This window comes from Ursus maritimus, unplaced genomic scaffold (genome assembly GCF_017311325.1).
Source record: "Ursus maritimus isolate PB19 unplaced genomic scaffold, ASM1731132v1 scaffold_27, whole genome shotgun sequence".
In the NCBI taxonomy this organism is placed as follows: Eukaryota; Metazoa; Chordata; class Mammalia; order Carnivora; family Ursidae; genus Ursus; species Ursus maritimus.
The window spans coordinates 8,539,163-8,652,495 of NW_024425230.1; the positions used below are offsets into that span (position 1 = coordinate 8,539,163).

At 41.8% G+C, this 113,333-nt stretch overlaps 2 protein-coding genes and 1 pseudogene across 6 annotated transcripts; 2 read left to right on the forward strand and 1 right to left on the reverse strand.

The window, feature by feature from the left end:
• Positions 1-2,019: 2,019 nt before the first annotated feature.
• Positions 2,020-3,113, forward strand: LOC121105498 (annotated as a pseudogene).
• Positions 3,114-15,862: 12,749 nt separating this feature from the next.
• ASB7 (ankyrin repeat and SOCS box containing 7) lies at positions 15,863-65,605 on the reverse strand. The gene is made up of 6 exons (XM_008687584.2): positions 64,996-65,605; positions 64,739-64,833; positions 57,423-57,544; positions 55,312-55,573; positions 33,942-34,547; positions 15,863-19,279 (listed from the first exon to the last, which is right to left on the reverse strand). Exons 4-6 carry the CDS (start codon positions 55,520-55,522, stop codon positions 19,140-19,142), a joined length of 957 nt encoding a protein of 318 aa, XP_008685806.1. The 5' UTR covers positions 55,523-55,573; positions 57,423-57,544; positions 64,739-64,833; positions 64,996-65,605; the 3' UTR covers positions 15,863-19,139.
• A 138-nt stretch (positions 65,606-65,743) lies between these two features.
• LINS1 (lines homolog 1) lies at positions 65,744-85,348 on the forward strand. 5 transcript variants are annotated; one of them, XM_040642693.1, is made up of 8 exons: positions 65,744-65,917; positions 66,670-66,705; positions 78,517-79,017; positions 79,142-79,231; positions 79,590-79,731; positions 80,554-81,144; positions 82,361-82,532; positions 84,367-85,348. In XM_040642693.1, the coding sequence occupies exons 3-8, from the start codon at positions 78,619-78,621 to the stop codon at positions 85,247-85,249; spliced, it is 2,277 nt and encodes a 758-aa protein (XP_040498627.1). In that variant the 5' UTR covers positions 65,744-65,917; positions 66,670-66,705; positions 78,517-78,618; the 3' UTR covers positions 85,250-85,348. The 5 variants fall into 5 exon arrangements, with proteins under 5 accessions (XP_040498627.1, XP_040498629.1, XP_008685807.1 ...); XM_040642695.1 differs by lacking the exon at positions 66,670-66,705 and adding an exon at positions 74,861-74,956; XM_008687585.2 differs by lacking the exon at positions 66,670-66,705.
• Positions 85,349-113,333: the final 27,985 nt, after the last annotated feature.

Sequence of the window (113,333 nt, forward strand, 5' to 3'; positions counted from 1 at the left end):
TCCCCGGCGACTCCTCTAGATTCTTCAATGTCACGAGATTCAAAATAAGTCAATAATAAGGTAGGGGGTATTGTTCTAGACCAAAAGAGACCACAGGGACACGACCAAATGCAATGTGTCGACCTTGATTAGATCCTGATTAAAAATAATACTGAAAGAGTTATCACAGACATTCTGGTGGCAATTGGGGAAATTTGAATACAGACTGGATATGACATTAGATTAGGGAATTACCACCATTTTCTGAGGAACGATATTGGCAGCATGTTTCTATTGGAGAGTGTCTGTAATCTTGGATACAGGGTGAAGTATTTAGGGGTGAAGGGTCATGATGTCTACAACTTACTCTTAAACGGAGTGAAAAGATGTATGTATGTATCTGCACATAGAGACAAAGCAATGATGTCCAGAACTTCACAAGTGTTGGGTCTACATGGAGGTATTTCATTATATCATCTCGATGTTTTTGTTTGAAAATTTCGTATTTAAAGGCCAGGGAAAGAAACAAAGCAAGCAAAAGAAAAAAAAAGAGAGAAGGGAGAAAATAAGAATAAATGAAAGGAGAACGATTTTGAAAATGAGAAAAAACAATTTTTTTTTAAGTTGGGGAAAAATTCGTTGTACATAGAAGCCATGCACTCCACCCCTTCGTCTTCGGAAAAGCGCAGTGGAAGACTACTGCTGGCATGAACGGCTGCACAAAGACACGCCCACCAACGAAGCGAGAAACGGGAGCGTCATAAAATCCCAGTGCAGGCTCGTGGCGACTTCTCAGGAGGACGGGGGAGCAGACGCCAGCGAACGCTGACCGTATTCCAGTTCCTGGGTTGTGTGGAGGCTTGATGACTGTAACATACTATTAATGAATAAATGAAACAGGAGCGGGCCACGCACAGACTGACATGACAGCTCAAGCATCAAGTAAAACAAAATACTGCCCAGTGTATGAGAACAGTAGGAAAATGCTCTAATGGTAGAGTCTCTGGTCCTCCGGGACTGAAGCAAAATAATTATACTCCTTAAGTGATATTTCCATTCATCTGCTTGTTTATCCAGGTATACGGTGTGTATATATGGATAAATAAATATACATAGAGAGAAAAATCTATACATAGATAAATACATATATCTGTATATAGATATCTGTGTGTATATTGTATATATATTTAAACATGTGTACAATGTGATATATATACATATATATGTATATGATATATATATGATATACGAATATGATATATAACATATATATGTATATACATAGATATACATATACATATATGATATATACCATATATATGTATATATATCACATTGTATATTGTATATTGTGTATATATGTATATACACACACACTGAGGATCTGTTATAGTCCAGATATATAGTATGTGTGTGTATTTACTATATGTAAAAATGTATTTCATGTATTTATAAATACATGTAAGTGTCTATATATTAATTTAGATGTGTCCATATATTTATTTATATATAAGTGTCTATATATTTATCACATATCATTTATATATAGACATAGTAGTACATATTAAATATTGATATATAATTTATTGAGGGTCTGCTATATGCTAGGTATATAGTATAGTATGTACAGATATGATATATGCAAATATGATACATACTTACTGAGGCCCTAGGCATATATATGTAGGTCAAATGCTATGAAGAAAAACATAAGACATATAGAGGGGCTTGGGAGCAAGGAGCCTGACCTTTTGGCCAAGGGGCTGGGGGCGAGCTTTCTGAGAAGTTCTTTTGGCCAAGCCTGGAATGACTGAAGTAGCTGCCCTGTGTTCCCGGAGGAGGAGTATTCCTGGCAGAGGAACAGTTAAGTGCAAAGGAAGGTTCTAGGGCAAGAGTGTGCTCTGTGTGTCACGGAACACAAGAGCTCAGAGCAGCTCCAGTGAGGTGATACGAGTCAGAGGAGGTTCGGAAGTCATGATAAACACCTCAGAGTTGGTCCCATATTGAACTCGAGTTGGAAGAGTTTAGTCCGGTCTCAAAATGGAGGTAAAACCGCCGCCCGGTCACCCCCAGCCTGACTCTGGCCATTGCTGTCGCCACCACGGGGGGGAGGAGGGCCGTGATCTAAAGAAACCAGAATAGTTGAGAAAACTTCTTATTGGTGGTTTGAGCTTTGAAACTACAGATGATAGTTTAAGAGAACATTTTGAAAAATAGGGTACACTTACAGATCATGTGGTGATGAGAGACCCCCAAACAAAACGTTCTAGGGGTTTTGGTTTTGGGACTCACTCGTGTTGAAGAGGGGGATGCAGCAGTGTGTGTCTGACCACACAAGGTTGATGGGCGTGTAGTGGAACCAAAGAGAGCTGTTTCTAGCGAGGATTCTGTGAAGCCTGGTGCCCATCTCACAGCAAGAACGTTTTTGTTGGTGGTAACAAAGAAGATACAGAAGAATATAATTTGAGAGACTACTTTGAAAAGTATGGCAAGATTGGTACCATAGAAGTTATGGAAGACGGGCTGAGGGGAAAAAAGAGAGGATTTGCTTCGGTAACTTTTGATGATCGTGATACAGTTGACACAATTGTTCAGAAATACCAACTATTAATCGGCATAATTGTGAAGTGAAGAAGGCCCTTTCTAAACAAGAAAGGCAGTTGCCGGATAACAGAGAGGTCATGGAGGTGGATCTGGCAACTTCGTGGGTTGTGGTGGTGACTTTGGTGGAAGAGGAGGCTATGGAGGTGGAGGTGCTGGCAGCAGAGGTAATTATGGAGGAGGTGATGGTGGATATAATGGATTTGGAGGTGATGGTGGCCACTATGGTGGTGGTCCTGGTTATAGCAGTAGAGGAGGCCATGGTCATGGTGGACCAGGATATGGAAACCAAGAAGGCGGATATGGTGGGGGAGAGGGGATATGATGGTTACAATGAAGGAGGAAATTTTGGAGGTGGTAATTATGGTGGCGGTGGGAACTGTAATGATTTTGGAAATTATAGTGGACAACAGCAATCAAATTATGCACCCATGAAGGGGGGCAGTTTTGGTGGAAGAAGCTCGGGTAGTCCCTATGGTGGTGGTTATGGATCTGGTGGTGGACGTGGTGGATAGGGTAGCAGAAGGTTCTAAAAAAATTCAGAAGAAAAGGGCTACAGTTCTTAGCAGGAGAGCGAGGAGTTGTCAGGAAAGCTGCAGGTTAGTTTGAGACAGTCGTCCCAAATGCATCCAAGGAGCTGTAAAAATGTGCCACAGAAGGAATGATGATCTGTAGTCAGAAAAGGAACTGCAGCTTAAACAGGAACCCCTTCTTGTCCAGGACTGTCATAGCCACACTTTGCAAAAAGTACAGCTATTAATTAATGCAATGTAATGTCAATCAGAGGCACATTGCTGAGGTCTTTTATCTGTTGAAGCTTTTTCTTTCTCTTTTCATTACATCGGGTATATTGCCCTGTAAATTGTGGTAATGGTACCAGGAATAAAAAATTAAGGAATTTGTAATTTTTCAGTATTTGCGTAGTTCAGTTTTTCTACAGTTTAGTACAGAAACTTTAACAAAATGCAGTGTTGAAGGTGTTTCTTTGTGAGTTAACAAGTAAAGGTCATTGTTGATTACTATTTTGTATGAATTCTGCTAAAGTTAACTGTAAAGAAACACCTGCTGACTTGCAGTTTAAGGGGAATCTATTCTCCGAATTTCCAAACCATGAAATGAATGGGCTCTGACATGTGGAGAGAACAGATATTTGTATGTTTGCAATGTGTGTTTTATTTTTTTATTTTTTTTAATTTTTATTATGTTATGTTAGCAATGTGTGTTTTAGATAAATAGAATTGGGTATTTCAGGTTGAGGAGGAGGGAACTGGAGGGCCAAGAGAGTGCCTGTTTGTCCATCTGTATGAAAGTAGTCACCATTTTAACAGAAGAACAGGTAAATACACACTGTATAAAGGTACAATGAATAGCTAGGATTGAGCTGGGAGTTTAAGGAAACCCATTGAAGGTCATCAATGAGCAGATCTACTTCCCTTTATCCAAGGTAAATATAAGAATTATTCATCCATCCATCCATCCATCCATCCATCCGTCCATCTGTCCATCTGTCCGTCCAGCTGTGCACAGAATCCGTAGTGTATGTCAGATACTGTTTTCGTGCTGGGATCCGTCAGCGAATAAGACAGGCAATGTCAGCAATCGCAGGAAGTTTATATTTTAATGTAGACAGACAATAAACAAACACATGTCAAGCAAATTTCAGTCTGAGAAAATGAAAGCTCTTAATGATATAGTGGTTGAGAAACAGGTGGAATATTTTAGAGTCAAGATTAAGAAATGAGTAAGAAAGAGACGACATAAAAGAACTCGTTCTTACTATCTCTCCAACTCCTAGAGAAGTACTTGGAAGTTGCTTGATATACATTGATTGGAAGAAAAAAACGAATGTGGAATTTATTTAGCCATTAACAAGAATTAGGCATAACTACACATGGTAACCTGAAAGGGTCTCTACTTAGAGAGATGAGGAAGCGGCAGAGAGCTTACTTTGTGAAACTAAATGCACACATAGATGCACAAAGACTTGGAAGAATCCACACAACATGATCAACCTTGAAAGAGAAGGGACTTTCACTTTTTACTTAATATGTTGGTGTATTGTTTGCATTTTAAGAGTAGATACTCATTTTGAAATAATAAACACTCTTCAAAGCATGCACCAAATGATTCTGCATATCAGAGGGGTGACCTGGAAGGAGGCATGAATACTGGTGAATAATTGATCCAATCATGAAACATACATCGGACACAGTCACTTTACAGGTGACGATCCTTTTCATGTGTGGGCGAAGCAGGTTCACTCACACTCAGTGTCATCAGCCAGGCTCCCTGATGCTCCCCAGGAAATACAGGCATAGAATATGTTACAGTTTCTAATGCACCTGTGTGCTCCCGCAGAAACAAGAGGCACGATGAGTAAGCGCAGAAAATAAAGAAGAGAAAGTGTTGCACGTTTCAAAGGACAGCATTCTGGTGGCACCGCTGAAATGGATGTCAGGAGCTACTGGCATTTAAACAGTCTAGACCTTCACCTCGGAGGAAATTCAGCAATGCCGACCCCCACGAGAGCTCTCAATCCAGGTGAATTCTGTCTGGTTTACACCGAAAGGAAGAACAACGAAGAGAAGAGGCTGTCCTTGCTTCTCACCCTGGAGAGACCGGCTGCATGTTGGGGATATCAAAACCTTGGACACAAAGGCACCTCGTGCAGATTTTTGTGGAAGGATTAGAGAACAAACAAGCATGCCCTCCCTCAATTCTCCTGGGCAGTGCTGGCCCGAGAGCCCCACCGCGGACAGCTGCACACAAAACGTGGGGAGGCGGGATGCCGGCAGGAGAGTGTCCAGGGGTGAGGGCTCCCTGACCCCAGAGGCTGAGCAGACGAATCACGTGGCTCCTAAAAGACCCTGTAATTTTCAGTTGACTAATGGGGTGGGGGGAATCAACATGTGAATCACCTTTCAAGTACTTAATTTAATTAGACAAGGAAAATGAGGCTTCTTTAAAATTCTTCCTTGGCATTAACTTCTGTCACAAAGCAGCCTAGCGTAATTGGTAAAAGTGAAAAAGTGATTACTGAGGCTTAAGCTTATTTATCACAGCTGCTGCACTTTTACAAAGTGAGTTTTATGGTGCGAAAACCCTCCGCTAGAGCAGTGCAGACCCCGGAGCATGGATTCCAGTCTTTTCATAAAGCACCTCTAATAAGCCGCGGTAATAGGATGGGTGGGTGGGGAGGGGAGTATATTAAACAAACAACCCGGCTGGGGCTCCCAGCTTGGTCTGCAGCCCTAGGTGCCCATCCTTACCCCTCCTGTCTTCTCTGTCACTTTAGAATCCTACGGCAGGTCAGGGTGCCCTTAGCTCATCTCCTCTCATCCTGGGTAAATGACTTGCCCCGAGTCGCCCTGCCCTGCCCGTTACCAAATCCACAAAGCCAAATCCACCCAGGCCACAGGAGTCCCAAGTCGTGGATGTTTCTGCCTTTAGCAAGCTAATCAGAAAGCACCAGGGAGCTGGATCTCAGGAGCTAAAATTCAGGGTGTTCTGCGGCAGCCCCCTATCTGTTGTTCTGGTTAGTCATTTTCCATCGCATTAGTAAGTTTCATGCACCGTCTCTGCACTCTGAGGGCCTTAAACATTCAGAAGGCAGGCTCCTGATTCCATTCCTCTTGGATGACTACTGGAGGGCTGACTGCAGGGCTCGTTCTTTAGGAAGAACTGGATACAATTGTGTGAAAGAAAGAAATCTCTCCCTGTTAATACCCACGCTAACTGATGGACCATCGGAATGTTTCCTCAACTCAACGGACTAAAGCATGGGTACATGTTTGCCATGTGTCAAGATCTTGGGTCGGAACGCAAGATCTGAGGGAAAACCAGAGCCAGCCCACAAAGAACTTACAATCAAGCTGGCAAGATGACAATTTTTCTTTTTGCTTTGGGGGAAAATATTAATGAGAAGACTCAGAGAATAATAGCACAAACAACCCTGGACTCATGACTCTAAATTTTGCGCATCTAAATTTTGTCGTATTCACTTGGTCTTCCCACGCAAACCAGACAGATAAAACCGACAGAACGGCAGGCCAGGATTGTCTGTGTTCCTGGACCAGGAGGCCAGGGATTCAGCTGCACGTTCCTTTAGAAAAATACTTAGTTAGGCCAACAGGAGATACAGGGATGGGAGAATAGGATTGCTGCAATCCTCCCAAGGGTTCGAAGACCCTGCATATTTTATTAAGCACTTCCACCTGATGAAGGACTTCCAGCCCCTGTCTACCTTATATTTACATGGGCCGAACCATTGTCAGGAGGAGTACGGAGCTGATGGACAGGGCAAGTCACCTGCGACCAGGCTTTGGAGCAAGGGGTAGGCTGAGCCTCCCTTAAGAAGTTCCCTCAGAACACACCACTCTTGTCCTTGCCACCTGTGTCCCACCCTGCTCCCCCACACCAAAGGCCATCTGCCCCTTGAGACTGGCCCCTTGAGAGTGACACTCATTACTTGTCCCAAGTCCTGGGTTGTGTGTAGCAGCCTATTGTACCGTGAGGACCAACTTTGGACACCGCCTTTCCTTCAAGTTTTTTCCACCTTCTGATGGGAATCCTCAAACATTCCCTGTCTGCAGCTTTTTGTATGACCATTATAAACTGTTCCAAAAACACAGTGGGAAGGGGGAAGGAACACGGATTCTTCGTTTTAGCAGGTAGATGCCATACAGAGATGACTCCATTTTGGTGGCCCTCAGAGTGGCTCCTGGACCAGCAGCCTCCAGCACAAAGCTACACTCATCTGAAGATTTTTTTTTTTTTTATCTTAAAGCAAGTACCACTAGCTTAGTCCCCAAGAAACCCTCATTGCCTGCTGGGGCTAGGAAAGGATTTGTGGGTGCTGTGGTTTCCCCGGGCTATGCCAGGGAGCTCAGGCTGCACCCAGCCTCGACCTGGCATCTGCTGTCAGCTCTTGAGGCAACCCTGCCAATGCTTCTTTCCATCTTTGGGGCACGCCACCGGCAGGCTGCCTCGTGGGTAGTGCCAAAGCGCGTGGCGGGTGGTACCAAGGTGCATGCTGGCGGAACCAGCTGGAGTCCTGCCTCGCGCACCCCGGAGCAGGCCAGGACTGCCGTTGTCAATGCTTGGCAGACACATTATTTATGGGCTGCTGAACTAAGTTGAAGGACAGTAACAGCAGGACCAGAGAACTAGAGGCTACTGGTCTTGTCTGTGCCCAACTTAAATTAAGTACTTGCAAAAGATAACTGGAGACATAAAGGCCCCGACGCAGGGTCAGCTTGTAATGTGGCGGGGGTGGGGCGGGGTAGGAGGTGGGATTTATATTCTTTGTTAGCACAACCCACAGAACCATTCAGGCTGGCCCATAAAATAAGGCGACTTGGTCTACACGTGGTTTCTGAGAATCACTAGAACTACGTTACTCACAGCTCACGGACAAGTAGGCAGGTGGTTTCTGTAACATTTCATGGGGACTGCCGGAGTTTTCTTTCTCTCTTTTGCCAGGCAGAAAGCCTGAGTACCCATCAGCGGGGACCTCAGTGAGGTCTCTCGACCAGTGGTATTGGCATCACCGGGGCTCTTGCTGGAAATGCAGATTCTTGGGCTCTGCCCCAGACCTGCTGCATCAGAAACTGGGGTAATGGGGCTTAGCAGTCTCTTCACGAGCCCTCCAGGGGATTTTGATTCTCGCGCAAGTTTGAGACCCACCTGGACTAAGGTATACAGTGGAGTTCCATAATTCCACACTCTGGGGATGGTGTACAGCCTGAATTTAGAACATGGAAGTCCTTGGCCAGGCAGAGCCCTACCTGATTTCCACATAGTGTGGCCTCCCCACGCTGGCCCTGCTTCTCTCTCCCCATATCCCCACAACCCCACACCCTGTTATCTCTTATCCATCACCTGGGCTCTGACACCAGCTGGCCCCTCGGCCTAGGCACTCCAAAAAATATGTACTGAATGAGCAAGAGGTTCTCGACTGGATCATTTCTAAATTTTCCCAGGACTTCGTGAGCATGCTCAGTAAAGACCACGGGGGTGCAGTCTGAACGTTACATAAGGGATCTCCCATGCAGAACTCAACTGGGTTCCACTGTTAGGAACACCGAGGGACTCATCTCGGGAAGGAGTTTTTTCATATGGTTTCCAGGGGTACTGTCTGGCTGGAGGAATGACTCAATTTAGGTATTATGAGAAGATGAGCTGCTACTAAGCAAGCATTTTATTATTATCCACTGAAACACAAGGTGATTAAAGCACTTTTTAATTTTAAAAATTATTAAATGGGGAAGGAAGTAAGAGTATCAGTTAATCTCAGGTCAGTTTTTTTTTTCTCCTCTGAAACCCTCTAATAAGTTCCTAAACATCAAGCATTTCCATGAAGCTAGCCAGTTACTTAATTATAGACTTGGTGAGTAAGTGCTTCTGCAGAATTCTCAAAGGGATTGCCCGGATCCTCCTATAATATAGGGTTTAGATGTTCCACACCGGAGCCCATATACTAACCCTTTTATCTTAAGGCACAAAGGTGCCCAGGAGAGGATACAACGCGGGGTTACACACCTTGGGAGCCAGCCTGGCTCAAGGGTGAGGCAAGCAACCGAAGGCTGTGAAGCAAGGTGCCAGCATCCCCGTCCTGCTCACCACGGGCCACAGCAGGGCCCGCTCTGGTCCCAGTGGCCCTCTGGGGGCCTCACAGGGCAGGGGAGCCTCTTCAAGGCAGTAACATCATGGCTCATCATCCAGGACAGTCAGCAGTGCTGTTGATCCCCTCCCAGCTCCGAGCTCCTCTCTGGGGTCACAGGAGCCTGCAGATGTCGGGTGGGGGAGGGAAGCACTGGGGCGGCCAGCAGGAAGAGGCTGGCACCTGGCTGACACCATCACCTACTGGGAGGCCACGGGCAAGCCCGGCAGCCTCTTCTGGGGGGGGGTGGCGTCCTCTCCTCTCCCCAAATTGCAGTGTGGGGATTCCCCAGGTCCCTCCCTGCTCCCTAAGACCTTCTTATTGAAGACAGAGGGGTAGGACGCATGTGGCAATAGTTAAGTGAGAAAATGAGAAGAAAGGTGGGGGAGGAAGGGGGACCAAGGCAGCCGACTCGGACCCCAGCCTGGTCAGGGCCAGGTGGGGACTGGGCCAGGGGTCCAGGCTCAGGAGGCAGGGGGAGGTGTGTGCCATCACCTGGCTCAGTGGGGAGCACTCAGGAATTCGGCAGCCTGTAGGTGGGCAGGGCCCCGGAGGCAGTCAGGGAGCTGCCCTTGGTACTGGGCGGGCAGGGAGACATGCTCTGAACGACCACGGGGTCCGTCAACGTGCTGCTGCTTGACACTAGGGGAGTACAGAGCCCTTGGACAATTTGACAGCACTCCAGGACCCTCTTCCCTGGAAAAGTCACAAGTGCACCCGTATGATATTCTGCACACTTAGAGGCATGAAGAACCCTCAGGAACACCAGCACATGCAAAGAACAAGACAGCGGGTGATACGTGTGCTATGAAGGCATAAAGATGTCTGCGGGAGCCCAGGGAAGGGTGGGGAAGGCCCATGTGGGGGCTTGGGAAGCATCGTGGTGAGGAGGCACTGAGAGGATGGGTGGGCGAGCGGGCCAGGGCCGGGCAGAGCCTGACAGGCAAACTGGAAGAGGGGAGCAAGACCCAACCTCAGCTTCATCTGTGAAAATGGTCAGAGTACTACGGTGCAGGGTACTGGTGAGAGTGAATGACAATCAGCGGTAGCCCAGAACGGAGTGCACGCAGGCAAATGGAACGTCCGCTCCCTTCCGGTTTTCTTACCTGGCACCAGAGCTTTCGAGGGGCTATTACACGCACTCCCTCACTCACCAAACATCTACGAGGCCTGTGAGTTGTTGGGCCACAAAGCCTAAGGCCAGATCGCTGCCTTCCAGAGGCTTCCGACACGGCGGGTGGAGACAAACCTTCAAACCAGTTTCCCCCTTAGAAAGAGGGGGACAATTCCTCCAATTAGGACTTTCCAAAGGACACGGACACGGCCAAGGGGTGGGTGCGGAGGGAAAGGGCATCCTCACGACTGGAACGGGAATGCCGTGGAGAAGCTGTCCCAAGAGGCAGCCCCAACTGCTGCCCTGGGTTCGGGCCTAGCGCCCAGCAGAGCAGGTCACCCGGGCCCTGCTCCCTCCACCGCTGAACTCCCAGGGAACACTCGCGCCTGAGCCCAGCCCCTCTCCCACCTCCTTGCCTTAGTTTCTCATCCCCTTCCAGACCCGAGGAACCTGTTACTCTATATCCTCGGGCCCTTCACAGGGAAGCCCTGCTCACGACACACAATCACAGCTGATCTCCCTGGGGGACCACAGATCCACCCTTCCGCCCAGGAGAGGATGGCCAGTTTCCTGTCCAACACGGTTCTCTGAGCAAAACCTCACCCCTGTTCATCTAAGGCTTTACTTTAACACACACACACACACACACACACACACACACACACACACACCCCTTCGGGGGTGGGTGGTAACACACATTCATCACTTATATGTACAGGACAGATACACCGGAGGGCGGACCGAATAGGAATCAGGAGTAAAGGCAGCAAAGTTGCTGCCTCCCAGGCCCGCGGCTTCTGTGGCTCAGGCGAGGCCATCCCTCATTCTTAAGGGGCTCCAAGGTAAGGAAGTGCCTGCTACCAGCTCTGCCTGTCTCAATTCGAGGCTCCTGGTGCACCTTGAAGCTCGTCACCACACTGGCCGTGCGTCAGGCCCACTCCTCCCAGGGCCTGCTCTCCCCACAAGGAGAGGCGTGAGGTGAGGGATTCTCATCTCTCCCCCACTGCTGTTATCCCAGTAGGTGGAGGCCTTCGTAGCCCTGCACCTCATGCCCCAGAAATGTCTGCCGGGTTGGGGAGGTGCTGGGCATGACTTTCAAATCTACCCTGAGTTGGGATGGACAGGAAGTTGAAAGAGAAATGACCGCCTTACTGACATGTCCACTGTGGTTTTAACCAGGGGCCTGACCTCCACATGTTCTGATGGATAATACTGGAGTCATCAGTACTTTCTGGAATAAAGCATCAAGAGTCTCAAGGGCTGACAAATTAGGGTAAACTAACATGACCCCTTCCATGTGAGTGACACTCAGCCCAAACCGTCTAAATCTGCAAGTCTTACTTTTTGATTGCTAGAGTAATGACCTAAAGCTTGAAGAAAATTTATCAGCATCTTACATAAAAACTTCGGAAGCCTCCAGATATTATTTTTTAAAGAAACTTCTATCGTCAAGTGTACACAATTAGTTGCTATCTGAGACAAGGACATTTCTATCAATTCAACCTTATGTCTAAGACAAAATATCCACGTTCCTCCCTCTGCTCCCTGGCAGGGCTCTTACTTAACTCTCAATGGAAACGTACAGGATGAATGTGAGTGACCATAGAATGTGATGGAAGGATGGTGGTATATCATTCTCTCAGCTGCCTGAGAGTGGAAAGGGGGAGAAGGAGCTGAGCGTGAAGGCCATGGGTGTCCCCGCGTAGGGTCACATATCCAGGTGTGGAACCCATCTCGTCCACCCGCAGTGCAAAACAAACACGGCGGGCCCAGCATTCCTATTTGTCACCCCCACAAGGGGGGCAGGGCACTTTCTCAGGGCGTCCCCAGAACCTTCGCTGTTTCTCTTCGGTTCAAAGCATCCAAAAGTCGTGGTGGAGGTTAAGATGGAAAATGTTCTCAGAAAATGTTCTGTAGGCAATTACAGGCAGCGTAGGGATGTGTCAGCTTTCAATCTAGGAAGCAGTTGTAGAAAATCCTGAGCCCTGCCGGCTCTTGCCAAAATGCATCTCATCCCGTTAATGCTCCGGGTCAATTTCTGTTCATGGGAAACCACTGGTGCCAGCAAGAGCGGGGCCGGCGAGGCTGCAGACAGCGAGAGAAGGCCAGGGCTGAGACCGCCTGGCTTCTGCCCCCTACCCGCCGGTCACCAAGTACAGGGCTGCAGCCACCGAATCACTTCCATTCTCAACTGCCCGGCTTTCCCACCTGCAAAAGGAAGGGTTTGGATGAGATTAAGTCCTTGGAAAAATATTGATTATGTAAGACTAGATAAGGCCCTGGGCCAGGGAGACGCTCAGAAGAGGTTAAAGAATGGAAGGGCCAACTATGCCGGTGCTTTCCTGCTACAGAGAAAGTGATCCGATTTGTGCTGTATGTGGAAAAGTGGAGAAGAGCATGGGGGTGGTGGTGGTGGTGGTGATGGGCCAAGGGGTTCTGCCTTGATCCCCATCTAGCTGCCCCAGAACGGAGGAGAGCTCTGTCCAAGCACGCTGTCACCTACAGAGACACTCAGGGAGTTGGGGCTCCCTGTCTGCATGCTCTGAACCGGACGTGCATGCAGGGCCCGCTGCCCCAACGGGAACTGTAATATGCTGGGCCAGCTCAGGGGCACACAGTCTCCTGTAGGCAGAATTCCCCGCAGCCAGAGTCCGGCGGTCTCTCTCTGGAAGCTTGCCATCACAGCGCCACGCATGGGGGATCACGTGGGTCCGCTACTCAGTGCTGATGGTGGAGGGGAGGGCCGGAGGGATGAGGAGGTAAGAGGAAGGAACAGCAAAAGGCAATGCTGGCAGGACTTAGGACTGCACTCACCTGAGATTTGGTGCTGAGAAACGCTGATGCTGTCATCCACTTGGCCCGAGTTTCCTTAGAGGCTTCTAGGAACTATTTGAGACTCAGGCAAGACAGACCTGGGATCTGTCCTCCAGGAGCTCGCTGTACGGTGGACTATAGCAAATGATTATTTTTTTTTTTAAGATTTTATTTGTCAAAGAGAGAGCGAGCACAAACTGGGGGAGTGGCAGGCAGAGGGGGAAGCACGCTCCCTGCTGAGCAACCTGATCCCAGGACCCTGGGATCATGACCTGAGCTGAAGGCAGATGTTTAACCCACTGAGCCACCCAGGCGCCCTGTGGCGAGTGATTTCTTAAGAGCATCGGTAATAAACAAGGAAGAAATGAACCAGTCCCTCTCTGGCGCTACCCAAGATGGTTACCCTGACGAGTTTGGAAGACATTCTTCCGAAATGATATTCAGCTATCATTCTACTCAGGTGAGGCAGGAAAAACAAGCAATCTGGGAACTCTAAAATCAGCATACAAAAGCAACTCGGTGAGGCCAAGGCCATGCCCTATGCACCTGCAGGGGCTTCACTAAAGGGTTAAGTGGCCAGAACTAAGAGGGAAAACCTAGAAGGCCTCTAGAGAAATACAAAACGGTCATGTACAGTAAGCCAGTGCCCTACAAATCTTTTTTCTTTTGTAAGGAAAAAGAAGACTGAGCAGTGACCTGACCCAAAACTATCAGAGGAAGAAAAGCAACGTTAGCTCAAGCCTGAGCAGCAAGAAAAATATGACTCCGTTTGCCAGATAAAATAGGAGCGATCTGCAGCTGGAGTACCTCTGTGTCAGTCACAAAGGGTCAGTCTACTCATCACATGACCGAGTCTCTCCACTTCAGCTAAGTCCCATTGTCCAAATTAAGCCAGCTCTTCTCTGATTCATATACCATTTCACAGAAAAGTGAATCACTTCATCACTTAGAGTACCGTAAAAGAAGTTACACTTAACTAATGTAAAAACAATTTCCTAATTAAAACGAAACCTAAGACAATGTTCTAAGTGTGATTTTTAAGATGCTGGAACAACCCAAGATTCAGAATATGTTTATAATAACCAAAAACATGATTATAGGAATTTTTCTTTAAGGTCCTATCTGCAACCAGAGAGAACCATCCCCTTGAATCTGATCCTGTACCCCTAACTGGGTCTTCACAATTGCTAAACCGCTTAGTTTTTGTGGATGCACAACAGCGACCCAGCACAAGGCATGTGGGCATCAATGAATGAATGAACGAATGAGACGAAAAAGCACATCTCACTGCTGAGTGTGGCACTCCTCCAGGACAAGAGACAGAGCACCGTAGCCAACAGCACTAGCTCAGGGTTCCAGGCCCACATCACCGAGCTCTTATGGGGCCTTCTGCCAATCATCTCAGTCTTTTTGAATGGGATTCGGAATGTTAACTGTCGCTCGGGCATTACAGAGTTCTTCTGGAACATAAAGAGAAATCTATAAAATGCATGATGATCTTCGAGAAATAGATCACAAAAATTTGAACCCTGCTCACCAGCAGCATATAAGAAAAGTCAGGAGCCCCGGCAGCGCCGTATGCTAGCCTGATGCTCCGTTTTGGGTATCGAAGACTTAGGACACCTCAACGGTAATGACAAAACAACTCGTGATGGAATAAAGACAAATGACTTCTGTATCTTAGGGGTCTACAGCAACTCGGGCCTGCAGATCAGTACCTGGCAGTGGACATTTAAAATCTTTTTATTGGTATTGAAGCTCGTATAAATTCTAACATCAAAATTTGCAAGATGTTAAGAGAACACAGTTACGTGATGTTGACATAAATATAGGCAGACGATTTTCTTTCTTCCCTGAATCCCAGCCACAGAGGATGTGGGAAAAAAAATTTTTTTTAATCAAGGAGATAATCTGTTTTATCAATAGCTAGGAAGCCATTTTTGTAAATTGTCCGTCAGCTGAAAAAACAATACACTACTTACATCATATTGGAAAAGGAATGACCTCAAGATTTCCAAGCAACACAGCAATTTTTCACATCTGAACTCCCCTGCTGATCATTAAAAATCGTTTCAAATGTCCCATTCTTGGCCTTCGGTTGTGCCAAATCCTGGACAAGTCCGCAACAAAGTGAGCTGCAAAATATTGAATATTTCTGCATGGGGTGCTCGATCTCCATCGTGTGGCCTCCCTTTTCCTTAGCACACCATCATTCACAGTAGTGTGAGGTCTCTCCTGAATCGAGCTGTGTGTATATTACATAAAGGAAGTGTGAGATCAGAGTGGTCTTGCTTCTATCTCCTGCAGGCCAGTAAACTACCTCCAATTCATCGTTCTACTGTTCTGTGCTTAGAAACACTGTGCTCCAAATTCTGTGTTCGGTCAAGGTGTGGCGGGCATGAGGCAGGGCTGAAATCGGCCCAAAAAGGCTCAGTGCTCACTCAACACATCGGAGGACGCCACAATCTTCTGTTGTGGTTATGTGTGGGATGCAGCGAAAACTGTGATCCAGGCAGGGGGCGAGAACGGCCTTCTCTGCTCTAAAATGGTGCTGTTTTCTCTATCATACACTGAACGCAATTCCCAATGATCTAAAATGCCGACGAAGGAAAGATAGCTCTTCGCTTTTCCCCGAACAGCCTGAAATATTAAAAAGTGAAGGCAGACTAGAAAGAAAACACAATTCCGACAGGTTTTAAACCAGATTTAAGTTTTTTTTTTTTAATTCAAATTGACCCAAAGCAAAACTTACATTACAAAGGAAGAACAAAATACATTATGATATAACACACTAGGAGTTACATGAAAGCTAAATTTGTGGGCAAAGGGCCTCATCCCAATCACATTCTGGGCTAATGAGCAATTCTGCAGGAAAAGTTAGAATCTCCATTTGCGTCTGGTCCACTCTGGTAATGAAACTATACATTCTTGTCTCTGAGGGTGCACGTCTGACAAATCACTCTAGACTCCTCGCGCTCCAGATGTGTGCTCTTGCTACTGCCAGAACACTGAATTCTCTGGCGGAAATGCTGTTCCAAGCATGACGGATAATGAATTAAAAAAACAAAACAGTCAAGTCCTCCAAACTAACAAGCGTGGATTATTCTGTAGTAAATAGTTTAGAAATATGGGAATTAAATAATCTAAAAAACACTCTTAACTCTGCTGTACATTTATAAACACAAATATTTACACACAAAAAAAATCTTGTTTTCAAAAGATGAGGTTTGCAGTTCATGAATGATCATAATCTTTTATGAGCTGGTTTCTTTGGTGTACTTGCCAAATATATTTTTATAAAGGTCTAGTAATAGGCTTAAACAATAAATTTCAAAAGGAACATGGAAGGGTCAGTGACAAATCTGATAATATTCGGAACAGTTCAGTGAAGGTTCTGGAAAAACCAGTCGATTTTCTGAAAATAACTTGTTCTCTCTACTCATTTACGTGACCAACGAATACGTCTGTGCCAATTAAATTCAAACGAGGACCTGCACGTTCATTCCTATAGTCTACAGGTTACCACCTTCGAGACTAAAATTTTAGTTATGGTTAAACAGGATATGTGATTGGGATTTTACTAACAAAAATAAAACATTCTTTTTAAGTTTCCAGGTAAATCAAACCTCCAACAATAAATAATGGAATTATACACTTCTTCATTAAATAGAAATTTCAATTCCAAGGAAGAGCTCTCATAATTTTTTTTCCTCTGAAGTCACAGCAGCAATGCAGAACAAAGAATTTATCTTAATCTGATCTTTTTACTCGGAATTCCCTGACTCAAACTCAGTGGCTAACTTCGTTTGGAAACCTCTGAATGGCCGGGGAAAGGAAGTCGTTTTCATCTACCTGAATGAATGAATACACACATTTGAGGAAATAAGCCCCGTGTGCAGGTCACGCGACTCGCTGCTCGGAACGCAGGGTCCTGGGTGCCTGCCCTCCCAGCTCCTTGTCTCCCTGGGCCTGGGGTTTGAGGGGGAAGTAACACTCAATTCATTTCTGGCCATGCCATGTTCCTGACACTGCGAGTATGTCTCAGTGCTGACTTGGGTACCGGTGGAAAGGACGAGAACACAGCTCAGCAGCACGAGGGACTCTCTCTTGGAAGAGGACACTCTGGAGATGGGAGACCACCCATTTCTATCCATCAGGCTCCGGTTAGTCTCGGAATGGTTACCAAACTGGCCGCACTCTCACTGGCTCCCTGCAAGAGTCTATGTACCCCCATAGTGATCCCCTCCCCCCGCCCCGAATCATTCTTTTTCCGGAACTGCCGTTCTTCAGGAAGCTGTGCACGGCCTAGCACGAGCAGATCAGATACGCCAATGCCAAAGCCACCCTGCATTCAAGGGAACAGACTGTGCTGAGAGAGTATCCCTGCTGGCTCTCTAAAAAAAGGTAAAGCCAGAGTAGGCGCTTCATTCTGCTTAGTTATACTTTCCAGGTGAAGTAGTTTTATACTTTATGACTCAAAACTAGAAATTCAGACAAGAGAAGCCCTTCATCTTGTAAACGTCTGATAACAAATTTATTACTAGCGTGTAAATATTTTGAAATTGCCCAAAGCACTGAGAACAATACTGGGATATTTGCAAAGGTTCTTCTGAAACTTAGTATGATGACAGATCAAGCACAGAACACATTTCCAAGGGCATCAGCGTAGATCCCTAACGTCTCTGGAACCTTTCCCATTGTTACTGACACTTTATCATAACCGTGTTTACACTGCAAACATATGCCCAATCAACCCAGAAAATGAAATAACCGTCCCAAAGAGCTTCACTGTGCATAACCTTAAAATAGATAGGAAATGGTGAATTAGCCTAGTAGGAATTAACCAGACTTACGAATGTGCACCCATTAGAAATTGTACCTTTAGAATTTTTTTTTTTAAACTGGGAAGAAAAGAAAAAAAAAAAAAAAAAAAAAAAAAACACACGATGAAACCACCCCCAAATTATTTAACCGTTAAAGCCAAATGCCTTAACAATATTTTGGGCTATTTTTAGGGAAGACTCTACCACCAGGATATGAAATTTTCTGCTTTAAAGTGAAGTAAAAGACAAAGCTTACAATGGAAATGGCAACTGACATCCTATGGTCCTGCAATTAAAATTAAAGTGGCAGTTCCTGTTCTCACGGGCATGTCAAAGCCGGCTGTGGAATGAGAAACATCGAGTGAAATAATGGATAAAATACACCAGAAAGAGTATTGCACGGGAGGCACTGTTTTAAAAACAGAATACACTGGCTTTATAAAGTTATTCTCGTTTCCATTAATTGTTTTAAAAGCACGAGTCAACGAGAGACAGAGCTGAGACCCAATGTCTCTGGGTAGTGTACTACAGTTGTTAAAAAAATAAGTTAAAAACAAGAGCACACCAACAGGAAAGCAGAGGTACTGGATTTATGTCATCCGAGAGCTACATTAATTAGGAGAGGAACGGTTTGAAACAGCCAATTTGTACTCTTTAAAAATGAATGAGGTGACAGAGTTACTTTAAAAATTTCTTAGGGCATTTTCCAGTAGAACCCAGGACCCCCCTGGGTGAAACTGTGCCTCCAGACCTTAACAAGTGCTCTGCTGGTTTATAATGTCGTGCACGCCCATGAAACCATACATTTGGAAAGGGGAAATTCTCCACTCCAACACTGCTTGTGTCGTTTTGGGAAAACAATTTTCGTAAATGCAATATTGTATAGAAAGCTTGGACCTCTTAAACTTGGACCAAGAAACCAAATTAAGACCTTCAAGCATGTGGTGTGTGTGTGTTTATATATATATAAAAAAATCCCTCCCCTACCATGAAAACCAAACAAACAAACAAAAAAACCTAAAAGTGTATACCTGCTTTCTGACTTCACAGCAAATCAGAAATTGCATAGGATATACTTTGTGCAAGGCAAACAGCCTTTTAAGTATCTGGAATATAACTCCTAATCTTGCTCACAGTTCTGTGTACATCAGATGTCATCAAATTTGTGTTTTAAGTAGTCTTTCATGACCTTGGCAATTGGTAGTTCGTCAAGTAGCTTTAGGTTTTGAAGGCCTATACATTGTCGAATTTTAATTCGGCACAGGTCCTGCAAGTTTCTGGGCTGTCCTAAAAAGACAGAAAAAAGAAGCTGTTACAAAGCTACACAGTAGAATATTTAAGGCAGGCTTTTTGGTTCTGAAAAGAATTGTTCTGTTTTACCGGGACCCGTCTCTCTATGGACTTCACATGCAAAGGACCAGACAGACACTTACTGAGAGGACGCGCCCTGGGGACCTTCATGTGAGGTCTCATCTGATGCTTTTCACAACCCTGGGATGATGGATATTTCCACCTCCATGTTACAAATAAGGACTCAAGGGATCAGGGATTTGAGCAACTGCTCAATGTCAGATGACCAATTAAAGCTTTCTGGACAGAGACTAAAATCAGTTTTTCTGAGTCTAAGCCTGCTATTCTTTTCGTTACAAATCAGAATGCCGGTTTTCATCCTGGGATGCCTCTAATATGCTGCGTGAACCTGGGCGAGCAAATCATCCCTCTGGGCCAAAGTTTCTCCATCTGAAAAGTGGGAGAACTGAATGAGATGCTGCCTAATGGAGCCCTCCTTTCAGCTCACCATCGAGGACACTGGAGCCTAGACACATAGCATGATCTCCAAGCAACATGTGCCCACCTGTTCACCATGATTCTGGACATAGCAGACCCTTGGCTGTGGGCACAAGGGCATAGACTGGTGGGGGGCAGAGGCCCAGACGGAAAGAGCACCCCAAGCTATTCTGAATCTATGTGTCTTCAAACCTCACACCCTCACCATCTGCCAATAAAAACCATTGCTGTAACTCAACTCAAAAGAAAAGTTACAAAATTCAATTTCGTTCACTTTTGGATACTATATTTTACCAAAACTATTTAGAGGACCACAAACACAAGCAAGAATTCTAAGCAACAGTGCCTCAGCTATATCTGGATTCACATAAATTTTGCTTTCATATTAAACGGTAACAAACGGCAAAAGCTAGCATGTTGAATGCTTACTTCGTGCCATGTGTCCTTATAAGCTCTTGACATACACTAACACCCATTAGTTTCATCCTTATATGAGGGAAGTACTTTGATCATCACCCCCACCTCACAGGCTCCTTGCGTCTCAGAGAGATTAAGTAACATGCTCAAAGTCACGTAGAAGGCCATACCTCAGCGAATCTCAAACTTCTTGGTCTCAAAACCTCTTTGCGTTTTTTTAAATATATCAAGGACCTGAATGAATTTCCATTTATGTGGGTTATATCTATCAATAATCACCATACTAGAAGTTAAAGCAAATTTTAGAAATAGTCCTTTAAAAAAATAAAAATAAACCCATTACATGTGGCCATAGACAACACTGGTACAAAAACAATATTTTAAAAAATATTAAGAAGAATGACATTCTTTCACATTTTTGCAAAGTTCTTAAAGGGCTGGCTATTATAATAGAGGACAGCTGAGTTCTCATACATGCTTCTACAGTCCATCTGCTGTGATAAAATCATCTCTTCTTTGGACAAGTCCACTTAACGCTCACCAAAGAAGGAACGTGAAAATGGCAGATCATGCCTCAGTATTATGAAAACCATTCTGCCCTCAGATAGGGGAAAGGGTCTTGTGGAGCTCCGGGAGTCCCCAAGCCATACAAGGAAAACCACTGCTATAATTACTTCTTTACCCCTTACGTGAACTGTCCTCGTTCATAGTGATCGCCATTATTCAAAATTAAGTAATTCTTCATAAATGAAAAATGTTCCTTAACCTCTCTGTAAGGGCCTGCGTGAACATGTGCTTTCCAAGAGTTACTTAACACATGGTCTTCTCTGAACAGAACTGCAGACACTACCGCTCTCCTAGAAATGCCTATAAACCTGGGGCATCTGTGTCTACAGATAGCTGCACGTGGACTGGTGTGAGGCTGTGATACGCTCACGCATCTCTCGCCAAGATTTGTCTTCTCCATTTTCCAGATCTCTGCTCAAAAGCACTTTGTTAGGGGTGACAAAGGTTCCCTATCAGATACTCCAGAGCTCCTTTCTACTACAGCACTTAATAAGGCTGAGATCGTACATTTACTTGGTGATTCTCTGCTAATCTCCACCTTCTTCACTATCTGACATGTTCCATGAGGGCAAGACTTCTTCTGGCTGCCAATGTAGCCCAACGCTGACCTGATACTCAGTAAAAACTAGCTGAATGAATGAATACTTAACAGGCTTGTCCATAAGGGACAAAGCAGTCAACTCATTGCAAAACCCACCCATGTCAACGGCAAATCATTTTCTAACCTGTTTTGAATTATTTTTCACCACCCTTCATGGGCTACCATTAGGAAGGGAATAAATTATCATCATTTTTCGATAAACGCTTACAGTATTTGATCTGCAAATGCAAACCAGAATATGAATTAGATATGAACCTTCTTTTCTGCAGAGTAAAGAATCTGATTTTCCTAATGGATGGCAGGTTCTTTTCAAATGTAATATTAATAAAAAGAACAAGCACAATGTATTCAGGCAAAAAACAGGTGAGGATAAAGTTGACACGCAGAAGAATGCACACTTAACTGGAAACGTAACATCCAACAAAGCAGAAAACCTGTATTATTGGCATTTGCTTAGCTAAGGGGAAGAAAGAAGGGATCAAGACAAAGGGTTACATAAGGGGGATCTTCTGATAATCCTATTTTGCCAGACTGTGCTCTCCAAAAATAACCACGACATCACCTGTGCCTCATGCTCTTTTTTTACAGTGTGACCCATACACCCACCTTTAAGAGATGGAGCCTAGGTTCCCCTTCCTTGAAAATGGGTGCACTCATCACTGTGGCGGAAGTGATGCTATGTGACTGCAATGACTAAGTCACAGAAGGGGACAGGCTTTCACCTGGCTCTTGGGACATTCGCTCTGCGAACACAGCTACCAGCATGCCACGAAGAAGTCTGAGCAGTCTAGAAGAAGGAACTGAGCTCACTGCCCCACAGCCCTGGCTGAACTCCCAACTGCCAGCACCCAATTGCCAGCCATCGGAGTGGAGCCATCTTGAAAGTGGAGAGGCCCCAGTCAAGAGACTCCAGATGACACTGCATGGAGCACAGAAGCAAAATAATCCACTATTATTGTGTTAAGTCACTAAAATTTGCAGCATTAGGTAACTGAGATTCTGGGACCTGGAAGTAGGGTGTTGCCATTAAAAAAAAAAAAAAATCTAAAATATGTGGCTTCATCACTGGGACCAGATGGTGGGGAAGGGCTCTGAGGAGTCTGTTAGGGCTTAAAAGAAAGTTCTAAAATGTTATTAGAAGCTGGGGGAAAAAAATGTTCTACAAGCTGGAGGAAAAGTGGGGGGGGGGGGGGCTTTTATTAGTGGCAGAAAGTTTGGCAACACTGTCCCCTGCTGTAACATAGAAAAGTAGTAGAAATATCCTAATGATTTAGTTAAGAAGCTTCTGCAGGTAGACTATTAGAGGGGCTGCTGGCTGTCCTCACTGTCTATGATAAAGTGCAAGACGGCAAAGATAAGCTAGCACCTGTAATCCAAGAGACGTAGCTGCAGAAATCCTATCGTCCTCAGAAGGTACCTCCACAGGGCCTTTCCCAGGGAGAGATGCACTTTCTGTGTCTAAATGTCAGAGAGTTTTACTCAATCTGCTACTGATTTCTCTTCTCCTTAAGTGGTGTGTTGTGGCAATCTTTTACTATTTTGGGAGAGTCTGATCTTTTAAAGAGTGCTTGACCATGTATAATCCCTGTCTGCAGGGACCTTTGAAAGGAGAGGCACATCTCAGAGGCTGAAAGCATCAAGTCTGGAGCAAGATGGCCCGGGTTGGACTCCTGGCTCCAGCATTTAGAATCTGTGTGATCTTGGGCAAGCTCCTTAGCCTCCTGCCTCAGATTCCTCAGCTATGAACCAAAGATAACAACACCTCCATCACAGGCTTTACAAGCACCAAACAAGTTAATTTGCTAAAGTGCTTATGGTATTGTACCACATAGTTAGGGCTATATACGTATTTGGTGAATAAATGTTAAAATAGTGCTTTTTTGATACTTGTAAGGGTAACGTTTGCTTCTCCTTCCCAGGAAAGTAGAGGGTGCTTCTTGGAAGTGGAGGTCTCCCTCTTCCTGGTGTTAAGAGAGGAAGACAACTAGTTGGCAGCTTAATGGTAAAGGAGCCACTAGTCATCTGTTATGGGGAAGCGGTCCTGGGCAAACTGATGGGAATGACACTCTGGAAATCACTGCATGATTTGGGGCAAGCAGAGACGTAAGAACCTTAATGATATAAAAACCCGTGCAGTGATGAAGTGAGGGACGTCTTTATGCTACGGTGCCACTGACAGATACGAACTCGTCTAGCCATGTCGGAATATGGGCTGGACGCAGGCTTAAACTGCCATCACTGTTATTTCTAAGACTGACTAAGGACCTATTTTTTTTCAGGAATATCATTTTAGGAACAGAAAATTATGACTGAAAAAGAAGTACTTTCTAATAAACACAGCACTCAAAAGATTTACTGTGCGCCTCCTATGTACCCCAAAAATGCACCATGCCAAGGATTAAAGGGGTGAGGGGAAAGGAGGCGGCAGAGGCAAAGAAGGCAGAGAAAGAATAAAGAGAATGAGACCAAGAACACTCAACACACACGTGCACAACGTTTACTGGGTGTTGCAGAAAATTACTCCTACCTTGTTAAATAACAACCGCCTTGTCTAAGGGATTGTAACAGGAGAGACCTGGGGGGATATCTCACACAAGAGTATAATTTCAGGAATCATAAACACTTTGGGGGATGCAGGAACACTACAAGGTGTTCACACTAACAAACTACAATGGGATTGCGTAACAGTTCAAAGGGCTATTAGTCTCTCCATTTGGTAAAGCAGCCCATCATTAGTAATAATTGGGCTGGTATAAAATAGGAAATCAGCTTTTGAAGGGTCTGGTCTAGAATAAATTACAAAACCAGGGCAGCGGCATAATTTAGAAAATTAAATATTCTAAACCACCTCCTTTTGATACCACCATTACCACATTTATGATAGGCTACACTTATTCATTTGGGTGAAATACTGGTAAAGGTAGACAGAAAGGTAAAACATCTTTTTATAACCAGAGGAAAGAAAATGAAAGCAAAACAATGTTCTGGGTCTTCTTTGGGGGAGAGGGGAAAGAGACTGGAAGCAGAGGGGAGGGTGTAAAGAAACACAAAGAAAGATTTAGCCTCCTTTCACTGCTGTCTACAATCCGACTTAACTCCTTTTGGCTACCTCCCCATCGTAGGTCAGCATCTGGAATGGTCTCCCAATACTTCTTTGTTTTATTTCAGCTTCCCAATTTAAAATCCTACCATAAACACATTTTATTCCTTTGCTCTTGCCCCTGAATTCCGTCACAGAGACTCAGGATGAAATGTGTTCAACAAATCTTTATAGGACAATGGCAGTTTCTAGCTCACTTTAAAATAAAAATCATGGTATTGTAAAATAATTTAACTCTTAGATAGAATCCAAATATATACAGTATCAGCCTTGGTGACATTTGTCCATTGGTTACATTTGTTTCCACAGGCTAATAAGCTTTGACCTAGATTCTTCATTTGCGCTAAAACTAAACAAAACCACATATTGCTTCCTAACAAATAACAAATCTCTAGAAGCCTATATTGAAAACAAAAAAGCAATATAAATATCATGAAAGAAGTGCAGAATAAGGCAATGCTTTCCAGATCAAAGGACCTTAAAATGTAGCATAATGTGACTTAGAACTATGTACTCTTTATTTACTTCTAAAAGTGATTTTAGTAATTGGGACCCGAAGGTCTATCAAGACTATAATGGAGATGTCTGGCAAATCTCCGATTTATTAGAAAAAAATCAGTAATAAAAAATCAGCATAGGTAAAATGTGTTACACAAATTACTTCTCTAAAGAGTTACACTAGGTACCACTGTTTTGATACCATCCTACCAAAAAAAAAAATCAAAGAAAGTGATTAAAGAAGCATTTGAAAGAAATACAGAAATAAGGCCACCTGTGGTATGTTTTACGTGATCATCTGCTCGTATGGTGGTCGTTGTACTAGATTTAGCTGAGAAAGCCACAGCCTAAATCTTACCTTCTTAAAATTAAAAAAAGAAAAAAAAAAGAGTCATGACTTGTATTCTTACTTTTTAGTGTTTGAAACTGTTTTTGAAGTTTAACTCCTGCCACCAAAACATCATGTTTGACTATTTTTAAATAAAAACACATTGCAGGTTACTGTCGTGTTTATAAAACAGTATTTTTAAACACCTGGGATGCTGTTCTAGAAAGCAACAGGCTTAAGTACTGGACGGACTAAGTCTCTCCCAACCAGTTTACCCAATTCAATTCCCATCTACCTCATCTCTTTTCCTTAGAACTAGGAGCCATTTCATTTCTTAAACTACACAAATCAAAATACAACCCAGTCCGACCTTCCACACACCACTGACGCAAACTGAGTGGCTGCTTCACGTCCGTGAGCAGCATCTGCTAGAGACACAGATGGCAACTTGGCCTCCTTTTGGATGGTAAACACAAACCCAAATGGCATATTCTCTGCCTTAAGAATCATCTAGACCACAGTCTGCCACAGGAATGAAAGATGCCTGTGAAAGTCGGCTGTTTAGTGAACAAAAATTAGTAGTTAACTTACTCAAGGGTTTCTTGGCACCTTGGATATGCTTCTCCCTGAAACTGGGGTCTAGAATCCAGGGCTCTAGTCTTCCAAACTAATTTGAATAATGCATCGGTTTACCCTCATAGCATCTGACAGAACGACAATTTTACAGACACACTTCAGGAATCACTGATCTCTATAGATCCTAAGTTGCAAATTTGCTGACACAGGGCAAGCAGTAATTTAAAGCATTTCATTTTATCCAGACTGTAGTAACTGCAAACAGAAATATTAGAAATTCGTCAAACTGGAAAACACTAGGCTAACAAGGTGTCCTTAAAAATCTGAATGCAGAAGTTGTACCTCACTAGGGTCTCAATTTTTTAGTTTTATGACCTCTTTCCACTCTCAAAATTGGAGGACCTCAAAGAACTTTTATGTGGGTTATCTCGATCTGTATTTGCCATACTTAGAAATGACGGCTGGGAAATTTAAAACACGTTCACTGATTCACTTAAAAATAATAGTAATATAGGGTGCCTGGCTGGCTCAGTGGGTGGACCATGTGACTCTTGATTTCAGGGTTGTAAGTTCAAGCCCCACACTGGGTGTAGAGATCCCTAAAAAAATAAAATCTTAAAAAAAAATAACAGTAATATAAATTCATTATCAGTTGAAGTAAATTTTGGTAGCAAAAAGAGGCTGCTTTCTAAAACAAAAATGGTTTCACGAGAAGAGTGGCACTGCTGTACATATTTGCAAATTATCTCTTAAGGTCTGGCTTCATACGAGACAGCTGGCTTCAAAGATCTGCTCCTGCATTCTGTTCTAATATGCTGTCTTGACTGAAGTACTTCAGGAAAATCCAGCCTCATTCACATAGTCAGAAAGGGAAAGAGTATTTTCATAGCCTTTTTAGATGATCGTCATCTTCTTTAATACTTCAGCAAAACTCGACAAGTGGTAATTGTTTAAAGGTTAGTTGCAATATGAAATCTGAAACCAAATCAGTGAACCTCTTGTACTCTTTCACATTCAAATCCACTGGTCTACTTTGCCCTTTGAATGGGTCTTTTATGCATGCGTGTTTTGTCAAATTATGCATTAGTCCTTTGGAAAACTGGCTCACTAGGTTATGGAGATCTTCCCATTTCATTAGATATTATCAAAAAATCACTTTTGTTTGTATCGCTGCTAATCTCAAGAAAGTCTTTGCATATTGGGAAACTGTCAATGTCACAGTAGCAAATACAAGCTTTTCAAAATTCTAATTTTCACTTGAAAGCTCAAATTTTATGACCCGTCATAAATACTGTCAACTGTTTTCCTTAATGTGACAACAAAGTCTGCCAAATACCCAAGACTAAATAGCTATCATTTGGCTGTCAGTCAATCCTCGAGGTAAAAATGGGTGTTCCATTAAAAAAGCTGCTGGTTCAGCTCAAACAAATAGAAAAAGTGCTTTTTCTCAATTCAATCAGAGCACTTCGGTAATGCAGTAAAGAATACTTTCAATTTCCATTCCACAGAATATTAAAAAGGTACGTACTCAGAGGGATCAGATTTAACGGGATTAATTTTACTGCTTTGTCAAAGACATCCCTAAATGGAACTGGAATCTTCTTTAGTGAGATCGCCTGGTGGTGAAGAACACAAGGACTACGTGTACCCTTTGGGGCCACTGCCTCGATGAACACTGAGGAGCCAGCAGTTTGACCCACCATTGCTCCTACACCATCAGTCAAATGACAGCGCAGTAAAAGAGGTGAATTACATCTCGGTGCTACAGTGAAATCAGTTTTGACCTCATGGGCCCTTAAAATGGTCTTGAGGACCCCATGAGAGACCACACTGTGAAAACCACTGTTCTACATAAATCATAAAATAAAATCACAAGCAGCAGGAAATCATCCCCTTTAAGAGTGGTTGCTGGCAAGAATTTTAAAAAGGTGGGGAGACCCCAGGGACTGTGGTCTAATTCCCCCATGTTTCAGAGGGGGGAACTGAGAATCAGGGGGAGCTGGGAGGCTAAGCGGCTTGCCCAAGGTTTTTAGGCAAGTCAGACATGGGGCAAGAGCCCATCAGCTGCTCTCTTCACCACTCGATAAAGCTAATTTAACAGCACCTCTGACACAGGCAGAGCTGAGAAATCTTCAGGATGATATACGGGAGAGATGTACCTCTGAACTGGGGAGGGGACGGCAAAACACTATTCAGCCCAAGTGACCATGGATATAGGCTATCTTTCACTTTTTATGTAAAACCAATAAAACTAATGAACAGGCTTCCAGTTTTAGCTCCCAAATGTGTAAGGAGCTTGGAAGTCACCACTCCTGCTCTCGTAAGAAGAAAACACCAAACAAACGCAAAATCAATGACTTGTCTTGGACTCGCCCACCAGCGAACAGACATCACAGCGCAAACCACCACAAAATCAGGAGAGAGAAACAAATCCGGAGTCACCGCTGAGATCTGAGTACCTGGAGCAGAAGCTGCTGGAGCCACAAACTGGTAGGAACGCTTCAATGGTAATTTTGACGAGTTACCTGAGGCTGTGTATGGACTGGCCTGACAGTGAGGGTCACACTCTTAGGAAGCCCACCCCCAATTCTCTCAGTTTTACTTTCAGGAACCCCACCAGGTTGTCACAGTGAATAGCTAATAAACAGCCCCTCGTGGCTCTGGCAAGGGAGGACGGTTAAGAATAACCATGTGACCTACATCCAGAACCTTCTCTGTAACAAAGACCTGTTCTCTAAGAATAAAGACTTTACCAGAGTCATCTCCCACCTGGAGAAAGAACAGTTCTCTGACTCCAGCCCCCAGAGCCTTCCTGTCTCACCAAGGTGTGTGAGGGCGGAGGCCACATGGGGGGGGCAGTGGATGAGCGGGCAAATGAAGAAACATCTGTGAAGGCCGCAGCCCAGGGACACAGGTCCACTGAAAGACAGACTTCATCTGAAGACTACAGACTGCTGGTCTCCCCCACACGCTACCGCGACAGCAACAGGGCTCCAGCAGGATGACAGTGGTCTTCAGTTGAAAGAGCTGCGAGATGCAGACACTTCTGAGGAGGAGGACCGAGAGAAGCCCTAAGTCAAAAGGGGAGACAAAACCCAGGACGCAGGAAGGTCTGAAGCCTCTGGCACCGACGGCTACAGCAGACATGGCAGGCAGCCCAGCTCCCAGCCAGGTTCACACAGAACCTGACATTTAAAGGCCTATTTACCTCCGTTCCTATTACCTGATCCATCCTGTCTGGCTTCAATAAAAAGTTACAAGACGTGCTAAAAGGCAAGAAAAAACAGTTGGAAGAGACAAAGCAAGCATCGGGGCAGACTCAGCTATGACACAGATGTTGGAATTATCAGGCAATTTAACTAGGATTGTTCTGTTAAAACTGACGAAGCTAGCACGTGGTAACAGCAAAATCTTGCCTCTCTAACGCCTTGATGCAACAGCAGCCCTGCAAGGTCGATTCCACACAGTGAGTAGAGATGTGCAGGTCCCTGGCAAAGGGAGGAAAGGGTGATGAGCCGACCCCTCGAACAGCCCTTGACCTTGCTGTTTGCACAAGTCTTGATTCCACTTTGCCTTCTGAACGTTTCCTTCTTGTTCAGAAGGAGTAATAAGCCTTTACAATGGAAGGACTTCCTCGGCAGGCCGCCCAACATGGCAGCCATTCTGTAAATAGTCCGGCCACTCAGACATGGAAGTGGCCTCCTTTCCAGTGGTGCACTCCAGCAGGGAGTCCTCTCGTTTACCGCCCTTTCTACTCTGTTCTCTCAAACCTTCCTCCCGTGTCCAGACCCTTGGGCACAAGGAACTGGAAGTACCAGAGCTTTTCATGCCTAAGGCCTTCTCCTGCAGAGGTGGCTGGCTGAGGAAAGTCTGTCCTTACCACAGGCATAATTTGTGCCTGAAAATTCAGAACTGGGCTTTCCCCCCAAACTTGAGTTCTTTGCTACTTGTCTTGAAACAAAATTCCAGGCATGCGGGTCATTAAAACCCCTTTTGTACCCCCTGTAAGTTTAAAAGTTCTTGCTAGTCGATGCCCGAGGTTCAGCTTTCTTATGGAATTTCTCTCTTAAAAGATTTTACATTCTGAATACCTCCTTCGTCCGTACGGTAAGGGAGTTTACATTACGGCGCAGGGAGAGGAGAAGGGGAAAAAGAGCACTAGATTAGAATCCAATTGCTCAGGCAGAGTTCAGTTATTATTTTAGCATTTCCTCAGGGTAAGTTTTACTGATGAAATAGTCTTTATCGACATTTTAATACTGTACTTCTTTTAACATTTTCTTGTGCTTGCCCTTTCCTTGTGCCTAAATGTTTACTTGCTCTTTTGAATTGGACAGACATTCCTACAACATTCTGCTCTTTACCTTGGGGTAGAGAATTTTAGCCCATTCCCATACACCAGAGCTCCCCATGATCCTTTAGCATCATGATGGTGTTTAACGCTATATATAAATTATCCTACTTTAATTAACTGTGTGCATTTGCATGATCCCAAGAATGAGGTTTTCCTTAAATTCTGTGCCCTAGGCACCTCACCTGCCTCACCCGAGTCTCAGCCCTGGCGCAAGGCTGTTAGGCTCCTTATCCAGGGCCTCAGCCCTAAATGCGCGTCTCCTGGAACGTCTGCTGAACTGTCCTCCCTCCCATTTCTGCCCATGATCAGACACACCTTCACGGTTATCTCTGCTGTTGTTCCATTTATCTCAATTATTCTTTGAAGTAAAAGAACTAAAAGAACAAAAACCCGCTTCTCTAGGCTGGAAACATCTCTCCTTCCGGCAAGGTGATCCGCATTCTTCAGGTATGATCTTTGGCTCTTCTTTGCTGTGTTTGTCGTTCCAGGGCCCAAAGAAGCTGCTCCTTCCCTTGACCGGCTTTCTGGAGGAGACGATATGAGTTCCATCCCTTCTAGAAAACAGATGTTTCTGGAAGTCTGGCTGCAGCTCTCCGTGGCTTCTCCCTCTACCCGTGATCAACGAGGCACCAGCAGATACTACTTCATACCTACATCACTTGATCTGCTGTTTGCATGTAGTGTGTATCAGAGCTATTAGGGCGATTTTTCTAAAAAGTCACAGTAGCTTTTAGATTCTAGGATTCTAATTGTCTTGACCATTTCAACAAACTGCTTCCGGTCACAATGGTGCAATGAACAGGAGAATGGACCTGAATAAAGCCCACCAAGTGGCATTTCTGCCATCCTTACAGAAGTCTGACTTCTCAGACTAGAAGCCACAGCTCGGTGCCTGGAGCTCTGGTGCTCAATGGCGTCACGGAGGCCGGAAGGAGCTTGTGGATTTGACTTAATGCTCCCGGAACTACACAACCTTCTTTCACTCTGGTTTTCAAGAGAGCTCAGTAGAGAGCTCCAAAAACCATGGGCTACCGTTGGTCCTTCTAGCAGATAATTACTCACTAGGAAAAGAAAATCTAATAAATGAGGCACAGGTGAAGCAGAAACTTTGCTTTTGACAGGAAACACTGCTGGCGAGTCAAGAAGGAATGGGTTTTGGTGAGGCACCTGAGCATAAAGGATACTGCAGCCTTCAAAAGGTGGATGCCCTTTGCGTCTGAAAAGCACATGGCGGGTGCTTGGCCACCAACCACGCTGTTGGGGTAGTCAACCAGCTGACCCACATTTCCTCAGGACCTCCTAGGTACGCAGCTCTGCTCCGTGTGCAGGAGAGCTCAAACACAAAGAGGCAGCCCTGTCCATCTTTCCATCTGCCCCTAATTTTAAAGGTGCCTGGGAGTCTTTTTTTTTAACACAACAGTCTTGCTCCCCAGCAGCCCTGTGCTAGAAATCAGCTGCTCTGAGTCTGGCGGTAAAGGGGCGGCTCCTCCCATCCCTCTTTGTGTGTCCATATGCAGACCACACAACAGTCCACCAAGCTGAAAAACAGGAGGCTGGGCGAGAGTAAGAATCTAAGGGTTTCACTCTACTGGTAGCAAGCCAGGCCTTGCTGTTCATCCACTCTCGTTTATTTTATTTTAAAAAACATATAGCACTTAAAATGCGCCAGGCACTGTTTTAAGCGCATTATAAATATTAACTCATTTCATCCACACAATAAGCCTATAAGATAGATATACTATCTTAATGCTCCCATGAGGACACTGGGGCACAGAGCAGTTGCGTAACCTGCCCAAGGTCACAGGTGACAGGTGGCAGAGTTGGGGCTTGAGCTTGGGCAGCCTAGCTCTAGTCGATGCCCTTAACCACTGAGCAAAATACTTAAGGGGCTGAGGCAGTCACACTAATTTAACCAGGAGTCTCTAGTGAGAACAAAACAAAAACGACAGCCACAACAAAAAGATATTCAGAATGTATAAAGAATAAGAGATACTTCACAGGCTTTTTCCATGACAGATTCCTAACCTCAAGTTCAAGAGCAATATTCTCTCTCATAACACCAACACCCCTCCCAGTCTATGAATGAAGACTGCTAGAAAATTTGCTAAGAGAACCAGCACCCGAAATGTCACGGCAAACTTTTCGCAAGATGAGGCCTGGATCTGAAGAGTCAGAGCAGGCTGCCGAGGAACCACACCACACATGACATCTCCCGCCTCTTGGTATGTCATGTGCCTCAAAACTTTCTTCAAGGGACCACCTACCGGTCAGCCCAAAACACCGCTCCCCCACCGGTCCCAAAACACAGATCCGTGTAGAACACAGGAGCCACCAGGCACTTGTAGCCATCTAAATTTCAATTAATACAGTTAAATTAAAAATTCAGTTCTTCTAGGGATGTACTATATGGTGACTAACATAATGTAATAAAAAATTATTAAAAAATAAAATAAAAAAGTAAAAAAAATTCAGTTCTTCAGTGGCATTAAGCACGTAACACGTGTACAACAGCCACACGGGGCTAGGGCTAGCAGCTACCATACTGGACAGCGCTGACAGACCATTCCATGGCCACAGACAGGCCAACTGGACAGCACAAGTTAGATCCTGAGTGTGGTTTCTTTTTAGGCTTTGGTCTGCAGACACACAGTGGTAACAATGTCATCTTTTCCTCTTCATAAACACACAAAATCTAAATTACACGTCATCTGTTCATAAGATTTCTACTCCCAAGTTCAGTTCCAAGCAGGAGAGTACATTATTTACAAGGTCAAGTCAACTCCTCACCCCTCAGTACCCGGTACCCACAGTGTATTTATTCTTCCGTGATAATGACTGAAAGGGAAAAATCAGGTGAGGAAAAGGGAATTCATGAAAGAGTGCAGCAGAGGCCAAAATCAAATATTTTATCGACTTGAGCTGCAGGGTGGATGTTGAGCTCTGAGACGCACACTCTGCGGAGGAAACCTGAGAAGAGAGGGTAACTATCCACACAGACCAATATCCCTACCAGAAAAACAATTTGAACATGTGTACCACCACGCAAGGCAGGTCACACACTTCCAGGCTTTCAGAAGAAGTGGCCATATCAAAACAGGTCTGAAGTGGAAGCCATGTGGGCCAGGGACAGTGGTACCAAATCTCCCACTGATGACAATTCTTAAAACAACCTCTGGCATCCTTAACCTGCATTACTGGCATCCCTCGCTCAGTAACACTGCTGTTCGTCTTATGTGGGGTCACATCACGGGAAGCCAGAAAAGCTAGAGAACCAGCTTAGCAATAAAGCACCAGTTCTAAGACACTTCCACAGCTATGCAACCTAAAGTCCAATGTTCTCCTTCTAATTCTCCAATCAGAAGTCCATGAAAGCCCAAATGACTATGTGTATGACCAGTGAACCGCCTTGTTCTAATAGAGACCTTCGTGAATTTAACAATTTCTCCTTTCTCTGTCCCTTCCTACACTTCCGCTCTCAGCCTATCTATCCCTATTACCTTCAGCAACACAACTGAGTTTGTATGAAATCTTGTGATACAGAACTTTCTTTTTATTTCTGATGACTAAGGCTTGAGTCATATTATTAATAACTTATTAATAAGCAGGATTGATAGGAACCATTAGCATCTGCTCATTTTAAGTTGTGAACACACCTGAACCCCCCCCGGAAGATGAAAATTTCTTAAAAAATGCAATAAGAGTAATAATTAAATTACATACTTGTGACTTCTTGTAAGAAATCCAAACACGGTCGACTACTTCCAGAAATACTTATTGAAACAGCCAATGGGGTCTGTCCTTCATAGTTCCTTGTGTTTGTGTCCGCTCCATAGTTATATAACATCCGTGCACAAAGCACATCATCCCTAAGGGCAGACAAATGTAAAGGAGTCTGTCCATCTTCTAAGCGACCCAAGTTTGTGTCTGCTCCTCTCTGAAGGAACATTCGGCAATAAGAGTGATTGCTTTTGATTACAGCATATCGCAAGAGGAAACCGTTCTGGATGTCGATGTTGGCATTGTGGTCCAGGAGGATTTTCACGCAGCTTGACCTCTCTCGGATGATGGCGAGCTGAAGGGGGGTGGTGCCTTTATCACTGAGCGGGTCGACCTCAGCCTTGAACTCCAGTAGGAGTCGGACAAATGAGTCCCTACCATAGTGAGCAGCCACATGGAGGGGAGTCCAGCCATCATTGCTTTTGGCATTAATAATATCGCTCCTGTATTCAGATTCTAACATCAGGCGTGCAATCCGGGCCCGGCCGTGCATGGCTGCGTAATGAAGAGCAGTGAAGCCTCCGATCAAGTCCTTAACTGTCGGATCGGCTAGGGTTAAAACCAAAATGAAAACATTAGCAAACTTGAAGACAAAACAGTGAACTCTACCACGGCACAGAGCATTTAAACCCATTTCCAAAAAACAAAATGTGAAATGACTGAAGATTATAATGAACATCAAGTACTTCTTTCTCAGTTTAATTGAAGCGTAGTTCTCACGGAAAATAAATTTTGGTAAAAGTCATCAAACCTGGGTTAACAGGACGAAAATGACCTACAGAGTATTTAAAAGCTAAGCAAAAACAGAGAGCTCAGATCGCCACAGCCCCTCTCCATCCTAATTCAACCAACTGCTTTTGGCTACTCAGCTCTCTCATCTCTATACTGCTTCATGTTTCTTTTTGGTTTTGAACTTTTTGTTTTATTTTCTCTTGTGCTTCTTGGTCTTAAAGAGAAGCATGTGTAGCAACATCTGCTGCTCTAAAGGACGGATGTACTGTGGTCTGGCAGGCCGTGTTGTTTTAGGGTGTATTAGGTAAAAAAAAAAAAAAAAGAAAGAAAGAAAGAAAGAAGTCTTCTGTGGTCTGTGAAAATTCCAAAGCATGTAAGATATACGTTAAGTGATCTTGATAAATCATGTTTTCATAAGATAAAAGACTATTCTGTGGATTCCTAGTTTTATAAGAATTTTGGAGTTTCTAAGAATTAAGTAGCATGTTGTGTGAAAAATGGGAGAAACCTCAGCCCTGTATAAATATTTTCTGTAATAGTTCCAGAACGCTCTCCTAAATGGGCTGATTTCTGGAAAGAAAGAGAGAAAGGAAAGGAAGAAAAGCGACAATCTGCTGTGTGACTCATCTTGTGTCACCTGCCCCGATCTTTCCTGAAGCCAAGGGTCAGTTAGTTCTGTGTAGCTCTCATCCCACTGGCCTTCCCGGGCAGTAGACAGAAAAGGGGCAAGAAGTGCTCCCCCCTATTATGTAGGTCACTTCCTGCGGACCGGCAATCTCAGGTGAAAATAAATTGGTCAGACCTAACTACCTAGGATTAAAATGCTCTCTTCTTGTAAGTCACCCTTAATTTCTGGTTTGTTCATGAAAGAGAGAAATTCATGAGTGTTTTCCAAACAAACAAAAAGCCTCCAAAGTTACAGGATTGAAACACTCCTGTATTGTTTACTAAAACGTTATTTTCAGTTCCTAACTATAGGATGACAGCTGGGTCCCTTAGAAAAATCTATGAGGCAGAAAACTACATATAAAATATTAATAATACTGAGAAGAATAAAAAATACAATTAAGACGTAGTTGCTAACAAAACCTGTTAAAAGTTAACATTTTTAGGGAAGCTGTATCAGTTGAATTTCTAAAATCATTTAGTATAAACTGATACAACCCAGTGGTCCTATTACCATTTAAAGAAAATAAGAAGGCCTTGGCCTTCGCTTAAAAAAAAAAAAAAAAAAAAAAAAGATACATTACCTATTTATTATATGACTTAAAAAAAAAAAAAAGGCAAGCAAGAATGTTTAAACAAAGCATTTTGCTGCCATCTACTGGTAAGGCACAAACTTGAACAACAAATGTTTCACTTTCACAGCTTAACGTTGAGCCCTCAAGTCCCGGGCATCTCCTCCCTTACACAGAAACTAAGACAGGCATGACATCTAAAAGAAGTCCTTCTATTCGAATGAAACAATCAATCTTGCCAAGACTTCCATTTCTAATCTATACCTGACCAATCAGCTACTTCTTTCTTAATCTGTCGGATTTAAGAATCCCTTCTTTCATTTCTCCCACCTTTGAATCCACCAGGGGTGTCTTTAAAGGTGCCAGCAAACCGTCTTACGTGCATCCTATACTCGCTCCATTTGACAGTAAGATTGAAATTATGTTACAAGAAATTGCACCAGCATCTTTGGTTTTCCACTTTAGGTCTTTTTTAGGTGCTACGTGCACTTTGGTGCTATCCTGAGCTAGGAAAAACAAAGATTAACAGATACAACAAGGATCTGCTTAGTCTAGTAAAAACCATGAAAACGCATTAACCGAGCACATGCGGGAAACACAGCAGAGAAGGAAGAGCTGTAAGTTAGCAATGCATAAAGTCTGTATACTTACTGTCCTCAAGGCATTAACAAATGGGAGACAGAACACAAATGAAGATGCAAAGATTAATTTAAGGATTATCAGAGCTAACGCAACAGAGAAGGAAAAGATCTCATTTGTAATTAACAGAAACTGCAAAACGCCTAGATATAAATTGAATAAGAGATGCACAAGGCACATGGGAAGACACTTCTTTGATTGAACTGAATTCGCTTCATCTCTATCTGCTCAAACGTCCCTTGATCAGAAAAGCTTTCCCTGAACACTAACAGCAGCCCCAGCCACCTCGTTACTTTGTCCCCTTCGCACACTTGTGCCTGCTTGCAGGTGCAAGTTATTTTAAACAAGTTATAGTATAGTCTCAAGAAATTCATTAAAATCTACTGAAAATTTTTAAAGTAAATATAAATAAAAGAGATATTTTCTACCAATCTGATTTCTTTTTTTTCCAACTGCTTTATTGAGGTACAATAAAATTCACCCATCTTGAGTGTCAAGGTTGATTAACTTTGATGAACTGTAGACAGCCATGGAACCACCGCCACAAGCAACATATTCCCATCACCTCAGAAAGTTCCCTCCTGTCTCTTTACAGTCAATCCCTTGCCCGGACTGTGGGTCCCAGGCAACCATTACAGTTTTGCCCTTCCAGAAGTCCATGTAAGTGAAATCATACAGTACGTCGACTTTTGTGTTTGACTGATTTCACTTAGCATGACGTTTCTGAAATTCACCCACGTTGTTGGTATATATGTATCAAAAGTTCATTCCTTTGTATTGCTGAATAGTATTCCATAATATGGATATACATTTATTTATTGATTCACCAGCAGATGGAGAACTGCATTATTTCCAGTTTGAGGCGATTATAAATGAGGCTGCTGTGAATATTCACATAAAAGTCTGTAGTTTTCGTTTCATTTGGGTAAATTCCTAGGAAAGAACTGCTGGGTCATATATTGAGTGTACATTTGACTTCCCAAGAAATTGCCACACTTTTTCTAAGTGGCTGTACGATATTACATTCTCTCACCAGCAACACTGTACGAGAGAGTTACAGTTCTACAACTTCACCAATACCTGGCATCATCAGTCATTTTAATTTCACTTGGTCCAGAGAGTATAAAGTAGTAACTTAGTGAGGTTTTCATTTTATAATACTCTGATAACCAGTAATATTGGGCTTATTCATATATTTTCTTCTGTCAGTGTCTGTTGAAATTACTTACTCATTTTTACTAGATTGTTGTTCTCATTACTGAGTTTACAGTTCAATTGTGCATATATTCTGGGTACACGTCTTTGTCAGCTATGTTCTGTAAATATTTTCTCCCAGTCTCCTGATTGCCTTTTCATTTTCTTTTTTTTGAAGAGCAAAATTTTTAAATGCTGAGGAAGTCAACTTGTTTTTGTCTTTTATCGCTTGTGCTTTTTGTATCCCATTTATGAAATCTTTGCCCACATACTGTCACCTAGAATTTGTGTTTTCTTCTAGAAGTTTTATATTTTTAACTCTTACATTTAGGATAATGACTTATTGTTAGTTGATTTGTGTAAAGTGAGATCAGATCAAGGTTCATTATTCCATTCAGATATCTAGTTGCCCAGCACAATTTGTTGTAAAGACTAGCTTTTTCCCAAGGATTTATGTGCCACGGTCGAAAATCAATTTACTATACAAGTGTGGGTCTATTCCCAAACTCTCTTCTGTTCTATTGACCGAAAAGTGTATCCATACGCCAATAGTGGATTGTCCTGATTACTTTAGCTTTACAGTGGGTAGTATATATCCTCAAACCTTTTTAAAAACAGTTTTGGTTTGGGGCGCCTGGGTGGCACAGCGGTTAAGCGTCTGCCTTCGGCTCAGGGCGTGATCCCGGAGTTCTGGGATCGAGCCCCACATCAGGCTCCTCCGCTATGAGCCTGCTTCTTCCTCTCCCACTCCCCCTGCTTGTGTTCCCTCTCTCGCTGGCTGTCTCTATCTCTGTCGAATAAATAAATAAAATCTTTAAAAAAAAAAAACTGTTTTGGTCAATAAATTTTAGAATCAACTTGTCAATCTCTTCGAACAAACCTGTGGGATTTTGACTGGAGCTCCATCGACTCAAAAAATGGAAACCATCCCCAAATACTCTAAATAATATTGATTCTTCCAAACATGAACAAAGAATATCTATTTATTTAGGTCTTCTTTAATTTCCCTCAGCAATGTTTTGTACTTTTCAGTGTACAGGTCTTGCATATCTTTCATTACATTACTAAATATTTTAAGTTTTGTCGTTATAATAACGAATTGTTTTAAAATTTCGTTTTCTAATTATTAACTGCTGATACAGAGAAATAAAGTTGATTGTATAGTGAGCTGTGTAAATTCACTAGCTAAATTCACATTTTAGTTCAAGCACATTTTTGTAGACTTCTTATGCTAGTCTATGTACACAATTACATTGTCTGCAAATAAAAGACAGCTTCACTTCTTCCTTTCCAATCCACAGGGCTCTTACTTAAGTAAGTGTAAAATGATAAAAGCACATACTCTTGCCTTGTTCCTGATCTCAGAGGGAAAGGATTCAGCAGTTCACCATTTACTATGACGCATGTTGCAGTTTTTCCTAGGTGGCTTTCCTTAGATTTTGGAAGTTATCTTCTGCTTCTGGTTTGCTGACTCTTTATGATAAATGGGTATTTTATATGGTCACATGTCTCTTCTGCATCTACTGAAATGACCACTTGGTATTTATACTTTTATTCCATTAATAATGTAAATCACCATGTTGATTTTCAAATCTTAAACCTTGCATTCCTGGGATAAACAGTACTTGGCCATGATATCATATTCTCTTTTTGTACACTGATGGATTAGATTTGTTGGTTTTTGTCAAGGATTTTTGTATCGATCGTCACGAAGGGTACTAGTACGTAGTTTTCACTTCTTTCAATGTCTATTTGGTTTTGTATCAGGGCACCGCAAGCCTTACGCAGTTTGGAAGTGTTCCCTCAAAGATTTGGGTAGCGCTGTTATTGTTTATTCTTGCAATATTTGAAATAATACAACAGAGAAGGCAACTGGGCCTAAAGTTTTCTTAATGAAAAGTGTTAATTATGAACTAAATTTCTTTCATATAGGGCTGTTCAATTGTTTTATTTCTCCTTGGGTCAGTTTTGGCAATTTGTCTTTCCAGGAATTGGTCCATTTCTTCTAAATGGCAAAAAGGTGTTTGTTACATTCCTATTGCCCTTTTAATGTCTATAGTATCTGTAAAACAGTTTTCCCACGCTTAGTACTGGTTATGTGTTTTTTTTTCTCTTGCCTTCTTCATCAGTCTGGCTGGAGATTTATCAATTTTGTTGATCTTCTCAAAGAGCCAATTTTTGCTTTTTTTGTTTCATCAATTTTCTCCATCATTTGCCCGTTTTCAATCTCACTGATTTCTTTCCTCTTTATCATTCATTCCTATTCTTACTTTGGGTTTAATTCCAGCAGTATATAGAAACTGTTCTAATACAGCCCCCTTTCTGCTTCCCTTCTTTGTGCCACTACTGTCATATATATTACATCTTTATACAGATATATTTTTTAGAAGATTGTATTTATTTGAGAGACAAAGAGCAAGAGGGAGAGAGAGAACAAGCGAGGTGAGGGGCAGAGGGAGAAGCAGACTCCCTGCTGGGCAGGGAGCCCAAAGCGAGGCTCAATCCCAGGACTCGAGGTTCATGACCTGAGCTGAAGGCAGACACTTCACCAACTAGCCACCCAGGCGCCCCCAACAGCAGTTTTATACTTGTTTTATGTTGTTGTCTCTAAGAGATGAAAATGGGGAAAATATATTTATTCTGTCAATGGCAGAATGATTCTAAGGGGCCCCCCCCCATAATCCCTGCCTCTTCATGTCCATGCCTTTGTGTACCTCTCCCCTTGAGTGTTAAGCAGGACCAGTGACCTCCTTCGAACACAAGAGAATTCGGCAAAGGTGATGAACTACCACTACTGTGATGGTGTTCTGTTATATGAGGTTCCAGCTTGCTGGCGGATCTGCCATGCGACTCTCGTGGCTGACTTGATGAGGTAAGGAACACTGGTGGGAAAGCCCATGGGACAAGAATCTGCAGGTAATCTCTAGAAACCATAGGAACCTCTAGCCAAGGGCTCGCAAGAAGCTGAAGCCCTTAGTCCTATAAGCCCAAGGAAACTAACCTGGTAACAACCTGAGTGAGCTTGGAAGCAAATTTTTCTCCAGTCTAGCCTACAGATGAGAACACCCTGGCCAACACCTTAAAAGTATAGGGTAATAAATGTGTGTTGTATTAAGCCATATGCCAGTGTGATTTGTTACACTGCAATAGAAATAAATACACTGTTTTTTAGATGTACCTGAGTAATTACTTTTACCAGTGATCTTTATTTTTTGTATGAAAAACGAAGGACGGTTTTGCTAGATACAAACTTCTCGACTGACAGTTTGTTTTTGGCAATTAGAATATGTCATCCCACTGCCTTCTGGTCACTGTTGTTTCTTACGAGAAATGAGCTGTTAATCTTATCAAGGAATTCTTACATATAATGAGTTACTTCTCTAGGTGCTTCCAAGATTTTCTTTTTGTTTTTGGCTTCCCACAGTTTGACTATTCTGTGTATAGATGAGTTTATCCTACTCAGAGTTCACCAAAATTTTCAAATGTGCAGTTTAGTATTTTTCATCAAATATGGGAAGTTATGGCCATTATATCTTCAAATATTTTCTTCTGCCTCTTTCTCTCTCTCCTCTCTTTTCTGGCTCTCCCATTAGGCGTCATGCATGCGTCAGTATTACTGATAATGTCCCACAGGTCTATGGGCTCTATTTTTTTTTTTTTAGTTCTTTTTTTCTATATGTTCCTCAGACTGAATAATATCTATTAATCAATTTTCAAAGTCACCAATTTCCTCTGTCAGTTCAAATCTGCTGTTGGGGCGCCTGGGTGGCACAGCGGTTAAGCATCTGCCTTCAGCTCAGGGCGTGATCCCGGCGTTATGGGATCGAGCCCCACATCAGGCTCCTCCGCTATGAGCCTGCTTCTTCCTCTCCCACTCCCCCTGCTTGTGTTCCCTCTCTCGCTGGCTGTCTCTATCTCTGTCGAATAAATAAATAAAATCTTAAAAAAAAAATCTGCCGTTAATTACTATAATGAATTTCTCATTTTCATTACTGTACTTTCAACTGGAGAATTTCTATTAGGGACACACACATATATTCACATATATGTAAATTCTCTTTACTGCTAGCTTCTATGATGAATCACTGTCATCACGTTTTCCTTTAATTCTCTGGACTTAGTTCTTTTTTTTTTTTTTTTTTTTTTAAGATTTTATTTATTTATTTGACAGAGATAGAGACAGCCAGCGAGAGAGGGAACACAAGCAGGGGGAGTGGGAGAGGAAGAAGCAGGCTCACAGCAGAGGAGCCTGATGTGGGGCTCGATCCCGTAACGCCGGGATCACGCCCTGAGCCGAAGGCAGACGCTCAACCCCTGTGCCACCCAGACGCCCCTGGACTTAGTTCTTTGAACACATAATAGCTGCTCTGAAATTTTGCTAACTAAGTAAAGCTTCTGGGCCCCTTCAGAGACACTTTCTATTAGCTGGTTTTATTTCCTGTGTATGAGCTATACAGTCCTGTGTCTTAGGCATGTCTCACAATTTCTGTGAAAACTGAAGATTTTAGGTGATACTGTAGCAACCCTGGATTAATGAGGAACACCTTAAAAGTGAGGATGGGGTGGAATGCTGCTGCTATTTGTTTTAGTGAAATGTTCAGACTAATTATACAAAATCTGTCTCCTCAGCAGTATGCAGCCATTTATGTCTCTGCTTAGTTGTTAATATTAAATCCTGGCTTCTAGGGGCCACTCCTAAGAATAATTGATGCTTGGTCAAAATAACTATTTTTGACCAATAACTGGACAGAGGTTGTACCAGCAAGGCTCCCACACTTTGCCAAGGTGGTATGTGTACAGGTTGAGGTGTACCCCAGCTCTCATTCCCTGCTCTCAGGTTCAGTCAGAGATGAATAGATAACTGGGGTCCCCTCTGGTCTTTCTTAAGCATGCATGGAGCCTTCCAAATTCCCAGGAATACACAGAAGCTTAATGAGCCCCAACGGCTGTCTCCTTCTCCAGGTCTCCTATTAAATGTGAGGGTGCTGTGTTGCTTGCCCCAAACAGTATCACAGCCTCAGGCAGCTGTGTTGTTGGCCTTTCCAGATCGTTTGCCACCTAAACTGACACCACTGTTATTTTCAACTATGCTCCAGGCATAGGGCATTTTCACTGAGCTCCAAAAGCAGGTCAGCCCACTGGCAGCAAGGAGAGTGTCGGCTCTCGTGATAATTGCCGCAGAGGCTGCTGGGGGACAGGAAGGGCAGATGGGGGCAGCCACTTTGGGTTCAATTTCTTCTTATTCAAGTTTCTTACAGTAAAATTTAGATAACTGATTTAAAATCATTCTTTTCTACTATAGGCATCTTAAAGTTATAAATTTCTCTCTAAACACCGCTCTAATACATCCCATAAATCTTGATACACTGTATTTTCATTAGCATTCAGTTCAAAACACTATTTCCAGACATCTGAGGCTATCCTAGATATTTGAATAAAATTCCACTGTAGTCAGAGAACAAATCTTATAATTTCATAAAATTTACTAAGACTTTTTTGCCAGCATATAGTTTATCCTGCTGTTTTATCATGTACACATGAAAAAAAAATGTATATTCTGAAGGTGCTGGGTGCAATTTTCAAAAATACCAAATAAATGAGCTTGATATTTTTCAGATTTTCTCTAGTTATTGATTTCTTTATCTAGTTGTTCTATCAATTGCTGAGAGATGTTAAAATTTTCAGTTATGATTGTGAAGGTGTCCACTTTTCCCTTTATCAATTTTTTGCCTCAAATTGGGATCTCTTATTGTGTACACGTCCTATGACCTGCATTCCTCCTGATGAACTGTCCCATCTGTCACTGTCTTTCTTTAGTCCTGGTAATAGTTTATGTCTTAAAATAGATTTTATATGTTATTAATATAGCCACTCTGGCCTTCTCTTAATTACCATTTGCACGGTATATCGTTACCCATTTATCTACTTTCAACCTCTCTGTCTCTCTATACTTAAAGCATATCTCTTGTAGGCAGCATATAATTGAGTCTTGTCTACCCCTTTTAGGCAATTGCTAGCTTTTACCTGGAGTGTTTTGTCCGTTAATGTTTAATATAATTATTGCTATAATTGAGTTGAGATTTACCATTTTATTACTTGTTTTCCATTTGTTTCCTCTATTGTTCCCCTTCTTTCCTTTATTACTGCCTTTTTTGTACTATTAGACCATTTTTTAGCATTCCATTTTAATGTCTCTATTGACTTTTTAGCTATACATCTTTACATTATTGTTTTGTTTTGTTTTTTACTGGTTGGTCTAAGGATTGGAACATACACTAACCTGATCATAAACAGGATTTATACAAATGTACTATTATATTATATGCATCTCATTTGTATTTAAAAGCAAAATCCTAAAATCAGGAAAACACACGTATAAGCACCAGACCCTAGTTTACTATACATGTGATTACTCTTGAAAAAGTTTTGGGAAGCACCAAATGCAATTAGCCAAGTTACACAGGAACAGACATTGCTTGGAGTTCTAAAACATAGTTATGCGTCATGTTGTACTAACGCAGGAAAGAGGGGCAATGGTGGAGGAAAGCAAACTAGATGATCGCTTGAAATTTTGCTAATAATTCACCACAGAAGAGAAAGTCAGAAGGTCAGATGGTATAATGTCTCCAAGCAGGATTTCACCCAGAAACAAATTTTTTCATTAATGAAAAACTGCGAATTTAGTAAAGCAGCAGTGCAAAGAAAACAGCATTCCCTGATAACTACTCTCAACACTGATGGCAGATTTACAGCTTGTCTTCCATACCTTTTAAAAAATTACACGTAAGTGTAATCATAGTCTAATAATCTTTTCTCTGGGCATGAGAATTTCAAAATTTTTGTGAAATGAGGGGTGAAATTTTCAGACAGAAAAAACTCCTTCATTTAGGACGGATTTCTTGGAATAAATTAATTAGAAGACAATTTATTGGACAAAAAGATCTCCCAATTCTAAGGATCTAATATATACTTCTAAACTGCTTGCTACAAGTGCTTTCATAAATTCCCACAATTAACACTTCTGTTTTATCACACTTGGGATATCATTGCCAAAATCTTTCATTGCTGAAAAGCTAAAAATAATTTCTCACCACACTGCTACAGATTTCCTTGATTCATCCCTTGTCTCCCTAACTTACTTTCATGTGTTTCGCCACGAGGATTTTACCTGCTGTATCAAGAGGAGCCCTGAGATGCTTTCCTCAGGTTCCTATGGGGATTTGCTCTACGGATTTAGCTTCTAGAGCTTCAGCTGACTGCCCTTCAGGTCAGTTACATGAACACTGACTCTGAAGATATAAACACACCCAAGACCAGGTCTCTTGATGTTATTTTCTTAAAATGTCCAACATGATCTTAGAATTTTTAGAGTGAGCCCAAATGGGAAAATGAAGACGATAATAATGGGTTCCTTATAACTCCCACTATTAGAATCACTCCTCTGCATAACTTCAACAGCATACTAACCTGGTTAGAAAGATCATCAGGATTTGTACACACCTACTATTATATACATCACATTTGTGTTTAGAAACGCTAATATTTCTGGACAATACAGAACCCTAAGTGTTCATTTTGAAGCATGATGTCTGAAAGCACAGGTGTACCTTGTTTGTGCTGTGCTTTACTGCACTTTTTACACATGGAAGGTGTGTGGAAACCTGCATCATTGGCCAAGTTTATTGGTACGACTTTACCAACACTATTTGCTCACTTCATGCCTCTGTACCATACGTGGGCAACTCTCACAGTATTTCAAACCTTTTCCTTATTGTTCTATTTATTCTGGTGATCTGTTACCAGTGATCTCTGATGTTACTGTTGTAATGGTTTGGGGGCACAATGAACTGTACCCACATAAGAAGTGAAACTTAAGGAATAATGACTGGCCGTTATCCCATCTCTCCCCCTCTCAAGCCTCCTGATTCCTTTAGACACAACAATATTGAAATTAGGCCAATCAGTAACCTACAATGGCCTCCAAGTGTTCAAGGGAAAGCAAGTGCCATGTGTCTCTGCCTTTCAATCAAAAGCCAGAAATGATTAAGCTTAGCGAGGAAGGTGAGTCAAAAGCCAAGATGGGCTGAAAGCTAGGCCTCTGGTGACAAACAGCCAAGCTGCGAACGCAAAGCACAAGTTCTTGGAGGAAATTAAAAGTGCTGCTCCAGTGACCGCACAAACGATCAGAAAGTGACACAGCCTTCTTGCCGGTACGGAGTAAGTGTCAGTGGTCTGGCTAGAAAATCAAACCAGACACGACATTCCTGCAAGCCACACCTCGTCCAGAGCCAGGCCCTAACTCTCTTCAGTTCCGTGAAGGCTAAAGGAGGTGAGGAAGCTGCAGACGGAAAGTCTGAAGCTAGCAGAGGTGGGTTCGTGAGGTTTAAGGAAAGAAGCCGTCTCCGTATGTCAGAGTGCGAGGTGAAGCAGCAGGTGCTGATGGAGAAGCTGCAGCCTGTTATCCAGAAGGTCTAGCTAAGATAGTTAATGATGGGGAATACACGAACCAGATTGTCAATGTGAACAAAACTGCCTTCTATGGAAAGAAGATACCATCTAGGACCGAACAGAGCTAGAGAGGAGAAGTCGAAGCTTGGCTTCAAAAGACAGGCCAACTCTTGTTAGGGGCCAGTGCAGCTGGTGACTTTAACTTGAGGGGAATGGGGGGTGGGGCACGTACCATTTGGAAAATCCCAGGGCCCTCAAGAATGATGCTGAATTACTCTGCCTGTGCTGCATAAAGGGAACAACAATGCCCGGATGACAGCACATCTGCTTAAGCCCACTGTTGAAACCTACTGCTCAGAAAAAAAGATTCATTTCAAAATGCGACTGCTTGTTGACAGTGTAACTGGTCAGCCAAGAGCTCGGACGGAGACGGACAGTGAGATTAACGTTGTTTTCGTGCCTGCTGACACAAGCTCCGTTCTGCCGCTGATGGATCAAGGAGTGATTTCAACTTTCAAGTCTTATCACTTAACACACATCTCCTAAGGCTCGAGCTGCCACAGGTAGTGATTCCTCCGCTGGATCGAGGCAAACTGAAAACCTTCCAGAAAGCCTTCATCATTCTACGTGGCGCTAAGAACAGTAGTGACTCACAGGAAGACGTCAAGGTATCACCACGAACAGGAGTTTGGAACAAGTTGATTCCCCTCCCTACGGGTGGCTTCGAGGGGTTCGAGACCCCAGTGGAGTAAGGAGCTACAGATGTGGTGGAAACAGCAGGAGAACCTGAACTAGAAGCGGAGCCTGAAGATGGGACCGAGCTGCTGCATCTCACGATCAAACGTAAACGAATGAAGAGTTGCTTCTTAGAGATGAGCAAAGAAAGTGGTTTCCTAAGAGGGAATCGATTCCTGCTGAAGATGCTGCGAAGACTGTTGAAATGACAACAAAGGATTTAGAATATCACAGAAACTTAGTTGATAAAGCAGCCGCAGGGTGTGAGAGGACTGACTCCAACTTCGAAAGGACTTGTGGGCAAAGTGCTATCAAACAGCATCACGTGCTATGGAGAAATGGCTCATGAAAGGAAGAGGCAATCGATGTGGCAAACGTCACTGCTGTCTTATTTTAAGAAATCGCCACAGCCACCCCAGCCTTCACGACCACCACCCAGATCAGTCGGCAGCCGTCAACATCGAGGCAAGACCCTCCACCAGCAAAAAGATTAGGGATGGTTGAAGCTCCAAAGATGGTTAGCATTTAGCAATAAAGTCTTTTCTACTTAAGATATATATATATATATTTATATTTATTTAGGGGCACCTGAGTGGCTCAATCGATTAAGTGACTCTTGATTTTGGCTCCGGTCATGATCTCAGGTTCATGAGATCAAGGCCTGTATTGGGCTCTGTGCTCCGCAGGGAGTCTACTGGAGATCCTCTCCCTCTCCCTCTGCCCCTCCCCCTGCTGGCCCACATTCTCTCTCTAAAATAAATAAATAAATCTTTAAAAAGAAAGGTATGTATTACTTTTTAACCCTAATGCTACTGCATCCTTAACAGACTACGGTCCAGTGTAAACATAATTCTTATACGCACTGGGAAACCAAAAATCCACTGACTTGCTTTACTGTGATGTTCACTTTATTTGCTGTGGTCTGGAAGGGGACCTGCTACATCTCCAGGGTATGCCTGCAAAGCAGCAAAATGTAATTTATCTGCACAAGCTTATGTTTCGCATCTGTGAGGTCTACCATGGTAGCTACTGGTTGACATGTAGCTACTGAGCCCTTGAAACATGGCTGCTCTGCCTGCAGCACTGAATTCTTAAATTTCATGGAAACGTAAACAGCCGCCATGGAGGGCCCAGGCTTAAACAAGAAAGAGGGCCTCCCTTTTTTATTTGTTCCCGTTTTGGAGTATAGACGGTATCAGCTAACCAAGTCAAACTCGCTCATTTTCCCACTGAAACTGGGTTCCTCCCCCAGCAGCAACCAGTGTGGCTTCCCATAGCCGCCTCCTGACCAGGCTTCCCGTGGTCACACCGCGGGCGCCACAGCACCGTCACACACAGCCTGTTATCTCTGAGTTTTGTTAGCACCGTGTGATCACTCGGTGGTGGTTTTACTGTGCAGATTTAACAGTGGCGAGTGGTCTTACTAAACATCTCTGTCCTGGTTTGTTTTTTTTTTAATTGCATTTGGTTAACTTTCCCCTGCTCCTTCAACCAACAGCAACCCCTTTCTCCCTCAGGCCCCAAATGTCTGTTATCTGGACCTTCTCCCTGCCCCTGCGTGTCCAGTCCATCTACTAGTAAAGCCTGTTGGCTCCCCTTACAAAACCTACCCAGAATCTGCCCACTTCTCAACACAGGACGGCTACTGTCTACACTGCGCCACTAGCATCTCTCACTCGAACTATTCCAAAGCTTCCTGACACGTTTTCCCGTTTAGCCTTTGCTCCTCTACACTCCAGCTTCCTCAAGCCAGAGTGAGCCCCTCAGTAAGTTCTCCTCATTCTTTGAGAAGCCTGCGATAGTTTTCCATTCTCAGTGGGGACAAAGTTCAAAGTCTCTGGCACCTTCAAGGACCTATGGACCACGTCAGCTGGTCAGAGCATCTCTTCAGCACGGTCGGCCCTCTCTCCCATGGCTCTGCTCTTGCTGTCGTCCTCCTGGCTTTTTCTTCAAAGTGCCACGTATGTTCCCATCCCACAGGGTGTGCAGCGCTTGCCTGGTCCCTTTACCGTCAACACTTTTCTCCCAGATACTCCCATGGTTGGGTCTTCCTTTCTTCCAGGGCTCAACTCCAAGGGCACACTGGAAGCCTTCCCTAAATAACTCCTTTAAAACAAAATCCTGTACCTCTTGATCCCTTCTCTGCTTTGTCTTTCTTCACAGTGCTCAGCACCGCCTGACGCTGTACACTTCACTGTCAATTTCCTCCACTCAGAAGTGTGCCATGACAGCAGGGACTTTACGTGTCATTGTATTCCCAGCCCTCAGAACGATGACACACAGCAGGTGCTCAATAAATATGTGTTCAGGGTGGGGTGTAGGAAAGTGAGATCACAGTCCCGATCAGGCAGCAGGTACCCACTCGCTCTTGCCTGAGGTCCCAGGCTCTTTCCCTAAGACCACATACTATCGCCAGTGAGCTTGCTAAAACACAAATCTGTCTCTGCCGCTCCTGTCAAATGGCTCACCACAGTCCCTAGAATCAATTTTGGATATGATCTACTCATACTGAACTTTTCTCAGTTCCTAAAACGTGTTCCCTTTCTTCTTCTACCCTTCATACTCAGCGTCCTATGCGCTTCAAATAATCGCACATCGCTATCCTTCCAGTGCCCCATCCCTGCCTCGCCTTTCAAGCTCTCACGTCAAACTATGCTCTCGCTAGGAAACTTCCTTCACCGCTGCCCCCACCTCCAACCCTGCCACAGTGGGGACCTTTTACATGTGGCACTTAGCTCGCTCTGTTGGAACTACACTGTCGCCTTACAGGCCATAGAGAATCATGGTTAAGACCATGGGTCTGAATCCCAGCTCAGTAGTTATGGGGTGAATGGCCTTGGGAAAATTACTTCCCATCCTTTGGCTCCATTTTCTCAATGGAAAAACTACTACTGACCCTCATAGAACGGCTGTGAAGAATCAGGCTAGTACTAAGTGCTCAATAAATGCTAGCTATAAATCTATCCACCCACTAGTCTATGAAGTGCCAGACGGCTAGCACAATGTTTGCTCATTCTGTATCTCAGTGCCTGGCCCAGATCCCGGCATATGGTAGGTGCTCAATAAATATTTGCTGAATCAATATATGAATAAGTGATTTATACAGGACCAACTGGTCCTCATATATCTATATGGATATATATGAATCCTCCATCTATATGAATCACCTCATCTGTCTATATGAATCCTCCCTCCACTCTCATGGGAATGGGGGGGCAAAAGGGGGGAAGGAAGTGAACCTTTGTTTCCTATGGGTTATTTTGCTCACTTACCCTTTTGAATCTGACTTCATTTCACCTCAATATCCATCACAAAAGAAGCTTATTAGGGGCCAATCTGACTGGAAATTTTCAAGCTCTTGAGGAAACTGCGGTTTCAGGAAACGAGCAGGTGTGACGAAGTCAAGCACTTTTCTTACCCCACCACGAGGCTGGCCCATGTTCAATCACTATTTTTCAAGAAAGGATTCGTCTTGTCTCCGTAAGGCTGGGGAGCAATTCTTTTAGATAGCTGACATTTGTCTCCTCGCTCTCTCACTGAGAACAAACCAGGTATGGGTTCTACTCTCAGAAGCTCCAGAAGAACAGGAGTTAAACAGAATACTACAAGAATAAATCATTCGGCTTTTGACAGGAGCTGCAATAAAAAGGTACAGAGAATAACGTCCCATAACGCATCTGGATGGCAAGAGATTCCCGAGAAAGGGGTGTGACAGAGAAGTGGGGGGGAACGAGGTGAGGGTGGCAGCAGTGGGGGGAGCTGGGGGACTCAGCAGGTCCTGCGCACAGGCCTCTGAGCTCCACTAAAGGGAATGAACTCAGAGGGGCTGCGGCTCAAAGATGAAGCTAGAAAGATACTGCAGGGGGCCAGACGTTGCCAGGCCATGTAGATCACAGGAAGGGCTTCGACTATTACCCTAAGAGACGTGGAAAACTTTCAGGGATGGATTTTAAAAAGGAAATATCTGAATTTTCATTTTTTATCATACAGGTCACTCTGTTCTGAGACTGGCTGGAAGGGGGTCAAGACTGGAAGTAGGGATGGAGAAGAGCATTGTGGTCCTGGTGAGGAACAAGGTTCCCTTCCCCAGAGGTAGGGCAGTGCCTCCAATGAGAAGAAATGAGAAGATATGGCAACTATTCAGGAGGAAAAAAGTCAAGGGCCATTTCTAAATTGCTGGCCTAACAGGCTGTGGTGTGAGCCATGAATGTACAGAGGCTTGACAGCCAGCAGGACACACTGGTCTTGAGGTTAGAAGGCAGGCCTCAACTAAACACAGAGCACCCAAAGCATTACGTGTGGCCAAAGGGACAGGGGAGGAGGAAGTTCCTTGTCCTGTCAATGTTTCCAAGTTGATACATAATGTGCTAGGAAAAAAATTTGTCCCAAACCTCCTAATTCTGTTTAGGGTAACAGAAGTGAGTAAAAGGTGCTATCTAAGAACAAATTAGAGGCTTCTCCAAAATATTTAATTCTGTTGTTTTAAAATGTTATACGAAAATGTAAAGGGCTAAGACTGGCCAAGACATCCTTAAAGAACAAGGAGAGGAGATTTGACGCCCTCCCTCCACCCCACCCTCCAGGAAATCAAAACTTATCATAGAGCGATATTAATTACAACAGTATTATAGGGACTCAGGGTTCCACCAACAGACACTAGACGCAGTGGAACCACACATACATGAAGACTTTATATCTGAGCTGGCAGGACATAGCAATGGGGACAGAAGGGATGATTTAGGTTACCTTTATGGGGAAAAAATATGAAATTGTACCTAACCATCTCCTACTATACACCAAAACCAATTCTGGACAGATTAAAGACCTAAATGCCACAAAAATTTTTTAGAAGAAAATACAGGCAAATAATGACCTTTGGGTATGATGTACAAGATACAAAATAGCACAAACCATTTAAGGCAAAAGAAAAATAAAATTCACCTACGTTAAAATGCAGACTTCTGCCCAACAACCAACATGACCTCACGAATGTGAAAAAGCTAAAAACTTAGAGACAACTGGTGCAACGTAAATCTAACAGAGAATATATTGACAATTCCTACAAATCAGTAAGAAAAGGACCAGCAGGGGTGCCTGGGTGGCTCAGTCATTAAGCATCTAACTTCGGCTCAGGGTGTGATACCAGGGTCCTGGGATCGAGCCCCGCATCAGGCTCCCTGCTCTGCTGGGAGCCTGCTTCTTCCTCTCCCACTCCCCCTGCTTGTGTTCCCTCTCTCACTGGCTGTCTCTCTGTCAAATAAATAAATAAAATCTTTAAAAAAAAGAAAAGAAAAAGAAAAGGACCAGCAAAGCATCCCAGTCTTGCAATGTTTTGTTACTCAAATGTCATTCCTGGGGGAAAAAAAAGAGAGTGAGAAAGAGAGGCCAGCAAATCACAGAGAGGAAGTACAAACCATCTGGTGACAGATTCCTGACAATGGCGGGGGAACAGGCACCATCCCACCTGGTCAGTAAGGTCAGGGCCATCCTAACCTTCTTTGGAAGACTATTTGTCAAAAATCTATATATAAAAATATATATATATATATATATATACATATATATACATATTTAAAATCCCTTTGATTTGGCAGCTGCACTTCTGGGAATTGTCCAAGAGATAAACTCTCACATATGTTTAAAAAAAAAAAAAAGAGTCAAAGACATTTTCCGTAATATGGTTTCTAGTAGCAGAAAAATGAAAAATCAGAATGTCCAACAATGGGGTAAGTTCAAAGAAATTACATCCATTCAACAGAATCTGAAAGTGTCAATACAATGACAAGGAACTATCACTTAGCTCAACTGCTATGTGAAAAAATCAAGACGCAGAACAGACTATTAATGAAAAAGGAGCAAGCTAGAAGGTGGATAGAAAAATTATGTACACCTATACGCACAGATTATCTCTGCAGGGACACAAAAGAAGCCAGTAAGACAGACTGCCTCCGGGAAGGGGACTAAGGGACGGGCTCTAAAAAGAAGGCATTTTCCCCTCACTGAACAGTCCAGAATACCTTTCGTTTGGTTTTTAACCACGTGTATGTACGTATTACGTTCTCAACAAATAAAATCTCCTGCCATTCTCAAAAAAAAAGAATGGTTTAAACAAATGATAGTCTGTCCATCCTAATAAATATTATATTTAGCAGCTAAAAAGAACAGAGTAAATCTACATGTATTAATATAAAACAGGCGCAGGTTTTTTTTGAGGTAATGAAAATGTTCTAAAATAACTTGTGGTGATGGATGGCCAACTATAAATATACTAAAAGCCACTGAACTGTATGCACATTTTAAATGGGTGAATTGTAAGGCATAGGAATTCTACCTCAATAAAAGCTATTAAAAAATATCTACACACACACACACACACACACCCATAGCCACACAGAGGTGAGGGTGGGTGAGGAAATGGGGTTCAGTAAACTCAGTAAACTACGGCCCACAAGCCAAATTTGGCCCACCACTGGCTTTTATAAAGTTTTATCGGCACACAACCACACTCCTTCATTTCCAAATTGTCTATGGCTGCTTTCACGCTACAAAGGCAGAGCTGAGTAATTATGACAGAGACAGTAGAGTTTGCAAAGCCTAAAATATTTACTATCTGCCCTTTTACAGAAAAAATTTGCCAATCCCTGATATTAAAAAACAAAAACAAAAAACACTTAAGTTATATAGTTGAGTGAAAAACAACTATAGAATAATATGGTCAATATGATATCATTTATGCTCTAAAGCCACACACAACACAATAGGACATATTTTCTATGAGAACAATAATGTCGGGAAATGACCCCAAACTCATACCTATGGTTACTTCTGAGTGGGGACAGACATAAAGGATTGGGAGTTGGGCAAAGGGGTCTTTGGCTTTTACTTGTAATTTATCTGAAAACTGTTTTATTTAAGGAGACAATATATGACCTGAGTAACTGAACTTTTTTTTTTTTTTTTTTTAGTTAATTTTTTAAAAGCAAGGCTGGTGGCAGCAGAAAGTAACAGGACTAGGTTGGATTAAAACTGCAAACTCTGACCTTGGTAAGCAGAGCCAGAATTTTAAGTGTTCTGATCCTACACCCACCTTTCAGTTTTTTTCCAATCTGTCTCCTGTTCCTCTTCCATTTTTCCCTTCACTAACTTCGGAAGTGAGCTTTCCAAGGTTTAAGGTGAAATGAGGTAGGAGCAAGAGCAGCAGGAGGGCTGGAAGGCAGCTACGAAGGAGGCATGGGACAGCAAATGGCTGGGCCCTGTCCACAGTCCACTGTTCCAGGGATCTAGTTCCTATTACAGGGCCCCTGGGATGTGTGAAGACTCAGTCTCAGGCTTAGCAGTGCCCTGCAATTAGTTCCTGCTCACAGTGCACACGATTCACACAGCCCTCACCAGAGCCCTGGGGCTTCTAGAGTTCTCTGTACTTCAAGGAGGTTTACAAGTTTGACTAGTCTCGTAACACAGTACACCTTAAAAATGAAGCTAACCGATTGTCAAATTGCAATTCAGGCCCCCAAAGGGCACGTATGGAACCTGAGTCCCAACTACGCTGCTTTACGCCATCATCACAGAGATCAAATGGGTACAAATGATAAAATACATACAGTCCATCTCTGGAAAAGAAAGTAAGTAGAAATTCAACTGGGGAAAAAAGTAAACTAATTTAGAGCAATTATTAGTTATTATTAATTATGGAAATTATTAACTATGGGAATGGACAGTTTTTTGAAGCAAGAGCATAAAATGTCAAAGGTGGCTCCCAATTTGTGTGTATTTATACAAAACGGATCTCAGGTAACCTGTCTTCTAAGCTAGAAACTACGTACAATTCTGGAAAAGGCAAGAGCTCTAAAACAGCAATAAAAGAAACCATCCAAAAGTTTTTTTTTTTTTTTACAAGAGGTAAATTCAAAAGATACAATGCTATTAAGGCCATGATATTTAAAGGGGCCTGTACTAGGTCTCTGTTTGCACGAGCAATTACCAAAGGGGAAACTTATGTAACTCTCTAATTGTGGGTCCCACAGCCACTTCTGCTTCTGAAACAAAAGCAACTGGACAACATGAAGGGTTGCTGGGAAAACCTGGCTGCATAAAAAATAGAGCTATGGGGGGGAAAAAGCGCATTCACCAGACTGCTCTTTTAAACAATTTGGTTTAAAAAAAAACTCAGCATAATTGCAACAAATATTCACAAAGGCGAGAATAAGAAGTTGGGTGTTAACCAAAGAGAAGCGATAAATGTTTTATATACATGGGCACATACATTTTAAACTAAATAGAATTTAAGTTTCTCCTTGGTAAGAAAAGTTTGCTTCTGGTAAACTCACCTCCATGTTCTAGAAATACTCGAACACATCTTTCCTTCCCTCTTGCTGCAGAGAAATGAAGCAGGGTCCAGCCATTAGCATCCCGGCCATTGGGAGAATAGCCTTGTTCTAGCATCTTCCGTACTGTGTGAACATCCCCAGCGGCCACTGCAGCCTGAATCTGCAATTCTTCCTGGAGTTCAGGGTTCCTTCGACAGTGGTGGTGTAACATCCTAGCTGAGTCCGCTTTTTACAAAGGATTCATTAGGTCACCGGGAACAGCCTTTGAGGGGAAGCAGAATACAAGAAATTTAGAATACGTGGCTCCTCATGGTGTGTCTGTTAAATGGCATAGAATTTTCCATTGTTAAATTGTGTAAATCTGAGTAATGACAGCTCATCCGACTACAACTAAGTAACATGCACCTGTTATGACCAAATTTCCCTAAGATTATAAAAGATTTCAAACAAAAAGCCAGGCTTAAAGCTCTAAATTTCTGAAACAGGACATTTCTTCTGTAGTCTTCTGAAGACTCAAAGCAAAGATCTCATGAACGTAGCAGCATTATTTCAGGTATAATGGAAGATGACGCTGGACAGCTAGAAAATGGGAGACAAGAGAGGAGTTGGATGGGTTTGATTTCCCTCATGCACAGTTATAAACCATTCAAGGATTCTATCACAGATTAGTGAGTGAATAGGGACAGTTCACGTGGACAATTGATAGACTACGGACAATGGACAATTCATAGACTATGAAGACTACAGACCTTTAACTATGAGAAAGCAGTTAAAAAAAAAAAGTAAAAAACTTTAGGTGAGTCCTAAAGTATTTCAACAATATTTTATTTTTAGCCCTAAAGGGCGAAAGGTTTGGGGAGGGAGGGGGATGGGGAAGTAGATGGAGTGAATTAAAGTAAAATGCACAGACAACATGTATTTTCCTTTTGTTTATTTCTTTTTCTCTTTCTCTCCTCCCTACCTTATTATTTGATGCACGATTAACCACCCCTCTTTTTCTGCCACATATCTTTTCTACTAGTCTAATTTGTTTTCCAGAAGTTTGACTCTTGCAGAGTACCAAGATCACACAAAATATGTGAACATTGTAAGAACTGAAACATTCTGTTGACTCACCACATGAAAAAAATCATTTTAAAGAAAAAGGAGTGTACTGAATTTCTGCACTCTCTAATAGGTCACAAAAGAGGTGTGCATTCAGACTCAATATAAAATGAGATCTCCTTCCTGTGAAGAAGAAAAGTCCAAACTGAATTGGTGAAAAGTGGCATCGTACACATGTGTGTGCAAAAACTTTGGCAGTGCATTTTTAAGCTTTACGGAAGCTTACAGAAGCTTAAACTAACATGCTTCTAAAAAGCCATTCCATCTGGGCTAATTTTAAGGAATAGATTAGACTCATCTTCTAATTAGTAGGCTTCCATTTCTAAAAATAAAAAATTATGTGATAAAGTCCTTTAAAGACATTTTGGTCTCCTATGTAGGTTAGACATCTTGGGATAATCTTGTTACCAATAATAATCTATCTTGTAAAACTTCTCGTTATATATTGTACAAAGGTAAACTTAAGCCTGACCTAGGTCAAATCGTCACAGCTTAAGAGTAAAATCAAGTATCTTATGTTGTTTTGTACATTGAAAATGGTTATTTTAAACTCCTACATATTACTATTAAGTAATATAATTTAAAACGAGAAATTTCCTGACAATTTGTTTTCTTAATAAACATGATTTCCCCCTTATCTCTTCACTCAACTACTTTTTCAATCAACACTATAAAATCAAGTCTCCTGTCTTAGAAATTTTAAAACCGAAAATCCTTTTGGAATAGGTTTTTGCTTGTTTTTAGAGTTATAAGACAAGATGTTGAAGACCATTAGAAGAAATTAATGAAAACTACTACTACTATGTGCTCAAAACAATCAGCTTCAGATTTTTTTTAAAAAAATGAGACAATTATCTTGGCACTTAAATGAGGTCTACTGTGCAAGATCCAATCAATGTCAAGGCAAACCTGGATTTTCTTTTAGCAAGTGCTGTGTGTTGTACACATTAGTGGATCTGAAGGAAATCAAGAACTGCACAGATGACCAATGGCCCCCAGTCACCTACCTTATGGAAGAACGTCCCTTCTCCTGATACGTGGATTGCCTAACAACCATTGTGCACATACAGCATCGTGAGGAGGCGGCTCAGAGTGTGTCCAGACGGCGGCGTGAATGAGCTTCCTTAACCTAAAAACAAATACCAATTATGGGAAGATTCCTCCAAATAATAAAGAGTCAGAGTTGCTGCACCGTCTACTTTTTGACAAGCTTAAATTTTAGCACTTTATAACAAACTTACAGAGCACAGAAAGAACTCAGATCAACGCTTCAAGAAAATCATCTTGGTACCTATGTTAATCTCCAAACTGGTATAGACTATGGTTTATTTTCAGGAATGTTTTCCCCTAAAAGGGCAGTTTTTTGGAAATGAACAAAGATAATTTAAAAAAAAATCACACATTTGGTATTTGGATACAAACACAGGTTCCTTTTATTTTTTTGCTCTTTTCAGAATATATTTTCAGACTTGATTCATCTGAATTACTTTTCAACTGACACTGTAGGCGCTTGCTCTTTCTAAACAGGATAAAAATGAAAGTATGTGTTCATTCAATACAGTAGGTGGCCAGGGACAAAATGGAATCTATGACAACTAAAAGGAGATTATGTCTTTAAATGCTGGTACTTCATATGCCCAAAAAGCATTATGTTAACCATTTTGAAACTGTTGTTCCTTTATGCCTACATCAAAATAGGTAAAAGATTAACAATATTTCTTGCCAGGTTCCCCACACGAATTTTTAAAAACATTTTCTCTACAACTTTAAGAAAAAGAGCCTTTCTCCATGTAAATTAAATCCTAGGTCTGTGAATTCCACTAAGGTTAAGAGCACATACTAAGTTCCACACATTACACTAGAATCACTCTAGGAATTACTCACTGGGAAAACTGCCATCCCTTCCCCATGGGGTGGGTGTGCTAAGCCCTGTGTCACTTAAACAGGAAAGGTCAGGTGACCTGGCAACCTGACATGCTTTTGGGAAGACTGGCAGTCACAGGTGCTCCTGGGTGCGCACCAGAATTTTCAACCCACCCAAATTAGGGTAGTCCAGTTGGACCCTTTCCTTTTTCCACACCTTTTTCTCCCTTGTCAAACTTCTTCAAGAAAGGCCAAAGAGTTGACCAAGATGCACTTGGAAATAATATCTGACTTAAAACTGCCTATCATTTCTAAAAAAAAAAAATGAATTAGACATGATCAGAACAACTCTTACAAGGCAAGCTGCAAAAAATGCGGAACTATCCTTACAGAAATGCCCAATTCTGAGAGTGGGGCAAGAAAAGAAATATACAATATGAGCCTGGAGCATCTCACTGTGCCAAAAAGGAAGTGCTCAAAGAAAAATGCAGTGATGGGGCTATGTCACAGGAACACAGGAGCCAATGAATACAGCTCTCAGTAGCCAAGATGGAACAATTTCAACACAATAATTCAAGTACTACTGAAGTCTAACCCGAAGTATAGAATACTGATATGCCCATATTGCTATCACTCTTTGAATAAATAAATAAAGGAGGGGAGAAGAAACAAAATCTGTGCATAATTCCAAAGAATTGCGTAGATTCTCCCTACTCAAGGAGGTAGAGCATAAGTCCCTCTCCTTTAGTGTGGGCCATGCATAGTGACTTCCTTCCAATGAGGACAGCACGGAAACCTGAAAGACATTGTCTCAGCTCAGTGATCATGGTTAACAGCAGCAGTGCCAAGTCATGTTATTAGTATGATATAATGAGAATGGCAATTTACCTTGGTGCTCTTTTTCTCCAAAGCACATAACCTCAGTCTAATCATGAGAAAAATACCAGACAAATTCCAATTGAGGGACACTCTACGAAATACCTGACCAGTAGTCCTCAAAATGTCAAGGCCATCAAAAACAAGGAAGTCTGAGAAACTGTCACGGCCAAAAAGAGCTTAAGGAGGCAAGATGACTAAATGTAATGTGGTGTCCTAGATGAGATCCTGGAACAGAAGAAAGGTATTAGGTAAAAGGTAAGGAAATCTGATTATGATATAGATTTTAACTAATAATAATGCTCACTGTTGGTTCGTTAACCGTGACAAATGCATCTATGATATAAGATGTTAGTGGAAACTGGGTGTGAAGTATATGGGAATTCTGTACTATCTGTGCATGTTTTTCTATAAAATCTTTTCTATAAAATCTTTCTATAAAATAGTTTTCTATATAAATCCAAAACTATACTAAAATAAAAACTCTATTTAAAAAATGCAAACTGAGGTCTCCAATGATGAGCCTCCAGCATTTTCCACAAATGAACAGGTGATTACTTTCTACATGAGCTACATTTCAAAAATCAACACCACTGGATACCTTATTTCCAAGGGTGTCTTTGGTATCCCTGCCTCCCAAGAGAAGTGGAGATGACCGTCCACGGTTTCAAGCCTTTAAGAATCCTTGTTCTAACTGTCTTCCATCTACCCATGGCCCCTTCCCTGGAGGCAGACGGGGTATGCGTGGAGGAGGACATGCAAGGCGGGAGTGGAGGAGAATACGAAATGGTATTAATTTATTAATAATATCAAGAAAAGGCTGCATTAAAAGATGAAATGACTCTTTCTCTCAACAAGAAAGGTGCACAAACCACAGTAACTTGTGATAATGCTCTATGGGCTCCTTCATTCAGACAAATGAAAGTCCACTGAGTGCCTGACGTGTGTTTGGCACACTGCTGAGCCTTGGCCACTGCTGTTACCTCTTGGTAGAACTTTAACAGAAAGTTCTTGGGAAACCTGGGTGGCTCAGATGGTTAAGCGGTTGCCTTCAGCTAAGGTCATCATCCCAGGGTCCTGGGATCGAGCCCCACATCGGGCTTCCTGCTCCTCAGGAAGTCTGCATCTCCCTCTCCCTCTGCCCCTCTTCCCACTTGTGCTCTCTTTCGCTCTTGCTCTCTCAAATAAAATCTTAAAAAAAAAAAAAAAGGAAAGTTCCGCATACTTAAAATAAATCAAATATACCTAGAAATGTTAAGATCATTTTTCTCTTTTCTGACAATACTAAGTGCTATAAATAATAACCATAGGTTTGAACCAAAAAAGCACACTTCACATGCATCAGTCTTTCCTGGAAAAAATAGACACTTAATTCCTGTCAGCTGTATCCCTTAAGTTATGAAGGGCAATGACTTATTACCAAAATATCCATTATAATAGCCAAGGCACGAGACAAGTAGTAAATTTTATCTTGGTGTTATGTGAGTTTGCACTTAACAGAATTTAGCTATCCACATGTGAATAAATTTTTTTTAAAAGACTACTGAACTGAAAAAGGAAATACACTATCCAGTGCTAAAGGTGTCTCTTAAGAATCACAGAGGAAGTCCAGAGATGAGATTGGAAAAAAGTCTATTTCCCCTCAAGTGAAGTTCGAAAATCTGAGAGCTTCTGGAAGTCACCTATAAAATGAAAGAATATGGCCATGGAGGCAATTTTCTAAAGAAATATATGTAAATGTGAGTTGTTTTAAATTAATGACTCAGAATGACTAAAATTCTGAGGGTGCAATCTTAGAAATTCCATTTCAGGTTTCAGTCAGAAAAGAGGAAAAAAAAAAAAACATTCAAACGAGGAAGACTTCAGAATTACATATCAAAATGAGCCACTTCCCCAATGTGGGAACACATTTTGAGGAATGTGTGTTGGGATTGTTTGGTGAATGTGTGTTGATAATGGGATAGTGTGTTGAATAGCGTATTTAAATTTTATGAATCCATCTTTTTCTACCCTACACGGTGTCAAAGGAAAACCATTCAGGCCTCTGAGCTTTTACACTGTTGACCATACTAGACTATAAATTTAGGAATTAAAATGTTACCACTAAATTCCATAAAGATGCCAAGTGAACTTGCATTAAGTTGAAACCAAATTTCTTGCTTCACATAATTAAAAGAAGTTTATATTCACAGAACAGAGCGAAGCGTAAAATAACTATAAAACAAAATACAGTTAAGACCTGTCTAAAATTGTATAAAACTTTCACCAGATCTGCCACATGTCCCCAGTTTCCTTTGGCATAAATGATTAGTCTCTAATGGCTTTTTGCATATTATTTTCACTAAAAGTCCACACATTTTTGGATTAAGTGATACAAATTAGAACTGTGCTTTCAGATTTCACACAAACTAGAAACAAGATAACAGCTTGCTACTCAAAAAAGGAAATAAGCATTTCTTTGTAGAGCAAACAGAGACACAGGCTGGTATGAAAATAAAATCAGCAACTCCAAGGATAGTGGCTCTGAGAAAAAAAACCATCACAGGCTCACAGGTCCTAGATGGCTGCAGGAACACAAGGCCCAAAGCATGCCACACCACTGAGGTCTCTACTGAACAGCACTATTTGTATGATCAAGAGCTTGCAACCCAAAATCAAGTAGAAGTGTGTTTTAGTATCACTCCACATAGTTAGCATGGCGTTTATGTTCTAGAACAAGTAAGGGCATTCATATTTCCTCCAAATTGCTGGGCCTCCATGTAACACAAGGATGTATTATCATGCACGACTTATCTACAATTCTCATACGTTCCAGCAGGAAAAACCAACCATTTTCATGGAATGTGGAAGAGGCAAGAGAGGAGATTGTATAACTCACTTAATCCAGGCTCAACTCAAGGTTTAAATCACAAGTATTGTAAAGGAGGAGGTCTTGTCAATATTATCCTAGTAACTCACGTCTGGCACGATCATCTTAGCAGCCTCACGTCAGTACTGAGGAAGTTAGCAAGAAAGCAGACAATCATTCTCTACTTAGGGAGTGTCTTCACTTGGGAATGACATGAAAGGCTGTCAGTCAGATATCAGGTACGCTTATATAAACTTTATCTGACTTTAGACTTCTTGGGAATCGTATGAATTTCTATGTTATCAAAGTTAAACGCAAAGAAAATAGATATTATATATAGCATAATATTAAGCAATTGTGAACGGTATCACTTCAGGTATAAAGACAAAACTACGGAGCCAAAGCATCCTCAAAATACATCACTGAAGATCTTCAGTTAAAATCAGTTATTCTCCCTATGTGACTATAAATCTGTATTTGGTTATCAAATAAATTGGGTTCTTTACCTTTTTTTTTTTTTTCTTTAAAAACCCATGTACCTGGCAAGAGAATTCAGACAAAGTTAACTAGCGGGTTGAAAAATGTAAACTAACTGTCCATGTTGGTAAATAATTACCCGGATTAAATGTTTTAAATGTTCAGCATGACCTAGACCAAACACTCTCAGTCATGCTAGTATTTGCAACCAATACCAACAATTTATATATATATATATATATATTCCCTAATACTAGAAAAACTGTTAAAAGCTGAAAGGGGATCAATGAAATATTTAAGCAATGAGAATAATCTGGATGGCAACCAGGAGAAAGCAATGTCATTTCTGTGCCGTCCATGCTTGACTTGCCACAGACCCGCTCTCTTATCATCTCAGGTGGTAACACCCCTTGCAAATGAAAACACGCTAGAGTTCTATCTAAAGTAGAAAAAATATTTAAGTGAGAAGGCCTGAACAGAAAATACAGAATTCATTTTTACCTTAAACACATACTTAAAATATGTTAGCATTAAAAAAAAAATTCCTGGGGCGCCTGGGTGGCACAGCAGTTGGGCGTCTGCCTTCGGCTCAGGGCATGATCCCGACGTTATGGGATCGAGCCCCACATCAGGCTCCTCCACTAGGAGCCTGCTTCTTCCTCTCCCACTCTCCCTGCTTGTGTTCCCTCTCTCACTGGCTGTCTCTATCTCTGTCGAATAAATAAATAAAATCTTAAAAAAAAAAAAATCCTAAAGTCATCATTAGGCATCTCTCTGGTGATTTGCATATTTAAATAAAGAAAATTGCCTTTAACTTGATAGACCTAAGCATAGTTTTTACTGAAATGAAGTGGGCCCTATATAAAGGCTGCCCTAAATGTTCACCATGGGAGCAGTCACTGCTAGATACTGATTTTCAGTCTCACTCAGTAGCATACACTCTTGGGTGTCAAGTTCCAGGTCTCAAGAAAAACACAAACCCTCAGAGCACTTAGAAATATCTTTAGGAATGTCTTCACAATTAAAAGAATCAGGAAAGACATTAATTTATTTTTGGAGAAGACAAAGTCCAGTGGAACAGAGTAAATCAAAAATTTCCTAACAACTTCTGCTATTTTAAGTACTTCTTTGTACCTGAAATTCCCAAAACAATCTGAGATATTAAAATAACTCTGAGATTAACCAGTCACTTTATACCCCTGTTATTGGATGGCAGAGAAGTCATTCACTTGACTAATTTCTGAATTAACTCTTATATAATTTCCCTGATCATATTCCCTCTTTAGGAAGTATATGGATGTCCTAAACTTACCTTCAGTGCATTTTCAGAGGCAGCAACAAAATACAGCGGCAGAAATGTGATCGTATGAATGAGATGCTTAAATTTCAATCTAATAAATTATCTATAAGGGTTTTGAGATGAAAAATCTCATCTATGAAGAGTGCAAAAATAAAGCCCTAAATTCTAAACACACCAAAACAGTCCTGTGCTTGCAAACTCTTGAGTGTCAATGATTAACATAATATTGTATAAAGTTTTTTAAGTTCTTCTAGAAAATCAAAGGTGTAACAAATATTACTTATCTTTATAACAGTTTCAAAATCCATCCACATCTGTCACACAGAAACACATAAAAGCCACAGGAGCTAATTATATTTAAGTGCTTCAGGGGCAAATTCTGCTTTCAAACTATCCACACTATCCAGGTACACAGATTCACTTTCCACTGGAAAAAAAGTCACATTATTTTCCGAAACTCATAAATTTCAAGCCATTACTGTACCTTCCTCTACCAAACCCTTGTCAGTTAGTTAACTCAAAAGATTTTCTGATAGAGGTAGAGGAAAGGTGATAGGAAGACATAAGGGGAAAACAGAAAATTGTGGTTTAATTAAAAAGCAGAGTCATTCAGAATTAACAAGCAATTAACAAGGAATTGAGGAATTCCTATGAGAGTAAGGTGGGGGGGAGCTACAAAAAGGTCTCAAAGTCTCAGAGCAGGGTAAATGGTACAACGTACAAGAGATAATGCAGAAAACGGAAACACAACGTACAGAGAGAAAGGGGAAAATATATTTCTGAGATAAAGCAGTTATTAATTAAAATCTTAAGGATCAGGCACAGTGTTTTGTTTTTGCTGGGAAACTGGGTGCCAGGAAAGAGTCACATTTCCAGGTAACTACACTGAAAATAAAGCAACGCTTAATGAGGTAGGGGCCAGGAATAAACAATGGGGGAGGGGAGATCTGGCTCATTACCTTTATAGAGGATGCTGGTCAGAGGCTCTCTGCTGCTTCTCTGGTGGGTGGCTTGACCCCTTCCTGCTCTCTCGTCTTCTCTAGCCAGCTCAAACCTGGAAAGCAGAAACCAGTGAGTGGTGCAGTGACCCAGGGGCGAGGAGGAGGGGGCTCTGAGGAAGGGGTAGCAAAGAAGAGTGGTAAGGGCAGACAGGAAGAAGCAGAGATTCTCTCTCCCAGCCAGCCCCTTTCCCCTCGGGGGAGGTAACTGACTTTACCTGTCTCCTCAGCTGCTGCTTCTCTTCCTCCTTTCAGCCTTCTCCACACTCACCAACTTCTCCATTGAACAAACACTCCAAGCAGGGCCGGACACGGGTGTTCCTGATCCTTCTCGGTGCTCACGGCCCCAGCCCGGCGAGCATCCGGACAGTCGAGCAGAACTGGGGCGACGGTCCTGACCGCCGGGCAGCCTCGGGGCAGGGGTGCAGGGAGGAAGTCCCGGCTCGAGTGGGGGGGGGGGGCAGCCCCGGTCTGAGGGCTCGGAGCAGGGGCTGCCGCGCTCCGGGCCGGAGGCTCGCAGCTACGGGGGCACACGGGAGGTCTCGGGGCAGCTAGGTCCCGGGTCATACAGGGTCCGAAGTGCCAGCTGCGGGGGCTCCAGGCAGGGGGCTTTCGAGATGCACTTTGCACTGGGCCACCCCCGCCCCCTCCCTCCAGCACTTTGGGGTCACTGGGATGGGACCAAGCCTTCAGCAGCCAATCAGCGGCCGCATCGGAGCCTGAGCCCGGAGCCGTAAACCAGGTCCGGGGTGGGTGGGGGTGGGGGGTGGGGGCGACTTGGTTGGTTGGTTGCTTCCTTCTCTCCTCCTTACCCCCAGCGGCCCCCACCCCTTGCCTGCCGTAAAGCCGTCTGCGCATTCGCGACAGTTAGAGGAGGCGTGCCGATCGAGGTTGGGAGTCGTCTCCGATTGGTCTCACTCACTTCCCCCTCGGCTTCCCCCCTGTGGCTTCCGATGCTCCGCCCCTGGCGGAGGGACTCGATGCGGTTGCTAAGAGACACTGTACGCCGAACGGGATCTCTGCGCATGCGGAAGGAGGGATCAGCGGGTGCTTTCCGCGAACTACGGTGGCCCGAAGGGTGATGCTGTTCGTTCGAATGGCAGTGTGAAGGCTGAGTCTCCCAAGCCAGATCCCCGGCAGGTAACTGGGAGTGGCAGCGGAGCTAGGCGGCGGGAAAGGCGTGTGTGCGGCCAACTGAGAGGCTGGTCCTTGGGTCTAAGGTTGGGGAGGCGGTAGTCTCCAGGAAGCGAGGAGAGGGACGCCATGTGCCGCAGCCCCTCCTCAGCGCTCTTCGGCCGAGGGTGCCGGGTCGTGGCTTATCTTTTGGTCCCTGAGGCCCCATTAGCTACCAGGCTGGGCTTTCCTCGCCTGGCGAGGAAAAGAGGACTCTTTGGGATGGCGGTGACACTCCAAGAGCTTTCACGCAAGGACAGCGACCCTCACGGATTTCTGACAATAAAGGGGAAAGGAGAATGGAAATACGCGAGATGGACATGTTTACTGAGTGCTTGTATTCATTTAGCAAGTGTTTATTGGCCAGGCGCTGTTCTAGCCGTTAGGGAGATAACAGTGAACAAGGTGGATGCAATCACTTGTCCTCGTGGAGCTTTCGCTTTAACAGGGGAGACAGATAAGCAAAATTATCACACAGGGTTAGGTTATATAAAGAAAGTCAAGGAGAATTAGAGGATCGAGTTTGACTAGGACGTGTTGACTATTTTAGGTAGTCAGGAAAGGTCTCTGAGGAAATGACATTTGAACAGAGATCTGAATGAGGAGGAACCAACCGTGGCAAGATCTGCGGCATGGGGGGAGGAGGGAAGAATTTTGCAGGCAGGTAGAATCAACAGTCCAAAGCCTCTGATGCTGGAATAACCTTTGCTGTTTAACAGAAACTGCAAGAAAGAAGACCAGCGTAGTCAAGCCGAGTGAGTAAGAGGGAGAATGATTGATAATAAGATGGGGATGTGGGACAGGTGGCAGACCTTTGCAGGACCTTGTAAGCCATGGTAGAGAAGTTACAATATCCTATTTATGTTTTGAAAGGATCACTGGCTGGCTGCTCAATGGAAAAGGCTAGCTGGAGAGGGTTACTGCAAATGTGGAAGGCTATTATAGTAATCCAAACAAGCACTGACATTTTAAACTAAGCCATCCAATACACCAGACATTTGGCTACAGCCAATGTCCACACAGAATGGCCTACTTAATTATATAAAGGAAGTAATGTAATGCATCGGTTGCTTTTGTGTAATGAGATATATTAAGATGTTGTGTGGCAGATGGGAGTCAGTGCAAACACTTTCAATTTGCCCCCCCCCCGCATGTTTTCTTTTATACTATCATTCATTCAAGAATACATGTTTGGTGCTTTCCTCATGAGATACCTATTGGCCTATATAAGTAAACAGCTCAGTCCTGCCCAGGAAAGCTCATAGTCAAAGTGTGGGGAAACCAAACTAGAAAATAATTATAGACAAATGCAATGAGATAAATACTGTAGTATAGGCTGAAAGAGCACTTGGCAGGGCCCCCTAATCCTGAGTTGGAAATGTAAAAGGCTTCTCTGGGACTGCAGGTTTTCAAATTAAAGGTTGAGAGTGGGAGGGAGAAGGTTGAATGTGGCTTAGTCAGAAAGAATGTGCCAGGCAGAGCTTGGGAACCCTTAAAGTGCACAGTTTCTGAGGATTTTAGAGAAAGCCTGTAGCTTAGTTTGTGGAGCAGATTGGTGAGATGATTCCATGAGGCAGATCTTGAAGGACTAGCTAAGCTGTATCCAGGGTTTGGACTTCATCCTAAGGAGAGTGGAGAGGTTTTTCAGAACAAAGTGCGTGTAGGGTGGGCTAAGAATAACCATTTAGCGAGAAATCTGTTAGTTGTCTAGGTGGAAGTGGTATACTGCAGTAGTGCAAGTCTGGTGGAGAGAAGTGAGCTGAGGAAGGGTCCGGAAAGATGTCCAGATTTCTATCTTGGGTGCCTAGGAGATAGAGTCACCATAAACTGAGAGGTAGAAGAAAAAAAGTTTGAGGGGCCATAGAAGTTGAGTTGAATTTGTGCTAAAGGTGCCTGTGGGACCTCCAAGTGGAACTCTCTGATGGCATTTAGCTACTTGAGTATGGAGCCCAGAAGACAGCTGGATCCTAACTGTGGATTCTGGAATTGTCAGCATGGAGATAGTAATTGAAGACATTGAGAGTCCATGAAATTGCTCCAAGAGAAAGGTTATGGAGGATTGAACACAAAGATGCCAACATCCCCCCCCCCGATTTTATTGAGAAATAATTGATATACATCACTGTATCTGTCAGTTGAAGGCATACAGCATGATGGTTTGATTTACATATATTGTGAAATGATTGCCACAGTAGGTTCAGCTAACATCCATCTTCCCCTCTAGATACAATGAAAAGAAATGAAAGAAAAAAAGGGAAATTTTTTTTTCTTATGGTGAAAACTCTTAGAATTTACTCCGTTAGCAGCTTTCCTGTATATCCTACAGCTGTGTCAGCAACAGTCATGTTGTACCTTACATCTCTAGTACTCATTTAACTTCTAATTGGAAGTTTGTACCTCTTGGCCACCTTCCTCCAGTTCCCCCTCCACCCCACCCCCTGCCTTTGATAACCACAAGTTTGATCTCTTTTGCTAGGAGTTTGGGTTTGCTTTTTGTTTGTTTAGATTCCACATATAAGTGAGATCATACAGTATTTGTCTTTCTCTGACTAACATAATGCCTTCAAGGAGCATCCATGTTGTTACAAATGGAACGATTTCCTCATTTTTTGTGGCTGAATGATATTCCATCATATATACATACCACAACTTTTTCATCTGCTTAGGTCACTTCCGTGTCTTGGTTATTATAAATAATGCTATTAGGAACCCGGAGGTGCAGATGTGTTTTCAAGGTAGTGTTTTTGATTCTTTTGGATATATCCTCAGAAGTGGAATTGCTGTATCATAATGTAGTTCTATTAATTTCTTAAGGATCCTCCATACTGCTTTCTATAGTGGCTGCATGAATTTACGTTGCTAGCAACAGTGCACAAGGGTTCCCTTTTCTCCACATCTTGCCAGCATTTGTTGTCTCTTTTTGATGAGGGTGACTCTTAACAGGTGTGAGGTGATATCTCATTGTAGTTTTAATTTGCATTTCCCTAATGAGTGGTGATGTTGAGCATCTTTTCATGTATTTTGTTGGCCTTTTATATGTCTTTGGAAAAAGGTCTATTTAGCTCCTTTGCCTGTTTTTAAATTGGATTATTTGTGGTTTTTGTTACTGAGTTGTATGAGTTCTTTATATATTTTGGGTATTAATCCCTTATCAGATGAATGGTTTGCGAACATTTTTTTTCTATTCCATAGGTTTTCGTTTTATTTTGTTGATGATTTATTCAGCTATGCAGAAGCTTTTTAGTTGGATATAGTTGTACTTGCTTATTTATTTTGTTGCTTATGCTTTAGGTGTCATCCAAAAAAACCATTACTAACACCCATGTCAAGGGGCTTTATTTCTGTTTTCTTCTAGAAGTTTCATGGTTTCAGGTCTTACATTAAAAAGTCTTTAATACACTTAGAGTGAATTTTTGTGTGTGTAAGATATGGGTCCAATTTCATTCTTTTACATGAATATCCAATTATCTCAGCACCATTTATTGAAAAGACTGTCTTTTCTCCATTGAGTATTCTTAACTCCCCTGTCAGATGTTAGTTGGCTGTATATATGAGGATTTATTTCTGGGCTCTCAATTCTGTTCCATTGGTCTGTTTGTTTTTATGCCAGTACCATACTATTTTGGTAACTATAGCTTTATAGTATAGCTTGAAATCAGGAACTATGATGCCTTCTACTTTGTTCTTTCTTACGATTATTATCATTATTATTATTATTATTTAGGCTATTTGGAGTCTTTTGTGGTTCCATATAAATATTAGGAATGTTTTTTCTACTTCTGTAAGAAGTACCATTGGAATCTTAATAGGGATGACATTGAGTCTATAGATGGCTTTTGGTAGTATTGACATTTTAACAATATTAACTCTTCCAATCCAAGAACACAGGTTACCTTTCATTTATTTGTGCCTTAGAATTCTTTCATCAGTGTCTTGTGATTTTCAGAGATCTTTCACCTCCTTAGTTACATTTATTCCTAAGTGTTTTATTACTTTTGATGCTGTTATAAATGGAATCAATTTCTTTATTTCTTTTTCAGAAAATTTGTTGTTAATGTATAAAAATGCTGCCGACTTTCATATTTAATTTTGTATCCTGAAACTTCAACTGAATTTATGATTAGATGTAACATTTTTTTGGTTGAGTCTTCAGGACTTTCTTTATATAAAATCATGTCACCTGCAAATAGAGACAGTTTTACTTCTTCCTTTCCAATTCTGAAACCCTTTATTTCTTTTTCTTGCCTGATTGCTCTCCTAGGACTTCCAATATTGGAGCATGTTGGGGCATGGAGAAGGGTGAAGAGTAGAACTAGGAGGGCAGGGGGCGCCTGGGTGGCACAGCGGTTAAGCGCCTGCCTTTGGCTCAGGGCGTGATCCCGGTGTTCTGGGATCGAGCCCCACATCGGGCTTCTCTGCTGGGAGCCTGCTCTTCCTCTCCCACTCCCCCTGCTTGTATTCCCTCTCTCGCTGGCTGTCGCTATCTCTGTCAAATAAATAAATAAAATCTTAAAAAAAAAAAAAAAAAAAAAAGAACTAGGAGGGCAAAGGGAATATGCCCCGCATGTGACATGCTCTTGGAAAATATCCGTTTCCCCTCCATCTTGTAGGAGAGAGAGGTCCTCTTGCAGTCATAATGAACCAGCTTTAATGACTCTGGTGCTAGACAGAGACCATGGGAACCTCTGTCCTTTTGTCTTCCAAGTCTTCTTAGTGCCTTAACCACCCTCATCAGCCTCCCTAACTTTGGCACCACCCTTGAACTTTCTGTAGACTCTACCCACTCATTTATTTATTTAGACAAAATGATTCTTAGTTGGGACAGGAACCTGAATCCTGAAAGATAGCCTTTGTTTAGAGGGCCTCAACTTCTGCCTCTAGAATCACAGCATCTTCATTAATGGGGCAATATACATTAAGTGTCCATTTGGGCTGTGATCAGATCTGAACCTATTATTGCATTAAGCCAAAGCTCAATTTTGGGTTTTCCAATTGATTGGCAAACTGTAGTAGCTTTTCATATAAAGAAAAGCATTTTTCATTGTAACATTGGCCGTGAAAGTAATTATTTTTCTGAATTTAAATATATGGGTTGTTTAAAGAAAATCTCCTGAAGAAGATAGTGGCGTCTTTTTTATTGTTGTTATCTGTATACAAAGAAGGATTAAATTACTAACAACTTGTTTTTTAATAATTTTGAAATAGGGTGATGGCAGAATGTCTTCTAATGAATAGACTATGCACTTAAAATTTCTACCTGGTTTTTACTTAGGAATATTTTTTAAGAAGATTTTTTTTTAACATTTTAAAATACCATTCTGCTCAGTTTTCCATCTAGAAATTTTTTAAATCAAAGTTCTAATACGTTTACATTTATATTTAGTTGATATTAGTGAAATCCTATGCATATTAACACCTGGGATCAGAAGGCTGATGTCTATAGCTGCAATTATTGTATATTTTTTAAAAGATTCTATTTTTTTATTTTAGAGATAGAGAGCAAGCAGAGGGAGGAACAGAGGGAGAGGGACAAGCAGACTCGCTGCTGAGCGTGGAGCCCACCATGGGGCTCAGTCTCACAATCCTGAGATCGTGACCTGAGCTGAAATTAAGAATCAGATGTTTAATCAACTAAGCCACCCAGGCGCCCCTGTAATTATTATATTTTTAATTGAATTGTTAATTTTGAGAAATTGTAGATTCACTTGCAGTTGTAAGAAATAATACAGAGAAATCTTGTGTACCCTTTGACTAGTTTTCTCCAATGGTAGCATCTTCGACAACTACCGTACAGTATCACAACCAGGATGTTGACATTAGTATAATCCACTGATCCTGTTCAGATTTCCTGTTTTTACCTCTGTTCATTTATCTGTGTGTATATTTAGTTCTGTGTAATTTTTATCACATACGTAGGTTAGTGTTGCCTTCACCAGTTACAAGAACACAAAGATCCCTTGTGTTGGCCTTTATAACCCTACCAACCAAGTGGGAGGGGGCCTCCCTAACCTCTTGCAACCACTAACCTCTTCTCCATCTCTTTGATTTTATCATTTCAAGAATGGAACCACACAATATGCAGGCTTCTGAGATTAGCTTTTTTCTCTCAGCATGAGTCCCTAAGAACTATCCAAATTATTGCATGCATCAGTTCTTTTTTATTGCTATGTAGTATTCCAGTATGGTAAGAATGTACCACAGTATAACCATTCATGCATTGAAGGACATCTGGGTTATCTCCAGTTTTTTGCTATTATGAATGAACCTGCTATGAACTCTCATATACAAGTTTTTGTGTGAATATAAGTCTTCGTTTTACTGGAATAACTGCCCAGGTGTGTAATTTACTAGGTCATATGGTAGTTGCATATTTAGTTTCTTATTTTGCTTTAAAGATTTTATTTTTTTAAGAGCAATTTTAGGTTCATGGTAAAATTGATCAGAAAGTACAGAAATTTCCTGTGTGTGTATATATATGTATCTCCTTTCCCTCACACATGCATAGCCTTCCCCTGCATTATCAACATCCCCCCACCGGATTGGTAACATCTGTTACAATTGATGAACCTACATTGACACATCATTATTGCCCAAAGTCCATGGGTCAGGCTAGGGTTCACTCTTGGTGGTGTACATTCTCTGAGTTTGGACAAACATTCAATGATACATATCCACCATTATAGGATCATACAAAGTCTTTTCACTGTCCTAAAAATCTGTGCTTCACCTGTTCATCCTTTTCCCGTACCCCAGCCCCTGGCAACCACTGGTCTTTTTACTCCCTCTATAGTTTTACCTTTTCCAGAATGTCATATAGTTGGAATCAAACAGTATATAGCCTTTTCAGATTGGCTTTTTTTTACTTAGTACTATGCATTTAAGGTTCCTTCATGTCTTTTCGTGGCTCAATAGCTCTTCCTTTTTAGCACCAAATAATATTCCATTGTCTGAATATACCACAGTTTATCCGTTCAGCCACTGAAGGACATCGTCACTGCTTCCAGATTTTGGAAACTATGAATAAAGCTGCTCTGTATATCTGTGTGCAGGTTTTTGTGTTGACATAAGTTTTCAGCTCCTTTGAGTAAATACCAAAGAGTGCAATTGCTGGAACATATGGTTAAGAGTATGTTTAGTTTTTTAAAGAAACTACCAGACTGTTTTCCAGAGTGACTATACCATTTTATAATCTCACCAGCAATGTAAGAGTAGTCTGGTTCTCCATATCCTCTCAAGAATTTGGTGTCACTAATTTTTATTTCAGTTATAGTGATAGTGGTATTTACTGTGATTTTAATTTGCATTTCCCCACTGGCTAATGTGGTTGAACACCTTTTTGTGCACTTTCTTGCCATCTGTTTATCCTCTTCAGAGAAAAGTCTGTTCATGTCTCTTGCCCATTTTCTAATCATTACTATCTTTTGAAGTAGTGAGTTTTGAGAATCCTTTATATATTGTAGATACTAGCCCTTTGATTACGTGAGTAGCGAATATCTTCTCTCAGTCTGTAGCTTGCCTTTTCATGCTCTTAATAGGGTCCTTTACAGAGCAAAAGTTTTTAATTTTGTTGAGATCCAGTTTATCAATTTTTACCTTTTAGAGACTCTGGGAGCTAAGTTTAAGAACTTGTTGCCTGGCCTTGAATCCTAAAGATTTTTCTTCTGCTTTTTTTCTTTTTTCCTAAAATCTTATTTTAAGTTTTAATCACCATGATGCATTTTCAGTTAATTTTTGTAAAATGTTGAAATTATTTTAAGTGAAGTAAACTCAAGGTCTTAGTCACTCATATTTATACTGCCTTTAAACGGCTGATGGGCTTATAATCAAAGTATGACCTGTGGACAGTTTGGCTTTTCACCCTGGGTTTGATGTGGCTTCTAAAAGTAACTTAACATAAAAATTCAATCAAATGGGTGGCCTGATTAATGTTTTAACCTTTGGTTGCTGAGTGTCTTTTGAAAAAAATTGATCTTGGTTGCATTGGGAAGTTGTATAGTAATTGACCTTGAGTTTAGATATTGTGCAGCATGTGAAAATGATTCTAAGGATGGGTATTCTGATTTACAGTACTGTGGGAGAAAATCTAGAAAGTGTTAAAAATTAGACTGTGAGTTATTATTTTCACTTAGGAAACTTATTAGAAGCCCTCTATTCATCCATTTTCCTGAGACTTGGAGCATCAGAGGAAATTTGAGGAGTTACCATAGGCTTTGATATTAGACTTTGTGAGTTCAAAACCTGGCTCTGCAACTTAACTTGCTCTGTAACTTAATCTCTCATTGACTTAATTTCCTTATTTGTAAAATAGACATGTTAAGTATCCACCTCATAAAGTTGTGAAGCTGTTACTCACTTAGAACGGTGTCTGGTACATATACATAGTAGGCTCGCAATAAATTTTAGCAGTTCTTTTTCTTTATTTTTTTAGATTTTATTTGAGAGAGAGCGCGCGGGAGTGCGCACTTGCGCACATGCGAGTTGGGGGAGGGGCAGAGGGAGAAGCGGACTCCTCACTGAGCAGGGAGCCCGAAGTGGGGCTCCCTCCCAAGACCCTGAGAACAGGACCTGAACAAGGCAGACACTTAAGCAACTGAGCCACCCAGGCGCTCCTAAACTTTAGCAGTTCTTATTCCTAAAGCATTGATTGTGTGAAGATGAGAGGGAATGTATTACTTTTATATTAAGACACGTATACTTCTATTAGGAATAGAATACACAATTCAAATCATTTATAGTACTTAAACGGTAAAAGAGAGACTTGAGGCAAATTTTATGCTCGGATTGGGTACCCCCTTTGGCCACCTTGTATTCATTCTCCTCTGCCAAGAGGTATTTTCTGAAAAAGCCTCTGAAAACGCTACCCATTTCTTGTCCTAATTAAACCTTTCCTAATATTTGTTTCCTTTTCAGGCTAGACAGATCTCACCCATATATCCAGTATAGCTGGTTCAAAAACTAGTCTGAGAGGTACACCTTCCTCCAGACCAGCATGGAAAAGAGCTTGAGGTATACTACCCTTGTAACGGACACTTCAGGAGAAGAGTGTGGTTGGTCAAATCCCCTAGTTCATTTTTTCAGGATTTGTCTTTTCCTTTAATACTGTAATTCCTTTAAAAAAAAAAAAAAAGCTACAATTCTCAATAGGCTGCCCACAGACATTTGTTTCAATGCAGATTTCTTTAGCCAGCATCAATATTTTAAAAGATATTGTAATGAGGACAGATTAATGCTTAGTCATAGTAGAACCAGCCTAGCACCTATCCTCTTCATTCATTTGGTACCTGTGAAGGGAGGAAAGTAGAGGAAAAATTCTTCCTCTACTCTTCAAGGTCTTCCAGCTAGACTAAGACTTAAATTTATATGAGATGTATTAACAGAAGAAAAAAAAAAGTTTTATTACATGTGCATAGAGGCCCAGTAATGACATTGACACCTAAAGAAATGATCAAGACAGGCAGTTTTTATACTTTTTAGACAAAAAGACAATAAATCTGTGAGGAATTGACAGAACAGAGAAAACTTAACTTTGGGTGCTTTAATTAGTAAGGAATTCTTAAGAGAATTTGGATTGTGCTAGTAAATTAATAAAAAGTAAAAAGGATTGTTTATACAGCCTTCCTAGCTCTAAATTTCCCATCTGTGGAGATCAGGATGTCTCTACCTCCTGACACTGGGTGGATACCTCTTGCATGGGAGATTTATTTCCTGTATTCAGGGGGACAGAGAAAGTTTGAGTGTCCTTCCTGCATGGGGTGTCTTTGAAGTAACTTTTATTTAAAATAATCCATGTGCCAGAGTGGCACGTTTTGGGGCAGCCTGTCCTTGGCACCCCTGCACCTGCCTGACATTTGTGGGCCCCAGTTGATGCTTTTCAATCTGATTACTCACAACCACTCTTATCAAAGAACCTGGGTCCCACGATGATAGAAAATGGCCCATTTCCCCCCTGAAATGCTTGCTTACTTGCTTGTCTATGTATCTATTTACTTACTGGTATCACTTTAGTTTTGCAGGCTTAAATGTTTGAACCATTTGAAATGGCCCTTTTTATAGGTCAAAAATGGTTGAATACCCACAATCTTATTCTCATTTGTGGTAAAATTTAAGGACTTAAAATTTATAGAAATATTATTGAAAGTTTTTTTTTAAGATTTATTTATTTATTTGACAGAGCACAGGGGGAGGGACAGAGGGAGAGAATCCCAAGCAAACTCCATGCCAAGTGGGGAGCCCAGTGCGGGGCTCGACCCCACAACCCTGAGGTCATGACCTGAGCAAATACCAAGAGTTGGACGCCTAACTGACTGAGCCACCCAGATGCCCCTTAATGGAAGTATTATTACTGCTATAACATTGAAGTAAAAAGAATTCCATTTGTGGCTTAAAATTAGACTTGCACGTATGATATTAGTTAAAACCTAAAATAGTCTATTGTTACAGAATATTTGACATATAAAAATGTAATAGCTTATGTCAACTTCAATAGAAGAGGTCAATAGTTTTATTGGGAAGAAATGTTATTGTCATAACTAAAATATAAAGTGAAATAAGTACAATGGAAATGGACTCGGAAGTAGAATATGAAAGCTTGTGTCTGCTTTGGCAGATAAAACTCACCAGACAATTAAGAAGGTGATTTTATTCAGGCTATTGCAACAGGGAGAATGTTCATTAATGGGATACCTCTCAAAGAAGAAGGAGGAAATGTGGGGTTTATGAAACAAGGGGAGTCAATGTGGAAGCATAGAGGTGAGGCCTGTTTGGGAATATGGTGAGCCGTTTCTTGGAACATTAATCATTCTTGCTTTCTAGAAGCGCAGTGTTCAGGTAACAGATAACGTTGAACACTATCAGATGGAACACGGTTCCTGATAATTAGTTACGTTTCCAAATCATGTGGGACATTCACCACAGTTTCAAAAGAGGATTTAGAGAATCTCTACCAGAGAAAGTTTCATTCATAACTTTAGGTTACAATCTATAGGTTTCTTAATACTTTTTTCTACACTTTAGGTCAAAAACAAGGCAGTTGTGTCCTGTGGAGGTGATCAGGAATTGAAATTCCTTAGAAGCTAAGCAAGGGGGAAGAAACCAGTGGAGAGGGAGGTGTAAAGACCAGGGGCAGGTCAGTGGGCCATACCATAGACATGAGACCCAGTGTAAATGACAGCCCTCCTAGGACTCCTCCAGCGAGGACCAAGGTTAAAGATGGACTGGGCATTTATAAATGGGCCGGAGTAGATGGGGAAGGTCCTTGGACTTTATTAAAGGATAAATTGGAAGAGGACAAAGTCATGACCCATACAAAATGAACTTGTATTAGCAATTTTATTTAACTCATTAACTAATGAAAGAACTAGGCAGATATCACAACCGTTTTAAGGGAAAAGTTAAAGAACCACGAATTTATATGGAGTAAAGGAATGTTGAACTGAGTTTACAAATAGAAGCAAAACTGGCTTTTCCCTCTGAAAGGAGGGTTGCCCCTCCACCAGACAAGTATTTGCATGACTATAGACAAGAATTTGCATTGCCGTCAGCAATCAACAAATTTACAAAGGTGTAAAATAGCTCAAAGGCAATGAAAGGACTGAGCCCCAAAGGGTTATAAAATTCCCAGAGGCTCAGCACCTCTTTGGAAGGATATTCCGTAATCTCTAGCTTCTGCCAAAGTCTTAAATTTTTCCCAGCCATGCTTGCTCTATAGTAACTACCTTAATACTTACATTACCCATAATATTTCCCCTAATGCTCACCTGTCAATGATTGTCCATATTCCTTGCTTTATAAGCCATGCCTGACCTTAAACGTCCATTCTCTTCTCCTCACTCTTGCTGGTCTCTGTCGTGTCAGAGTCCGGGACAGCGGGGGTATCTGAAGTTGTATCCAGCTACAAGTACAGTGTGCCCACGTTTGGATTTGGATTGTCTTTTTCTTGGCATGGCATTTTTCCTTTTTTTATTTAATGTTGAGAGTGCTGACCAAGGATCTTCCTATCATTTAATTTTAACTTGTGAATTAATCATCAATAACCACAGTAGTGGGACCACACAGCGATTTAACTACATTTTCATCTGTAAGTTGAAGGTGAAGGTTAATTAATTGGAGGTGGCCCCGTGGGTGTCAGCCTGCCGGGTTATGCCCCCCCACACCCCACAAGGGAGGTACCACTGGCATCTAGTGGGTAGAGGCCAGGAATGCTGCTGAACTTCCTACAATGCACAAGCCAGCTCCCCCCCCCCAACGAAATTATCCAGCCCCTAATGTCAGTAGTGCCAAGATTGAGAGGCCCTCATGGCCCATTGAAAAATGTTAGAGGAAAGGTAAAGTTCTGCTATGATAAAATTAAAAATAATTTTATGATCTTAAATCTGTATGGAAAGCATACATTTCATTTTTACAGTCTTAAAATAATGTTCTTATTACCAGTTTTACATTTTAGAAATTAAGCAATCAGTGTTACCTTTAACTTGAGAGGCTAAATGATTAAGTGGAAACAGATGCTTTTCCCCTGTAATATGATGTATATGACGCTTGTAATTTTAAAATTACTGTTCCTATTTTAGGTTTTACTGAAGAAACACCTTCCAGATTTGTCGCATTTCTGAGATTAATATTTACAGTTTGGAGTTGTCAGCTTTCTTACGAGATATATTTTGGCAGTCCCAATGAACGCTTTCTTTGACGTTTTAGAACAATTGTACAAGAAGGTACTTCTGGGAGCCACACTTGAAAATGAGAACCATGATTACATCTTTTATCTCAACCCAGCATCTTTGGATCAGGATTGCTCTACAACCACCTCTTCAGAATGCCCAAAGCCCCATGGTGTCCAGGACAAGCATCAGCCATCCTCTGCCAGTTTGGCTACCATTTCTGTAGTGCCTGTGTGTTTGCAGAAGTACTCACCGAAATGCAGCACCCGAGAAATAATGCTCCTTCAGTTAACAGTAATCGAAGTGATGATAACCAGAATATTGTCTGTTGAAACTGACTTCCGGGCAAAGGAGAAATACAGAGATATAATTAAAATTCTTTTAAAATCATCCGACATCGATTCTAAATTAGTAAGCCGTTTGTTTTCTGTGGGGTTTTTTTTGTTTTTTGGGTTTTTCTTTAGATCCAGATTTTTAAAACAAAAGATTTAAAAACATTCAGTAGTAGTGGGTAAATTTATTTGTTTTCCCGTAGACCTGTATGTTCCAAAACTCGGATAAATTGTTATCTCACATGGCTGCAAAGTGCCTTGCACTACTTCTGTATTTCCAATTGAGAGAAAAGGTAAGATAAGTAATCAAATTATACTATTTTCTCTTATGGTTTCTTTAAAATTGTTCTTTGGCATTCGATTTCACCCTTCAAATGTTTGTATCAATAAAATGTTTGCTAGAAATAATCACTGCTAATATTTTCATGTTCCCTGTTGAGCCTTTATTTCTATGACACATTGAATTTCTTTACTTAAAGAATATTAGGATATGTGTGTCTTTCTTGTTTTACCAAATACTAGACTCTTTTTTTTTTTTTTGCAAGGGAGTAAACAATGTTATATAGAGTCGTGTTGTATATAATAGGTAATTTGCAATTGTAAAGAAAATTTTCTACTATAACTTGCTACTTTTTGTTTTCTCACTTGTAGATAACATTTAGTAATTCCTGGATTGCTTTTTGCCAAAAAAACCTTTCTGAATACCCTGAAAATGAGAAAGCAGTATACTGCCTCTGGACCCTTACTGTTATAATAAAAGAAATCTTTAAAGATACATGTTCACAAAAAACAGGTATAAATTATGGTTCCCCATAAATGTCATTCTTTTGCTCCCAAGGAGCATTATGTTTATAATGAAGATTAAAACTTAATTTATAGCATTTGATCTTCCTAAAGTATGAAAAACTAAAGAATCTTACTCCAAAATTTTTGACTGAAGATATCTTTTTAAAATAAAACATTTTAAGGCAAAAATTATAGCTATTGTTATATGTCTCTTTTGATATTTGTAAAATGGATAATTAACTGGTTATTAGCTGTTATTCTTTTGTTTCAAGTTTTATTTAAATTCTAGTTAACATATAGTGTAATATTGACTTCAGGAGTAGAATTTAGTGATTCATCACTTACATATAACACCCAGTGCTCATCACAAGCATCCTCCTTAATCCCCATCACCCATGTAACCCATTCCCCGCCCCCCACCTCCCCTCCAGCAATCCTCAGTTTGTTCTCTATAGTTAAGAGTCTGTTTTCTGGTTTGCTTCTTTTTTTCTCCTCCATGTTCATCTGTGTTGTTCCTTAAATTCCACATATGAGTGAAATCATATGGTATTTGTCTTATTTCACTTAGCACACTCGAGCTCCATCCACGTCATTGCAAACAGCAAGATTTCATTCTTTTTCATGGCTGAGTAATACTCTATTGTGTGTATATACCATGGCTTCTTATTAGCTGTTATTCTGCGTATCTTCATTTGTTCACATTCAACAATCCAAATTCATTTTTTCATTCTTGTAAAGCGATAATATTTATAACAATTGAATTGTAAATTGTGTTCTAAGAAGCCTTTACTTTTCCTCTTCTTTATAATTACTGTTTTAATCATTGCAGAAATTCTAAAGCAGTTCCTGACTCCTTTTGACACTATTTTCGAAGTTTTTTACAATACGTTATTTTCTCAGCATTTTGAAAGCTGCCAAGATACCTCTAAAATAATAAACAGCTTGGTATGTTCCCTGGAATTGCTCGAACTTCTTACAGCTTCCAGAATCCATCTGAAGCTACATTTCACTTGCCAGAGGATTTTATTTTTGAAACCTTCTCATGTGCTAAACGTTATTACCTGGCCTGTTCAGGCTTTTGTCAAAAGGAAGTTCATCATATTCATCAAGAAGTGCCTTCTCTGGAAAGTCGGCGAAGACCTTTTTCGGGGATCTAGCCCTGCCCTCATGCCACCAGATCGGCATTTAGATGTAGATATGTTGGCTTTAGCTGAAGCTGTTTTGCAAGCTGTGGATTTGGGCTTATTGAGGACGTTGTCTGTCTGTGGAAAACCTCCCTGCTTTGGTGGAGATGAAGTTCTGCCTACGTGTGAGCGCGTTCCCGGTCCAGATCATGTTATTCTCAGAGCAGCAAGCCTGCTTATCATTAAATCCTTAGAAATCAAGTTTCAAAGTTGTGCTTCAGCAAATGAAATGAAAGGTAATTCTCTGAACTCCTTTTGTGTACAAAGTAATGAGTAATTGTTTACTGATGTAAAGTAATTCATAATTTTCACATCTTAGGACTCTTCACTGATTAAATCTGCATGTTATCATAATTATAATTTATCAAATTTCTTTTTAAAAAAGAACTAGAATTATAGCAAGAAACATGTCAACATTTTGTGGGCTAAGCTGAGTTTATGTACCATAATTAATGACTAAGGTTAAAAACAAAAGAGGTGCTGTTGAGTCACCTCAAAGCAAGTGATACAAGGCAGTTAAGTTCAGATATTTGTAGTATTTCATTTGTATTTTCCTTAATAAAATTCCGTAACTACTAATGTAGGTTATCAATAACTAGAAAGTGAATTGAAATTAACATGTGAGAAGTTACATTGATTAAGAAATTGTGGCATATAATGTCCAGGATCTTAACTCAGTCCAAAGACAACTGTTTAAAGTTGGATATTCAATTTAGGTGGTGAGGAAGACATGTCTTCCATTTCATCTGCTCAAAAGGAATAATAGACGTCTCTAAACAAGTGGCATATAGTTCTAGTGGAAGGGTTTAATTGTAAGCAGGGACTTCCCTGAATTGCTTCGGAAGTCGTTTACCTTGTAATTACTGAGAACTTGGTATCATTCTGTGCGGTTATAATTTACAACACTAGGTGGCATATGTTCTATAATTCTGAGTTTTAAATTACAGTTAAAACTCCCCAAATATTTTTTTGGTTTTTGTGCTTCATAGTAGTACTTTCTTTTAATACTTCAAACAAACAAAAAAATTTTCCTGTTATTTTAAAGGCAAATAATTTTTGCTCGGTTGCGCTGTTGCCTCTAGTAATGGCAGTGGCATCCAATGAAGCGGTGTCTTTTGTCTGACTACTCATTCATTTATTTATATGCTTTTTGCAAGAATTCATGTAACTCTAGTTTCTCTGAAATAATTAGTTATCTGGTACTTGGCGGCAAGTCAATGATCTGGTTGTACATTTTAATTGTATCATCTTGAGTGAATCACATTTTTTTCTCTTGACATTCAGTTTCCTAATTTGCAAAGTAGCGATAATCCCTAACTCACAGGCTTTTTGAAGGTGTGAATTATGATAATGCCTGTTGGAGTACTGGAGATGCCTATAGATAAAATTATAGTAAGATGTTAATGCATTCATAAGCAGTTGCCTGCTCTTTGAAATTTGCATTTGTTGAAGTTGATTTACAGAGTTTCATGTCTGAGTTACTGACCTTCTTAAAGCCTCACCTTCAGCCGTCCCTTCAGTCCCACGGTCCATGTGAGTGGATCTCCAGGGTCTTCATAGAACAAGACGATGACATGCTGGAGGCTGCCAGAGCATCGCTGGGCATCTACCTAAAGTTGACCAGGCTAGTATATTTTAAAGTAATTTTACTACGTGCCAGAAAAGCAGAAAACATTTTTAATAATGTGCTGGACATACTATTTACTTTCCATCATTAAGGGGAAAAGAAAAATCCCTAACAATCTTGTGGTTTCCTTGTAAGTTCCAATTCCTTGTTTTAACCCTGCCGTGCATGAAAATGAGATTACATTTGAGTTCTCATTATGAAAACTTGGCTAGGTAGGCAGATGTGGGGGAGTAGAACTAGGCCGGGGGGGCTAGAAAGCATGGGTTCTGGTTTAGCTGCATCTGTTTTACCTGTGCGATCAGAAGTAAGCTCACACTGTTGTCCGAACCTTCATTTAATCGATGTTTAGAAATGCTTTTCGCCCCCAAGACTGACTTTTCCATAATGAGCTTCAGTGTGGTGGTTTTTGCCTTTTTAAAGGTAACCTCAGCCTTATAAGTAACCAAAGGAGCAGCTCGAAATTTTCATTTTATCATACAGTTGAATGGGGGCTGATAGCAACTTGAGGCAGGTCTCCGAGGTTGGTCACGAAGCCGTGTTACTGATGACATGTGCTGAGCCTGTCCCCACTTTATTAAAGCAGCTGTGCATGGGGTCATATCATCCTGTAGCAAATATCTGTAATTGGTTATGCAGCTCGTAACTGATGACCTTTTATACTGTTTCTGCTCAGCTTTATTAAAACCCCAAAGTATTTGCTTGATTTCCATTTCTTTCTTGGCTTCAGAGAAGGGGCTTTCTTCCTAATGACCGACGGTGCAGTGTTGTGCTGCCAGTTCGTACTTGTATTATGGCACTGCTGGCAGTGGCTGCTTTCAGACTGTAAGTGTTTGGGGCCAATTTTCAAAAGGTTCTAATCAAGAACACAAAATGCCTACATGTGATTTGAATTAGGCTCCCAAAGGGTGAGATACAAATTCAGTCTGAAAATGCGCACGCCGATTAGAATAGATCTTAGCTGACCCCTTACTGCTCAGGGAAGAGGAAGCCTCTGAATTAAATCTCTAACTTTCTTCACTTCAGTGTGTCCCGAGAGGCATGTGCTCATGTCATATGTATTTTTTTTAATGTAACTATATTAGTTAAGATTGTTTGGTTGTAAAGGATAGAAACCAACACAGATTAGTCTAAGCAAAAAAAAAAAAAAAAAAAAAGTATTTATTAGCTCAACGTTTGGAAATTCATTCCAAGGGGCATGTTGGCATCAGGCATCACTGTATATATAGGGATTCAATCATGTTGTTGGTCATTGCTCTTTTTCTGTATCTTGCAACTCTGAATTCATTCTCAGGGGGGGTTACCAGCAGTGCCTGGCTTACAGCAGCCATACAGTTATCATCTTTAATAGCTCCAGCAGGAGTTCCGGAGTGGGGGGATCTGATTAGCCCACTGGGGTCACAGATTCATGTTGGAAGCAGTCATTGAAGCCAGGAGCATGCGGCCCTCCGACTGGTCGGTCTAAGTCATGTGCCCACCCCTATTGAGTAGAGTGTGGAAGGAAAGGAAGGAAGTCAGTCTCCAGCCCCATCTTACCCCATGTAATTAGTTGCCTGTAGGAATGAGGAACTCTGATGTCAAGAGACAGGAAGACAGAGGACTTTTGTTCGTCAGACAATAACTAGAACGATCAAAGTCTGTGGGTTTTATTTATTGAGTTAGATTTATATGGAGTTTGTAGAGGAAGAGATTGTTTTGAATGTTTTTTCCCTTAAAATAATGCATAGATTAAAAAATCTGATAGGGGAATTTGTGGTATGTGAATTATATCTGTTAAAACTGTTATTTTTGTAAAAAGTCATTAATCTGAGGTCTCCGTTGCCTTGATTTTCAGACAAAGTAAAGCTACTGAAAGCTCGACCCAAGAAAAAGAAATGTGGAACCATCACACGCATGAATATGGCTATAATCCACATTGTATTTTCTTATTCTTATTGAAAAATATAGGATTTGATTCTTCGGTTCTTCTTGACTTTTTGATTTCCTCAGAAACCTGTTTCCTGGAATATTTTGTTAGATATTTAAAATTACTGCAAAAAGACTGGGCTCATTTTTTCACAATTTGCAAGTATTTTGACAGAACTGAATCTAAAGATAGCATAAATATTTGTGGTTGTGTGTCCTCACTTGTCCAGGACGGAAACAGCAACCAAACAGAACTTAGCCCTTCCACTGCTCTTGGTAGTCCCAGAAGCGCTCATGCTTCGGTCTCCTGGGCTTCTGACGTTTCTTCTGGCTGTCTGAGCCAGCCTGTGATGTCCAAGGAGACCCACGCCACGCTCCAGGCTGATAGTCCACCTCCCCAACGAGCTTCTCGAAGTCTGGTAGATTATGACAGCTCTGATGATTCTGAAGCAGAAGGCACAGACCAGCACTCCGCAAACAGTAAACAAACATGTTTACACCAGGAAGTAGTGACGAAATCTCAGGACACCGTTGGAGCAGGTGTGGATAAAAAACAACTTACCCCGGAGCCTCAGTCAAGGCCTCTGCTTCCAAAACAGTCAGATATTCCCTTCTCTGTTGATTGTGACAGAGTCCCAGATGACGTCTCCGAAGTGGGACTATCTTACAGAACACTGAAGTGCTTCGAAGAGTTACAAGGTGCCATTTACCGTTTGCAGAAGAAAAATCTTTTCCCGTATAATGCCACAGCACTTTTGAAGTTGTTAAAACATATTGAGACAATATATAATGAGAGTACAAACGCTTTGTAAAATAGTAGCATTTTATTTCCAGGAACTGTTTTTCCCTGCTATAAATTGTGCCTTAATGAGATCATCGTAAAAATCAATCAATAAATATCCTCAAAAGCACTGTCTAAATCATGTCTGTCTTTTTGCCCTTTCAGAGTAGCCTAGCGACTGACAAAGACCCTCAAATGACAAGTCACCTGAGACAGTTTTATGTCACTTGAAATTTACAGTGGTTCAAACACAAATTTGGGATGGATATTATATTAGTTTGCTAGGGCTGCTGTCATGAAATTACCACAAACTCGGCGACTTAACAAATTTATTCTCTCGTAGTTCTGGAGACTAGAAGTCCGTAATCAAGCTGCCAGCCGGGCCATGCTTTCTCTCAAGGCGCTAGGGAAGAATCCTTCCCCGCCTCTTCCTGTCTTCTGGCGATTGCTGGCAGTCCTTGGTGTTCTACAGCTTGGAGTTGTGTCGGTCCAGTCTCTTCCTCGGTTGTCACATGAGGTTTTCCCTGTCTGTGTGTGTGTGTGTGTGTGCGTGTGCAAGTTCCCTCCTGTAGACACCAGTCACTGGGTTAGCATCCACTCTTACCCAGTGTGTGATCTCCTCTAACTTGATTACAACAGCAAAGACCCTACTTCCAGATAAAGTCACATTCATGGGTTCTGGGTAGTTGTGAATTTTGGGAGGGACACTAAGTAATCTAGTATACTTATTATTTCCCTCTGAGGTATTTACGTGTAATGGGATATGTAAAATACTTAAAATGTTAGCAGGTTTTTTTTAAGCGAGGTGGTTAGCTCTCTGTATGTGTAGGTGTATGGTCTATTCTGTGAACATGAGTCTATTCTTTAAAGCAAATTTTTAATCACCAGATAGTTTTCCTGTTTAAAATTATTGTGAGGGGCACCTGGGTGGCTCAGTCAGTTAAGTGTCCAACTCTTGATCTCAGCTCAGGTCTTGATCTCAAGGTCATGAGTTCAAGCCCCACATTAGGCTCCACACTGGGTGTGGAGCTTACTTAGAAAAAATAAAGTAAATAAAAATAAATTGTTGTGATATGAATAATTACATTCTGTATTCTGTCTTTTTGAGGGGAGGCAGTGGTAATCAAAACAGGTCAGTACTCATTCAGGTGGAAACGGAAAGACCAGTGGAACTAAATAGAGAATTCCTAATTAAGATAGCAGTGAGAGGCTAACGTTAACCAAATAGAAATGCAGAGGCCAAAATTTTGTTAACGGAGCTGGTATACATTGGGGCAGTTTCTACGTAATTTAAAAACACATTAAAGAGGGTATATTCAGGGGTATTCGAAGCATATCATTTATAAAAGCAAAAGACAAATACTGGTTAAATAAGATAATATATATACTCAACAGAATACTATATATTTGTGGAAAGAATGAGCTGTATCCATGTTTACATCTGCAGTAAAAAGCAAAAGTGATTATATGGGGCTCCCATTTGTTTAAGAAAAAGAAGGGGGCAGGTGTGATACACTTACACATTTATATATGCTTTCCTGTGTTTATAAAATATTTATATAAGAATATATGAGAGTCCTAACAGTCGTTACCTTGGGAAACAGACCTGCAGTAGAAGATTTGACTTCACAGTATGTATCTTCTTTTACTTTTTTATTTATTTGTTTTTAACTGAGTACATAGATTTTTTTTTCTTTTAGTGAAAAGTTCTTTTAAGAAAAGGAAAAAAAACATGATTCTTTATGCTCCTAAGGATACATCAACACCGAATGCTTTAAAAGGCATGCTTGTACAGATGTGGGTTTGAGCTGTGTTTCTCTGTAAGGTTAATAAGGAACCATCAGCCCCTTGTTATATCTAAAATGAGGGGAAGCTTCATTAGTTGCATATAACACCCAGTGCACCATGCAATACGTGCCCTCCTTACTAATGAATCATCGAACTTTACATCAAAAACCAGGGATGTACTGTATGGTGACTAACATAATACAATAAAAAAATATTATTAAAAAACATAAATAAATTGAGGGGAAGGGCCATCTTAAATGTATGCTGAGTGCTGATATTTCAGTCTCTGGCCCTTGGGTCTAAGTCAGTTTGTCACACACTCAGGAAGCCCTAGTAGGGGTGAAGGTGACTGATGGTGGCTATCCTTGAGAATACTCCAGAGCTCTTTTGAGTTAGTCCGTAAAGGAATACCAAACTAATGATACTTGCACGATGAGTTCCCAGCCTGTAGCTCCACCTCTTCTTCAAGGGGACACACACGGATGGGTATCCACGTGAGCACAAAGTATCATGAATCTAATGTTTGAACTAAAAATAGATACAGCAAAGAACACATATGAGTATATGCCTTGACGGGTTTTCATAAACAACATAGCTGTGGAACTAGTAACCACATCAAGAAACTGCTGGCACCCCTGTCTGGGTCCTGCCTGGATCCCCTTCCAGTCACTTTCCACTCGGAAAGGCAACTATCCTGAATTGGGACAACATAGACTAAATTTTGCCCAGTTTTGTCTTTATATAAATGGAATCATAGGGTATGCTTTTATGTCTGACTTCCTGAACATTTGGGGGGAGTTGGTTCAAATTTATTTTTTAAATGATTGCCAGATAGCTGCCTTGCAGCTATTATTAGTAAGAAAATACTTGTAACACCCCCAAATTGTCTTTGGGACTCCCAGTGTGTGAGGATGGTGAAATTGACAAACTGGTTGAGACGAAATACAGACTCAAACAGGTTATGCAGGGCCCTTGTGCAACTGGCCCCAACCTGCTTCTCCAGCCTCACCTGTTGTTTTTCCCCCACCCACTGTCTTAGCAGCACAACCTTTTGTCAAGCCCCATCTTAAATGTTGGATCTGTGAAGCCTTCCCCCACTATTCTGAACCATTGGATCTTACCTGCTTTCTACTCTCTTCACTGTGCTCTTTCCTGCATTGTAGCATTTGTCACCTTCTATTTTAATCATTAGTCAGTCTTCATGGGCCAAGCTCTTTTTACATAGTCCCTAGTGGATAGCATCATGTTTGTCCCATTAGAAGCATCCCACAGATGTTGACTAAATGGGATAGAGCCCTCTCCGAGGACTTGATGATCTCCTGGAGGAGACAGGTGTGCAGAGGCTTACCTTTAACGCTCCCTTGGTACTTCTGTGTGCCAGCCACTGTGGTAAGGGCCCTAATATCCTCACCATAATGTTGGAAGGCAGGTACTATTATAATACCTGTTTTGCAAATGAGATTAAGTAACTGGGCCAAGATCACCCAGCTGATAAAATGTCAGAGCCCAGAGAATGGATCCAGGCAGTCTGGTTCCAACATCCTCTCAACCTCTTCTCCATGATAAGTCGTGCCAGAAAGGGATATTGGGGTCAGATCATCCAGGACTTTTGGTGCTTTGCTAAAGAGTTTGGACAGCTTTATAGGCAATGGAGATCCAATGAGGTTTTTGAGTAAATGACTGGTTTCTGTTTGGAAAAAATGACTTCAGTAGCAATAGAGTGGCTAGGTGGACAAGTAGCAAGGTTGGAAAGAGTTCAGCAGAAGCCCCACTGGAGTCAAGGGCAGTGGAAATGGAAAATGGGCAGCAAGTCCTGGCCGAGTACCTGCATCTAGCTCTCTCCCTGCAGAGACCCACTACGACAAGAGTAAAGGAGCCAAAATCAGGGAGCAATGGACAGAAAGACTGACTTAGCAGACCTAAGAAAACCGAATCCTTAGCTGCAATGGAGAAAGTGGAGAAGCATCCTGGTTACCAGATGGATCTCCCTGAAGACTTAGGATATCAAGTACTACACTGTGAACCAAGGAATGGTTGATTGAAAGCCTATTCGAGAATTACTTCTAGATCCTCTGCCTGATTTCATGTCGTTAAACCATTGTGTACTCTCTGACTCAGGGACATGAGAGGCTTACTTCCCAGAGAGAGTAAAGCAGGGTCTTGGGACTGGGGAACTCCAAGCACATCTGAGGATAGGCATATTACACTGAAAATGGGATTAATTAGACACCAAATGTTGAGAACCACTGCTGTCTCCAGCCTTCTCCCCCAAGAGACCAGATGTCACTTTCCAGAGGAATCTGACCAACCCAAAGAAAAGATCTAAAGATACATTGGAGGGTTCCCCGAAGAAATTTCTCCAAGTCATCCTACTCTGAAACCCATGGTCACAAACTGCACTCATGTGCATAGACCTTCTGGTGGGCATTTAAATGCCCAACTCTTAAGTGAACAGCCAAGGATCATCAAGCATCTGGGGAAAGTCTCTAAACATGGCAGAGAAGCCAAAACAAACTAGACAGATTAAGCGGGGAGGCAGTTAATCTATGAATATCCTCAGAGATAAGTGGTTGTAAAAGACAATACATTAAAAATAAACATGTATAAATTAATAATATGATAGCAGAAATGAAAAACAGAAATGTAGTCTAAATTAAGGAAATTAGAAGGTACAGCAACACGACAAAGTAATTGGAAAACAGGAGAGGTAAATTATAAGAAAATTTGAGGACCCATCCACAAGTTTCAATAACTGAATAATGGAAGTTCCAGAAAGAGAGAGAGAGAAAAAAAAGAGGACATGGAAAGAAGATAGTACTAAAGAAATTCAAGAAAACTTTCCAGAACTAAAAGACTTTGTGTCTTGAAACAATGTATGCATATATAACTGAAAAGAAAAAAAAAATCTAAATTTTTCAAAGGGGAGAGAAGATCAACCTGAGACAAGTGCGATTTTTTCACTCGTGTGGCTAAAGCTACTGCTGTTCACGTAAATAAGGAAGTAGAAAGTCTTGTGAGGAAGGAAATGAGTTCGGTTTTCCCCTGAGCGACTTCAGGCACTGTCATCAGCACATGCCAATGTCCAGCAGACAGACAGAAGTCCTGTGTTGAAAGAAGGATGGTGCTGGAGAAAACACAGGAAGCAGTTGCGGAGAGATCTGATGAGAATCACGGGGCAAGGCATGATCACCCTGAGACTAGAGAGAGGAGGGAGAAAAGGCCTGTTAGAAGAAGGAAAGTGAAAGGACAAAGACAGAATGAGCAAGAAATACTCTGAGGAAACTCTGAGGTGTTAGGGCTTTGAGAAGGAAAACCCACATGGAGTTGAGTATCTCTGAGAAGAAGCCTTTGGGCACTTTGACCACTGGGTGGCTGTTGGTGAAGTCCGAGAGAGCAAGTTTGGTTGGACCAAGTGTGGGAGAAACCACAAGGACAGTGTTTCAACATATTTGTGTTCTCTATACCATCTGAGCAGTGGGATTTTTTGGTGGCATCTTTGAAGTGATAGAAAGGCTGAAAAGCACACCATCCCAAGTCGACCACAATGTGAACACCATCCCCAAAGGTACTGCTCTTCTAGTCACCAAGCACCTCCTCAGGCTCTGGTCTGACCTACTGCTACTCCTCCCACCTCTTCTCACGCTGCATTCAGCAGACTTGGACAGCCCAGGTGTTGGGAAACTTGACCCAAATACTGAACTCCAACTGGTCTTGTCATTTATGCCTGTGCATAAAGTTGTCTTGCTCTATTAAAATGCCTATTTGAAAACTGTGGTTGATAAAGTGCCTTTCCTGACTGTGTTATCATAGCCCAGACTAGCAAACCAATTCTAAGTTTTTCTGATTATTCTAAGGATGATGGAGCTGAACAACACAAATCAAAGCCTTTAGAGCTAACACCATGGATCTCCTCCTAATTACAAAACTCACTAGGTTATTTTTTAAGATCTGGGAAAAACAGTGATCCCTTTCTCAATTTCCCATTGACATTGAGCTATACCAAGTAGTTTGACCCAACTGTAGGACAGTTACTTTGCACTGGGTAAAATGCATGTTTGCGTATGGCCACTTATTGCTTTGCATTTTTCCTTTTCGGAACTTTTGCTTTGTTTTCAAAGCAAATACAGTTCTTTGATATTTAGAAGAACTGAGAAATGGCACGTGATCAGGGTATGATTTCTTTCCCAGTGAGGAACTTCAGGTATTTTTAGTCTGGTTTGAGACAAGAGTCTACCTAATCGGGGCGCCTGGGTGGCTCAGTCGTTAAGCGTCTGCCTTCGGCTCAGGGTGTGATCCCAGAGTCCTGGGATCAAGCCCCACATCAAGCTACTCTGCTGAGAGTCTGCTTCTTCCTCTCCCACTCCCCCTGCCTATGTTCCCTCTCTTGTTGACTGTCTCTCTCTCTGTCAAATAAATAAATAAAATCTTTAAAAAGAAAAAAAAAGAGTCTACCTAATCACTGAAAGCCATGGAGTTTCAAACACCCATTTACAATGAACATATCTTCTAGAACCGGTGCTTGGGATTGTCCGTGGCATCCGGACAGCAGTTGTGTTTTTTAAGTTCTTTAGGCCTTCTCTCAGGCGCATTTCTCCCTTGAGTCCCATAAAATGAACACACCAGCAGCACATTTACGATTGCTTATGCCTTTTGGTTTTTTTAAGGTATTCAATAAATCGTAATAAGGACTGGCAGGTTTCCCGGAAGCTAAACTATTTTTATTTGCTAAGAAGAGAAAAGTATATTTTCTATTGCTAAATTGATGGTTGTTTTTGTTCATTTCTGAAGCCAAAACAAAAGAATAGTATAGCTTTCTCATGTAAAATAGAATTGGAACTTTGACTGTCAGTTTTCTTATAAATTGTCTTCCAAAATTCTTTCTGATTTTGCTTTTTTTGTACAATAAAGATATTTCCCTTACTCACTAGATAGTTGGCAAGTAGATCATTTTTGACGCCATGTGGCATCTTTTGCTTGAATATGGCATTTGCCCTTTTAATTGTGTGTCACTTTTGATATGTATAAGGAATGATTTGATGATTACATGGCAGGGAAGGGAAGTGGTAACTGGAAAATAAAATTAATTGGCAACAGCTTTTCTACCATATGGGTGAGTTTTATTACAAACTAATAGTAGAATCAAAGTCGCATTTGAGAGTAATCACAAATAGCCCAACTCTCTCAAAGGTCCATATGGGCAAAAAAAGAACGTCTGCACACCTTCAGGTGGGGATTTGGAAATGGATCTTGAATCATACTCTGCACTGGCATGGAGAAAGAAGAAGCCATCCTGAGCCCATCAGCAGCATTTCTTTTAATACAAGCATTGCAAAAAGTAACTTAATAGCACTGTTTATTTTGTTCTTGAATAGTCTTGTGGGAGATGGCAAAGGCCCATCTGCAGGGAAGATGTGTCATTGCAATTGTTATAGGTCACTGGTGACAAATCCACTGTGGGAGGCTAAACTCATGCCATCTGGAATAGTAATATGTGAAACAGATGATGTCTGAACTCTCATGCCATCTATATTGTCTCCTTTGACTACACTACTTGAGCTGTGAACCAGCCGGGGAGAAAAACCACTGCAGTATCTAAAGAAAAGTGCAGTGGGACCATTCAAGAGCAGGGTCTGAGGTTCCCACCTCTATTGTGTGACTTCTAAAGTAAACCTTTTGGAAGGATTTCTTTGGTCTGGTCATGTATAGTTGACCCTTGAACAATACAGGTTTGAACTGCACAGGTCCACTTATATATGGATTTTTTTTTTTTTATAAATACAGTACAGTACTGCGAATGTATTTTCTCTGCCGTACAATTTTCTTAATAACCTTTTCCTTTCTCTACCTTATTTTATTATAAGAATACACAGAATACATAGAACATACAAAATATGTGTTAGCTGTTTAAGGTATCAGTAAGGCTTCTGGTCAACAGTAGGCTACTACTAGTTAAGTTTTGGGGGAACCAAAAGCTATACGTGAATTTTTCTATGGCACAGAAGTCAGCACCTTGAACCCCCACGTTTTTCAAGAGTCAACTATATAATCAGTTGAAGATATAAGTAGCAGATAACAAATATATTTTATAATATAAATGTAATTGAAAAGTTTTTCCTTTTTAATAATCAATAATTTTTATTGAAGTATAACATACATAGTTTTAACCTTTCCAGTGATTTTTCTTGTCATAAATTACATATTTGCCATTTTAGTTTATTCTTTCTTGACATTTCATTTGTTTTCTCTTGAGTTGCATATGGGTTGTTAGTAATTTGTATTTACGTCTTGTAGTTATTTAGAAAATACACCTATTTTTTTAATTATGCAAATCATTATCTTTCCAGATAATTCCTTTTCTTTCCATATCTTTCTGGAAAATTCTTTTTCCATAAGCCATAAGTATAGACTCCATTCTGTGCAACATTTCATTCAGTTTCATTTCCCCGCCCCTCCAGCTCTCCGACCATTGCTAATGTCATCTGAATTCATAAGCCCCATCGCTATTCCCAGTAAATTTACATTATATATTGTCTCTAAATTTTACTTTTGCTTTTTCCATTCCTTTTTTTAATCATTATTGTATTTATCACTATTATTATATTGATCACTTAGTCTTAATTCTTCTTTCCTCTTGATTCACAGTGTGTCCAATGAGCTAATCTTAATTTTGATTCCTCTCCAGTAAAGTTTCCAGGATGACTGGGGTATGCCTCTCAGCAACCTTCCTAGTAAGACAGGTATGTTTTCTGAGACCTTGTCTATCAGAATGTGTCTTTTGGTTGCCATTCCTTTTTTGACCTAAATGACAACTTGTCTGGGAACAGTTTTTGTGTTGCAACTTTTCTTTAACTGTTGCCATTTTGCTCTATCGTTTGTTTGTTGTTGTTGTTATTTGTTATTTTTTAATTGTTTTTGTTTCAAAACGTTTATTTTTTTAAATCTTTTATTTCAATTCAATTTAGTTAACATGTACTGTATTATTCTTTTCAGGGGTAGAATTCAGTGATCCATTGTTTTCTATCCTTGGTCGTTCTGGAGGAGAAAGGTGAGACCATCCTTAACTGATTACTTTTAGGTTAACTGTGATTTTTCAAATGGTGCATCCCAAATAATTTCTCGTCCTTGAAATGCAAAAATGTCCTAAGATTCTATCTAGATCTGGTTCTCTTTTGAGTCCTCTTACCTAGAACATGAGTTTTATATACCATCCCAGATGTGCTGTAAGTCATCATTTGCAGATGGAGTTTCTGCTTTTATCCCCGTACTTATCTTCCTCTCTTAGCACCTTGATCTTTGTTCTTCTGTGTACTCTGGGAGAATGTCTGAATTCTTTACTTTTTTATTCCTGATTTGATTTTCTCCAATGTCAATTCAACGCATCATCACCTCCAAAGCAGGTGTTAAATCTGTGATTATTTTTCCACTTCCTTGAAATCTTTCATCCACCTCTGCCCGTATGTCAGATCCTTGATTGTCATTTTATCTCATCCTGAGCTCCCCTTGATGACTTGTCGCCTTTATTTTGTGGAAAATGTCGTAAGACTTCAGACTTAATAAAACTTAATAATTAAGTTGCTTATTGTTAAGAACATACATCACCTAAAACTTTTTGTGCCCTTAAATAGCAAAAATAGCTATCATTTTCTCAGTACTTATTTTTACCAGATCTTATAGTAAACATTTTGTAGACTTTATATCATATAATCCTTAGGACACCCTGCAAGGGGGAATTATTATCCTCATTTCACTCATGAGGAAATTAGCATTTTAAAAGGCTATCAAAGGCATTAAAAAGCCCGAGGTCACATATCCCAAAGCTAGTAAATGGAAGTCAGAATTTGAACCCGGGGCTGTCTGGTTCCAAAGCCAGTTTTCCTAACTACCACACACTACTATCTCCTCTATAAGTGATTCTCATAGATTTATATTTTAATCAAATATTGAAAGAAATGATGTTCTTCCTCTTTTCCTGGAGATTTTTCATTGCTCCTTTTTACCTGTATTCTATTTATTGATCTATCGCTGTTCATTCAGCCTTGTAATAAGAGATCACCGCCTACCTGGGCTTGAAGAATTATTCTAGAACTGCTTCCAGCTGCCGCTCCAGGCATCCGGAAGTTGTGAACAATCTGTAGACCAGTTACAATGTTATTTACCCTCTGGAGAGGCTGTGTAGTGCAGTAACAAGGGCACCGTGTGGAATTACAAAAAACCCAGATTGGAATCCAGCAGCTGTGCTATGTACCGGGNNNTCCCACTCCCGCCCCCATCCCCCCCCACCACGCCCCCAGGCCTGGAGGAGTCCTCCTCCCAGGATGCACCGCTGTGCTGACCCCTGGCCCAGGCTGGGCGCACTCGAGTCTCGGCTTCTGAACAGAGGAGAAAGGTGCGGGGGAAGATGAGGCTCCCAGGTCCTCCTGTTCCGGGTGTACGTGGGGCGGGCGGACCTCGCGGGTGCCACTGAGCCGGGCCCCTGTCCCAACGCAGGCGGAGGCCGTGCCCTGGCTTCCTGGTTCCGCCTAGGCCTTGTCCCGGGTCCATGTCCCCACGCAGACTGACCCCGTGTCCCTGTCCCCGCTTAGGCCTATTCAGGGCCCCTGTCCCCACTCAGGCTGAGGCCGTGTCCCTGGGTCCCTGTCCCCGCGTAGGCCTAGGCCGTTCCCTCGGAACCCATCTCCGCCCAGGCCTTGTCCCAGGTCCATTTCCCTATGCAGGCTGAAGTTGTATCCTTGTCCCCACGCAGGCCGAGGTCCTGTCCTGGCCTGAACTCTCTCCTCTTTGCTGCAACCCACAGGTACTGGGCCTTGCGAAGTCAGGCACATCCCAGGGCTAAAGTACCAAGGTGTTCCTAATCTTTGCCTTTGCCTTCCTGGGTTTTTGTGAGTGGCTGGGTTGGCTCCATCTTTTCTGGATATTAACCCCACCCAGGTGAACAGAGATCTAGCCGATTATTGCTGTTCTCTGTGGCGGGGGGCTCAGCAGGGAGCCCTAGAGACTGTTCAGAAACGGACTTGAGAGCCTAGACTTGATCCCACAAGCAGCTATGGCCTTTGTACCTCTGGCCAGGAAGCCTCTTTGAGTAGGCTTTGTTTTCGTCAGGTAGAAGTTATTATCCCTACGTTTAAAAAAATACTGAAAAAATGCCTTCACATACTCTAAAATTCAAGAAAATTTATCTAGGGCCCCAGCGTGTACTTAGACTCAGTAGTTGGACCCTCCTCCACATACTCATAGTTTGGAGACTGAAATCACCCTCTGAAATTTGATGCCTACCCCAATTTCTCTTTTATCTCATCAAAAAATGTCTTTAAATTAACTGGAATGAGAAAAAAAATCTATGTAGTAAGTTGAATTATAGAAAGGGTAAACCGATCCAATTAGGTAGTTTTGAGCCCTATAAATTGTGCTCCATCATCCGTTAATGGATCAGTAGACCGGCATTTTTTAAAGAGTCAAGATTAGAATAGAGTACGTCACAAATAGTAAGGATACATACTGTTTTGTGAAACTTGGGTTTCAGTTATATATATTTGTACGTATATTTGTGTCAGGTCATGATGTAAAAGGTATGTATGGTGGATTACATTTAAAAAATTGTGCTACTGGTTTAGACCAGGATAAATATGTTATGTACACAGGAAGTACCCTTACAGGAGTAATCACCTATCTTAATAATGATGATTGGAACTGTAGAAGAGTCAAATGGTATTTCTGTCCTAATTAACTCCGTGTTTTATATTTACTTTACATGGGATTAACATGGCATGTATCTGGGTATCTGATCATCAGTATAGGTCATTGCTGATATAAGGAATGGAAAGGCATGACAGACTTGCTTCAGTATATGGGATCAGTCCCTCTGGTGGTCACCAATTATGGGAGCCACAAGCCATCATTGTTACTATGAAATTATGCATGATTTATACACACTTCTATTACACGTGTGACCATATGAGGATCTTTGCTTTACATTGTTCCTGCTGAAACCCGGTAATGAAGTTTAATAGTCCAAAATTTTTCTGGTCTGTTCTGGTTGCTATGTTACTGTCTCTGAACACTTAGGACCTTGATACAGAGCATAGCTGAGGCCAAAGGGGTATTGATTGCTACCAACAGTCAGATGGTCTTCTTTTCAGCTTTGAACAAAGATTTTTTTAAAAAGTTTAACATCCGAAGCCCTTCGTTCTTATTAGAATAATTATTTTCATATCTTGTATTTGTTTGTTGAATGGTTGGTTATTTGATTTTGATTTTCAGAATTTAAATAACGAGAAGTTTGGACCAGAGTTGTTGCAGCTAATTTCCCTGCATATGATTTATCCTCTAAAGTTTAGGCCAGACATTTAATGATAAATGGCTGGTATTCTGTTTTGCAAATGGGCCTTGCAGACAGTTTAATATGATCAAGCAAACTATTTTTATCGTAACCATACTTACTGGTGTTGAAACTGCTATGATAGGAGCTCCATAGATGTGTGGATGAATGAACATTACCAATTATTCATGTAAACATTCAGTGACACATATTATTAGTTTTTCGTAAAACGTAATTTTTATACCTGGTTTCTTTAAAGAGAAACTAATATTTGGCAGGTGTGTCTCTGTTATGAGACATCTGTTGTGTAAGTGAACAGAAATCATCCTCTCTTGTTGAACACTTTCAGACAGCACCCAATAGTGTGACAAGTTATGTGACATCTGAATTTTGAATTCAAAACCAGCCTAATGTAAAAGAGGTACAAAAAAAAAGGGGGGGGGATGATTTTTCCTGATGCGAGGTCTCAGGAGAAGGCAGGGAAGGACACTTTATAATCAACGTGGTGTGTGGTATTTTGCTCATAAACCCTTTAGTGTCTTCTGAAGTGTTAGACCCCAGCACCCGCGGTGTAGCCCAGTGGACCTGTGGACAGTCTCCCACAGAGGGAGGACAGAAGGCTGCTGACATTCAGGGAACATGCTTGTCTTTCCAGCCTTAGCCAAGGCTCGAGCCTCTAAGTAGGTAGAAAGCAGGGACCATCGCTGCCTTGTTCACTGTGATTTCCCTATTTTCAGGCACATAGGAGGTGCTCAATAAGTAATTGTTGAAGGAATGAAAATACCATGGAAGGAGGAAGAACAGCAGCAGAAGGTACATATAGCTTGAAACATAGGGGGAAGGAGTGTCATCAGAGCCTTAACTCAGATTAATTGAGGGTCTCCTCCTCTGAACCTAGTAGTGTTACTGGGCTATCTGGGCTTACAGGGTGTTTAGAGCCTAGTGGAGGCAAGGCATATACCTGCCTGTGTGTGTATGTACGCATGCCTACATGCACACACACACTGATCGAGTTGTCTTACGGAAGTATTTTGCGCTATATGGGTAAAGACTGCGACTGCATGTAACATGGGGCTAATGGGGTGTTTCAGATAAGTATAAAGTCTCAAGGAAGAGAAAGGGTGATTCAAGTTGATTTGAGAGGCAGAATTTCCCAGAGGAAACGGTTGGGTCTTGGATGAGGAGGGATCACAGGTAGGGCATGAGCAAAGGTCAGAGCGAACATAGCCACTGGCTCAGACCCGGGGCTCACTGTACTGGGGTACGGTGAAGAGCAAAAAGTGGGATAGGCTAGGTGGGGATCACATTTTGGAGGGGAGTTTAGGAAATAGGCAGTAGAAGCTTAGGTTAGCATAAAGAAGCCATAAATTCTGGAGCAAGGACGTAATTTGATAAAGGCTATGTTTTAAGATTACTTGGAAGCCACGTACAAGAGGACAGCTCTACCTCAGGGACCGAAAAGGAAAAGGGAAACAGCCCCCCAATTTGGGATCTCAATACCATACTTAGCTGCCCTGGGATGTTCTCTGGTTACTGTGGGTGCTTTGGTGGCACAAAACCAACTATGAGGGGAAATATATTTGGTTTAGAACTCCACCAGAGGGAATCTGGAAATGACCAAAGAGTGACCGAGCCAATCCCATAGCCATGATCCCACAGGTGGTCAACACTCTTACCCTCAAGCCTGGGCTGTATTTCTAGTGCCCCATGGAATAACCGGTCTTTTATTAAGCAGGCAGATGGAAGAGTGTCTTGTTCTTGGGAATGAGTCTTAGCTGGCTGACTTCATGAAACTTAGTTTGGCTTAAAAAAAAAAAAATCATACCCAAGAATTCACAAGCTGAAGAGAGGTGCCCATTCTTGGGTGTCTCAGGTTAGCCAAGCAGATCTTCTCCTGATTCCTTGTTGGCAGGTGGTGTGTAGGGTATGGGATAGGGGGAGAATAGAGTAGAAGTGCAAAGATAGACGGTAATCTCCTTGCAGTCAGGGACATGGTTCTCCCCCTTTGTACATCGGGCACCCTGTATAGTACCCGTATTGAATGAATGGTGGCTGGATGGGAAAGGGCATTTTGTTTCCCATCATCTTGTATTGACAGCCCAGGCATTTACTGAGACGTTCACTTCCTTCTTCACTCCCATCGCTTCCTACCTGTGTACGTGCCGATGCAGCTTATACAAGTCTAGTCAAAGCACATGGCATATTTAGTCTGATGCCCAACACGATGCTGGAGAAAGGGAGCACAGATCTTAAAGTTGCCACGTTCTACCTTCACAGACTGAGGACGCTCATGGGATTCATTGTTCTGGGGTTGAAAACTTTACCCGCCCACTTCTGTTTGCTTCCTCATGCCATATTGTGCAGTCTTAGCTCCTCATTTAAAATCCATGGCTATGCTTACATGCATGTAGGATATGAAATAGTAAATGTCTGAGAGCCCATCTCCTCTGTGGTCCCAATGTGTACCTATGCAGAGCGTATAAATATACCATACCACATGCACATATGTGGATATCCCTCTGTCCTCTGTACAGCAGGTCTGTATGAGTACATGTCTCTATCGGTTTGGGCAATCATGCTATATTTTTATTCTTGAGATTCTCAGATCCTTCAAAAGATATGATGTGCCTGGCACATAGTATGAAGCCAATAAATAGTTGATAATGAATTAATGAATAATATGTTCAGAGAGTGGTAATGGGTGCTACTTAGAGAATTTTACTCAAGATTTAATGGGAGAAATGAAGCCTATATGCATGAAACTAAGCCTATATGCATGAAACTAGGTCTCTTACAAAGCAACAGAGGCATAAAGCTCTAGATGAAATAAATTAGTAATAGTAATTATAATTATCATCATAGCTAGTGTTCACAGAGGGCTTCTTATAGGCCAGGTACTCTCCTAAACACTTTCATGTATGTTAACTCATTTAATGTTTCTACAACTCTGAGACATTGGTTTTATTTTCTTCATTTTGCATGTGAGAAGCCTGAAGGATGGAGAGGTTAGGTGACTTGCCTGGAGTCACAGGGCTGATAAGCATAAGATCACATAGTTAGCACAGAGTGGGACAAGGGTTTAGCAACAAAACTTTCTGGAAGAGGCGAGTTGAGATGTGGCCTCCCCCATCACCCTCAGCCACACCCGTGGCCAGGAGCTGTAAGCACGGCCTTCTGGCCATCCCTCAGTGTGGGCTGTGGACCAAGAGGCTGTTGGGAGTCAGCTCCCATGACAGTGTGTGATCTGGCTTGTATACCGCTCCATGGTATGACCTTCCCAGAGTACGTGCCAGATGGTTTCTAAACACGTTTTTCTTCAAGTACTCAGTATGAGAGACCTAAGTCTTAGAGGGAAAAATCTCCCCCTCTCCCAACAAACTCAAAGTACAACCGGCCATCTGCATGACACCCAGTACCCACTTGGAAGTTTCTAGAAAGCCCAGTGAATTACCTTTGAAAAAAGTAACCATCTGTTGTGGTAGGTAGGAAGAGACACAATCATAAATGTCCCCTCTTAGCATTGAGCGTGGCCCAAGTTTTGTTCTATCTCCTGAGGATTCAGCAGGGAACAAGGCAGATGAAAATGCCAGCCCTCAGAGCGCCGACATTCTAATTCAGGAGACAGGTCATAAACGAGTCAATAAGTAAGAGGTTGCATGTGTCAGAGCGTGAGGAGCAGCCCTCAAGTACCGATGTATGAGAACCGTTGGTTCTGATGATCTGTTCTTCACTTTTCTCACTTTCTTTCAAATTATCTGCCAGGGAACCTTGTAACACTGGGCCAGGGAGAGTGTGGAACCTGGTGGGTGGGAGTAAAGATACTGCATTCAGGTCCTATGCGGGCATACCTGTGTTACTGCGCTTGACTTTACTGTGTTTCGCAGACAATGCATTTTTTTATAAACGGAAGATTTGTGGCAACCTTGTGTCGGGCCGTCAAGCAAGTCTATTGGTACCATTTTCCCAATAGCATTTGCTCACTTTGTGTCTCTGTCACATTTTGGTGATTCTTGCAATATTTCAGATTTTTTTTAAAGATTTTATTTATTTATTTGTCAGAGAGAGAACAAGTGAGAGAGCACAAGCAGGGGGAGAGGCAGGCAGAGGAAGAAGCAGACTCCCCGCTGAGCAGGGAGCCCAATGCGGAACTCGATCCCAGGACCCTGAGATCATGATCTGAGCCGAAGTCAGATGCTTAACTGACTGAGCCATCCAGGCTTCCCTTTTGGACTTTTTCATTCTAATTCTATCTGTTATGGTGATCTGTGATCAGTGATCTTTGAGGTTACCATTGTAATTGTAAGACAGCGAACCTGACAAATAAATGTGCATGCTCTGAGTGCTCCCCCAACGGGCTACTGCCCCATCTCTCTCCCTCTCATTGGGTCTTCCTGTGTCCTGAGACACAACAATACTGAAATTAGGCCAATCAGTAACCCACAATGGCCTCTGAGTCTTCAAGGGAAAGCAAGTGCCATGTGTCTCTGCCTTTCAATCAAAAGCCAGAAATGATTAAGCTTAGCGAGGAAGGTGAGTCAAAGCCAAGATGGGCTGAAAGCTAGGCCTCTGGTGACAAACAGCCAAGCTGCGAACGCAAAGCACAAGTTCTTGGAGGAAATTAAAAGTGCTGCTCCAGTGACCGCACAAATGATCAGAAAGTGACACAGCCTTCTTGCCGGTACGGAGTAAGTGTCAGTGGTCTGGCTAGAAAATCAAACCAGACACAACATTCCTGCAAGCCACACCTCGTCCAGAGCCAGGCCCTAACTCTCTTCAGTTCCGTGAAGGCTGAAGGAGGTGAGGAAGCTGCAGACGGAAAGTCTGAAGCTAGCAGAGGTGGGTTCGTGAGGTTTAAGGAAAGAAGCCGTCTCCGTATGTCAGAGTGCGAGGTGAAGCAGCAGGTGCTGATGGAGAAGCTGCAGCCTGTTATCCAGAAGGTCTAGCTAAGATAGTTAATGACGGGGAATACACGAACCAGATTGTCAATGTGAACAAAACTGCCTTCTATGGAAAGAAGATACCATCTAGGACCGAACAGAGCTAGAGAGGAGAAGTCGAAGCTTGGCTTCAAAAGACAGGCCAACTCTTGTTAGGGGCCAGTGCAGCTGGTGACTTTAACTTGAGGGGGATGGGGGGTGGGGCACGTACCATTTGGAAAATCCCAGGGCCCTCAAGAATGATGCTGAATTACTCTGCCTGTGCTGCATAAAGGGAACAACAATGCCCGGATGACAGCACATCTGCTTACAACAGGGTTTACAGACCATTTAAGCCCACTGTTGAAACCTACTGCTCAGAAAAAAAGATTCATTTCAAAATGCGACTGCTTGTTGACAGTGTAACTGGTCAGCCAAGAGCTCGGACGGAGACGGACAGTGAGATTAACGTTGTTTTCGTGCCTGCTGACACAAGCTCCGTTCTGCCGCTGATGGATCAAGGAGTGATTTCAACTTTCAAGTCTTATCACTTAACACACATCTCCTAAGGCTCGAGCTGCCACAGGAAGTGATTCCTCCGCTGGACCGAGGCAAACTGAAAACCTTCCAGAAAGCCTTCATCATTCTACGTGGCGCTAAGAATAGTAGTGACTCACAGGAAGACGTCAAGGTATCACCACGAACAGGAGTTTGGAACAAGTTGATTCCCCTCCCTACGGGTGGCTTCGAGGGGTTCGAGACCCCAGTGGAGTAAGGAGCTACAGATGTGGTGGAAACAGCAGGAGAACCTGAACTAGAAGCGGAGCCTGAAGATGGGACCGAGCTGCTGCATCTCACGATCAAACGTAAACGAATGAAGAGTTGCTTCTTAGAGATGAGCAAAGAAAGTGGTTTCCTAAGAGGGAATCGATTCCTGCTGAAGATGCTGCGAAGACTGTTGAAATGACAACAAAGGATTTAGAATATCACAGAAACTTAGTTGATAAAGCAGCCGCAGGGTGTGAGAGGACTGACTCCAACTTCGAAAGGACTTGTGGGCAAAGTGCTATCAAACAGCATCACGTGCTATGGAGAAATGGCTCATGAAAGGAAGAGGCAATCGATGTGGCAAACGTCACTGCTGTCTTATTTTAAGAAATCGCCACAGCCACCCCAGCCTTCACGACCACCACCCAGATCAGTCGGCAGCCGTCAACATCGAGGCAAGACCCTCCACCAGCAAAAAGATTAGGGATGGTTGAAGCTCCAAAGATGGTTAGCATATTTTTTGTAATAAAGTGTTTTTATATTAAGGTATATACACATTTTTTAGATATAATGTTATTGCACATTAAGATACTGTTGTACAGTGTAAAGTTAACTTTTATATGCACTGGGAAGCCAAACAATTCCTTGCCTGGCTTTATTGAGATGTTCACTTTACTGCAGTGGTCCAGAACCAAACCTTCGATATTTCTGAGGTGTGTCTGTCATCTATAATCCATTGTGGGGATTCAGGCAAATCCTCTGGGGAGCTTTTTATGTCAAGAAGATGTGGTCTTTAGATTCCAGGCATTTGTGAAGACATTGACTTATTTCATTATATCCCATAAGAGTTTCTCCACACACCTATTTAAAGAACACAGAGTTTGGTAGCATTTTGACTTAACATTTCTGTCTATGAGAAAACCTTTGTATTTGGAAAGTCTATGAAAATGATAAGATGAAACATCAGAAAACAGAGCTTTTGTTCATAAAAGCCCCCCAGATTGGACTGGTTAGGTTAAGATCAATAAGGCCCAGAGTGTATTCATTCAGTTTCCCGGAAGGGATTCTCTCCTTGGAGGTAAAAGCAGGTCGTCAGTTCCATCAAATTTAGATTTTCTTCTCTGGAATGTTTGCCTGAGGTTTGCAATGCAACATGCCATTTAGAAAATCAGAAGTTGTCCCACTTCCCTTTCCTCTGTGTCTACACCCCATGCACCCTCTGTTCTGGCTAGCAGAGTTCCAGACACAATTTCCTGCTGTGGCCCCGAGGCCATTTTCCCATGTCCTGCTCACACTGTTTTTCTCTTGTGAGTTCCTAAGTGGCCCTCCAGAATCTTGCCTGGGTTTGCAAGGGTCCTCACTGCTCTTCTCCCTCTCTCCTGTTTCACTCTTGGAAATATATTCAGTAGGTGTTTTCCTCACTTACTTGGTTTAGTAACATTTAGTAACAAGTTAGCCCTTGTGTGTAAAAACCCGTGGGTTTTGCAGTGCAGCCCCTTCTGCTCCCCACACACTTGTCCACTAATATCAGGCTTAACTGCCTACCTTTAATGGTCAGAGGTGTGATGTTCACTTTTAAAAATGCAATGAACCATTAAGATTTAATAAACAACTTAACCTCTATTAATGAGGATCTAAAATATACAACAGATTTAACGCCTTAACTTGCTTCTAAACCTTTCTCATAAAATGAGACAGTTAAGTATTACCTAGAAGAAATGACACCCACACAGGCCTCTTGCTCGATCCTGCTTCCCAGGGTTCTCTCCCTTCTGTTAGCAGTGACCTGATAAATTTATCATGAGGCATAAGTGAGAGAAAAGGAAAAAGGCATTACCATAGGAGTCGTCGAAAGAACCATATTTGTATTTATTTGTCCTCTGCAGAGGGGTCGTGGGCGGACACACTGGGCTGACGTGTGTAGGCACACAGCTCCCCCAGGTCACAACTCACAAACCGTCAGAATTCCTCACTTCAGTCCTCCCAGCTACTGCACCGCGTTGCACAGATTGTGCAACAGGTGAATTTTTGCCTCCGTCTCTGAAGGAAGAAGGGACTACACCTTGACAGTGACTCAATGCAGCCTATGATAATGGGATTCTTTTGATTATGGAGGAGGTATTGAGCTATGTAGGCTGTAACCAGGAACCAGGCTGTCTCCCATGCTAAGGAATCTTCTAAGGAAAAGGTGACTGGTAGAGCTTTATCAGCAGGGAAGAGAGACACGATAAAGAAAAACAGTTTTAATTAGGAAGGTAAGTCGGGTGGCAGTTGGGGAAGGATGGACCATGAAAGGGGGAGTGTGGGGTCGGAAAGACATGGTCGCCTGGCAAGAGGTGACAAGGATCCGAACCTGCCCCACTTAGTGACCACTCTGCTGGAAGTTCAGCCCCCCTGCCAGATGGGCTTTAACATTTCGGAACCCCTTCATGGCGAAATGAGAGTCTGGGAAGAGAAAAACAGGCCAGGGAGAAAGTGAACGAGCGTCCAGTGAACGGGCCTTGACCAATCCTCCTCCTTTGAACTGAATTCAATGAGTGAAACTCGAGAACCCGTGGAGTCTGAGACTGGCCTTTCCCCTTCTCTGCCTCTAGTCAATTTTTAATTTGCCATCATCGATTAGCTGACAGGAGAAGAAAGAGGTCTCTCGACAGCTGAAGCCGGCTGGTGGGGAAGGGCCTTGAGTCAGGGCCTTCGGAGTGGGCGGTGCTGCTGAACCGCCTGGGAGGTGAGCTTTGGCTCCAGGGGGTGCAAGAACCAACTTGCCGAAGCTTCCTTGCTCGTCGAGGCGCCTTTAAATAATCCACACCTGGACTTGTTTCATCTGCAGGCAGGAGAAAGTGAACCCGGCCCCCAGAGGTCTCCCGTCTCAAATAAACACTGTAAATGCAGGCAAACTTGCCTTTGGACTTGAAGGGCCTCAGGCAGACAGACGGACAACTGTTGGCATCCTGCCACCAACGGGTTTGTCTTTCATTGTCTGTGCTGACTGTTCTTTGAGGCTGGCAGAAATAAAAACCAGGAGAACTACCTCTGACTATTCCAAAAGGAAAAGGTGGCCAGACTTTTATCTTGGGGGCGTTATATGGTGCAAACGAAGGGACGCTTTCCTCCCCAGCTGCCAGGAGACAGCAGAGAGGTGGCCTTTCCGTGGACGGATGCTCCTTATTCCACGCGTTTCAGGGCGTGCTGGTGGCGGTTGTGGTGATGATTTAGTCAGCACAAAGCCCCGCCAATACTCACAGGCTTCTAGAGCGTGCCATAGCTGTCAGACCCGCTCGGCTAATAGTGTGGGCTTGTCAACAGTGTTTCAGGTTTCTCTCTGCCGCGTGAACCCCTTCCTTTCAGGACAGACAGCAAGACCATCTTGTTCAGGAGTTGACTAATGACCGTATGCACCCAAACCAACAGGCGTGAGGCAACTGATGCATTTGTAACCCCGTGTCTGACTGAACTCCAGTCTTCTCCTCTCCCAAGTGGTGAAACAGGAAGCAACATCCCGTCAGGAAGAACCGGAAGGTGCCATCCAGTAGCTTTGCCTCACGTCACGGATCGCCCTCAGTCAGAAATCTAGACGTGCAACTTTAGAGGGTGGGTCTCTGAAAGAATTTCAGAGCTCACGCAGAGATGAGGTGTGTTGCTCTCTGACGAGAACGAGGCTGACTGGAACGCTGGAAATCTGGCTCTGACTGCTCTTCACAGGCAAGGGGCATCCTTTGTGGACCGAAGTTTCTGGAAGGTAGGCACCATTTCGCTGATGTTTTTACCATTTGGGAACTCTCAGACCACGTTGGCCTTGACTCTTGTGTGTGTGTGTGTGTGTGTGTGTGTGTGAAAGAGAGAGAGAGACAGAGAGAGAGAGACAGAGAGAGAGAGAGGGAAATGTCCAAAATGCTCATTTTTGGCCTGCTGTTCAGGGAGAGATACAGAAAACAGAGATTTGAAGCCCACTGCTTGGTGAGTGTGACTTCAGAAGTGTCAGTCGTGGAGACCAGATGTTGAGGCCCAACTTCTCTGACCTGTAGCACTTGCTCTCTGGCGAGTTGAAGTGGATTCATTGTCGGGCTAGGAAGGAAGGCTTGTTCAGCCTGTGGAATCACAGAAGGCGGAGCACGCAGCCGGCACAGCCCGGTTTATGAGCAGGGAGAAAGGAGAAGGGCGACCGCAGATGTCCAGACCCCGTCAGAATGTCTTCAATGTGGAACGAGGCAGGACTTGCTCGCCTCACAGTGGCAGACTTTTCTCCGCTGGCTCTGTCTCGGGCGGGACCGTCCCCACGCGGCGTCCAGAAGACACGAGCCGATTCGTTCTACAACTGCCAGCCTCGTGTTGAGAAACATAATAGAACTTTCTTTTTTTTCTAACCAGTGTCCGTGTTTAGCCAGATGTTTTTTTAGGCAATTTTATTCCCAGAAAAGCCTTACTCACGGGGCCAGGGAAAAAAACTTCTGGGACTCCCCAGAGGATGCATATTCATTTAAATGAATAAATATTCACTTATTCATTAACTAACCAAGTGCCTTCTATACCACGGGTGAGGGTTCTGACTTTAAACAGCCCCTTTTCGTGACTCTTCCCCTACAAGCCTTTTTTTTTTTTTAAGGGGTTTCCATTTAAAATTTCACCAGTAGAATTTTCTGGAAAAAGGGGCAAATTCATTAAGGGGAAAATAGGTAATAATTGTATAGTCTTCCCTTTAAAACTATTTCTGCCTTTGCTAAAATAGTCAAATTAATTTCAGGATAATTCTGGGTTGGTAATAATCTACATAATTCTGGCTTAGTAATAATCTACATTTATTGAGTCCTTGCTGTGCATAAATACATTTCCCATTTAATTCAGTGAGATAGAACTCATGCAGTTTTCAGATGAGGACATTTGGGCTTAGTGAGAGCTATAGTGGCATAGCTGGGAAGTGAGAAAGCCCAAATTCTGTTGCCTTTCTGCACACAGAAATATGTGATCAGAGCCTTCTCTATTCCTATCCCATTCCCTCAGCCCTTCAGCGTCCTGGTCATGTGGAGGGGTTTCTGAACCCATGATAATAGGTAAATATGTTAACTTGGTATCTTATAGCAAAAGACCAAAGGGTCAGTCCATAATTTGCTTCTATTGGGGTGAAGGCATGGTGTGGTGGACAGAACAGGGTTAGAAAGGCAGATAGATCTAAATCTGAATCCTTGCTTTCTGCTTACTATTTGTGTGATCTCGGCAAGGCAGTGAAATTCTTCAAACCTCAGTTTCCTTATTTGTAAGCTAATGATTATAATGTCCATCCCACAGGGTTATTTGTTATAAGGAATAGAAAGAAAAGGCATGCAAAATGCCTTCTGCATGATTGACAAATGGTAGGCTTTCGATATATAGTATTCATTTCTCCAATTATTTGCTGATCCTATTCTGGGCTCAGGGGTAACAGCAGTGATCAGGGGAGATAAGACTCGGTCCTCATGGGGCTGACTGGTGGTGTTTTGGTCTAGCATAGTATCACTTACTTTCTTTGAAAATCAGGCTGTGATTATTGAGATCCTCTCTGGTGATGCTGATCTGGCTTTGACACAGTCTTTGAAAAAGAGCAGTAAACATCCTATGTTAGGAGTCCCCCAAATCATAGCAAAATCAGGCAAAAAGCAAGAACATCAGATACCTCTTTAGCAAGGGTCAGTTTGTTGCGCTAATCATTGCACAGTTATAGGAAAGATATGCTTTTATGCGTACCTTCACACACACACACACACACACACACACACACACAGAGTTCATTTGAATTTTCTTAGGCCCCCAAGGCACTGCCGGCAGGCTGTGCATGGGAGGAGGGTCTGGCTCCAAGGTCTCATAAAACACAGAGTGTAGTGTGGCAACCATTCATTTACCTTGGGCTCCAGGCCATCTGTAGAACAGCCTTGGGCTTTCCAAGGCCTCCCCAATGTGAATTTAGGGATGTAGTCCAAAGATTGAACCGGAGATAATACACCTTTATAAAGATGGATTTGGACAAGAGCAATTGACTTATTTACTGGCTAAAAGCCTATAGTCAAGTTCATCAAATGGGCTAGTTGGCATCAAGAGTGGTGTTTTGGCAATCTGTCCCTAATTTTGAATCCTGATGAACTGCAGATTATGGCATAGAGATTAGAGGAACACAGGGGAGTTCCCTTTGGAATCAAATGCATGTCTCCCTTGTCTTAGAAACACCTGCACACCCAGTACACCAACCTTATTGGTCCTACATGGCCCAGGTTTGTTGTTTTATTTATTTGGTGGACCCAGAATGATTGAACACATCTTTGGGACAGCCCTAGACAGACCAGACAATTGGCACTATGAAGGAAGTCTTTCTAGAGTAACAAGACTTATTTTCCTAAGCCCTCTGCAACAATCAATCTCATCATTTTATGGGTCCTACTGTGTGTATTGCCTTAAAATTGCATCTTGCAGAGAGTTTTTAAATGATGAAAACATAAACCAAGCTAAAAACCCAATTAAAATAAATTAGGGCTTAGTATAAAACCCTCAAATAGCAAGTGAATGGGGATATTAAGAATCTTTGACCTTGTACAACACTTTACCAGCCAAAATTCTCCACAGGGTTTTCTGTTGATGGTAGACAGATGTATGATTGTAAATAAACTTCAGCAATCACTGTGTTTTTAAAACAGTTATTCCCAAATTTCATTATTATTGTAACTTAAAGTCTGAGAAAGCACACTAATTTAGCTTGGGTGACCTTGAAACAAATTTCACCCTCCTAAGCATGAGAATTCAAAATTTCGCAAGCTGTGAGTGTTCGAATTCCACTCAAATGTAAAGTTAAAGGGGTTTGGTTCATTTTAATAACCATTTCTTCTTTTTTTTTAATTTTTTTATTTTTTGCTCACCTGGTCACTGGAGAGACTGTGGAGGGGGTTCATGATGCATTTTTAAGGAAGGTAACTGAACAGAGCAGAGGCCTAACACGTAGTTGGTGTTTGGTTTACAGAGGTTTCAATTCAATGGAAAGTTTCCCCTTTATTAACCTCCGAATTATATCTTTAGGAAAGCAAAAAATGGAGATATTTAATGAAAGTATCCCAATCTCTCTGTTTAGGATTGATACCCCCCTCCCCACACACACACAGTCTCTCTCTTTCACACACACACACACATGCACTTCCTTGTGCTGGTGCACCGTATGAAAACAAACCCAAAAGATACATATATTGTGTGTGTGTGCAGCCAATGTTATTTCTTCTCCCATCATAGATGGCTCTGTCTTCTTCCATCTTGTAGCTGTGCCTTCTGAAGCATGTGACATGTGGTCACTAGGACTGGAGAAGGGAAAAATGAAAACAGGTGTCCAGCTTTTTAATTTTTTTTAATCAAGGTATAATTGATATAGAACACGATATGAGTTTCAGGTGTACAACGTAATAATTCAACATTTGTATATATTGTGAAATGACCACCAAATACATTTCTCCTTTTTCTCTTAATGGGAAAACTATAAAACTCACAGCTAAGACATGTATTTAGGTTGTTTGAGGAGATTAAACATTACATTAAGGGGCTTAAAATCATTCTTATTTATTATCTCCATGTTCTAAAAGCACTACTTGGTGAGGGAAAATCATATGCCGTGATCTGTTTTTCTCCATAGAGTTCTTGTATGCGAGAACAAGGTCTGTTTCTGTTATTTTGATTCCTTTGCCAGACATATTTTAGTGGAGAGTCAATAAATAGTTGTTGATTAGATTGACCTTGACACAGGCTGAACAATTAAATAATCATTTCAAGATTCAAGCAAATATTCTGAGAGCATTTTCTTCAATAACGAAGGTTACTTAACATCATTTAATAACTAAATTGGCTTTAATTTCTTCCCCTCAAATTTTGTTTTCTTGTTTGACATCCAATTAAAACTTGAAAAACTTAAAATCCGCTGATGCTAAACAAATTTCAAATTGTGCAGATTAGCAATTTTCATTTGGAATGTTCACATCACGAACTCATTATCATAGTCTACTTTGGGTCAAAGTCACAGGCTTTATAATGAGCTCCTCCTGTTCCATCAGCCGTAACTGGCTTTCCCTGACTTGTTTCAAATGGAGATCTGCCTTGTGTGGCGGTCTGGTCTATCACCAATTGTGTAAGAGTAAAACTTCAGAACATTTCTAGATGATGACTGTAAAATAATATGCGAGCTGGATATTCCCAAGTAATTGCCTCATAGATGACACTATTGTAGTGGATTTCAGATTTTTCTTTTGGACCATCACTGATGGTAAGAAATAGTTTTTAGACTTTAATTTAGAAACACACACACACTAACTGAAATAAAATTTCATAAAACAATACCTGGTACATATCGATGTTTTCTCTTCTATTCCATTCCTCTCTGCTTTATAAAATTTCTGCTCATAGCTACTGATAAATTTTGTGACTTCTTGGTAGTGGTTCTCAGTAATGGCTGAATGTAAGAATTAACTAGGGAACATAAAAAAAAAAAAAACTAAACGCCAACGGCATGGTTGACCAATGAAATGGACTAGAAATTCTAGAAATAAGCCTCCACATATTTGGACCCTTGATTTATGATAACATTGATACTATACATATATAAATATGTATATAATATGTAATATAAAGATGGAAAAAAACCTGAATTTTGATTCTAACCTCAAAATTTATACACACTGAGGTGCCTGGGTGGCTCAATCGCTTAAGCATCTGACTCTTGGTTTTGACTGAGGTCATGATCTCAGGGGTATGAAATGGAGCCCCCCAGGGAGTCTGCTTGAGAGTCTCTCCCTTTCCCTCCTCCTCCCTCTCTGCCCCTCCCCCCAATCATGAGCATATACTCCCTCTCTCTAAAATAAATAAATAAATAAAATCTTTAAAAAAATTGTATACACATCTGAATGTTAATGTAGATGTGGCAGATAAAACTGACTGGTAAAACTATACTTTCTAGATCTGTGCTGTCCTAGTGGCAGCCGCTAGCCCTTTGTTGCTCCCTGAAACATGGCCGACCCACTAGAGACAGGTTTTAAGTGCAAAACGCATACCAGATTTCAAAACCTTACTGTAGAGAAATAATTCAAAATGTCTCATTAATAATTTTTATATTGATTATGTGTTGAAATGATAATATTTTGGATATGTTGGGTTAAATAAAATGCATTATTAAAATGAATTTCACTTTTTTTTTTTTTTTACTTTTTAAAATGCAACTACCAGAAAACTTTAAATTACGTATTTGGCTCCCACTGTTTTTCTATTGGACAGCATCATTCTAGATGACAAAACAGGATAGATTAATGACCCTGGGGCTGGCAGTGATTTTTTAAACAAGACGCAGAAAGTTCTAGTATATGGAAAAGATCTATAAATCTGACTATATTAAGATCTATAAATTTGACTATATTAAAACTAATAACTTCTTTCCATCAAAGCTTACCATTAAAAGAGTAAAAGACAAGCTGTAGAAGGGAAGGAGACTTTGCCATACATATAAACAATGAGGAGTCATATCCAGAATAAAGAAACAAGTCCATTAGAAAAGCTAGACCAACACAAGAGAAAATTGGGCAAGAGATTTAAACAGGTACTTCATAAAAGAACATATCCAAATGGCCAAAAAACATGAAACATGCTCAACCTTATCGGTCGTTAGGGGAATGCACATTAAAACCACAGTAAAGTCCCACTACACAGCCACCAGTGAGGCTGAAATTTAAAAGATAGACAGCAGGCGTGTTGGTGAGAATGTGAAGCAGCTAGAACTCTCATACACAGATGTGGGCGTGTAAATTGGCACAACAGCTCTAGAAGACTGGTCAACAGGATCTATTAAACGAGAGTATACGTTGCATTTGCATTGCTCTACAGAAATGCTTGCATATGTTTGCCAAAGACGTGCTCAAGAATGTTCACAGAGCGTAGCCTTATATGTTAGAGCCTCCAGTTCAGAACAGCCCAAATCTCCCTCAACAGGAGAATGGAAAAATAGATTGTGGTATAGTCATACCATGGAATACTTAACCCTAGTGACAGTGAGTCAGCTATGTACAGACATCAACCTGGATATGTCTCAGTCGCAACTGTTGAGGGAAAGAATCTAGATGCAAAAGGATGCAGTCAGTGTGATTCTGTTCATGTGAAGTTCAAGCATGGGCACCATGAATCCGTGGTGTTCGAGGTTAGGCGAGGATAGTTGGAGAAAGTGGGGTAGTGACGGGGCAGAGACACAATGGAGGAGCTGGGGTGCTGGTAATCCCCATTTCTTGGTCTGGCTGCTGGTTATAACACAGTGTTTACTTTTGTGATTTGTTACTTTACTGTCTGCATGC

Excerpts from the sequence above, each read along its gene's own strand:
- ASB7 (XM_008687584.2), bottom strand. The coding sequence starts at position 55,522 with ATGTTACACCACCACTGTCGAAGGAACCCTGAACTCCAGGAAGAATTG. Across the intron at positions 34,548-55,311 it reads AGTATTTCTAGAACATGGAG|CCGATCCGACAGTTAAGGAC; the intron begins GTGAGTTTACCA and ends TTTTAACCCTAG. Across the intron at positions 19,280-33,941 it reads TTTCTTACAAGAAGTCACAA|GACAGCCCAGAAACTTGCAG; the intron begins GTATGTAATTTA and ends CTGTCTTTTTAG.
- LINS1 (XM_040642693.1), top strand. The coding sequence starts at position 78,619 with ATGAACGCTTTCTTTGACGTTTTAGAACAATTGTACAAGAAGGTACTT. Across the intron at positions 79,732-80,553 it reads TACATGTTCACAAAAAACAG|AAATTCTAAAGCAGTTCCTG; the intron begins GTATAAATTATG and ends TAATCATTGCAG. Across the intron at positions 81,145-82,360 it reads TTCAGCAAATGAAATGAAAG|TTGATTTACAGAGTTTCATG; the intron begins GTAATTCTCTGA and ends CATTTGTTGAAG.